The sequence below is a fragment of the Perognathus longimembris genome, chromosome 7, assembly GCF_023159225.1.
Source record: "Perognathus longimembris pacificus isolate PPM17 chromosome 7, ASM2315922v1, whole genome shotgun sequence".
Taxonomy (NCBI): domain Eukaryota; kingdom Metazoa; phylum Chordata; class Mammalia; order Rodentia; family Heteromyidae; genus Perognathus; species Perognathus longimembris.
The window spans coordinates 76,046,470-76,190,648 of NC_063167.1; the positions used below are offsets into that span (position 1 = coordinate 76,046,470).

Sequence of the window (144,179 nt, forward strand, 5' to 3'; positions counted from 1 at the left end):
CTGAAATGCTATCTTTTTTCTAGAAATGGATTTTATTGTTTCAAGAAATGAAATCAAAGGTTGAAAGGTGTAGTTGAAGGTAGAAATAATCCCACTTACAAAACTTACCAGGATTGTAGAAATTTAACTTTATATAATTACACCTATAGTCAATGTTGGATAATTGATTATTTTACTACTTAGTAATAGTTTACACGTAGAATGCAATAATTCTTGGCACAGTTTCCTGGTGTTTTGTTTGCCATCCCAAAGATTTTTCCCCCACCACCTATGCTTGCTTGTACTTTAAGGACCTTTTAGGTAAAACACATTTTTAGGCAACAGGTAACTAATACACTCAAACAGAACAAAGGTAGTGGTAGTATGATAACTGAGATGGAGAGAGCTGGTGCTTTCAAAATGGGAGAGGGAAGAACATGAAAGTGTGAGACCAAGGAAAGCGTATGTCACCAGTGTTAATGATTGGTAGGTAAGTTTTACAGTGATTTTTATTATGTACATTCAGCTAGGGAGCCAGTGTACTTGTTTAAGATGGTTGTTCACATATATAACACTACTTGAGCAACACTGAACTATTACATACCAGATAAAATGTCATGGCATACTTAAAGCATTTTCATTTGAGGTATACAATTACAGGCATTTAGTTTTCATGAGTTTTAAGATAAAATAAGGATTGCATTTCACTTATGTTAAAACACTTAACTACATTCTGTGCATTGATAGTCATATATAGGACAGCACATTTATGATGGTCCAAATGCAAATCACAACAAAATACAGGTTTTCTTAAAACATTGCAGTCTTTTAACTTCACCTTATTAAAATAAGTGACAGTTTACTTGAATTTAGTATAATTTAGAAAGCGACATTCAAACCACATGAAGCAGATAATACACCTTTGAAATGTTACTTTTGTTCCTTATTTACCTTTTTTTTCCTTTTTTCAGATTAATACAGGTTACCTGATTTTCTTTCTTTCTTGCTTTTTTTTTTTTTTTTTTTTTTTTTGCCAGTCCTGGGGTTTGAACTCAGGGCCTGAGCACTGTCCCTGGCTTCTTTTTGCTCAAGGCTAGCACTCTACCACTTGAGGCACATCGCCACTTCTGGCCTTTTCTATATATGTGGTGCTGAGGAATCGAACCCAGGGCTTCATGTATACGAGGCAAGCACTCGACCACTAGGCCATATTCCCAGCCCCAGGTTCCCTCATTGTTTAATAGATTTCTACTTTGTGTCTATAAAAATAAGTGTAAAGCCACTATTACCTTTATATAGTAGTAAGTTACTGAATTACAGATTTAAAATCAGTGGCACAAATCACATCCATAAAAGGTTATGTAACCGCAATTCCATGTTAGGTAAGTAAAAATTAGAGTACAGTAACAGCCATATGTAAGAGGTAGAATTCTCAGTCACAGTACTATAGAAAAAATGCAGTAGTTTATATCTGTACCCTACTTTTAACAGAGAGGACAGTGATTTTACTGCCTGTGCTGCCAGGTACTTTCCTAGTCATTTGAAACATTTTCTTAGGCAATTAAGGTAATTGACAATAGTTACCTCATTTTTAAAGTCTATAAACAGGGAAATATAAGCTATTTCCCTAGTGGCCTAATTTATATTAGTTATACTTGTGCCACTTGAGTATTAATTGGAAGAAGTCATTATACTTAGCTTATTGCTTATCAAGAATTCTAAAGTACAATGTGCAGATGGGTTCTACCTCCAGTTTGTAGGTTTTTTTTTTTTGCTTGGTTGTGGGGCTTGAACTCAGGGCCTGGGCAGCTGTCTCAAGTTTTTTTGCTCAAGGTTGGCGGTGCTCTACAGCACTTTGAGCCACAGCTCCATTTCTTAGATTTCTAATAATATAGTCCTGTAATAGTAAAAATCAGTGTAGCTTGAAAATTCCATTTCATTCATGATAAAGTTAGATTACCAGTATGTGGATAGAACTACAGATTGTGATAAAGTAGACTGGTGTGGGTTTTACTGTGCACATGGATTATTTATATATCTTTCCAATCCTTTCCTATGAGTAAATAAAGTCATCAGAGATTTTATGATTTGGGATAAAAACTGCAGTAAGTTTGTGTACCTAGTGCTAAACCTTAAAGGAGGGCGCTATGTCATGAGATGTACCTGAATATTTATGAAAGCAATCCAAAACTGAAAACAGTTACTGACACATAGAAAACAGCTCTGTGAAATGGGAATTAATCTCTATAAAGAGTTACTTTAGGATTGGGATGTCATAATGAGCCTCTCAGATTATACGTATTCGCAGTTCTTTATATAGGGTAAAGTTTTACTTTGGGTCAGATATTCTGAAGTTTACCTCAGTTCTTTGTTCCTGATAATTTTGATAACTCAAAAAAGGAGTTTATTTACTACATCCAAGTCCTTTCAGTAGTATATTCTTCTAATAATTATTATCAAAGTTAATGATATAACAACACTGTTAGTAGATAATATAAAAATAAATTTGTATAATTTTAATTATAAAATTTTGTATTATAGTTAATGTTGATACAGAATGAATCCTGTTTATAGAGACCAAGCAACTTTTATATATCTTTAGGAGACCTTTAGTTATATATATTCATTTCAAAGAGAGTACTTGTCCTAATTTTAATAAGAATGCCTTTTAGTTCTTGAAAGAGTTTTAAGAATTCCCAGAGATAAACCAAGAGTTTTAGTCTTAAAACATCTTTTGTGGATGTAGGCTAAGTATACAAAACTAACACTTTTTCTAATGTTTCATATTTTCACATTCAATTTTAAACATTTCAGAGCTATATTATTTATATTTTGAGATAAGGGTATAAGTAGGGAAAGCTGATGCACATAATCATATAGTTCTCGTATATTTTATAACTTAGTACAGTGAAGTTGTCTACAGTTAACTTTCACAAAGAAACTTCTGGGTAAAAGACATGTTTTAGGCCCAATGTTCAAGTTTGGAAAAATGCGATTATTAGTTAAAACCTGTATTTTATATTTAAAATGTCTTCATATACACTTAGGAACAAATGGGTTTATAAAAAGAAAAGTTAAGACTTTCATATTCAAAATTTACTTGTTTTACAGTTAATCCCTGAAAACATTTTGAAGACGACTATTAATGGACTAAAACAGCATACTGCATTCTTCCACTTGCTTTTTTCAGTGTTAAGTAATCTACTTTTAAGTTAAGTTCTACTTTTCCTCTTATCTTCAAATAAACTCTTCAGCATATAAACTTGAATGGCTGACACTGTCACCATGACCACTAAATTAACCACAGACCAGAAATTGACTCTATCAAAGTTGCTTTCTTGTATGTTTCGATCACGAGCTTCAAATGCTCTAAGCAGAGTTTGTATATGACCGCTTTTGCTTAATCTTGACTTGATGCTGTTGATGGATTCCTGGAGATAAATAAAACAATTTTACTATAAAAAGTACTCTGAAATTGTAAGCTTAAATATATGGTTCTTGACTGTTTTTAGCACAATAGAATTTTAAGGCATAAAAGCTGAGCAACTGCTAAGGGACACATAGAGATCCTTTAAGGTTAAATATTTCTGATTTTTAAAACGTGAAGACTCACAATAAATTTGCTTGTATTTCTTAGTAATAATGCTTACATGTGTTATATCTTATAATGCTTACATGTGTTATATCTTGTAATATTTACAACTTTGAGAATGATTAAGTGTTATTTTGGTGCTAGTCCTGGGGCTTGAATTCAGGACCTGAGTGCTCTGTCACTGAGCAGTATTTCTTAGTAGTAATGCTTACTACATGTGTTATATCTTGTATTTACAACTTTTGAGAATGATGAAATGTTATTTTGGTGCTAGTCCTGGGGCTCGAATTCAGGGCCTAGGTGCTGTCACTGAGCAGTTTGCTCAACCACTTGAACCACGTGGCTCCACCTCTGCCTTTTTTGTGGTGGCCCATGCTGGCTTCAAACACGTGCGTGAGCAGCCTCATTGTACTTAATAGATGTTTATTTTATGGATGAATGTTGATTTAGTTAATAGAGTATCTAATAAAACACTCAATTTTTTAATCTCACAAAGTCAGATTATTAGTAAGATTAAGAAAACATTTCATTTTCAGATATATGTATTTTTTCAGATATATGTTTCAGATATATGTATTTTTTTATTTATTGTTCTTTTTTGTGTCTTTCATTTTCAGGTATATGTATTATAAAATTTAAAGTTTAGTCTATAATCCAAAAATGTTGAATACCAGACTGGCAAAGCATGCCTAAAATTCACTTCTAGTAGCCTATCATACTAAAAAAATAAATAAGTAATCAAAGTCTTTAAGAACATAAGTTAACAAGTTAAAATTGAGTTCCTCCCCTCCTCTGCCCCCCCCCCCCCTCCCCAAATTGCTGTAGTCCTAGGGCTTGGAACTCAGGGTTTGGATGCTGTGTTGAGCTTTTTTGCTACAGTCTAGTACTCTACCACTTGGGTAGTTAATTGGGGATGAGCTTCACCGAATTTCCCACCCTGGTTGGTTTTGAACCTCAAGTCCTCAGATCTTAGCCTCCTGAGTAGCTAGAGTTGCAAGGAAGGCATGAGCCACCAACACACAGCTTTATTTTTCTTTCCCTGAATAGTTATTGTCAAAGTGATATACAGAGGGGTTACAGTTTTATATGTAAGGCAGTGGGTACATTTCGTTTACAATTTGTTGCCTCCTCCCTCATTTCCCTCCCTCCCCCCTTCCCCTCTCCCCATGAGTAGTTGTTCAGTTGGTTTACACCAAATGGTTTTGTAAGTATTGCTTTTGGAGTTGTCTTTTTATCCTTTGTCTCTCGATTTTGATATTCCCTTTCCCTTCCCTAGTTCTAATACCAGTATATACAGTACCCAGTTTTTCCTGTGTCTCTTTTTCTCTCCTTCCTCCCCCTCTTCCCTGCTCTTCCTTACTGCCCTGGCCTTGAACTCAAGGCCTAGGCAGTGTCTCTGAACTTTGTTGCCCATCTACTACCTTGAGCTACAGCTCCACATCTGGCTTTTTTGGTGGTTACTTGAAGAGGAGTCTCATGCACTTGCCCATGCTGGCCTTCAAACTGCCATCCTCAGATCTCAGCCTTCTGAGCAGTATTACAGGTGTGCGCCATACCGGTGCCCGGCTCTTTTTTCACTTGTTGGTGCAGGTACTGGGGCTTGAACTCAGCGTTTTGTGCTGTCTTGAGTTTTTGGTTTAAGGCTTGTGTTCTGCCCTTAAGTCATAGCTCCATTTTGGGCTTTTTGCTACTTCTTGAGACACTCCTTTACAGGCTGGCTTTGAACTGGGATCTTTAGATCTCAGCCTCTGGAATAGCTAGGATTATAGGCATGGGCTGTCAACACTTGACTTAAAATTAAGATCTGAAATTGTGCTGCACACTGGCGATGTGAGGATCAGGGTTCAAAGCCAGCCCTAACAAAAAATGTCCCTGAGACTCCTAATTAACCAACCACCAGAAAACCAGAAGTGGCACTGGCTCAAAGTAGGTAGAGCACTAACTAGTCTTGAGCAAAAGTCCTTTGGGACAGCATCCAGGTTCTGGGTTCAGGTCCCACAATCAACAACAAAATTGTATCAAAAACTTTTTGGAAGAAAAAGATACTAGAAGCATATCTGCCTAGATAATGTAGATGTTAATACCCATCACATGTTAAGGGTGGCTATGAAGATTTAATCATTCTTTATGAGAGGATCATACTAACCAGGATGTCTTCCAGTTTCATCTCTAACATATCTGTACCAGTAATATGTTTCTTCCAGTCTTCTTCTGGTGCCTGCTCTCCCATATTATCCAGGATTAATTCAAAGAAAATTACTTTCTCAGAAATGGTGCTGAATGTATTGTCAAAGCAGAACATGTAGTCACCAACTTCGGTCTCTATACTGTATTTTAAAAACAGGGCACATCTTAAGTTATCTATATTCCCATTTAAGAGCAAAAGGAAAACTACAAGGAACAACATGCACTGTATAATAAAGGCAGCTAGTGATTTCCTTAATATTGCAGGGTAATTTATAGCTTCTAGAAAAACAACCTGGAAACAAATACATTCAAGAACTTGCGCTATAGCCATGCTTGGGAGCTGCCTGGTGAAGAATATCAAGTGATTTAATATCTGAAAAGGATAGGATGAAAAGGCTTAGTACAAGATAGTAAGGTCTGTTTATACAATGTTGAAAATAATTTTATTGTACCATTCATATCCAAGCATAATTACTAAGCTATTCTTTCATTGAGAGTAACCTGTAATGAATTATTTTGTTTTCAGAAGCAGTAATGTGGGCTGGGAATATGGTCTACTGGCAGTGCTTGCCTTGCATACACAAAGCTCTGGGTTCGATTCCTCAGCACCACATATATAGAAAAAGCGACAACTGGTGCTATGGCTCAAGTAAGTGGTAGAGTGCTAACCTTGGGCAAAAACAAGCCAGGGATAGAGCTCAGGCCCTGAGTTCAAGCCACAGGACTGCCCCTGTTCCCCAAGAAAGTAATCTATTGAGTGGTTTCTTCTAGGCTTCCAACTATTTAAACCTTTGTAGTAGAGTTTACAAAGGTTAGAAATGAGTGCTACAGCTCAAAACTGTAACTTCAGCTGTATTTTTATTGGATTGCCTCACATCTAAATTTAATACCTTACATCCAAACAATTGGCCTGGCCAGAATTTAATTTACTGACAAGGTTTTCTACCTTTCTTTGTGTGTGTGTGAACTTAACATGTTAAATGTTCAACATACTAATATGCTACTGCTGGCCTCCAGACAAGAAAACACCATTTCCTTGAAGGAATGGGAAAAAAGTTTACTTTTTTTTTTGGCCATTCCTGGGGCTTGAACTCAGCCTGAGCACTGTCCCTGGCTTCGTTTTGCTTAAGGCTAGCACTCTGCCAACTTGAGCCACAGCGCCACTTCTGGCATTTTCTATATATGTGGTGCTGAGGAATCGAACCTAAGGCTTCATGTATATGAGGCAAGCACTCTTGCCACTAGGCCATATTCCCAGCCCTTTACTTTTTTTTTTAAGTGATCAAGGAAGTATCTGTTAATCAGTTACTTCAAGAGACTGCTAACAGTTTGAGAAATCAACTGAATTATTAAAATGACTGAAAATAATTGATTCAGATGAGATATTTATACAGTTTCTATAGTGTGTGTGTGTGTGTAGGTACTTTTGTGCTCAAGGCTGGTACACTACTACTTGAGACACACCTCTACTTCGACTTCTTGGTAGTCAATTGGAGTTAAGTGCCACACAGACTTTCTTGCCTAGACTGGCTTGGAACTATGATCCTCAAATCTTAGCCTCCTGAGTAACTAGGACTACAGGCATGAGCCATGAGCATCCAGCTATATGTAGTCTTTTTCATTCAGCCACAGGGAAACTGTAAATTACAAAGATCCTTTTACAAAGGAATAAAATTTTTTTGAAGTATTTTGTGTGTGTGTGTGTGTGTGTGCCAGTCCTGGGGTTTGAACTAAGGGCCTGGGCACTGTCCCTGAGCTGCTTTTGATCAAGGTTAGTGCTCTGCCACTTGAACCACAGCACCATTTCTGGCCTTTTTCTGAGTAATTTTTTTGAGGTAATAAGTGCCTCAAGGACTTTCCTGCCTGAGCTTGCTTTGAATTGCAATCTTCAGATCTCAGCATCCTGAATAGCTAGGATTATAGGCATGAGCCACCTGTCCCTAGCTTTTTTTTTTTTTTCACCTGTTATCATTGTCATCTTTTATTTTATTGTTTTATTTTTATTTTTTCCAGTCATGGGCCTTGGACTCAGGGCCTGACACTGTCCCTGGCTTCTGTTTGCTCAAGGCTAGCTCTCTGCCACTTGAGCCACAGCGCCACCTCTGGCTGTTTTCTGTATATGTGGTGCTGGGGAATTGAACCCAGGGCTTCATGTATACGAGGCAAGTACTCTTGCCACTAGGCCATATCCCCAGCCACCCTGTCCCTAGCTTTTAAGTATTTTCACTTAGTGCATCTATCTTAATCCTCACACAATGGAAGTAGACATAATTGTCCTTTCATGGTAAATGAGATCAGGTTCAAATAGATCCATGTTTTCTGACTTTCTAGATAAAACAGACCTTTCTATAATACTGCTCAGCCCTTGTTTGCATTTGTTGCAATCTCATGGTTTGGATATAAAATGTCCCCAAAGGCATGGAATCATGAGAGTTCCAACTTGATTTGTGGGTTAATCCACTGAAGAATTCATCACCTAGGGACCTAATGGGAGGAAGGTGTGTGTGCATGGAAAGTGGGGCTTTCATAAACGTCCTAGATGAGTATATCTTGTTCCCAGCCTCTTCCATGGTCTCCCTCTTTGTCTCCATATGCTCACCATGATGTTTCTGCCTTACTATGTACAGGTCTAGAAACGAGCCAACTGACCATGGACTAAACCTTCCAACCAGTGAGTCAAAATACACCTTTCCTCTTTTAAGGTGATTTCTCAGGTGTTCTGTCACAGCACACAAGAAACACACACCTCATTTATGACAAATGTTTACCTTTAAACCTGAACAGGCACTGGTGTATACAGTGGGGACCAAATTTAAGAGGGAAAATAACATTATGTGAATATTAAATGATATAAACTAGCTCTGGGATATTTCCTAAGGAAAACATTCCAGCAGTTACAGTAACTTAATGCTCTGCAATGCTCTATTAAAGTAACTATAGCCAGTAAATGTGAGTCTTGAAGGGCAGCCAGCATTCATTTAGACTGGGTATCCTCAAAGGGTCTTCTATTGGCAAAAAGTAGGCAAAACATTCAGATATTATTAATGGTTTGTGGTCCTTCAAAGCTCAAACCTACCTGAATTTTATTCCTTAAAATTCTGTTTCTATCTCTGAGCTCTTGGATATCTTCTAAGAGGCACAGATTCATAAGAAAAACAAGATGTGATAGAAGAACAATGGTACGATATAATAGTATTCTTGAAGGGCTTTTTAGACTGATCATGTCATAGAAGAGTCTACAACATGTTTCTTGACTGCCTTGACTCCTTTACCCAATTTTATGATTAATATTTCATTCTGGTTACTGGAGTATTCTATAAAACTAGCTTATATTAATTCTAAAGAGGTAATTTAACCCATTATTATGAAAATTGAAGAAAAAATTTCAGTAATATCTGAACAACTAGGAACTAGTTTTCTCCCATGAAGCAAAAGTTAAAGGTTAATTTATGCTAAAATACTTCTCAGAAAAATTAATGTGGGACTGGGAATGTGGCTTAATGGCAGACTGCTTGCCTAGTGTGCACGAGGCCCTGGGTTCCATCCCTCAGAACCACATAAACAAAATTAATGTAACTTTTCAGTCATTTTGCTTTTTGGAAAAAAGTTTCAAATTATTAAAAAATTTTAGTCTCATTGCTGTTGTTACGTATGTACATCTATGTTGACTGTTTCTAATACAAGAATTTCATTATAGTGGGCTGGGGATATGGTCTAGTGGCAAGAGTGCTTGCCTCGTATACATGAGGCCCTGGGTTCAATTCCCCAGCACCACATATACAGAAAATGGCCAGAAGCGGCGCTGTGGCTCAAGTGGCAGAGTGCTAGCCTTGAGCGAGAAGAAGCCAGGGACAGTGCTCAGGCCCTGAGTCCAAGGCCCAGGACTGGCAAAAAAAAAAAAAAAAAAAAAAAATTCATTACAAATGATACAAAATGTCATCCAATTAAAAATGCATAAACTAGCCGGGCACCTGTGGTGGTGGCTCACACCTGTAGTCCTAGCTATTCAGGAAGTTGAGAGCTGAGCATTGCAGTTCAAAGCCAGCCAGGACAAAAAAGTCCCCATTGAGACTCTTTATCTCCAATTAACCACTCAAGAACCGGAAGTGGGGCTGTGGCTCAAGTGGTAGAGCTCTCGCCTTGAGCACAAAGAGGAGACAGTGCCCAGGCCCTGAGTTCAAGCCCCACAAACAACAACAAAAAATGCATAAACTTTTTTTTTGTTTGTGTGCCAGTCCTGGACTTGAGCTTAGGACCTGGGTGCTGTCCTTGAGCTTCTTTTGCTCAAGGCTAGCACTCTACCACTTGAGCCACAGTGCCATGTCCAGGCTTTTCTGTTTATGTGGTACTGAGGAATTGAACCCAGGGCTTCATGCATGTTACCACTCTACCACTAAGCCACATTCTCAGCCCTGCATGAACTTTCAAAAATAGATTTTATTTAAGTCATGTGCTAGCATGAGTTAGAAAATTAAAAACATGCAGCTCAGGCTGGCCTTCTACTATTTATACTTTGTCTCAGCTTTGTCTCAAGCTGGGATTGGAAGTAAGTGCTCCCATTACCCTGCCTGTTTCAAAGGTTTCAAAGTTTCCTTTTAAAGGAAAAATCTATTTCAGTGTTCTCAGATTTTAGTTAAATTTACAAAATTAATTTTTACTGTAGATAGCAGTTTGTTTAAATCTAATTATTATTTATTTATTGGTCAGTTCTGGGGCTTGAACTCAGGGCCTGAACATTGTCCCTGGCTTAATTTTGCTCAAAGTTAGCATTTTACCACTTGAGCCACAGCACCACTTCTGGCCTTTTCTATATATGTGGTGCTGAGGAATCGAACCCAGGGCTTCATGTATGCAAGGCGAGCACTTTACCACTAGGCCATATCCCCAGCCCCTAAATCTAATTTTTATAAAGTAAGTTTTTTTTTTAAACTTGGTATAGTGGTTGAGTGAGTTAGAAGCTGGGCATGGTATTGGTATACTGTAATCCTAGTTATTTGAGAGACAGCAGGAGGAATAGAAAGGCAATCCAGTCAAAGGTAGCAGTGAGTCTATCTCAAAACTAAACCCCCAAAATAAAAAAGGGCCATGGCTCAAATGGCAGAAAGTTTACATGGCATGTGGAAGGCTCTGGGTTTGACCCCAGTAACATCCATCCATCCATCATACATATATACTCCAAAGTGACTCACACTGTCTGGGTTTAAATATTGGCTTTGCTTTTTACTAGTTGTGTATCATTTAGTGATTTCTGTTTCTATGCCTCAGTTGACTTCTTAGTAAAATGATAACAATTTTATGTACCTCATAGGAATGTGGTAAGGAACATTAATATATGAAAATTGCTTATCACACTGGTCTGCCACATCAAAAGAATTCAGTAAGTACTCAATTCTTTTCTTTTAACTAGAGTTAATTCTACAAAATAAAAAAGACTCCTTTCTTCCTCTAGCAGTTATTTCCCCCCATTACTGGCATTTGAACTCAGGGTCTCTTACACTTGCTCAGCTTGCATGTTGTACTGGTGCTATGCCACGTAAGCCACACCTCCAACCCACATTTTTGCTGGTTAGTTTTGGAGATGGGAGTCTTGCAATCTTTGCAGCATGGGCTGGCTTCAAACTGCAATCCTCTACATCTCAGTCTCTTCAGTAGCAAGATTACAGGCATGAGCCACAGGTGGCTTACTGCTTTTTAGGTTTTGTTTTGTCAGTTGTAGAGCTCCAAATCCAAGCCTGAGCACCACCACTGAGTTTATTTGCTCAAGGCTAGTGCTCTACCACTTAAGCTACAGCACTATTTCTGGTTTTCTAGTGAGTGGTTAATTGGAGATAACAGACTTTCCTGCCTGGGCTGACTTTGAACTGTGATCCTTAGATCGCAACTTCCTAAGTAGCCAGGATTACAGACATGAACTACCAGCTAGTGTCCAGCATGTTTGATTTTCTGACAGTTAATTTTGATAGGGTAGATATAAGTTGATAATTTTTTTTGTTCTAAATTTTAAGGATGAACTAAAATTTAGTTTTTGTTCATATGCCTATTAAAGACAACAAAAAGAGAAGTTAATTTTAAATGAATTTAAAATGACTTCTAAAATCAAATAGCTATTTTTCCATTCTACATAAGTAAATGCAATTTTTTAAAGTATTTTAAATTAGTATCCTAAAAATGATGGGTATAGATTAATTTCCTTCATTTATTCACACATGTAATTAGTGTTTACTGACTATAAATTACATACTAGGCACTTCGGCTAACAAAGACCAAGAGTTATAATAATAGCTAGTACTTACAACAGGCTATGTGCCAGAGATGTTCTAAGCATCATATGGTACAAAGTAACAGTTTTCCTTCATCCTGTCTCCACCCTGCATTGCATGTGTGTCCCTGCAGACTTACTTAACTTCTCTAGGCGTCTTTATCTGTAAAATGGGAATTGGGAATCAAAGAGTCTGTCTCAAGCTTATGATAAATATTAAGTATTCTGTATTTGCTCTTCCTCTATAAACTTATAATTTAGTTTGAACATATTAACAGTACTAATTAAAGAGAGTTCTATACAGAAAGCAATGGCGGGCTGGGGATATGGCCTAGTGGCAAGAGTGCTTGCCTCATACACACGAAGCCCTGGGTTCGATTCCCCAGCACCACATATATGGAAAACGGCCAGAAGTGGCGCTATGGCTCAAGTGGCAGAGTGCTAGCCTTGAGCAAAAAAGAAACCAGGGACAGTGCTCAGGCCCTGAGTCCAAGCTCCAGGACTGGCCAAAAAATAAAAATTAAAAAAAAAGAAAGCAATGGAATAGGACAGAGAGGACAATGAGGTACGAAAAAAAGAGAAGTGAGAAGGAAGAAATACAAACTCTGAACTCTTGAGTATTTTCTACATATATGGCTTCCTACGGCCATATATTTAATGATACTTAATGTAAGTATTTCATGTTTTATACTCAGTTGTAATAAAATGACAAGGGGCTGGGAATGTGGCTTAGTGGTAGAGTGCTTGCAGAAAAAGCAGGGAACAGTGCTGTGGCTCAAGTGATAGAGTATTAGCCTTGAGCATAAGAAGCTTAGGGACAGTGCCCAGGTCCTGGGTTCAAGCCCCAGAACTGGTAAAAAAAGAAATTGAGAAGCTCAGGGATAGTACCTAGCCCCTGAAATTGGTCCCCAGGACTGGCAAAAAAAAAAAAAAAAAAAGGTCTGAGGTAAAACAAGTAGTTTACATTCACACATCAAGATGTATTGAACTACTCATTTAAGAAAAAAATCATAGGGCTGGGGATATGGCCTAGTGGCTTGCCTCATATACATGAGGCCCTGGGTTCAATTCCCCAGCACCACATATACAGAAAATGGCCAGAAGTGGCGCTGTGGCTCAAGTGGCAGAGTGCTAGCCTTGAGCAAAAAGAAGCCAGGCAGGGACAGTGCTCAGGCCCTGAGTTCAAGCCCCAGGACTGGCCAAAAAAAAAAAAAAAAGAAAAAAAATCATAAAACTGGTGGCTCACCCCTGTAATCTTGGCTACTCAGGGGGCTGAGATCTGAGGACTTTGGGCAAATAAACCCAGAAGACTTATTTTCAATTAGCAAATAGCTAGAACTGGAGATGTGGTTTAAGTGGTAGAGTACCAGCTGGGAGAAGAAAAAGCCAAGGCAGAATGTGAGACGGGAGTTTAAGCGCAAAAAAAGAAAAAGAAAAAGAGAGGAAGGGAGAGAAAAGCAAGCAGAGAATAAGTAAAGGAAAAGCAAAGAAATAAAAGGGAAAAACTAAGGGCAGTATACGGATACTATCCGTAGCTACAGTTAAATCTTAAAACATATAACCTAGGACAATAGCTTTTCAGTTAAAATGGAAAACATGGGCTAATCAGATGAGCAGGTATGAAATGCCACAGCAGATTAAATGTAATACTCAAGGAATAATTATTTATTTAACTAAAGCAAAAAAAAAAGATGGTAGCTGGATGGTGGCACACTACTGAAGAAGCCAAAGGAAAAGGATGGAAAGACAGAGGAATAAATGAATGCATGGAATATGCTTTACATTAGGAGATGGTACACTATAAGAACTGTATAAAATCATTTCGAGTTATCTAATATTGATATTTAGTTTATATTTATCTGCCTTGCAGATAATCCATGGGTATTCAGCTAAAAGAAATAAAGGAGATTACTTACGTGTGAACTCCATCTGACTTCCTTTGTTCAAAAACTAAGGTTTTGCCTTCTGGAGAGGCAAGATGGAAATCAATATCTAATCCTGCTCCATCTAAAACCTATGGAAGAGCACACAGGAGGAAAATGCATTAAAAATTCTGAGAATAAATGATATTAAGTAGGTTATATGATGTAAAGATTCCCTCCCCTAAACTAGAAGGGCAAGAAAGCCATCAAAGGTACAGTGGGTTAGAAAAGAACTGAATGTTCACAGTGTTCACTTTGGGGTTGGCTTCCTTCCTTGAGTGTTTCTGCTGCCATCACCTAAATTTAGGCCATTTGGATATTACTAAAACTTCCTAAGACAGGCTGTCATTGAGAATTCATGCAGCTTGGATAAAAACACAGGCAATTCAAATGCTGGGTCTTATTTAAAACCTAGTCAATTTAAGACACCATTTTTCTTCCCTTTTTGGTGGTACTGTGGTTTGAACTCAGGGCTTTGCTATTGCTAGATAGGCACTCTACCACTTCAAGCACACTGCTAGCCATCGTTGCTTTAGCTATTTTCCAGAGAGATATTGACCTTATTGCCTGACCTTGGGACCAATAACCCTTCTACCAATGCCTCCTGAGTAGATGGGATTATAGAGATGAACCACAATGCCTGGCTTGTTTGTTAAGGTTGATTCTTGCTAACTTTTCTTCATCTGTCCTCCGCTATAGTCTTTTGGTCTCTGTTTCCCTAACAGCTGGAAATACTGGTGTGAGCCATTTATTGTGATCAGCCTCAATTTAAGATACTCTATATAATTTTGTTAAGTTTCTTAAATAATAACTTAAAAAACACAATTAGCTATTTCTTAACCTGGAATTGAAGGTCTCTATTATTTGATTCTAAACTGATTTCTTCAACACTTTTTTTTCTACTACTCTGTAGTAAATGCATACTCCAGTTCAATTTTTTACTAGCCAATGAATATCTTTTGTTCCTTCTCAATCCCAAAATGTCCTTGTGAAAATAATGATGGTGATAATAGCAGGTAACAATCACAAATTATGCCACACATTGTTTTAAGTTAATTTTTTATGGCTAAAAGGTGGGTCGTATTATTGTTTATGTTAAAAAACCACTGAGGCACAGAGAAGTAATTTTTCCAAGGTGACAGAGCAAATAAGTGGCACAATTAAAATCTCAAAGTTTCTCTAGAGTAATTTTTAATGAGTATATATTGCCTCTAGTGTACAGAATTGCAAAATAGCAAAGATTTCCATTCTAATACATACCAGGTACACAAAAACAAAACCCCAAAAGCCATATCTTCAATGTTCCCAAGTTTTATTTCTATTTATTTATTGATGTTTAAAGCCTCAAGATATCAAAGAACTGGAAATGTTCTAGAATTAATTACTCAAAAATACTTTTCAGGCCTGGGAATGTGGCTTACTGGTAATGCTCATTTAGCTAACTGCATGAAGCCCTGAGTTGATTCCTTAGTGCCACATAAACAGAAAAAGCCAGAAGTGGCGCTGTAGTCAAGTGGTAGAGCACTAGCCTTGAGCATAGAGAGGCTCAGGGACAGAGCCTAGGCCCTGAGCTTGAGCCCCAGGCCTGGCAAAAAAAAAAAAACCACAACAAAAAAAACAAAGAAACAGAAAACAAAAAACAAAACTTTCCAAGCCTACTGCTGATGGGTCAGGTCTGTAATCCTAGCAACTCAGGAGGCCGAGAACTGAGGATTCTAGTTTGAAACTAGTAGGCAGGGAAGTCTATGAGACTCTTTTCTCCAATTAACCACCAGAAAAGAGAAAGTGGAGCTGTGGCTCAAAGTGGTACAGCACTTGGCTTGAGCACTAAAGTTCAAGGACAGTACCGCTGAGTTCAAGCCCCGTGACGGGGGAAAAACCCAAACCTGAATGTATGTCCATTAAATCAGAAAAGAAGCAATATACACAATTAAGGGACACATTTACTAAAACAAGGTTTGAAAGTACTGGTAGTGGTTATCAGGCTTAATGAAACAAAAGTAACTTTTTTTTTTTTTTTTTTTTGGTTGGGCATGGGGCTTGAACTCTGAGCCTGGAACCTCTCCCTGAGCTCTTCAGCTCAAGGCTAGAGCGCTACCTCTTTGAGGCACAGCACACTTCTGTTTGTTAACACCACACTTCTGGTGGTTAATTGGAGATAGTCTCATGGACTTTCCTTCCCAGGCTGGATTTGAACTGCTTTCCTCAAATCTCTGCCTCTTGAGTAGTTAGATTTACAGGTGTGAGCCATGGGAGCCCAGCACAAAAGTCATTTTTAAGAACACTGAATTTTCTTTTTTGTTTTTTGTTTTTTTTTCCTGGGGCTTGGACTCAGGGCCTGAGCACTGTCTCGGGCTTCTTTTGTTAAAGGCTAGCACTCTACCTGTTGAACCACAGTACCACTTCTGGCCTTTTCTGTTTATGTGGTACTGAGGAATCGAACCCAGGGCTTTGTGCATGCTAAGCAAGCACTCTACCACTAAGCCACATTCCCAGCCCCTGGAACACTGAATTTTCTTTTATTTTCACAATGAATATAACCACCACCACAACCATTTATTCAGTGCTTTGCCAGGCACTGTGCTAAAGCTTTACAGATACTTCAGTTAAGTCAACAACCCTGAGGTAGATAATTTTCAAAATTCCTGTCCTCAGTCCCACATTTCATTGTAATGAAGGAAATTGAGGCTCATAGATTAAGCAAATCTCCCTAGGTCAAATCCAGGAGAACACCTAATTTTAAAAGACAAAATTACAGCCAGACACCAGTGGCTCACACACGTAATCCTAGCTACTCAGAAGGCCGGGATCTGAGGACTGTGATTCAAAGTCAGCCCGGGAAGGAAAGGCTATGAGACTCTTATCTCCAATAAACCACCAGAAAACCAGAAATGGTACTGTGGCTCAGGTGGTAGAATGCTGGCCTTCAGCTGAAGAGCTTAGGTACAGTGCCCAGGCCCAGAGTTCAAGCCCCAAGCCTGGCAAAAAAAAACAACAAAAAAATTAAAAATATAACATTAAAGTAACAGAATATAAAACTAAACCTCCATATGATTTCAGTGTAATATGATGGGTCAGGAATAAAACAAATTTTGATTGGTTAAAAGTAGATACACTCTGATGCTGAGTTAACACATGTATTAAAATTTAGGGACATCCAATTTGGTAAAATAATACATAGGGCATCTAAAAGTTATTGCAGTATAAATGCCCTGGTTTCCAGCTTCAGCTCCAAAAAAATAAATGAAACAAAACAAAACAATGGGGAGGGGTTAGCTCCCCAAACAAATCCTCTCAACTAGAAAGCCAGGGCAAAGAAATTCCCAATGTTATAAAAGTTGTTGAACCTCCCCTCCACCTCGACCACTGGACTGAAGCATTTCCCTACTATGAGAACACCAATGAGGGCTGGGAATATGGCCTAGTGGCAAGAGTGTTTGCCTCACATACATGAAGCCCTGGGTTTGATTCCCCAGCACCACATATATAGAAAACAGCCAGAAGTGGCGCTGTGGCTCAAGTGGAAGAGTATTAGCCTTGAGCAAAAAGAAGCCAGGGACAGTGCTCAGGCCCTGAGTTCAAGGCCCAGGACTGGCCAAAACAACAAAACAAAAAAAAAAAAGAGAACACTAATGAAGACTTGCAAGCACCTTCTCCCTGAGAATTCTGTCAGATCTGAGTAATACCACAGTAGTTTTAGGATAATACACCTCCTATAATTCAGAATAACACGTATCAAAAGTGCTCTCAGATTTACTATAAAGAGACTCCCAATACCAGTATGGCTAAAGGGTAATGCGTTGTGACTATTATTCCTTTAAATTCATTCAAATAAAATTTGTACTGAATAGAAAGAAATAAAAAGGCATAAAAATCAGAGTGGTAAACAGAATTTGTACAAGGCAATTGTTTACTCATCACTCCTTAACTTTTCCGTGTGAAATTAACTGTCCTATTTCAACAACTTTTTTTTTTTTTTTGGCCAGTCCTGGGACCTGGGCTCAGGGCCTGAGCACTGTCCCTGGCTTCTTTTTGCTCAAGGCTAACACTTTGCCACTTGAGCCACAGCGTCCCTTCTGGCCATTTTCTGTACATGTGGTGCTGGGGAATTGAACCCAGGGCCTCATGTATATGAGGCAAGCACTCTTGCCACTAGGCCATATCCCCAGCCCTCAACAAGTTTTATGGAAAGGGTCACATGGAAAAAGACTGAAGGAGGCGTATGGCTAACAGTCTGTGATAAAATGAAGACTTAATCCGACAACTTGTGAGGAACTGAGTCGTATCAACAACCATGAGTGAGCTTGGAAATGCACACTTTCCAGCAGAGCCTGAGATGACTGTAGTCTTGTTGAATGATTCAGAGTAGAAGACCTATTTAAGAAGTGGTTCTGATTTACACAAACTACAACAAGTAAATATTGTTTTAAGTCTAGTGACTTTGAGGTAATTATTTGCATCAAGAGATAGACCTACATAAAGAAAAGAGCACTAGGTAAAGAATACATGAACATAAAATAAATCTTAACTTTTCTTAGTTGATCAAGTAAGTTGCTCAAATAATAGGAATACTGTACTGAGTGGGTCTAACATAAAAATGCTGAATTTTTGTGTCTTTAATCTGAAATCTCCCATGTTAAATAAAACAATTTCTTTTTCTTCCTATTGTTAACTTCAGTTCACTTCTACAAATAAAAATTTCCCTTTGACCCTAAATTAACATTAAGACAACAAAACTAAACCAAACAACAATTTCTAAGAAGTTTCTTTCTTTTTTTTTTTTTTTTTGGCCAGTCCTGGGCCTTGGACTCAGGGCCTGAGCACTGTCCCTGGCTTCTTCCCGCTCAAGGCTAGCACTCTGCCACTTGAGCCACAGCGCCGCTTCTGGCCGTTTTCTGTATATGTGGTGCTGGGGAATCGAACCTAGGGCCTCATGTATCCGAGGCAGGCACTCTTGCCACTAGGCTATATCCCCAGCCTCTAAGAAGTTTCTTAATCATGGAGTTCAAAAATGTAATCGAAGGGCTGAAAAGGATTTACACTCTGCAAATCCCTCCAGCACTGAACATTACTTCCAGTCTGAAGATGATCTTCACCTGATAAATCCCTCCAACACTATTTCCGTCTTCCCTTAATCAGAACTGTTCAGGGGAGAATGTTTTAGAGAACAAACAAGCCACTTTATTTATTTACTGTCAATCCTGGGGTTTGAACTCAGGGCCTGGGCACTGTCCCTGAGCTCTTTTGCTCAAGGCTAGTGCTCTATCACTTTGAAGCCACAGCTCTATTTCTAGTTTTCTGGCAGTTAACTGGAGGTTAAGAGTCTAAAAGACTTTTCTGCCTAGCTGGCTTTGAATTGTCTTACACAGATCTCAGCCACCTGAGTAACTAGAATTAGAGGTGTGAGCCATAGGCACCCTGTGGCCTAGTCATTTTAAATATTGACTAAAGACACAAAGTATAAAGCTAAAGCAAGCTATATATCACATTAGAAGTATAAATGTAAAATAACATTCACTGAATATTTACTGTCGGGAATGATCTTCCAATGTTTTTTTTTTTTTAAGAACTCACTTCATGAGGTGATTACTATTCTCTGTTTTTCAAGAAGCCGAATAACTTCTTCAAGATCACACAAGCTGTAAGAGCCAGAATTTTAAATACAGACCTTGAACTTGAGACCAGTAGCTGGTAAATAACAGGAATAATATGTGAGTAAATACTGAGGAACTTTTGATGAATATAAATTGTTTTGTAACTATTTCCGTAGTCCTCTAGTTACCTTGACTCTAATTTTACTTTCCTTAAATTCTTTCACAATAAAGCAAGCAAAGACCTTGTACAAAATAAAAAGCTATTTAACATGGTACACAGGGCGCTGGTTCACCATTCATGAGTCAAACTGAGTCTCTGCAACTCCTACCCTAGATTTTGCATTCTTAAAATCTAATTAATAAAACAACTGAGCTGGGAATATGGCCTAGTGGCAAGAGTGCTTGCCTCCTATACATGAAGCCCTGGGTTCAATTCCCCAGCACCACATATACAGAAAATGGCCAGAAGTGGTGCTGTGGCTCAAGTGGCAGAGTGCTAGCCTTGAGCAAAAAGAAGCCAGGGAGAGTGCTCAGGCCTTGAGTCCAACCAAGCCCCTGGACTGGCAAAAAAACACACACAAAAAAAACCTCTCAGTATTTGTATTCTCTCTATATATATTTGGTTGTAAATACACTATGCCTTTTCAGAATTATGGTTATTATTGATTTTTCTCCTTTTTCTGGAATATGCCTCATTTCTTGCATTCCTATCTCAAGCATCTTTCTATATTTATCTTGGTTTTTTTTTGGATAGGTGTGTAATTCTCATGTTAGAGCGCCATCAACTTCAGGCCAGAGGCTGTATCCATATTTAACTTTATATTCCGTAGGATTCCTCTTCTAAGCAGTACTTAATCATACTTTATTGAAGCTGCCTACTTATGAACTAGTAACCCTTTAATTAAGATGCTTGAGAACTCTCTACTCCTTTCAAAATTCCTGCCACCAATTTTAACACAACTGGAAATCAAACAATGTTAAGTCGTAGCCTAAATTTTGCTAACTACATGACTTGAGATATTTTGCTCTGTGCCTGTCTCAATCATCTATAATAACTAAATTCTAAAATTCCTTCCAATAAAAGCTATATACAACATTTCAATTTGGTCCATAGTTAACAATATTTGGTACTTGAGTGCTTGCTTGCCTAGGATGCGTGAAGCCATAGGTTCAATTCCTAAATATCAAATACACAGAAAAAGCCAGCTCTGGCTGAGGTGGTAGAGTGCTAGTCCTTGAGCAAAAGAAGCTCAAGGACAGTGCCCAGTCCCTGAGTTCAATCACCAGGACTGATGGTTAAAAAAAAAAGTGAACAGTTGAAGGGTTGGGAATATGGCCTAGTAGTAGAGGGCTTGCCTCTTATACATGAAGCCCTGGGTTTGATTTCCCCAGCACCACATATATAGAAAAAGCCAGAAGTGGCACTGTGGGTCAAGAGGTAGAATGCTAGCTTTGAGCAAAAAGAAGCCAGGGACAGTGCTCAGACCCTGAGTCCAAGTCCCAGGAATGGAAAAGAAAAAGAAAACAACATGGGCGACATGTAGACAAAATTCAATGAAGATAAAAGTTGTAGTGTACTACTTGATCTTATTTGATTAAAAATAAAGGCTATATGATTGGGATGGAACCTTTCACCGTAACTTAAAATCGGTCTTAGTGATATAGGCTAGCAATTTCAAAAATCCTTAACTGAAGCAAAAACAGGGAGGACTTATATTTGACGATTGGGGGAGTGATTCAAACACAAGTGTCACTACTTTGTCCAGTGATGAAGGAGAACGTGTATCCGTTCAGAATCGTGCGATTGGCTAGAAGAGCGCTGGGCGAATGAAGAAACCAAGAGCACAGCCACCGACATCATCTGTTTTGGCTTCTTTCCGACCAGAGGAAAGGGAAGAGGACGGGTAGGCGTCAATTCTAGGGCCGGCCAAACTTGTCCGTCGCGGGCTCCGGGAGCCTCGCCCCGCCCTGCCTCGCCCCGCGCGCCTGCGCGGAGCAGGTCGGCGGCCGGGCGGCCTTCGCCCTCCCCTCCCCCTACCCACACCCCGAGGTCCCCGAGAAGTTTGTGAGGGCAACGCCGCGGCGCAGCGGGGCCGAAGGAAGGATGTCGGCCAGCCCTCGGCACTTACTTGGTACTCAATCTCCAGCGAGGCCTTCAGGGGCATGGGCTGGTAGAAACACTCCTTGTGCCCGGCCGGAAGGGTAAAGGTGAAGTCGCTATCCAAAGAGGGCGTGAAGCCGGCCGCCCCCCGTGGCAGCACTGTGGGCAGCGCGGCCAGGAGGAGCACGGGGAAGGGCAGCCGGGTCTGGTCGCCCATCCCTGCCGGGGAGATCTCGGGCTGAGCGCGCTGTGGAAGGTGTGGAGTGCGGGCGCCGCGTCTCCGCGCCTCGTGGCAAGGAAACCCAGAACCTGAAGGAAGTTCTGGTGGCGGCGGTGACAAACGAATCCTGCCAAGGGGGAAGCGTAGGGACTGAGGGCGGGGCCAGCGGCTCCTTTCCGCCCCCTTTCTCGGTCCAGTCCTCGGGGCCTCACACCCAGACGGTTGCTGGTTCCCATGGCTTCTCCCCTCCCCCTAGGACACTCCCCCCAATGGGCTTCGTCGCAGCAATTGTGGGAAATGTAGTCCCGGGCGAGGTCAGCGTGAGCGCCCGGCCACGCTTTCCACTACGATTCCCGTCATACCTCGCACACGCGTCATGCACGCGGCGCCAGCGCGGAGGCGGGGCTGCGACGGAGGAGGCGCGTCCTAACGGCTCCCGCGGCGGTTCGAACTCGGCGTTGCTCTGGTTCCCTGGTTCCTTTCCTCGTGTGTCTGAGCCTTCCACGTCGAGGCCTGAGAGAGGGTCCGAGGCTTCCGTGCGCAGACGAGGCGCGTTTTGCAGAGTCGTCTGGCGGGCTCTATCTGGGACTTGGGTGGTAAGAGGATAACCCAGGGACTAGCGGAGTCGGCCTACCTGAGGGGCGGGTACCCGAGGCGCAGTCTGCCCGGGCCTGCCTACAGTGGATGCTGCTGTGCTGGTAGTATGTCCTTGGAAAGGATGATGTCAAGTTTTGCTTGGCGCTTTCCACGTGGATGTAGGATAAACTGAGTCCAGCCGAACGTTCTTAAAACAGGAGAATGCTATTGGAAGCTATCACCTCTTTCCCGAATGGAAGCATTTTTCTTTTCCCAGCCCCAATCCATCCTGTTACACTTAGGGGCTGTAAAGGCTTGTCTTCTGTGGGGTGCTTGTATGCTTATGCACCTACATATGAAGTATTAATTCGGGAGAAAAGGTGACTTTTAGGTAGGATGATGTGCCTTTCCAGATTCGGATAGGCAATACAGACAGTTCCTCACTTCATCTTCTCTCCTCTCCCCTCTCAAGTAGCTCAGATGGCTCAAGTAGCAGGTGCTTTACTACTTAAGCTACCACCCTCTCCAGTCTTTCTTGTTTGTATAGGGTCTTAGATATTTTACTCAACCTCATATTGACTTCCATACGTTAGTAACTGGGATTATGCATTTGAGCTCTCATATCCAGCCTTTAGGGGTCTTGTTGAGTTTTTGTTGGGGCTGAAGACGAACCTTTTTCCACACTCAAATAGTAAAGGGGTGCAGTGCAACACCTGGCCTATGAGAATAGGCTTTTGTTTTTGTTTTTGACTATTGGGAATTGAAGTGAGAGGCAGTCGTTTTTTGTTGTTTTGTTGACTCTCAAGAAATTTTATATGAAAATACGCAGAAGTTGAACCTATAACTGTATGAAACAGCACGTCTTAATTTGTCAAAATTTTCTTTTGCTTTTTCTTCCTCATCCAATAAGGATTTAGTGATGTTGAATAGATAAAGCAGGATGGGAACCTGATCCATTCACTTTGATCTAGGAAAGCTTTCTCATTTAAACAGAAGCAAATTTGTGGAAACGGGAAAGAGGATATAAACATTTTTTTTCTACAAAAGTCACAAAGCATCTCATTTAATTTCCTGCCACATTTATTTGGGTAAGATATTAACCTTCCTTTTAACCCTGAATTTGAGAAATTTTGAGTGTGAAGTAAATATAGATACTATTTTAGTGGGATGAAGTCATTTAGCTGGAAATGTAGCTTAGTTTTGGCATTTATTTATCTAAAGTACTGAGCTTTTCAAATACACTGCAGTCTTGAATATAATTCCTCAGACTTCTGAGTTATGGGGCTTGTTATTTAGTTAGAGGGTTTTTTTTTTTTTTTCTTTGCCAGTCCTGGGCCTTGGACTCAGGGCCTGAGCACTGTCCCTGGCTTCTTTTTAACTCAAAGCTAGCACTCTGCCACTAGAGCCACAGCACCACTTCTGGCCGTTTTCTGTATATGTGGTGCTGGAGAATCAAACCCAGGGCTTCATGTATACGAAGCAAGCACTCTTGCCACTAGGCCATATCCCCAGCCCATTTAGTTAGAGTTTTAAGGGGGATGAAAAGTGCTACAATGGAAAAGGTAAATGGTAACTGAAAGAAGAATGAAATTGTAAGATTAGCAGAAGATCTGGAGAATGTGTAGAGATGCTAATATTTTAGTTTTTTTACTTTGATAATTGCGATAATAAAGTGCTGGTCTTTATCATGATTTTTTTGTGTGTGTGCAATGAAATTTAAGAGTTTTCACAACCCTAGAGAAATTCATGAGTGGAAGAAACTACCAAAGTTGTTTTGTTGTTGTTTTTTTTTTTGGCCAGTCCTGGGCCTTGGACTCAGGGCCTGAGCACTGTCCCTGGCTTCTTCCCGCTCAAGGCTAGCACTCTGCCACTTGAGCCACAGCACCGCTTCTGGCCGTTTTCTGTTTATGTGGTGCTGGGGAATCGAACCTAGGGCCTCGTGTATCCGAGGCAGGCACTCTTGCCACTAGGCTATATCCCCAGCCCCCCAAAATTGTTTTGATCCATTGTTAGGACATAAAGGTTTTTTTTAAAAAAGTTATACAATGGGAGGAGATAATTTATTTTTTCACAAATTGCCTTCTAAGAATATATGAAATATTGTAATAACATCAGATACCCACAACTTTAAACAGTTATGAAAATTCAAGCATCTCTTATTGCAGTAGATATACTAATAATAAATTAGAAAAGTACAGCTAATCTTGGTTTGATCATTTAGTTTGTCAGGGCTTGAGCAAATTAATTTGGATTATTCATTTTTAACTTGGAATAAAAATGCTTTGTTTATGTACTTGTTAGGAAGATTGCATGTGCTTAGAAAAGAGGAAACTATAATGACTTGACCCTAATATGTAAATTTGATCCATTGAAATTGCATTAAACTTTCCATTGTGACTTTACACTGCAGAGAAAATCACTGTTTTAAATTTCCATGAATGATTTCACAACATTTAAAAACTTTTTTTTTTTTTTTTTAATTTTCTGATTGGTCATGAGGCTTGAACTCTGGGCCTGGGCACTGTCCCTGAGCTCTTCTGCTCAGTTTTGTGGTAGTTAATTGGAGATAAAAGTCTCATGGACTTTTCTTCCCGGACTGGCTTTAAACCATGATCCTCAAATATCAGCCTCCTGAGTAGCTATGAGCCACCAGTGTGCGGCTTCATAACATTTGATATAAGGAATCTGTTTCATTCTACTACTGTGGAATATTTTGGCTGATTCTAGAATGAGTGCAGGTATAAGATATTCTCTCTCTCTCTCTCTCTCTCTCTTTTTTTTAAAGAAATGGAATCTAGTTCATCAGACTACTGTAATAAAGACAACGAAGAAGAAAGTTTGCTTGCAAATGTTGCTTCATTAAGACATGAACTAAAGATAACAGAATGGAGTTTGCAAAATTTGGGGGAAGAGTTATCCAGGCAAGTAAAATCACATTTTGAATTCAGAGTATTTAATTTATACAATGCTTAGGTTTCCTTCTTATATATTATATTTAAATATGCCTCTGGAATAAGATATAGTAATTTTCTCATCCATAACTTTATTAAGTGTGTATGTTATGTACAATCCTGTGTTAACATTAAGAGAGCACATGGAAGTAGCACTGTGGCTCAACTGATAGATCACTAGCTTTGAGCACAAAGACGCCCAGGGACAGAGGTCCTGAGTTCAAGCCTCACAACCAACAACAACAACAAAAAAGAATACAAAGATGAATTGTTGAGATGGTACTGTTTCTCAAGGACTTCTGCAAATTAATTACAGTGAAAAGTAAGGAATTACAAGTAATTTTCTTTTCTTTCTTTCTTTTTTTTTTTTTTTTTTTGCCAGTCCTGGCGCTTGAACTCAGGGCCTGAGCACTGTCCCTGACTTCTTTTTGCTCAAGGCTAACACTCTACTACTTGAGCCACAGCGCCCCTTCTGGCTTTTCCTATATATATGTGGTGCTGAGGAATTGAACCCACGTATGCAAGGCAAGCATTAGGCCATATTCCTAGCCCCTACAAGTAATTTTCTGATTGAGAATTTTTTTTTGTGTGTGTAGGGCCCTGAACTCAGGGCCTGGATACTTTCTCTGAGGTTCTTTTGCTTAAGGCTAGCCATGCTGCCATTAAGCTACAGCTCCAGTTCCAGCCTTCTTGGTAGTTTAGTGAAACTCAGAATCTTACATATGTTCATGCTAAGGAACCATTATCCTTCCTTCCATCTCAGCCACCAGTGTTGCTAGGATTATGGCATGAACCAACAGCCTAAGGACATTTTTTTTTTTGGCTAGGCCTGGGTGCTGTCCCTAAACTCCTTTTGCTCAAGACTAGCATTCTACCACTTGAATCATCATACAACTACCGGCTTTTTCTATGATTAATTGGAATTTCAGCCTCCTGAGTAGCTAGGACTACAGGCACGAGCCACCAGCACCCAGCTCATCTTTTTTTTTTTTTTTTTGCCAATCCTGGGGCTTGAACTCGGCTGGAGTACTGTCCCTGGCTTCCTTTTTTCCTCAAGGCTAGCACTTTACCACTTGAGCCACAGCACCACTTCCAGCCTTTTCTGTTTCTTTGGTGCTGAGGAATCGAACCTAGGGCTTCATGTATGCTAGGCAAGCACTCCACTAAGCCACATTCCCAGCCTTTTTTTTTTTTAAGTAAAAAATTGACAGTTGGAAACACTGCTGTATGATATGTATACACATAATGTATATATTATATAATATTTATATGTATATTTTATATATATAAAAATATACATTATATATTTGCAACCACACACCCACACCTCTATTAGTTAATCCATTTTGGGGAAGTAGGGTCGAACTCAGGGTCTTACCTTGCTAAGCAAGTGTTCTACTTGAGTCACTCCTAACCATTTTTTCTTTCCTTCCTCCCTCTCTTCCTTCCTTCCTTCTTTCCTTCCTTCCTTCCTTCCTTCCTTCCTTCCTTCCTTCCTTCCTTCCTTCCTTCCTTCCTTCCCTCCCTTCCTTCCTTCCCTTCCCTTCCTTCCTTCCTTTCCAGTTAGAAGACTGGAACTTGAACCTTTGCCTGGTACTCTCACACTCATTGGCTAGTGCTCTACAAACTGAGCCATGCCACTAACACCAAGAATTGGTTCTTTTCCTTCCCTCCCTCCCTCCCTTCCTTCCTTTATTTCCCTTTTTTCTTTAGTGTTTTTCAAATAAGGGTTTGGGTTTATTCCCAGACTAGCTTGGACTATGATCTTCCTATTTCCATTTCTCCGGTAGCTGGGAGGGCAGGTATATACCACTATACCCAGTTTTTATTAGCGAGATGCCATCTCTCTAACTGTTAGCTTGAGCTGACCTGGAATCAAAGTTATCCAAATCTCAAATTTCTGGCAGTTAATTATACCTGGCAGTCCTTTGTAAAGGATAATGATTCATGAAAGTAAATGTCCTAACCTGTAATGTAAGATAAAATTTGCTATACATTTTATTGCAACTCTCAGTTTAGAAGAAAAAATTAGTATCAGGTAATATGTACATATTAAGAAAACACTTTTAATGTTTTAGGAATCTAGGGCTTTATTAACATTTATTATTATAAGTTGTTTTTGTCTTTTTTTTTTTTTTTTTTTGATACTGAAGATCAAACCCAGGACGTTGCACTTGCTGGGCAAGCCCTTTGCCACTGAGCTACATCCTATCCCTAACTGGTTTTTGAGTCCTATGTGATTCCAATATACAGGCTTCGGAAATAGATAACTTGCTTAAAACTAGTGGTTTATTGAAGATTTAGTGGAAACATTGCCTTATGTTCCTGGCTATGTATCTAATTGTCAGAATGATTACCAGTTATTTTCTATTTTTTAGTTGATATATAGAAATTTGTAGTAAATACTACTATGTAAGAACTAAATTATATATTTTTCTTTTTTTCTCTAGTGCTAGTCCAAGTGAAAATTCTGATTTTACCTCTAATCCCTCAAGGTCTGAAAGGCTTATTTTGGAAGATCTTACTCAGTCTTGCCACCCAGGAATTTTGAATTATTCATCTTTTAAGAAACTTTGTAAAGCATCTGATAGTAGCACTGATTTTCAGAAAAAGTCACGAGATAAGGTTAGTTTTTGACTTGTCTACTTAAAAGTAGTTTTACTTATATTTAAAATAGTTTTTAAAATACTTAAAATATGTATTTAAAGTAGTTTTTCTTTGCCTTTTTCTTTAAATGCCTTTTATATATTTTTAATACTCTTTACCATAGTGTTCAAGAATTAAAACATAATTGTTCTTTTTTTTCCTAATAATAACATAAGTTATCCTGGTGTATTGCCGTGTTTTTAAGGATGTAATTATCTTTTCCCAAGCAAATTATTCCATTGATTTGAGCACTCTGCCTTGTACATAATAATTATATATCAAGTAACATATATTCACTGCTGGGTCAAGTGTGATGTGATAGCATAGCACTATTTCTTTACCCTTAAAGTGTCTGCAGTCATGACTAAAGCTCTAGCTTTTTCTAATTGGAGATAGAATTTAATTGAAACCCTATTCTTCAGATCTCAGTAGCTAGGATTTAGATGGGAGCAGAGACCTGGCACCCAGCTTCCCCCTTCCTTCCCCTCTCCTCCTGTGTGTGTGTATGTGGGCATTTGTGCCTGCGTGCATGTGTGCGTGAGTGCCAGTCCTGGGGCTTGAACTCAGGGCCTAGTACTGCCCCCGGAGTTTTTTTTTTGCTCAAGGCTAGTGTTCTATAACGTGAGCCACAGCTCCACTTCTGCTTTTTTTGGTGATGCATTGGAGAAAAGTCTCACAGACTTTCCTGCCCTGGCTAACTTCAAAATACTATCCTCAGATCTCCCAATTTCTGTTTATCCTTTTATTACTTAACCCTTTGCTTCCTTTTCCATGCTCAATTCATCTCAATTGATAAAAAGCTATGCTTCCCAACTGTGTGGGAAGCATAAATGGGAGGATGGTAGTCCAAGCAGGTTAGGGCAAAAAGAAAAAAGAAAAGAAATACTAGTCAGAATATAATGAAATCCAAAAGATCTGGACCTGTAGCTTAAGTAGTAAAGTGCCTACCTACCAAGCATAAAGCTGTCAGTTCAAACCCCAGTATTGCTGAATACATAGATAAAATTAACTTAAAGGGGGTCTGGGAATATGGCCTAGTGGTAGAATACTCATATACATGAAGCCCTGGGTTCGATTGCTTAGCACCACATAAACAAAAAGCCACAAGTGACATTGTGGCCCAAGTAATAGAGTGCTAGCCTTGAGCAAAAAGAAGCCAGGGACAGTGCTCAGGCCCTAAGTTTAAGCCCCAAGACTGGCAAAAAAAAAAATTTTTTTAACTTAACCTTGTTTTTGTTTTTTGTTTTGGTCTGGCTTTGAACCATGATCCTTAGGTCTCAGCCTCCAGAGTGGCTAGGATTACAGGCATGAGCCACCAGGGTATGGCTTAAGAAACAATGTTTTAAAAATCGTAATTAATGAAAATTAAGATAATTTATTGTAAAGTATATATATATGAGAAAAATAGAAATACATGTACAGATTAAATAAAATATATCTCACTTTTAGGTGGTATATGGGTTCTTTTCAATTATTACCTCTTATGGACAATGTAGCTGTGATCATGCTTACTTCTTCAGGTGCAAAAATACAAAAATTTCTACCTACTTTTTGCCCAGGAATGATATTGTTGGTTGGTTTTACTGGAGAGTACTGAGTATTTCAATAAAATATATACTACTGTTTTCCATGTTATCCCTAAGTGTACTTATAACAGCTGTAGAGTACTGATGGTCTTACATAGTTCCATGAATACTAATATTTTAACTCACTTTCTTGACTTGATATTATTTTAATATTTTATTATTTTAAAATGACATCAAATTATGTCATTTTTCACTAATTATATCAAATCTTCAAATAAATTGCTTTTTTATTTTTAGATATCTTTTTCATCATCTGTGGATCAGGAAATTAAAAGCCTTCGAGAGAAACTTAATAAACTCCGGCAACAGAATGCATGTTTGGTCACTCAGAATCATTCTTTAATGACTAAAATAGAATCTGTCCACTTTGAATTAACACAATCAAAAGCGAAAGTATGTACTTTGAAGTGATGGGTATACCAACAAAAAATAGTCATCATTAAGATTTATTCTGAAGAAATATTCTGCTACTTGTGTTACATATGAAATTTTTTTTTTTTTTTTTTTTTGCCAGTCCTGGGCCTTGGATTCAGGGCCTGACCACTGTCCTTGGCTTCTTTTTGCTCAAGGCTAGGACTCTGCCACTTGAGCCACAGCGCCACTTCTGGCCGTTTTCTATATATGTGGTGCTGGGGAATCGAACCCAGGGCTTCATGTATACGAGGCAAGCACTCTTGCCACTAGGCCATATTCCCAGCCCCTACCTATGGAAATTTTATGCTGACATAAAATTGTATATATATGCTAATATATTCTCATTATGTTATAAAATTCCATTTTTTTCTGAAAATTATTTAGGTAGACTATATTTTTGCATTTAGATAAATCAGCTTTTTTTGGTTGTTGTTGGCCCTAGGGCTAAATCAGCTTCTTTAAGTCTTAAAATTATCAATTTGTGTGTACTTATTTCCTAGCCAAAGGAAGTATAGCTTATTTATCTGCCTTTTTAAGAGAAAACATTCTGATACTTGAAAAGTTAAAAAGCAGAAAAACAGCTGGGCTCATGCCTTTAATTCTAGCAACTTAGGAGGCTTTGATTTGAGGGATTGCAGTTTGAAGCCAGCCCTGACAGGCAAGTCTGTAAGACTCTGTCTCCAATTAATCATAGACAAAGCTGGAAGTGGTACTATAGGCTCAAGTGGTAGAGTGGTAATCTCCAGCGAAAGTAACTTAGGGACATAGCCCAGGCCCAGAGTTCAAGGCCTTAGGACCACCAATAAATAATAAAAAGCAGAAAAAAAGGAGAAGATGACCCAAACTCACCATCTAAGAATTCCTTTACTGGGTTATTTCATAGCTGAATCTAGATTAGCTTATTTTGACTTTTTCTGTGTGTGTGTTTTTTTTTTTTCCCCAATCATGTTGCTTGAACTCAGGTTCTAGGCACTGTCCCTCTGCCTCTTGTGTTCAAAGTTGGCACTCTACTGCTTGAGCCACAGCACCACTTCCGGTTTTTTCTGAGTATTTTATTGGAGAGAAGAGTCTCACTGACTTTTCTGCCTGGGTTGGCTTTGGCGATTCTCAGATCTCAGCCTCCTGAGTTCCTAGGATTACAGGCATGAGCCACCAGTGCCCAGCTGACTTCTGTTTTTCACTGTGTATTTTTTACATACACAGTATGTATAGTGTCTGTACATACTCAGTGCTGTTACTTAATTTAGTATTGAAAAACCATTTCAGAGCAGTACATATATTCATAATCATCAGTTTTGCTTTATGTCTCTGTGTGTTTGTATGTAGGGATTCACATATGAAATACGGAATAGGAAGACTATTGTTCACTTTAGGAGGGATGGGAAAGGTGGAGTGGGATTTCATTATTTTACTGGCTATTTTGTAGATACTGTAAGTAGGAGTAATAGTGCGGGTATGGGAAAGCTTCGTTTTTCTTTTCTGTTTTTAAAATACTAAAGGACAAAAGTAAAAATTGGCCCCAAACTTCTTGGGTGTTTGGGTTATTCCTAGGATAGTTTTCCAAAGGCCAAATGACAAACTTACAGGAAAAGAATGATTTTCAGGCATTTCTAGCACTGTATATTTAGTACTGTATATTTTGTCATTTTGGAAGACAAATACTGTTCATTTCTCATGTGATTTCCTTGTTAATGTTTGTTTGCTGTTTAGATTGATATGTGGTGTATCTACCTTTGCAAGTTATTTTTTACTTTTTGCCATTCCTGGGGCTTGAACTCAAGGCCTGAGCTCTGTTCCTAAGCCTCTTTGTGCTCAAGGCTAGCATTCTACCACTTGAGCCACAGCACCACTTCTGGCTTTTTCTGTTTATGTGTTACTGAGGAATTGAACCCAGGGCTTCCTGCATGCTAGGCAAGTACTCTACCACTAAGCCACATTCCCACTTGAGCAATATCTCCAATACATTTTTACACTTTTTTTTTTTTTTTTGGCCAGTCCTGGGCCTTGGACTCAAGGCCTGAGCACTGTCCCTCGCTTCTTCCCGCTCAAGGCTAGCACTCTGCCACTTGAGCCACAGCGCCGCTTCTGGCCGTTTTCTATATATGTGGTGCTAGGGAATCGAACCTAGGGCCTCGTGTATCCGAGGCAGGCACTCTTGCCACTAGGCTATATCCCCAGCCCCCATTTTTACACTTTTGTTGTTGTTGTTTGGGTTTTTGTTTTTGGTCAGAGTTTTTGTTTTTCTGTGCCTATTCTAGGGCTTGGAGAGCCTAGGCTCTGTCCTTCAGCTTTTTGTTCAAGGCAAGCACTCTGCTACGTTGAACCACAGCTTCACTTCTGGCTTTTTGGTGGTTAATTGGAGATTAAAAAGAGTATCATGGACTTTCTTGCCCAGGTTGGCTTTGAACTGTGATTCTCAGATCCCAGCCTAGTTAGGATTATAGGTGTGAACCATCAGTGCCTGGCTTTGCGCTGGTTATTTTTGAAATAAGTTTGTGCTTCCTGCCTGGGTGTGTATCTGAAATTTGCCTGTTTTAGGCTTCTTGTCATAACAGTGGCGATCATGCCCACTTTCTTTCAAGATGTTGTCTAAAGTGGAAGTGAAACTATGATCCATTCTAACTCAGCCATTCTGCAATTGAGATAACAGGCATATAGCACATTGCCTAGCTACTGATTGAGCATTTTTCCTTCCAGATTTTCAGATTTTTTCATTTGGTATCCTGGCTTTCTTATTGGGTCCACTCTTCAAAAATTCTGTTCTTTTCTTCTTTCTGTAATTAGAGTTGTTTTTAGTCACTTCCTTGCCTTTTAGAAAATACGTTTTATTTAATTTTTTCCAACTCATGATTAAATTCTAGGGTAAAAATTGTTTTATGTTAGAATTTATAGAGCATTGCTTTCTTCTATTTCTACTGCTGCTTTGCAAAGTCTGATGCTATTGTGAATTTTTCCCTTATCATGTAACCTTATCTATTTGTTTTTTGCTTTGTAGCTTTTTAGGATTTTTTCGTTTTTTGATGTTTCAAAATTTCATATCAATATGCCTTTGTTATTTTTGTAGTATGGGTTTGAACTTCAAGAGTTAGGTAACTACTCTACCAAATGTTCATGTTAGGTCTTTGAAAAAGCCTTTATTATTTGAGTTATATGAAGGCCCTTTCAAGTTGGCAACTTCTGCTTCTGTTTTTTCTCAGTTTTTCTTACAGTATTCCATACAGGGATGAAATTTTCTTCCCTATATTTTGTTTCTGAGATTTTTCCTATTAGTTACTTACTAGGGCCTCGATTTGCCCTCTGTTTTTTCTTGATAATTGTAAGCCATGATAGAGATTTTTTAGTCTCCTGTTTTTCATTTAAGTAGATTTATTTAACGTTGTTTTTGATACTTTCATTGAATCTTTTATTTTGGTTGTTATTATTTTCTTAAATTTAATGACATCTTGATGTAGTATTTTTATGCTCTGAAGATACAGTGGTATAATGTTGTTGTTGTTTTGCCTGGGCCTTGGACTCAGGGCCTGAGCACTGTCCCTGGCTTCCTTTTGCTCAAGGCTAGCACTCTGCCACTTGAGCCACAGCGCCACTTCTGGCCATTTTCTATATATGTGGTGCTGGGGAATTGAACCCAGGGCCTCATGTATACGAGGCAAGCTCTCTTGCCACTAGGCCATATCCCCAGCCCCGTTGTTGTTGTTTTTATAATGAACTTGCTTTGCTTCCTGCCAAGTTTCTTTTTCTTTTGTTTAAACCTTGTTTTGGATGCTAGTATTTTAACTACTTAGATTTAAACGAAAGGCATTTTAAGGCATTTGGAAGCAGTGTAGTGGTGAAGTTTATTCAGCTGACTTCATTTATGAGTGATAATTGTGGAGGTGACTTCTGAGGAGACATCCACCTGCACTCAAAAATACTGCTGCATGATGGTCTTTTTCAAGAGTTAGTTTTTCCAGCAGTGAATCTTGGAGTGCTGCTTGTGGGATATCCCTAAAGATCATGAAGTAGAAACTTGGGGGTTAACAGTTTTATATTGACTCCATTGTTTATCACTGTACTTCATCCCTGCTCATCTCTCGCTCTAGTGTCCTAGGACCCTAGGCTCTCCTGTCCCATGACTTCAGTAAACTTTCTGCCTCTAATAGGAATTTATCTGCTTTAACATTTGCGAGTTTATTCCTGTCTTTACTGTACCTCATGCTTACATGTTCTAAACATAGTTTTCAGGGAAAATTTTTATTGATATTTTGATTAATTTTACAATAGTTCTCTTCCACACCATTTAAGTTGTAGATTTCTACCATGCTATAATAGTTGTGCTTCCTTTATCTTTCAGGATATAGGATTACTGTGCTTTTCTTAAATAATATTTTTCTCTATTAAGCATGCATTCTATTTTTTTTGTTTTATTTTTGCCAGTTCTGGGGCTTGGACTCAGGCCCTGAGCACTGTCCCTGGCTTTTTTTTGCTCAAGACTAGCACTCTACCACTTGAGCCACAGCACTACTTCCAGCTTTTTCTGTTTATGTGATGCTGAGGAATCAAACCCAGGGCTTCATGCATGCTAGGAAAGCACTCTACAGTTAAGTCACATTCCCAGCCCTTAAGCATGCATTCTAAAATTAGCTTTTAAATAATGAACATCTCAATAGGCATTTTCTTACATAATTTTTATCCTCTGATATTTTGTATTTATTACCAGATGTATGTGAAATTAATCTTAGATGGTGTCACTCGATATTCTGTTTTTCCCAAATGCCTAATTAGTAAGACTAACACCAATACTAGTTCTATTAACTTAAGAGTCATGGAAGGAGCTTACATGCTGAGATTGTCTTATAATTCCTAAGATATAGATAGCTTTACATTTGATCAGTGACTAGGAATTCCCTTTTGAACCTCCTTATCTGATAGGAAAAAGACTAAAGGCCAAATAGTATTTTCGGAAACCAAGTACTTTTAAAAAATTGCTTCCATGTTTTAGATTGCTATGCTCGAGTCTGCTCAACAACAGGCAGCCAATGTCCCAATCTTAGAAGAACAGATTATAAACTTGGAAGCTGAAGTTTCAGCTCAAGATAAAGTTTTAAGGTAAATACACTTTTTGAAGCTTTAAAAAATATTTAAAAATGCATCTCCTTATGTTTGTTGGTATGGATTGAATTCAGAGCCTTATACCTGCTAGGTCAAGTGCTCTTTCACTAAGCTCAGCCCTTTGGATATTCTGTCTTATTAATACTTATCCTTCACTCCTACTCTAGTAAGATTATTGGTAGTTAGTAGTATATTGCAACTTGTTGTAAGCCAATAATAACTTCTCTTTTCTTTTTCTTTTCTTTTTTCAGTCCTGGGGCTTGAGACTCTGGGCCTGAGCACTGTCTCTGGCTTCTTTTTGCTCAAGACTAGCACTCTACCTCTTGAGCCACAGCACCACTTCCAGCTTTTTCTGTTGATGTGGTACTGAGGAATCAAACCCAGGCCTTCGTGCATGGTAGGCAAGCACTCTACCACTAAGCCACATTCCCAGTCCAAATAACTTCTATTGATTGAAGTTTACATGTGACAAATAGGGACTAACAAAAACTAAATCTAAACTGATGTGCTTATTCACATGCTTTTATTATATATAAATTAGATTGTGGGTATAACTTAGTGATAGAGTACTTTGTTAACATGTGTGAGGCCTTGAGTTAAAAAAAAATACAGAGGGAAAGGCTAAGTGGTTGAATACTTGCTTACCAAGTACAGAGCCTTGACCAATACTGCCAAAATAAAGTCATTTCTCATACCATATAGTAAGGTGTTCACATACTACCATATACTCAATGTGTATAAGAAATAAAATACAAGGAATCAGTTATTGATTCTCTTTTGCCTTGAATAAAATGGGATCTGTGGTATATACTAGATAGTATATTAGACTGTTTTGATTCTCAAAGTACAATATTCTTTTTCTTTGGGGAGGATTATTGGAGTTTGAAGTCTTAAAGTAAGTATACTTCTGAAACTAGTAGTATTAGCATTGTTTGGGAACTTCCCATGTAGTTGAGATGAAAAGTTTGTGAACCACATGTACCACATGAGATGGTTATTCCTGTAATCCTAGCTAATCAGGAGGCTGAAATCAGAGGATCTAAGAGCTGAGGTTCAGAGTTAGCCTGGGCAGGAAAATCTCATCTCCAACGAGACTCTTATCTCCAATTAACTACCAAAAAACCAGAATTGGAGCTGTGGCTCAAGTGGTAAAGTGGTAGCTGGGAGCAAAAATCCTCTGAGATAGCACTGAAGCCTCAGTTCAAGCTCCAGGGTCCACATAAAAATAAATAAAATAAAATAAAATAACCAGTACAGGGGCTGGGAATGTGGCTTAGTGGTAGAATGCTTGTCTAGCATGCTTGAAGCCCTGGGTTCTGTTCCTCTGTACGACATAAACAGAAAAAGCCAGAAGTGGTGCTGTGGCTCAAGTGGTAGAATGCTAGCCTTGAGCAAAAGAAGTTCAGGGACAGTGCCCAGGCCCTGAGTTCAAGCCCCACTACTGGCACACACACATATAAAAACATTACAGTAGATGCCAGTGGTGCATACCTGCCATCTTAACTCAGGGCTAGCAGTCCCACTTGAACCACAGCTCTACTTCTGATTAATTTGGTAGTTTATTGGAGATAAGAGTCTCATGTACTTCCCTGCCTGGACTGTTTTTGTTTGAACTGCAGCTTCAGGTATCAGCTTTCTGAGTTTCTAGGATTACAGGTATGAGCCACAGACACCCAGCATAAAAATATTGTTTTGTTCCATATTAAAAACTCATAGTTGAGCCAGGTGCTGGTGGTTCACACCTAAAATCCTAGCTACTCCAGAAGCTGAGATCTGAGGATCATGGTTCAAAGCCAGCCTGAGCAGGAAAGTTCATGAGATTCGTATCTCCAATTAACCACCAAAAAACTGGAAATAGAGCTGTGGCTCAAAGTGGTAGAGTACTTGCCTTAAGCAAAAGAGCTCAGGGACAGCATCTAGACTCTGAGTTCAAGCCCCATGACCAATGATTAAAAGAAAGGATTCTTAGTTGAATCCAGCCACCCCTGTCTCATGCCTATAATCCTAACTTTTTGGGCTTCTGAGATTAATTGGATAGAGGTTCAAGGCCAGCCCGAATAGAACAGCCCACGAAACTCCCATTTTAATAGAAGAAATTTTGTATGGTGATGTGTGCTTATCAACTCCGCTACAGTGGGAAGAACAGCTAGCAGAAATTGAGACCCTGTCTCCAAAATAACCTGTGCAGAAAAGGGCCCCAGGCATGGCTTGATTGTAGAATACTGGCCTAGCAAGTAGGAGTTTAAACCTCATTTATTGCAAAAAACATCCTCATAGTTGACACATGATGAATATACCTTTTACTCTATGCCATTATGTGTGTATTTCTCTTAACTCACCAATTTAACAGTGATGGAATTCCTCATGTTGCATTACTCTGGTATACTTATAGTAATTTAAAATTCCTGTTTCTAGAGAAGCAGAAGAAAAATTAGAGCAGAGCCAGAAAATGGTGATTGAAAAGGAAAAGAGTTTGCAAGAGTGCAAAGAGGAATGTATAAAGTTGAAGGTGGACTTACTGGAACAAAGTAAACAAGGAAAAAGGTATGTAAGATTTTATTTGTTTTGTGGTGCTATGTTCCTGGGCCTTGAATGTGCTAATCAGGTGCAGCCATATCCCCAGCCCAAGGTGTGTGTTTAATCTAATCTATAATTTTAGTATAGAAAATGTTGCTTTTTAATTATTTCTTACAAAGCAAATATATATTACTTTTTTGGATTTACTACTCAATTACTTTTATTCAATATGTTTTTGTTGTTGTTTTTTTGCCAGTGCTTGGGCTTAAACTCAAGACCTGGGCACTGTCCCTGAGCCTCTTTTGCTCAAGGCTAGCACTCTACCACTTGAGCCACATCGCCACTTTTGGCTTTTTCTCTTTATGTGGTTCTGAGGAATTAAACCCATAGCCGCAAGCATGCTAGGCAAGCATTCTACCACTAAGCCACATTCCCAGCCTTTAATATGTCTTTTTAAATTTTAGAGCTGAACGACAAAGGAATGAAGCACTATATAATGCTGAAGAGTTGAGTAAATCTTTCCAACAATATAAAGAAAAAGTGGCTGAAAAATTGGAAAAGGTGAGAGGCAGTTGTACAAATTCAGTATTTTGTATTACTGTCCATTTTCCAAAAATCAAGGTGTATATATATATATATATATACACATATATGTATATATGTATGTGTTTATGATTGAAGAAGACTAATTTTTAGGATTTTATTCATTAAAATCATCAAAATAGAATCTTTAATTAATTAATTAAAAATTTTTTTTTGCCAGGCTTGGGGCTTGAACTCAGGGCCTGAGCACTGCCCCTGGTTCCTTTTTGCTCAAGGCTAGCACTCTACCTCTTTTTTTTTTTTTTTTTTTTTTGGCCAGTCCTGGGGCTTGGACTCAGGGCCTGAGCACTGTCCCTGGCTTCTTTTTGCTCAAGGCTAGCACTCTGCCACTTGAGCCACAGCGCCACTTCTGGCCATTTTCTGTATATGTGGTGCTGGGGAATCGAACCCAGGGCCTCATGTATATGAGGCAGGCACTCTTGCCACTAGGCCATATCCCCAGCCCCAGCACTCTACCTCTTGAGCCACAGTGCCACTTCTGGCTTTTTCTGTTTATGTGGTGCTGAGGAATCGAACCCAGGGCTTCATGCATGCTAGGCCGGCACTCTACTGCTAACCCACATTACCAGCCCTATTAAATTTATTTTCATCTTACTTTTTTTTCTTTGACAAGATCTTACTATGCTTTCTAGGTTGATCTCAACTCAAGGTTCTCCTGCCTCAGCCTCTCCAGTAGCTGGGATTACATGCATATACCACCATGTCCAGTAAAACAAATCTAAAATATTAAGGATAATAATTACCAGTCTATTATTATCAGTACAAGATTTCTTTCTTTCTTTCTTTCTTTCTTTCTTTCTTTCTTTCTTTCTTTCTTTCTTTCTTTCTTTCTTTCTTTCTTTCTTTCTTTTTTGCCAGCCTGAGGACTTGAATTCAGGGCCTGGACACTGTCACTGAGCATCTTTTGTTCAACCACTTTTATTTGTTTTGTTTTTGTTTCCAGTCCTGGGGCTGGACTCAGGGCCTGAGCACTGTCCCTGGCTTCTTTTTGCTCAAGGCTAGCACTGTACCTCTTGAGCCACAGTACCACTTCTGGCTTTTTTCTATATATGTGGTGCTGAGGAATCAAGCCCAGGGCTTCATGTGTTCAACCACTTTTGTTTCACCACTTGAGCAAAGACTCTACTTCTGGCTTTTTTGGTGACTAATTAGAGATAAGAGCCTCATGAACATTCCTGCCCAGGCTGACTTAGTTGTACTCAGGGCCTGAACACTGTCCCTGGCTTCTTTTTGCTCAAGGCTAGCACTCTACCACTTGAGCCACAGCGTCACTTTGGTTTTTTCTATATATGTGGTGCTGAGGAATTTCCCAGAGCTTCATGTGTGGGAGGCGAGTACTTTACCACCAGGACATATTCCCAGCCCCGAGGCTGACTTTGAACAACGATCCTCAGATCTCAGTCTCTTGAGTAGATACAATTACAAGCATGAGCTACCAGCACCTGGCTCAAGCAACACAAAATTGCTTTATCTAAAAAGGAAAAACAATATGGATCACCAAAGGAAGCAATATGAAAATAAATATTAAGTGGACAGAGCTAGAGAAGAAACAGGAGATTCATTCTAGCCACCCTACTGAAAGTGACAGTAGAGTACTTTCTGTAGCCTTCCACCAGTTTCCCTTGACCTGACATCCTAGCAGGGCTTACAAGAAGGTCCCTTGAACTCACCTTATATAGGAAGACAGTGACCTTATTGCATTCATTTGATTTCTTTAAATAATAATAGCATAATAGAACTTGTATGGGAAAAGGCCACAAGTTGAATATTCAGATAAGGTAAGAACAGAACTCTGTTGTAGATAGATGCCACAGAAGCCAGATGCCTGTAAAATAGCTACAGTACATATAAACAGTAAAAGGAGAAAAAAAAGTATTAGTGGCTTATGCCTTCAATCTTAGCTACTTGAGGCTTGTAATTGGGAGAATCCACAATTCTAAGATTATTCCCAGCAAAAGGTTGACAAGACTGACCACTTTTCAGCTAATACCTAGTCACAATGGTGCATAACCTCATCCTCACTTGGACATTAAAATTGGAGATTTGTAGTTCAGGTCAGAAAAGTCTATGAACTCCACCTCAATGGAAGAAGCTGGGTATAGTGGCCTGTGCATGTCATTCTACCTACAGCAGAAAGCCTCAAATAGGGTGACTGCAGTCTAGGCAAGAAGAGAAACCTCATCTCAAAAATAACCAGTGCTGGCTGGGAATATGGCCTAGTGGCAAGAGTGCTTGCCTCCTACACATAAAGCTCTCAGTTCGATTCCCCAGCGCCACATATATGGAAAACGGCCAGAAGGGGCGCTGTGGCTCAGGTGGCAGAGTGCTAGCCTTGAGCTGGAAGAAGCCAGGGAGGGTGCTCAGGCCCTGAGTCCAAGGCCCAGGACTGGCCAAAAAAAAAAAGAAGAAGAAGAATAACCAGTGCTGGGCTGGGAATATGGCCTAGTGGTAGAGTACTTGCCTTGCATACATGAAGCCCTGGGTTTGATTCCTCAGCACCACATATATAGAAGAAGCCAGACATGGTGTGGTGGCTCAAGTGGTAGTGTGCTAGCCTTGAGCAAAAAGAAGCTCAGGCCCCAAGTCCAAGCCCCAGGACTGGTAAAAATAAATAAATAAATAAAATAACCAGCGCTAATCCAAGCTACTCAGGAGGCTGAGATCTGAGGATCACAGTTCAAAGCCAGCCCAGGCAGGAAAGTCTGTGAGACGCTTATCTCCAGTTAACCACTAGAAAACCAGAAGTGGCACTGTGGCTCAAGTGGTAGAGCACTAGCTTTGAAGAGCTTAGGGACAGTGCCCAACCCAGAGTTCAAGCCCCATAACTGACGACCAAAAAAAAAAAAAAAAAAATAGCCAGTGCTTAAAAGGGCTGAATGTAGAACACTTGCCTTGTAAGCATAAGGCCCAGTATTCAAGCCCCAATATTGCCAAAAGGAGGAGGAAAATAAGTAGTTGGTCAAAGGGAAGAAAGAAAGAATGGCCAGAATTCAATAAAAATTTACAAATGCAACTCCCAACCACATTAGGTACTAAGATCAAGGAAGAAGTCATTTGACATTCTTTTGCACTACACCTGAATATATCATTTAGTAGTTTAAAAGATATATTTTAAGTGAAGCTATGACTCAATTGATAGAGCCTTGAGCAAAGAAGCTCAGGAACAGTGCCTAAGTCCTGAGTTCAAGCCTCAGGACAAGTACACACACACACACACACACACACACACACAATATGCAATATATACATGTATAAAATGTGAAATAGTGAAATCTTAAGCGTGAATTAGTTCACTAGTTCATTAGATCAATTAGTTCATTAGATCACTGTTTTGAAAGCCTTGCAGTAAGTTTCTATAGGATTGAAGCATCTTACAAGTGATTTTTAATGAAGTAATTTATTAAGTGGAGAAATATTTAATAGGAATAATGAGAAATACCTAGGGGTACATTAGTTATTCTCTCTCTTTTTTTTTTTGCCACTCCTGGGGTTTGCACTCAGGACCTGGGTACTATCCCTGAGCTGCTTTTTTGCTCAAAGCTAGCACTCAACCACTTGAGCCACGGTGGCCTTTCTGGCTTTTTCTGTTTATGTGGTACTGAAGAATTGAACCTAGGGCTTCGTGCGTGCTAGGCAAGCACTCTACCACTAAGCCGCATTCCCAGTCCTACATTAGTTTCTTTTGCATAGCTATGACTAAATGCTTGACAAAACAAATTAATGGAGGAAAGATTTATTGTGTCTCACAACTTCAGAGGTCTCTGTACATCATAGTGAAAGTATAGCATTCAGAGCAGAGGAGTTCATGTTTGATCACCAAGAAGGAGAAAAAAAAAGGAAGGAATTCAGGAAGGAGTAAGAACAAGGACACATTCTTGGTGACCTACTTTATTGGGTCACCTTCCAATAATGCTGTCATACTATGAATCCCTAGGGATTAATCCATTCATTAAATCAGAGATCTTACAGTCTAATTGTATAAATGTCATCACAGATATATCAGAATTATGTTTCACTAATCTACCAAGTATTTATCAATCCAATCAAGTTGAATAGTAAGATTGACCATTATGGAGAGTCAGAGTTAGGAAGATGAGGTTGTATTGGAGTCTAGTTGGGTCAGAAAGTTTTAACATGACATATTCTCAAAAATAAGCTTTTAGTAGCATAAGTCTGAGGTCCAGCTACTTGAGAGGTAAGTTGGAGCATTATAGTCCAAGGCTAGCCATGGCAAGAGTGTCAAACCTTGCCTGAGAAATTAAAATCAAAAGGACTTTTCTGAAATATTTGCTCTGAAATTAGTAAGTTGGATACAGAATGTTTGAGTTGCTTGCTTTGTTTGGCCAGAGCCCTTTTGCTCTCAGGTGACAGTGCAGTTGCTCATTTCTTTTAGACTTTTAAGGATTTCAGTACAGATATTGCCCAGTGATTTCATTCTTCTGTGAGGCTGAGAAGTCACACATAGGAAATACTTAGTCTATGCCTACTTTTTTCTTAAATATTTAAAACATCTAAGATTATGATGACTATGTTAGTATGTCCACTAAAAACAATTCATTGTTTTAGGTTCAGGCTGAAGAAGAAGTATTGGAGAAAAATCTTAATAACTGTGAAAAGGAAAATAAAAGGCTACAAGAAAAGTGTAGTGTATATAAAAATGAACTTGAAGTTCTGAAAGAGAAATTAAGGTACAGTATTATATTGTGGAAAATGAGATTTTTGTGTAGAAATGGAAACAAACATTTATATATTTGAAAACAAAGTTTTATACTTTGTAATTGTGGATTTACATAATGTAAAAAGATAAGCTTTATAAGTGAAACTTTTTTAGGCATATAGTTAAATTTTAAATGTAGTCAAAATTATAACTGTTAACATACTTGTAAATATAGGCTAATACTAGCCAACGTATTTATTTTACATATTTTTAGAGGAAATTAACCCAGGCATATTGTATGATTACATTAGCTGGTTAGTAAAGATGCTCAAAGAAAAAGAAATTTTCATATTGTGAAGAATTATGTAGTCTAACCTTATTAAGAGACAGACCCAAAGAGTATTATTTGTCCAAGATTCAAAAGGTAGGTAGTGAGTGAAGTCAAGTAGTAGTGTCCTTATCTAGTAAACTTGCATTCCCCAGGACTGCCAACAAATTAAAATATTGAAGCCAGGCACCAATGTCTGTAATCCTAGCTATAGCTAGTCTTGGCTAGAAAGTCCATGAGACTCTTATTTCCAGTGAACTTCCAAAAATCCAGAAGTGGCATTGTGGCTCAAGTGGTAAAGTGCTAACCCTGAGCTTTAAGAAAAGCTACGGGACAGAGCCTAGGCTTTGAGTTAAAACCCCAGTAGTGGCAGAAAAAAACAAAAAAGAGCAGAAAATGTGAAATGAAGTAAGCCAAGCAGTAAAGACATATACTACATGGATCTTATTGACATGGTATGTAAAAAGCTCATCTCTCTTGCCAGGTGTTGGCAGCTCAGGCCTGTAGTCCTAGCTACTCAGGAGGTTGAGATCTGAGAATCTGTTCAAAGCCAGTCCAGGCAGGAAAGACTGTGAGACTCCAGTTAATTACCAAAAAGCTTAAAGTGGGGCTGTCACTCAAGTGATAGCACCTGTTGCTCAGAAGGTGATAAAAGACCCATTACTATTAAGGCTCGTGCTCTACCACTTTGAGCTACAACACTACTTCAATTTTTCTGATAGTTAATTGGAGATAAGAGTCTCACAGATTTTCCTGCCTGGGCTGGCTTTGAACTGCCATCCTTAGGTCTCAGTCTCCTGAGTAGCTAGAATTACAGGCGTGAGCCACCAGCACCTGGCTTAAACGTACAGTGAAAATAAACACTATTACTGCAAATGGATAGATATTTTCAGGTTAATGATTTTTTATTTTAGGCAGTTAAAAGAAGAAAATAGCAGTGGAAAAGAAAAATTAAGGACTATGGCAATGAAAAATTCTGAAGTCATGTCACAGTTAACTGAATCTAGACAAAATATTCTGAAGCTAGAGAGTGACTTAGAAGACAAGGATGAATTATTGAGAGAAAAATTTTCCCTGATGAATGAAAATAGAGAATTAAAGGTCCGTATTGCAACCCAGAATGAACGACTGGATTTGTGTCAGCAAGAAATTGAAAGTTCAAGGGTAGAACTGAGAGGTTTGGAAAAAATGATATCCCAGTTGCCAGTAAGTATATTGGAAAAGAAATTTATTTTACTCTATTACACAACGGGAAAGAAAGATTTTACTCCAGTGGTTGATGAGATACCATTACTTTATGGTTACTTTATTAGCTTCTATTTTTCTGCTTATTTATACTTTTAGTCAGCAGTTTCTTTTCAATATAACCCATATTCACTCCTCACACACTAGCCTTTCTAGTCTTCCATCTTTTTTTGCTCTTTCAGATGTCACACATTTTTATTGAAGTTCATATACATACTATAAAGTAACATCTTTAAAATGTACTATTCTGAGCTGGGTGCCAGTGGTTCATGCCTGTAATCCTAGCTGCTCAGGAGGCTGAGATCTAAGGATCGCACCACCCCAGGCAGAAAGGCCCCATAAGACTCTTATCTCCAATTAGCCTCTCAAAAACTAAAGTGGTAGAGTACTAGCCTTGAACAACAGAGTTTAGGGATAGCACCCAGGCTGTAAGTTCAAGCCCCACAACCAACAAAAAATAAAATATAAAATGTACTATTCTATAGTTTTCTTTTAAAGTTATGAGTTTTTTTTAACATTTGTGGTTATTTTAATTTATGAGTAACACTGGAAAAATATTTGTATAACCAGGCATGGTGGATCACACCTGTAATCCTCAGGAGGCTGAGGTCTGAGGATTGCAGTTCACAGCCATCCTGGGCCAGAAAGTTGGTGAAACTCTTATTTCCAATTAACCCCCAGAAAACTGGAAGTGGCACAGTGGCTCAAAGAGATAGTGTACTAGCTTTGAGTAGAAAAAGCTCAGGAACAGTGCCAAAGCCCTGAGTTTAAGCCCCATGACTGACCAAAAATATAATAAAATATTCATATAGAAGTCTTTGTTTGGATATGTCTTTTTAAATTTATTTATTTGCCAGTTCTAGGACTTGAACTCAGGACCTGGGCACTGTCCATGAACCTCTTTTGCTCAAGGCTAGCACTGTACTACAAGCCACAGTGCCACTTCTGGCTTTCTCTGGTTATGTGGTACTGAGGGATTAAACCCAGCACTTCATACATGCTAGGCAAGCACTTTACCACTGAGCCACATTCCCAGCCCTGAGTGGTAGATTCTTAAGAGTCTTAAATTATTATAAACCATGAAATTATGAAGCTGATAAATTCAGAAACTATCTGATTTAATACCATTAACAGCTATTCTGAAATTTATCTCTCTCATCCATATTTTAAATACTGAAGCATATAACTGCATTTAGAAGTAAAATACATTAAAAATACTGTGTTTAACATTGTAATTTGTTTGTAATCTTATGAAGTACATCCTTATTGATATATTACTCAAGTTTAACTATAGGTTTTTATCTTAAAATTTCATTGCAGGGCTGGGAATATGGCCTAGTGGCAAGAGCGTTTGCATAATATACATGAAGCCCTGGGTTCGATTCCCCAGCACCACATATTTAGAAAATGGCCAAAAGTGGCGCTGTGGCTCAAGTGGCAGAGTGCTAGCCTTGAGCAAAATGAAGCCAGGGACAGTGCTCAGGCCTTGAGTTCAAGCTCCACAACTGGCCAAAATAAGAACAAAAAAAAATTTTTTTTTTTTTGGCCAGTCCTGGGCCTTGGACTCGGCCTGAGCACTGTCCCTGGCTTCTTCCTGCTCAAAGCTAGCACTCTGCCACCTGAGCCACAGCTCCCCTTCTGGCCGTTTTCCATATATGTGGTGCTGGGGAATCGAACCGAGAGCTTCATGTATAGGAGGCAAGCGCTCTTGCCACCAGGCCATATTCCCAGCCCACGAACAAATTTTTTTTTTTCATTGCAATTTAAGTTCTGCTTATTGATAGACTTGAGATTGTTTCCATTAAATTTATACAAATTTTTCAACTTAAGTTCTGAGTAAGAAAATAATAGCTTCATTACACATATAAGCTTTAAATGTGTTTGTTTTTAAAATTTTTATTATCAAACCGATGTGCACAGAGGTTACAGTTTCATATGTTAGGCATTGGATACATTTCTTGTACTGTTTGTTACCTCGTCCCTCATTCCTCCCTCCCCTCCCCTTTTTCCCCCCATGAATTGTTCAGTTCATTTACACCAAACAGTTTTGCAAGTATTGCTTTTGTAGTTGTCTTTTTTTACCCTGTGTCTCTCGATTTTGGTATTCCCTTTCAATTTCCTAGTTCTAATACCAGTATACACAGTTTCCAATATACTCAGATAAGATACAGAGATGGTGTAAATGTGTTGTTTTTTTAACTTGCAGTTAAAAAGAGAAATACTTGGCTTTAAGTCATCTCTTTCTAAGCACCAGATGAGTAGTTTGTCACACAAAGAAGACAATTGTGTTGGCTGCTGTGAGGCAAATAAACTGATGATTTCGGAATTGAGGTATGTATATTCAGATCTTTTTTAAATTTTTTAAATTTTTTTCCAGTCCTGGGCCTTGAACTCAGGGCCTGAGCACTGTCCCTGGCTTCTTCTTGCTCAAGGCTAGCACTCTGCCACTTGAGCCACAGCGCCACTTCTGGCCGTTTTCTATATATGTGGTGCTGAGGAATCGAACCCTGGGCTTAATGTATACGAGGCAAGCACTCTTGCCACTAGGCCATATTTCCAGTCCCAACTTTACTAATTTCTATCAAGTTGGGAAGTGTGAGAACCAATTTGTAATCCTTCTTTAGTTGATAAATTTCCATATCATGTGTAAAAGTTGACCAGTATGAAAATTTTAAAGCTCTTGCCAACTTTAAGCATTAAAACAAAAATAGTATGAGATTTTTTATTTTTTATTTTTGGCTGGTCCTGGAGCTTGAACTCAGGGCCTGGGCATTGTCACTAAGCTTCGTTTTGCTCAAGGCTGGCACTCTACCACTTGAGCCACAGTGTTACTTCTGGCTTTTTCTGTTTATGTGGTACTGAGGAATTAAACCCAGGGCTTCATGCATGCTAAGCGACACTCCCAGCCCCTGGGATGAGATCGTTTTATAGAATCTTCCTAATAATTTTTGGCTGTTTTCCTTTTGTATCAGGATTAAACTTGCAATAAAAGAGGCAGAAATTCAAAAGCTACATGCAAATCTGACTGTGAATCAGTTATCTCAGACTCTTATTGCTTGTAATGATAGTCAAGAAAGTGGCAAATTAAATATTTTAGAATCAGAACCTGTAAAACTACGTGGTAATCAAGTAGGTAAGTATTTTATAATGAATTATTTTCATAAATGATAAGCAGAATTCTTGGTAATAGCATTTTAAAGAAGCAGATCATCACCTGGTTAAGATACTTTATAATCATATTACTGATATTCTCAGATAAAACAAAGATTTGGTAGAATCTGTTTTGAAAATATATATTATTATGGAAGTGGCGCTGTGATTTAAGTGGTAGAGCACTAGCCTTGAGTGAAAGAGCTCAAGGACAGTGCCCAGACTCGAGTTCAAGCCCCATGACCAACCAAAAAAAAAAAAGAAAAGAAAATATATACTATTAAAATAAAATTTCATCTGTTAGAAAAATATATATACATTTCAAGTATATGTTTGTTAAGTTTTCTTTTTCCATCACCCTTGTTATCATAATCAAGATATTTAATAATTTAATCAAGAACCTTTGTAGTCCTCAGTTTACTTTAGGTTTACTTCTTAAAAAGGGTAGTTTGGTGTTTTTTTTTTTTGGGGGGGGGGGCCAGTCCTGGGCCTTGGACTCAGGGCCTGAGCACTGTCCCTGGCTTCCTTTTGCTCAAGGCTAGCATTCTGCCACTTGAGCCACAGCGCCACTTCTGGCCGTTTTCTGTATATGTGGTGCTGGGGAATCGAACCCAGGGCCTCATATATACGAGGGCAAGCTCTCTTGCCACTAGGCCATATCCCCAGCCCCTGGTATGTTTTTTTTTTCAAGTCTTGGGCTTGAACTCAGGGCCTGGGCACTGTCCCTGAGCGTATTTTGCTCAAGGCTTGCACTCTGCCACTTGAGCCACAGCCCCACTTTCTACTTTTTTCTATATATGTGGTGCTGAGGAATCAAGCCCAGGGCTTCATGTATATGAGGTGAGCACTTTACCACTAGGCCATATTCCCATCCCAGTTCATAATATCTTGTAGTATGTATTGTTGGTTCTTCCTTGACTTCCTTGACCCTGTGTTGTATTTGCAAGTATTAGGAGTTTTTTGGGCTTTTTTTTTTTTTTTTTTAGACTTCGTTGTGTCAGTGGTAGTAAGAGAATATGTTTTATGATTTTTTTTGCTACCTAGGGCTTCATGTGTGCTAAGGACCTACTCAACCACTGAGGTACACCTCTACCCCTGTGTGTATGTGTATGTATGTGTGTGTGTGTGAGTGTATTTGTGTGTATCTGTGTTGTGTGTACCAGTACTGGGGCTTGACCTCAGGGCTCTTGCGCAGCTTTTTCTTCATAGCTGGTATTCTTCTACCTGAGCCACTCCCCAGTCTTGCTATTTGGCTGGCTGCTTGGAGGTAGAATCTCTGGAATTTTTCTGCCCAGTCTGGCTTCAAACCTTCATCCTCAAATCTCAGCCTCCTGATTAGCTAGGATTGTAAGTATGAGCAACTATCACCTCACATCCCAGTTTTGTTTTAAAAAATGTTTTGCGGTGGGCTGGGGATATAGCCTAGTGGCAAGAGTGCCTGCCTCGGTATACCCGAGGCCCTAGGTTCGATTCCCCAGCACCACATATACAGAAAACGGCCAGAAGCGGCGCTGTGGCTCAAGTGGCAGAGTGCTAGCCTTGAGCGGGAAGAAGCCAGGGACAGTGCTTAGGCCCTGAGTCCAAGGCCCAGGACTGGCCGAAAAAAAAAAAAAAATGTTTTGCGGTATGCTTGCATAAGAATATAATGAAACCCTTTTTTTTTTTTTTTTTTTTGGTTAGCCATGGGGTTTGAACTCTGGGCCTAGCACTGTCTTTGAGCTCTTGAGTTCAAGACTAGTACTCAACCACTTAAACACCACTTCTGGTTTTCTGGTGGTTAGTTAGAGATAAGAGTCTCATGAATTTTGCTGCTGGCTTTGAACAAGGATCCTCAGATCTCAGCCTCCTGAGTAGCTAAGATTACTGGCTTGAGCCACCAGTGCCCTGCTTGAAACCCATTTTTTGTACAGTTAACATATGCTAATGGAAAGATATATATTTTGAGACTTGATTTATTGACTAGCATATATTCTGTCTTGGTGATATTCTAAATGGTGTAGTAGAACTAGATATGTATGTATATAATGGAGAAAGAAGAGGTCAAGAACTTCTGATAACTCTCCTTAAGGTTTTTATTTTTGTTTTGTTTAAGTTCAGGGCCTAGGCACTACTCCTGAGCTTGTTCCCTCAAGGCTGGCACTCTACCACTTGAGCTACAACTCCACTTTCAGACTTTTGAGTAGCTGATTGGAGATAAAAGTCTCAGGATTTACCTACCCAGACTGGCTTTGAGCCATGATCCTCAGATCTCAGCCTCCTGAGTAGCTAGGATTATAGGAATGAGCCATGGGTGCCTGGCTTAGCATTTTAACCTCCAAGATTTCAGAGGATGGGACCAGAAAGGGTATGCTATCTGTAGCCTTTGATACTATATGTACATAAACTACATAAAAATATTGTTAATTTATGCTCGACACCAGTGGCTCATTCTTTAATTCCAGCTACTCAGAGGCTGAGCGCCACTTCTGGCTTTTTCTGTTTATGTGTTACTGAGGTACTGAACCAGGGCTTTTTGCTTGCTAGGCAAGCACACTCCCACTAAGCTACATTCCCAGCCCCTGTGAAACTCTTATCTCCTATTAACCACCAGAAAACCAGAAGTGGCGCTGTGGTTCAAAGTGGTAGAGCACTAGCCTTGAGTAAAAGAGCTCAGGAAGGTCTGGGAATATGGCTTAGTGGTAGATTGCTTGCCTAGCATTCATAAAGCCCTGGGTTCATTCCTCAGTACTACATAAACAGAAAAAGCTGGAAATAGCACTGTGGCTCAAGTGGTAGAGTGCTAGCCTTGAGCTAAAAGAAGCCAGGGACAGTGTACAGGCCCTGAGTCCAAGCCGCACAAGTTGAACAAAACAAAAAGAGCTCAGGGATAGCTCCCAGACCCTGAATTCAGGCCTCATAACTGACTCCCCCCAAAAAACTTAATAAAAATAACTTAAATTTCTAGCACAAGGAATAATTTTTAGCTTTTTAGAAAAGTGAATGCTCTAAAGCCTTCTTTGTTAAGTATTTAATATATGTGTTTTCCAAATGTTTCATTTGGTATCGCTCTTATTCTTCAAAAAAAAAACACCCCTAAACTTAAGGCTGAGATCTGAGGATCGCGGTTCAAGGCCAGCCTGTGCAGGAGAGTCTGTGAGACTCTTATCTCAATTAACCACCAAAAAACTGGATGTGGGGGGCTGGGGATATAGCCTAGTGGCAAGAGTGCCTGCCTCGGATACACGAGGCCCTAGGTTCGATTCCCCAGCACCACATATACAGAAAACGGCCAGAAGCGGCGCTGTGGCTCAAGTGGCGGAGTGCTAGCCTTGAGCGGGAAGAAGCCAGGGACAGTGCTCAGGCCCTGAGTCCAAGGCCCAGGACTGGCCAAAAAAAAAAAAAACTGGATGTGACGCTATGGCTCAAGTGGTAGAGCATTAACCTTGAGCTGAAGAGCTCAGGAACAGTGCCCAGGCCCAGAGTTCAATCCCTACAACCGACAAAAACAAAAAACAAAAGCCCTGGGGCTGGGAATAAGGCCTAGTGGCAAGAATGCTTGCCTCATATACATGGAACCCTGGGTTCGATTCCTCAGCACCACATACATAGAAAATGGCCAGAAGAGGCACTGTGGCTCAAGTGATAGAGTGCTAGCCTTGAGCAAGAAGAAGCCAGGGACAGTGCTCAGGCCCTGAGTCCAAGTGCCAGGACTGGCAAAAAAACAACAACAACAATAAACCCCCAAAATCCTAACTTTGTGATTAAATTCTCCAACAATGGATTTTTAATTATTGAGGTTTTATTTAGAACAATTTTTGTTTTCTGTTTATTAGCAGAAAGTATAAAAGGCCGAAATCAACAAATAAACAAGCAATATGAAAGAGAGAGGCAACGACTTGCTACTGGAATAGAAGAACTACGCACTAAGCTGATGCAAATAGAAGCTGAGAATTCTGATTTGAAAGTTAACATGGCTCACCGAACTAGTCAGTTTCAGCTGATTCAAGAGGAGTTGCTAGAGAAAGCTTCCAATTCTACCAAACTCGAAAGTGAAGTAAGCTTGGAATTAACTGGGTATATGTATTAAATTTTGAGGTAGGAAGAAAGGTATTCTTGTGACATTTTGTAATAATTTTAGTCCTGACTTACAAGGTTTTTGGAAATTAGTACCACATTAAGTTATAAAATCTTTGAAAATCATACTGGGAAACTTTTTTTTTTCTTTATTGTCCCAGTACAGAGGAGTTACAGTTTCATATGTAAGGCAGTAAGTACATTTCTTATCCAACTTGTTACCTCTTCCCTCATTTTTCCATCGCTTCCCCCTCCCCAGGGAAACATGTTTTGATTTATGTTAAAATTAAGAAAATACTCTCTGAAAATGGGTCTCAAATTTAGTGGAACTAAACTACATTGCACCAGCTTAGATTCTTGTTGAACATATTGAGAATACAGAAAGTTGTTTTTCCAACATTGGTAATTCTACCACCAGAAATAATTACTGCTCTCATTTTTACTAATTTTATTTATTTAAGTCTGTCCTGAGGCTTGAACTCGGCCCTGGGCTCTGTCCTTGAGCCTTTGTGCTCCAGGCTAGTGGTCTACCACTTGATCCACAGCCCCACTTCCAGATTTTTCTGTTTATGTGGTACTAGGCAAGCGCTCTTGCCACTAGGCCATATTCCCAGCCCCTGTTTATGTGGTACTAGGGAATCAAACCCAGGGCTTCATGCATGCTAGTCAAGCAATCTACCACTAAGCCACACTTTCAGCCCTGTACTACTTTTAGTATGTAACTACTGCTCTTAAAAATGGATTAGACAGGGGCTGGGGATAGGGCCTAGTGGCAAGAGTGCTTGCCTTGTATACATGAGGCCCTGGGTTCGATTCCCCAGCACCACATATACAGAAAACGGCCAGAAGTGGCGCTGTGGCTCAAGTGGCAGAGTGCTAGCCTTGAGCAAGAAGAAGCCAGGGACAGTGCTCAGGCCCTGAGTCCAAGGCCCAGGACTGGCCAAAAAAAAAAAAAAAAAAAAAATGGGTTAGACAATCTAGGCACAGGTGACTAATGCCTATAATCCTAGTTACAGGAGGCTGAGCTGAGGATCAATGTTCAAATCTAGCCCAGGTTGAAAAGTCCCCTGAAAGGGGTTGGGAATATGGCCTAGTGGCAAGAGTGCTTACCTCATATACATGAAGCCCTGGGTTCCATTCCTCAGCACCACATATACAGAAAACGGCCAGAAGTGGCGCTGTGGCTCAAGTGGCAGAGTGCTAGCTTTGAGAAAAAAAAAAAAAAAGCCAGGGACAGTGCTTAGGCCCTGAGTCCAAGGCCCAGGACTGGGGGAAAAAAAAAAAAAACACATGAAAAGAAAAGTCCCCCCAGGGGCTGGGGATATGGCCTAGTGGTGAGAGAGCTTGCCTCGTATACATGAGGCCCTGGGTTTGATTCCCCAGCACCACATATGCAGAAAATGGCCAGAAGTGGCGCTGTGGCTCAAGTGGCAGAGTGCTAGCCTTGAGCCAAAAGAAGCCAGGGACAGTGCTCAGGCCCTGAGTCCAAGGCCCAGGACTGGCCAAAAAAAAAAAGAAAAGAAAAGTCCCCTGAAACTCTTACCTCCAATTAACCACCAGAAAAATGGAAATGGCGATGTAGCTCAAAGGGCTATAGAGTGCTAGCCTTGAGCAAAAGAGCTCAGGGACAATGTCCAGGTCCTGAACTCAAGGCCCATGGCCAACCAAAAAGAAAAAAAAAGTTTAGACAACATCTCCTTAATAAAAACAAGCCTCCTCACTCTTGAGCATTTAGACTATGTCATTGCCTATCTTCCTAGAACACAGCAAACTTGTACTTAGCTTAGTACTTCTACACTTTTTTTTGTTTTGGCCAGTCCTGGGGCTTGAATTCAAGCTTGAGCTTCTTTTGCCCAAGGCTAGCAGTCTACCGCTTGAGCCACAGCACCACTTCCGGCTTTTTCTGTTTATATGGTACTGAGGAATTGAACCCAGGGCTTCATGCATGCTAGGCAAGCACTCGAACACTAAGCCACCTTCCCAATCCCCTTCTACACATTTTTTCCCTATATTTGATTTTTCTTTTGCATGACCAATTTCTTCTCATTATTCATCCCACGTCATCTTCAAAGAGGCCATCCTTGCCCTCCACCTGAAGTCACGCCCCAGCTAGTCACTTTCTATTACATGGTCTAATTGCTTTTTTCCTAACTCCTAAAATACCTTTGTTTTGCTTATGCTATATTTTTTTTTCCATCACACTATAACCTTGTAAGACAAGACCTTAATCTCTCTTCTTCACTATTAGATCCTTAGTACATATAACCATGACTGGCATATAGGAGTTGCTCAATGAGTATCTGTTCAGTGAATACAATTTTACATATATCATAGGTCCTCTATGATCTCCTTGTATACTCAGTATTCAACATAGGGTTTTGTTTAAGAGTATGAGCTGGGGCTGGGAATACAGCCTAGTGGCAAGAGTGCTTGCCTTGTATATATGAAGCCCTAGATTAGATTTCCTCAGCACCACATATATAGAAAAGGCCAGAAGTGGTGCTGTGGCTCAAGAGGTAGAGTGCTCACCTTGAACAAAAAGAAGCCAGGGACAGTGCTCAGGCCCTGAGTTCAAGCCACAGGACTAGAATAAAATAAAATAAAAATCCTACAATCTGGGCTGAGAATGTGGCTTAGTAGTAGAGTGCTTGCTTAGCATGTACCACTGTCTAACACCTGTAATCCTAGCTACTCAGGAGGCTGAGAGCTGAGGATTGCAGTTCAAAGTCAGTGTGGGCATGTCAGTCTGAGACTCTTATCTCCAATTAACCACCAGAAACTGGAAGTGGTGCTGTGGCTCAAAGTGTAGAGCACTAGCCGTGAGCTGAAGTGCTTAGGGACAGTGCCCAGGCATAGAGTTCAAGCCCCATAACCGACCCCCCCCCACAAAAAAAATCTGCCTAATGTATTTAAATACACTGTTATGAAGCTTTGGAAAAAGGAACAGGTATTTGATTTTTACCTTTTAAAACTAATTTGATATTTATTTTAATATGTTTTCAGATGACAAAGAAATGTTCTCAGCTTTTAACCCTAGAGAAACAGCTAGAAGAAAAAATAGTTGCATATTCTTCTATTGCAGCAAAAAATGCAGAACTTGAACAGGAACTTATGGTAAATTTTACTTTTGTTTTTATTTTTTTGCGGACAGTGTTTCACTGTGTATCCCAGGCTAATCTTACATAGAACCTTCTTCCCATATATTAGGTACTTAATTTGTGGTAGTGTGTTAGTTATCATAGCATCATTGTAAAACATAACTAAAGAAGTATAGTATGAACTACAAATTCTATAAAGCTCTTTAACCAGTTGTTTCTATGTTTCTAAGATAATAGGCTAACAGGACAATGTGTTTTCCAAGTTTGGTCATTTTTGTACTAATAGAAACAAGGGAATGCCAGTTTTTTTGACATGTTCTTGAATTTTTTTTAATAGTGTAAACTCATTTTGCAATATTAACTACTGTGGTTTCTCAAGGATAAAGTATGGTAGAATTATTGCTTGACTTAATATATTTTCATATAAAACTGGCTTTCAATTTCTTTCTTTCTTTTTTTTTTTTTTTTTTGGCCAGTAGTGGTGCTTGAACTCAGGGCCTGGGCATTGCTCTTGAGCTTCTTTTTGCTCAAGGCTAGCACTCAACTACTTGCGCCACAGTGCCACTTCTGGCTTTTCTGTATATGTGGTACCTTGGAATTGAACCCAGGGCATCTTGCATGCTAGGCAAGCATTCTACCACTAGGCCAAGCTCCTAGCCCTTCAGTTATATTCTTTTACCATGTTTTATATTTCTAGGAAAAGAATGATAAGATTAGAAGTCTGGAAACTAATATTAATACAGAGCATGAAAAAATTTGTTTAGCCTTTGAAAAAGCAAAGAAAATTCATCTTGAACAGCATAAAGAAATGGAAAAACAGATTGAAAAAGTAAGTGATTTGTATTTAATAATGATGCAAAGAACTTCAAACATTACTAGCCCAGTTTTTTACTTTTGTATATGAGACACAGAAAAGTTAATGTCAAGAACTGCAGTTTGGGCTGGGAATGTAACTTAGTGGTAGAGTACTTCCCTAATATGCATGAAGCCCTGGGTTTGTTTCCTCGGTACCACATAAACAGAAAAAGCTGGAAGTGGTGCTGTGGCTTAACTGTTGGAGTGCTAGCCTGGAGCAAACAGAAGCTCACAAACAGTTCCAAGGCCCTATGTTCAAATCCCAGGACTGGAAAAAAAAAAAGAACTATAATTAGAATTACATTGTTAATTTGTCTTTTGCCAGTTCAGGGGCTTGGACTCGGCCTAGGCACTGTCCCTGAACTTCTTTTGCTCAAGGCTAGAGCTCTACCACTTGACCTGCAGCCCCACTTTGGCTTTTTCTATGGTACTGATGAGACTTGAACCCAGTGCTTCATGCATGTTAGGTAAGCACTCTACCACTAAGCATTCTCTTCCAGAGGCTGGGAATATGGCCTAGTGGTAGAATGCTTACCTTGTATACCTGAAGCCCTGGGTTCGATTCCTTAGCACCACATATATAGAAAAAGTCAGAAGTGGTGCTGTGGCTCAAACCTTGAGCAAAATAAAGAAGCCAGGGACAGTGCTCAGGTCCTGAGTTCAAGGCCCAGGACTGGCCCCCCCCCAAAAAAAAAGCATTCTCTTACAATAAGAACTCTCAGTCAACTAGGAATGGAAGAGAATTTCCCTAATCTGATTATTTATATTATATTATGATTTATAGAAACAGTCAAGAGATAACATACTTAGTGGTAAAAGACTGAATCGGGTTCCCCTATGATTGATTAGAAGGCAAAAATATCTGCTGTTATTATTTCTGTTCTACATCATAATAGAAAGCTAATGCAATGAGCAACAAAAATGAAATGAAAGGCATTTGGACTAAAATTAAGCAATCCCTAAAAAAAATTTTTTTTTTTTTGGCCAGTCCTGGGCCTTGGACTCAGGGCCTGAGCACCATCCCTGGCTTCTTTTTGCTCAAGGCTAGCACTCTGCCACCTGAGCCACAGTGGCCCTTCTGGCCGTTTTCCATATATGTGGTGCTGGGGAATCGAACCCAGAGCTTCATGTGTAGGAGGCAAGCACTCTTGCCACTAGGCCATATTCCCAGCCCCCTAAAAAAATTTTTAAAAAGCTATCTCTATCTTAACAGCTTAGGCAAAAGAGTAAACAAACTAGATTTTTTTTCCTTTTCTTTTCTATTCTTTCTTCTTCTTTTTTTTTTTTTTTTTGGCCAGTCCTGGGCCTTGGACTCAGGGCCTGAGCACTGCCCCTGGCTTCTTTTTGCTCAAGGCTAGCACTCTGCCACTTGAGCCACAGTGCCACTTCTGGCCGTTTTCTGTGTATGTGGTGCTGGGGAATCGAACCCAGGGCCTTATGTATACAAGGCAAGCACTCTTGCCACTAGGCCATATCCCCAGCCCCCAAACTAGATTTTTTTTAAGTAAATGAACTATATCTATTCATGTCATCATGAATATAAATATTTAAAATAGTATTGTCTTAAGAGATGTAAATGTTCAAGACAAAAATACATGTCTTATTGTCTGTGAATATATGTATCTAATAAAAAAAAACCACAGAAATATATGTAAGAACTGGACACCAGTGGCTCACGCTTATAATCCTAGCTACTCAAGAAGCTGAGGCTGAGGATCACGGTTCGAAGCCAACTTGGGCAGGAAAGTCTGTGAGATTCATCTCTAGTTAATCACCAAAACACTGGAAGTGGCACTGTGGCTTGAAGTGATAGAGTGCTAACCTTGAGTGAAAAAGCTCTGAGACAGTACCCAGGCCCTGAGTTCAAGCTCCATGACTTCCAAAAAGACAAAAAAAAAAAGGATGAAACATGCCAGAAGTTAGTTATACCAACTAATTTTAGCAAAGATAAAAGAGGAAAGGGAAAATAGATGTGTACTTGCTTTCTTTCTTCTCTTTTTTTCTTTCTCTCTTTCTCTCTTCCTCTTTGTCTCTTTCTCTTTCTCCCTCCCTCCTTTCCTCCTTCTTTCCCTCCTTCCCTCCCTCCCTCCTTCCCTTCCTTCCTTCTTTCATACTTACTGGCCTTATGTTTTTGATCTTTGGTCACTTAAGCTACACTTCCAGCCCTTTTTGTGTTTAGGCTACTCTTTTAGGCAGGATCTAATGGTTTTGCCAGGTGCTGGACTAGACCTTAATCTACCTACCTATAGCCTCCCTCATAGCTTGTTCCATCACACCTGACTTACTGGTGTGAGATGAGGTGAGGTCTTGCTGACCTGTCCAAGTTGGCTTCAAACCACAATCCTCCTCATTTCTTCTTCCCAAGTAGCTAGAATTACAGGCCTGAGTTACCATGCCTAGCCTGTAAGAATTGTAAAATGCAAAAATTTGTGTGGTTTCAATGTTAATTTCACTTGGGGGTATTCTTTTCATTATATTTTAGGTATTTCAAACAAAATTTAAATGTAATATAAAAATACTGGTTTTCTTATTTAGCTTGAAGCTCAATTAGAGAAAAAAGACCAACAATTCAAAGAACAAGAAAAGACTATGTCCATGTTGCAACAAGATATAATACGTAAACAACATCATCTTGAATCACTTGATAGACTCCTGACTGAAAGCAAAGGGGTAAAGTCATCTTTATAAAACTCTTATTTAATAGCTGATTAATGTATTAAGTTTATGTTTCTATAACTTACCTTGAATAGATGATTTGTGCTATTTCCTGTTACTAGTTCAAAAATGTTTACTCATGTCCTTATTTTTCCTTTCAATTTGTGTGATTTCAGGAAATGGAAAAGGAAAATATTAAGAAAGATGAAGCTTTGAAAGCATTACAGAGCCAAGTATCTGAAGAAACAATCAAGGCAAGCATCTTGGGGCTTGAACTCAGGGCCTGGGTGCTGACCCTGAGCTTTTTCGCTTAAGGCTAATGCTCTACCACTTTGAGCCACAACACTACTTCCTTTTTCTTGTACTAATCTACAGTTCAGTATAATTTATGTTTTCAAGTGCCCCAATCTAGACCAACTGCCTGCCTCCTTTTTTCCATGACATTGAATCTTTTGAAAAGTCTGGAAAGACAAGAACACAACATGGGTTATACTGACTGTGTTCCTCCAGGATGATGCTTCACATCAGGAGGTACATATTCTCAAACCCCCCATTGACAGTCTCATAATCTTCACATGTTTTAAGATTGTAGTGCTGTCAGATGGCACTAAGTTTTTTGTTTTTTCTTGGTTTTTTTTTTTTTTTTTTTTTTTTTTGGCCAGTCCTGGGCCTTGGACTCAGGGCCTGAGCACTGTCCCTGGCTTCTTCCCGCTCAAGGCTAGCACTCTGCCACTTGAGCCACAGCGCCGCTTCTGGCCATTTTCTGTATATGTGGTGCTGGGGAATCGAACCTAGGGCCTCATGTATCCGAGGCAGGCACTCTTGCCACTAGGCTATATCCCCAGCCCCTTTTCTTGGTTTTGTTTCTGGCAGTACTGAGATTTGAACTCGGCGCCTTGTACCTGCAATTATTCTAACACTTGAGGCATGTCTCTGCTTCTTTTTGTTTTAGTATATTTTTCATATATCTTCTCATGCTTTTGCCCTGGACCAGCCCCAGAGCACAATCGTTTTCTTTCTTCCTACCTCATAGCTGGGAATATAGGAATGTACCAACACATTGGACCCCAATGTTTATCCTTTCTTCCTTCTTCCCCTTCTCTTTCCTTTCCTCCCTTTCTTTCTTTTTTTGTTGCCGGTCCTGGGACTTGAACTCAGGGTCTGGGCTCTGTCCCTGTGCTCAAGGCTAGCACTTTACTACTTGAGCCACAGCACCACTTTTTCTGCTTATGTGGTAATGAGGAATTGAACCCAGTGCTTTGTGATGCTAGGCAAGCACTCTACTACTATGCCACATTCACAGCCTCCCTTCCTCCTTACTTCTCCTTCCTCCCTTCCTCCAGCCTTCCCTACCTCCAGTTTACTTCCTTCTCATCCTCCCTTTGTGCTTTTTTTTGTTTTGCAGTACTAGGGGATAAACTTGGGGCCTTATGCATACCAGGCAAGTGTTCTACCACTGAACCATGCCAGTCCTCAAATCTCTACATCAAGGCACATTTTTCCCTTGAATGAACAAACTGTAGAGTGATTTGTTGATGCCATGTGGTAGCCCTGTTTCTCAGTAATCTTATAATCAACATTAAGTAGTGAACCTTGTCCAAGTAAATTATTGCACTGATAATTATCAGGTTGTAAAATACAAGTACTAGTGCCATTTTTCTTGCTCAAGAAAGAAAACTTAGATATATTTTTATTTTTCATAAAACATATCAATTTAAAAATTATCAGACTGAGGATGTGACTCAAATGGTAATGCTTTTATCTAGGAAGCCCAATGCCCTGAGTTCAACTCCTAGTACCAATAAATAATAATAATTACAGGCTACAGATCATAGGAAAGACAATCATTGAAAATTACAGGCTTTTTTTTTTTTTTTTTTTGTCCATCATGGGGCTTGAACTCTGGGCCTGGGCCCTATCTCTGAGCTGTTCAGCTCAAGGTTAGTGCTGTGCAATTTGAGCCACTTCCAGTTTTCTGATGGTTAATTGGAAATAAGAGTCTCACTGACCTGCGCTGGCTTGGAAACATGATCCTCAGATCTCAGCCTCCTGAGTAGCTAGGATTACAGGCATGAGCCACCACACATGGCTTGAAAATTAGACTGTTTAGTCTACAGACTATTGTGGTAATATAGACAGTCAAGTGAGGCGTTCTTCAGTAACTGTGGCTTCAAGATTCCCTTTTCGAAATAGTTCTAAGAATGTTCTTCTCCACTTGTTCAACTCCTGTTTCCTTCAGGACTCCATAGAATGGTTCTATTTGGTTCTCCAATTTGTAATAATGAATTTGTTTTCTCAGTACATCTCTTCTGTAATAGCATTTTATATTCTCAGTAGGATTGAATACTTTCTGTTTGAAGCAGTAAGGTAATATTAGAAGCATCCTAAAAAATTATGAAGCATGTAATTAGAATTTGCTAATATCAGTTGATTTTACTTTTTTGGTTATTTTTGCTTTTTACCTGCTTAGGTCAGACAATTAGATTCAGCACTGGAAATTTGTAAGGAAGAACTTGCTTTGCATTTAAATCAGTTGGAAGGAAATAAAGAAAAGTTTGAAAAACAATTGAAGAAGAAATCTGAAGAGGTAAATTAACAGTTCCCTTATATAGAGAAAAATTTTCAAGTGATTTGTTTTTTAATAATATTTTCAATATACTATAAAAGTATATTTTATATATTAATATTAAATGCAAATTAATTTCATATTAAAGAAAAGGTCATTTTAATATCACATAAGATATGATACTTTACATTTCTTTCTTTTTCTTTTTTTTTTTGGCCAGTCCTGGGGCTTGGACTCAGGGCCTGAGCACTGTCCCTGGCTTCTTCTTGCTCAAGGCTAGCACTCTGCCACTTGAGCCACAGCGCCACTTCTGGCCATTTTCTGTATATGTGGTGCTGGGGAATCAAACCTAGGGCCTCATGTATACAAGGCAAGCACTCTTGCCACTAGGCCATATCCCCAGCCCCTTCTTTCTTTTTCTTTTTGCCAGTCCTGGGGCTTGAATTCAGGGCCTGGGCACTGTCCCTGAGCTTCTTTTACTCAAGGCTAGCACTCTACCACTTGAGCCACAGCACCACTTCTGGCTTTTTCTGTTTATGTGGTACTGACAAATTGAACCCAGGGCTTCAAGCATACTAGGCAAGCACTGTACCACTAAGCCATATTCCCAGTCACAACACTTTACATTTCTGACTTATTTATTTTTAGGGAATGAATTACCAATATCATAGAATAGTTCTAATATGAAAAGAGTAACATTTAGAACTTTCTTTTAAATTTAGAAGTATAAGAATGTTCAACCTTTTTCCATATTGCTTTTGTTTTTTTTCTATTAATTTTAAGAATTAAGAATCAGATTTAGCTAGTTGCAGGTGGCTCACACCTGTAATCCTGGCTCTTCCGGAGGCTGAGATCTGAGGATCAGCCGAATGTATCAATAATCAAAAGGTCAAGGGCTACTAAGAAATACTGTGTCCTACAATATATACAAAGCGGGGAGGAGGGTAGGCTTATAAGCAAATCATGTAATTATATAACAGGCTGAAAAGAGCAAAAAACATAGAAATGACTGTGCATGTTATTTCAGTTGGTTGAAAGCAAGGAAAGGGGAAAAAGGAGGGAGAAATCTTCAGATTTTATATGTTCATGTATTCTCTCTACCTCTAACCATGAAGGTTGTTGTATGTCTAACATACGTCCATTTATTTCTCTATTTCAGTACATATAAACCATGTGTACTTTGACTTTTTAAAATACAAGTATCTTTTTCTTTTGTTGGTTGTAGGGCTTGAATTCAGGCCTGGGCGCTCTCCCTGAGCTCTTTTGCTCAAGGCTATTGCTCTACCATTTTGAACCACAGCCCCACTTTCAGTTTTTTGGTAGCTAATTGGAGATAAGAGTCTCACAGACTTTCTTGCCCTGTCTGACTTTGAACCACAATCCTCAAATCTTAGCTTCCTAGCTTCCTGAGTACTTCAGATTATAGGCCTGAGCTAGCACCTGGTATACAAGTATCATTTTATTTAGCACACAAGTGTGTGTGTGTGTGTGTGTGTGTGTATTTGTGTGTCTGTGTGTATGTTGGTCTTAGGGCTTGAATTCAGGGCCCGGGTGATATTCCTGAGCTTTTTTGCTTGGAGTTAGTGCTGTACCACTTGAGCCACAACTCCACTTACAATTTTTGGTAATTAATTGGAGATAGTCTTGTGGACTTTTTTTGTCCAAGCTGGCTTTGAACCTTATTCTTAGACCTTGGCCTCCTGAGTAGTTAAGATTACAGACATGAGCCACTAGTGCCTGAAATAGTATAAAAGCTGGTTGCCGGTGGCTAACACCTGTAATCCTAGCTACTCAGGAGGCTGAGATCTGTGGATCGTGGTGGTTCAAAGCCAGCCCAGGCAGGAAAGTCTGTGAAACTCTTATTAACCAATTAACCACCAGAAAACTGGAAGTGGTGCTGTGGCTTAAGTGGTAGAGGGTTATCCTTGAGCAAAAGAAACTCAGGGACAGCACTTAAGCATATCAACTGCAGGTCCAGGGGAAAAAATGTATCACAGACTTTTTGGTTCAGTCTGGCTTTACACCACAATTCTCAGATCTCAACCTCCTGAGTAGCTAGGATAAGAATACTTCTCCTCATCTGAAAAATGAGCCTTACTTTTTCATAAATACAGTTGTCAAACAAGTTGAGATTAGGGCTGGGGATATGGCCTAGTGGCAAGAGTGCCTGCCTCGTATGCACGAAGCCCTAGGTTCGATTCCCCAGCACCACATATATACAAAATGGCCACACATGGCGCTGTGGCTCAAGTGGCAGAGTCCTAGCCTTGAGCAAAAAGAAGCCAGGGACAGTACTCAGGCCCTGAGTTCAAGCCCTAGGACTGGCAAAAAACAAATAAAAATAAAAAAGATAAACAAGTTGAGATTATCTCCATATAATTACCCAGAAGACAGCATTTACATTTTACTGTTTCTTATTTGAAATATGTCATTATAATGTTATGTTTATTTGTTAGGTATATTGTTTGCAGAAAGAACTAAAGATAAGGAATCACAGTCTTCAGGAGACTACTGAGCAAAATGTCATTCTACAACATACTCTTCAGCAACAGCAGCAAATGTTACAGCAGGAGACAATTAGAAATGGAGAGTTAGAAGACATTCAGACTAAACTTGAAAAGCAGGTAGGGATAATTGGCTAAAAGTTTTATTTGTGTGAAATAGAAAATTTTAATGTAATTAGATTTTGTAGTTGTATAAATAGCTGATTATAAATTTCAGGTTGTTCTAGAGTAATATTGTAAATATAGATAAAGTCATGAACCAGGCACTGGTGGCCCACTCCTGTAATCGTAGCTACTCAAGAGGCTGAGCTCTGAGGATCACAGTTCAGAACCAGCCTAGGTGGGAAAGTTTGTGAGACTCTTATCTCCAATTAACTCCCGAAAACTCGAAGTGGCACTCTGGCTCAAAAAGGTGCTAACCTTGAGCAAAAATTGCTCAGGGACAGTGCCCAGGCCCTGAGAATGGGAATGTTAAACTTTGAAGTTAGGGCCTGGGAATATGGCTTAGTGGCAAGAGTGCTTGCCTCGCATACATGAAGCCCTGGGTTTGATTCCCCAGCATCACATATATAGAAAATGGCCAGAAGTGGCGCTGTGGCTCATGTGGCAGAGTTCTAGCCTTGAGCAAAAAAGAAGCCAGGGACAGTGCTCAGACCCTTGAGTCCAAGGCCCAGGACTGGCCAAAAAAAAAAAAAAAAATTAGGAACAGTAAAAAGGACATCGTTTATATCATTTACTATTATTCATTATTACCATTTCTTGCTCTGGTTCTCACATGTGCAAGGGAAGTGCCTGACCACTGAGCTATATCCTCCATGTTCAATTCTTCTTACTTTAATGTTGCTTAGACTGGTCCCAAATGTCTGGACTCAACCTATTCCTCAATCTCCCTGGTATCTAGGACTATAAGTGGGCACCATTGTGTGAGGCTTGCTTTGATTTTTTTTTTTCTTCTTGGACTCAGGACCTGAACACTGACCCTGGCTTCTTTTTGCTCAAGGCTAGCACTCTACCCCTTGAGCCACAGCGCCACTTTCTATATATGTGGTGCTGGGGAATCGAACCCTGGGCTTCATATTTACGAGGCAAGCACTCTTGCCACTAGGCCATATTCCCAGCTTGCTTTGATTTTTTTTTTTTTTTTTTTTTTTTTTTTGGCCAGTCCTGGGCCTTGGACTCAGGGCCTGAGCACTGTCCCTGGCTTCTTTTTGCTCAAGGCTAGCACTCTACCCCTTGAGCCACAGCGCCACTTCTGGCTGTTTTCTATATATATGGTGCTGGGGAATCGAACGCAGGGCTTCATGTACACGAGACAAGCACTCTTGCCACTAGGCCATATTCCCAGCCCTTGCTTTGATTTTTATAAGACATCTTGAAACTGAGCAAGAGAATGTTCTGCATATTTAAAAAATTATTTTTCTTGTGATTGAATTTAAACTATTAACCAAAAATTGATTTAAAAGGTATCAAAACTAGAACAAGAGCTTCAAAAACAAAGAGAAGGTTCCTCTGAAAAGCTGAGAAAAATGGAAGAAAAATATGAAGCAGCTGCACATGAGGCAGATTTGAAAAGACAAAAAGTCATTGAGCTTACTGGTACTGCCAGGTAAAATGTGACGGCTAGTTTTGATTAGCTTCCTATTTTTATATCAGTAGTATCAAAATTAGACAATGTCTGGTGAAACATTTGCCTAAGGAATAAGTTTTTTCATAGTCTGTGATCCTATAGCATTTTCCTTTATATCTCTTTCATGCCTTTCATGGCTTTATTTTTTTGCCCATCCTGGGGCTTAAACTTGGGGCCTGGGTTCTGTCCCTGAGCTTCTTTTGCTCAAGGCTAGCACTCTACCTCTTGAGCCACAGCACCACTTCTGGCTTTTTCTATATATGTAGTGCTGAGGAATCGAAACCAGGGCTTCATGTATGCGAGGCAAGCACTCTGCCTCTAGGCCATATTCCCAGCCCCAGAAGTTCTGATTTTATCAGTATTTAATTGTTTAAGAAAGCAATTCAGGGCCTGAAATCAATATCTACTTTCTTTAGACTTCTACTTTGTCAAGAATTGACAGTATTAAAAATATACTCAGGGCTGGGAATATGACTTAGTGGAAGACTGCTTGCCTAGCATGCATGAAGCCCTGGGTTTGATTCCTCAGTACCACATAAACAGATAAAGGCAGAAGTGGCTCTGTGGCTCAAGTTGTATAGTGCTAGCCTTGAGCAAAAAAAGCTCAGGGACAATTCCCAAGCCCTAAGCACAGTTCTCACGCCCAGCAACAACAACAAAAAAGATGTCCACATACTAATTACTGTCTGTTTGAAGTCCATGAAGACTATTCACATTATAACTTTATGCTTGTTTATGCTAGACACCACAAGAAATGCTGGATTTTCTGGTCAAGCCTCATTTCTCCCACAAATTCCCAAAAAGTTCTCCACACATTCTCCTTTCTCCCAAGTTCTGAAGACTTTCACTGAACCTTCTATGATTCACAATTTATCTGAGACACACTCTTTACCTTTTCTTTTGCGGTAACGGAAATCTGACACTTACCTAAGGATATTACTTCTTTCACCCCAGTCTCTGAAGTAAAAATTTTTCTCCATAGCTCTAGTACCAGAACATCAAGACCTAGAATTAGCATACTATGCTCTGAGGACCTAATATCATCAGATCATCTCATCCCTCACTGTTGTTGGCACTTTTAGACCACTTACTGTTAATCTCTCCTGATTCTATAGCTACTCTCCCTGACATCTTGGGTTCTCATTTAAAAAGCAAAACAAAACAAAAAACTTAATGATCCTGATTTCTGCCGTACTTCAAAAGCACACTGGCATAGTTTGTCCCTGATTTTTACCATTTATATTATCTATAATTTCTCTAAAATCTGAATTATAACTATGCTTGTTTATGCTAGACACCACAAGAAATGCTGGATTTTCAGGTCAAGCCTCATTTCTCCCACAAATTCCCAAAAAGTTCTCCACACATTCTTCTTTCACCTTTACCTTTTCTTTTGCTGTAACAGAAATCTGCCACTTACCTAAGGATGTTACTTCTTTCATCGCAGTCTCTAAAGTAAAAACTTTTCTCAAATTCCCCAAAACCCAACGTTTTGACACAACCAATACCTCTAATCCATCTGTTTCATCCCTGTCTTACTCCTTGACGGCCTTTTTCCTTTCTTTTCCTTTTATTTTATTTTGTTGTACATATGTATGTATGTTTTGCCAGTCTTGGGTCTTGAACTCAGGGCCTGAGCACTGTCCCTGGCTTCTTTTGCTCAAGGCTAGCACTCTGCCACTTGAGCCACAGCGCCACCTCTGGCCGTGTTCTTTATATGTGGTGCTGGGGAATTGAACCCAGGGCTTCATGAAGCATGCTAGGCAAGCACTCTACCACTAAGCCACATTCATACCCTATGGTATTTATTTTTTAATGTTCTTAAATTTTTCTTTCTTCTCCCTCCTAACCCTTTCCATAAGTTGCATATTTTATTTTCTACATATTGTTTACTCCTCTTCTACTGCAAAAATTAAAACAGTAACTTTTTTTTTTTTTTTTGCCAGTTCTGGGGCTTGAACTCAGGGCCTAAGCACCATCCCTGAGTTTCTTTTACTCAAAGCTAGCTCTCTACCACTTGAGCCACAGTGACACCTGTGGCCATTTCTGAATATATGGTATTGAGGAATCAAACACAGGGCTTCATGCATGCAAGGCAAGCATTTTACCACTAAGCCATATTCCCAGCCAACAGTAATTTATTCTTTTCCAACCCATACTGTTTTGTGTGTGTGTATGTGTGTTTGGGTTTTTCGTTTTGTTTTGTTGTGCTTTTTTGCTACAAAACTCAGAGACGGAGCACTTTTTTGCTCAAGGCTGGCACTCTACCATTTTAGCCACAATTCTAGTTCAGCTTTTTCTATTTATGTGGTGCTGAGGAATCAAACCCAGGGCTTCATGCATGCAAGGCAAGCATTCTACCACTAAACCACATTCCCAGCCCCCTCATGCTGTTTTTGAATTCTAAACAAAAAGGACTTAAAAGACACTTGGTATATATTAGCTGTAGAGGACAATTTTACTGTGACATTTCAATGTATGTTTACAAGGTATCTTGATTAGAGTCATTATCTATAAATAATTTCCGCAGCTTTCATTGTTAGTTTCATACATAAAGTACATTAGCTATATTCAGCTCTTCTCTTTTTTTAATTCAATTTTATTGTAAGAGGGGTTACAGTTACATAAGTAAGGTAATGAGTATACTTCTTATTCAACTCTTTTTTTTTGGGGGGGGGGGCGAGTCCTGGTGCTTGGACTCAGGGCCTGAGCACTGCCCCTGGTTTCTTTTGTTTTGCTCAAGGCTAGCACTCTGCCACTTGAGCCACAGTGCCACTTCTGGCTATTTTCCATATACGTGGTGCTGAGGAATTGAACCCAGGGCTTCAGTATACGAGGCAAGCGATCTTGCCACTAGGCCATATTCCCAGCCCTCAACTCTTCTTAATTATAACTAATACTGATATTTAGTAGGAAGGCTAAGTCCTAAATACTGATAGAATGCTCATAAATCATTAAGCTTCATAAGTTACCTCCTTGTTTCAAAAAAATCTTACGTAAAGGATGTATTCTCTTTTTCTGTTACTTTTTTTCTTCTGAAACTATAGTTTATTAAATGTTTTCACCAGTGCTGGTAGCTCTTGCCTGTAATCCTAGCTACTCAGGAGGCTGAGATCTGAGGATCGTGGCTCAAAGCCATCCCAGGCAGGAAAGTCATGAGACTCTTGTCTTCAATTGACCACCAGAAAAATCAAAAGTGGCACTGTGTAGCCAAAGTGTAGGTCAAAGTGTAGCTCAAAGTGGCAAAGTGTAGCCAGCCTTCAGCATAAAAGCTCAGGGACAGCGCCTACATCCTGAGTTCAAGTCCCAAGACCAACCAGAAAAAAATATTTTTTTCTCCCAGAGTATTAAAGTTAAAATATAAAATACACCTGTATATGCCCCCTTGGATCTGATTTGAATTAAAGTATTTTTTAGATAGGAACCAGGTGTCTGTGGCTTACACATGTAATCCTAGCTACTCGAGAGGCAGAGATCTAAGGATCAAGATTTGAAGCCAGCCCAGGCAGAAAAGTCTATGAGACTCTTATCTCTAATTAGCCACCAAAAAGCCAGCATTGGAGCTATGGCTCATGTGGTAAAATGGTAGCCTCAACCGAAAAAGCTCAGGGACAGTGTCTAGCCATGAGTTCAAGCCTCAGGATAGCACAAATACAAATATTTACTTTAAGATTCTGATTACACATTTTGTTGATATTTACCCTCATATGTTACAGACTTTATCTAGTCAGAGATGTTTTACATTTTTCACATTATTTATTCTATTCTATTCTACTTATTGTTTTTTAATTAGACAAGTAAAACTTGAGATGGATCAGTACAAAGAAGAGCTATGTAAAATGGAAAAAGAAACAATGCATCTGAAACGAGATGGAGAAAACAAAGCAATGCATCTTTCTCAATTAGATATGATCTTAGATCAGACAAAGACAGAGCTAGAAAAGAAAACAAATGCTGGTAAGCACCTGTTAGCTGAGTTCAGTTGCTTGTGTATTTGTGTTTAAGAAGTAGAATTAAGGGGCTGGGGATATGGCCTAGTGGCAAGAGTGCCTGCCTCATATACATGAGGCCCTGGGTTTGATTCCCCAGCACCACATATACAGAAAATGGCCAGAAGGGGCACTGTGGCTCAAGTGGCAGAGTGCTAGCCTTGAGCAAAAAGAAGCCAGGGACAGTGCTCAGGCCCTGAGTCCAAGCCCCAGGACTGGCAAAAAAAAAAAAGAAGTAGAATTAAGTGACTGAAATTGAGGTGTTGGGGCTGGAAGGCACAAAGAATGTTAACTCTAATTGTAATTATTTACAAAGCTCTTTTTTGTTATGGAACTTTTTTTTTGGGGGGGGGGCAGTCTTGGGCCTTGGACTCAGGGCCTGAGCACTGTCCCTGGCTTCTTTTTGCTCAAAGCTAGCACCCTGCCACTAGAGCCACAGCGCCACTTCTGGCCGTGTTCTTTATATGTGGTGCTGAGGAATCGAACCCAGGGCTTCATGTATACGAGGCAAGCGCTCTTGCCACTAGGTCATATTCCCAGCCCCATGGAACATTTTATTTTACTCTTTTTTCTACATTTCTTATTTGCACCAATAAGCATCAAAGGGGGTTTTATTTTGAAAAGTCTTTTTTTTTTTTTTGCCAGTCCTGGGGCTTGAACTCAGGGCCTGAGCACTGTCCTTTGCTTCTTTTTGCTCAAGGCTAGCACTCTGCCAACTTGAGCCACAGCACCACTTCTGGCCTTTTCTATATATGTGGTGCTGAGGAATTGAACCTAGGGCTTCATGTATGCGAGGCAAGCACCCTTGCCAGTAGGCCATATTCCCAGCCCTGAAAAGTCTTAATAACTAATGGTTTATATGTAATTCTAAATTTATACTTTCCTCTTAATAGTGAAAGAGTTAGAAAAGTTACAACACCACACTGAAACTGAACTAACAGAAACCCTGCAGAAACGGGAAGCATTGGAGAATGAACTACACAATGCTCATGGAGAATTAAAAAGTACTCTAAGACAACTGCAGGAATTGAGAGATGTACTGCAGAAGGCCCAGTTATCATTGGAGGAAAAATATACTACTATAAAGGATCTAACAGCTGAACTTAGGTAAGCTAAATAATACAAAATGATTTCACAATTACAAGTATTATTTTATTTTCTATGAATCCTTGGATCATACAGTAAAGTTTGTTGATTTCTACCTGTCCACACTTCTTAGTTGCCTTTAGCTCACTGTGGCTCATTATAGTTTTCCCATCCCATGTTCCATCTAACTGAGTCAGTTATTACTATTGGTTAATAATTCTACCCTAAGTCTTTGGACCATTTTACCCTGATCTAAAAAAAAAACCACAACCAAAACATTGTTATTCTTTGTATTAAACCCATCTTTTAAGCCAGGACTATATAGGAGATTTCACATATAATCTCACCTGCTTCCCTTAAAACAAACCTACTGGATATGTTTCATTACCTTTTTATAGTTGAAAAGATTCAAGCTTAAGAAACCTACGTAAAGTGCCCAAAGTAATATTTTAAATGTAGAGTGCAGAGAACAGTTTAACAGTTAAACAAGTCAGTCCAGCTCTGAAATGTGAATTTTTAGGTTAGCAGTGATAACGAAATTCTATATCACTAGTGAGTGAAAATGGAGAACTAGACCAGAGCTAGAGTATTCCCATAGGTCCAGAAAAGAAAAACAGTTACAACTGAAGGGTAAAATGTAAAATAAAGAATATGATAAAGAACACAAAAATGTCCTAGAAAGTTAGATGCTATATCCCTGGATTCAGTATAGGAGGACCCCCTTCTCTATCCATGAACCCACACTTGGTTAATTTAAATACTATGTGTTAGGTATTTCCAAACCTATTTCTCCTTACACTCCAGATTCAATATATGTCTACAACAGTTTTCTCCACATGGATATTTTAGGAGGCATTTCAAACTAAGCTGAAACACAAACTCATTTCCTTATAACTTTGACCCTTCGCTATATTAGTATCAGATAATGTTTAAGGCAGAAATTATTTTTGTTGTTATCTCATTCCATCTCTTTTTTTTTTTTTTCTGGCCAGTCCTGGGCTTTGAACTCCGGGCCTAAGCACTGTCCCTGGCTTCTTTTTGCTCAAGGCTAGCACTCTGCCACTTGAGCCACAGCACCACTTCTGGCCGTTTTCTACATAGGTGATGCTGAGGAATCGAACCTAGGGCTTCATGTATAGGAGCCAAGCACTCTTGCCACAAGGCCATATTCCCAGCCCCTCCATCTCTTTTTTTTTTTGGCCAGTCCTGGGGCCTGGACTCAGGGCCTGAGACCTGTCCCTGGCTTCTTTTTGCTCAAGGCTAGCACTCCGCCACTTGAGCCACAGCACCACTTCTGGCCATTTTCTGTATATGTGGTGCTGGGGAATTGAACCCAGGGCCTCATGTATACCAGGCAACTACTCTTGCCACTAGGCCATATCCCCAGCCCCCCATCTCTTTTTTTTTTTAATGTAGTTTATTAGCAGGTGTGATCAAACTTATTTCCAAAACATATTCTACCATCTAACATCCACTAATAGCTGAGTACCAGTACCTCATGCCCATAATCCCATCTACTCTGTAAACTGAGATCTTAGGATCACAGTTTGAAGCAAGGCCTGGCTGAAAAGTCTATTAAGACTTTTTATGGGTCTTTGTTTGTTTGTTTTGCCAGTCCTTGGGCTTGAACTCAGGGCCTGGACACTGTCCCTGAGCTTCTTTTGCTCAAGGACTAGCATACTGCCAGTTAAGCCACAGTGCCTCTTTTGGCTTTTTCTGTATATATGGTGCTGAGGAATTGAACCCAGGGCTTCATGCATGCTAGGCAAACACTCTACCACGAGGCCACATTCCCAGCCCCCTTAGAAGTTGTTGTTTTTTTTTTTTTCTTGTTTTGTTTTTTGCCAGTCCTGGGGCTTGCACTCAGGGCCTGAGCACTGTCCCTGGCTTCTTTTTGCTCAAGGCTACCACACTGCCAGTTAAGCCACAGTGCCTCTTTTGGCTTTTTCTGTATATGTGGTGCTAAGGAATAGAACTCTGGACTTCACGTACACAAGGCAAGCATTCTACCAGTAGGCCACATGCCCAGCCCCCTTAAGAAGTTTTCTTTAGAATTGCTTTCCTATGGTTTTTAGAGAGTGGAGTGTTGCTTGATGGTAGAGCTACATTAGGTCCCAGGCTCAATTCCTCGCTGAACAACAAAAAGTAAATAAATGAAAATAAAAGAATATGAGCTCAAGGGTAGTGATAGGAGGGGTGGGGGGAATGAGAGAGAAAGAGGGAACATATGATATTAAACAAAAGGAAAGAAATGTACATATCACCTGATCTGGAAGAAATGGTTTTATTGTTAAAGTTCATAGAGTTCATCGGATTTGTAGATTAGAATGATGATTTTCGGGCTGGGAATATGGCCTAGTGGCAAGAGTGCTTGCCTCATAAAATGATAATTTTCATCATTGTGAAGATTATAATGTGTACTCTGGGGGCTGGAGATTCAGCTCAGCAGAAGAGCACTTGCCTGGCAAGTGCAAGATCCTGAGTTCAGTCCTCAGCTCTGGGGGAAAAAAAAAATGTGTACTGTGAAATATATGTAGTTACTTAAGCTTAATTTTAAAAAAGAATATTAGTAGCTATCCATGGTGGTATACACCTGTAATCTCAGTATTTAGAAGTTTAAGGGAAGACAACCTTGAGTTTCAGGGCAGTTTAGGCAACAGTAAGTCTTAGGCCAATGTAGGCACATAGCAAGACCCTGACTACAAACAAAACATTGAATCAAATCCTCATTAGAAATAGAGTGGTTGGGGCTGGGATTTACTCAGGTAGAGCACTGCTTAACAACTTTCAGCTTTGTATTCAGTCTTCACTATTACAGAAAGAGACAACCAATAAGCAATAATAACACACAATGTAATTTAAATATGGTAATTGAACTATAGATACCAGATAAATACCTCTTCTAGTATAATACAATCACAGCTATTATATTAAAAATGATTTTCAAGTAATCCCTTGATCTGTCTAAAAAAATACAGTTTAAAAAAAATTCTGGGCTGGGAATGTGGCTTAGTGATAGAGTGCTTGCTGGCATGCATGAAGCCCTAGGTTCAATTCCTCAGTACCATATAAATAGAAAAAGCTGGAAGTGGCACTGTGGCTCAAGTGGTAGAGTGTTGGCCTTGAGCAAAAAGAAGCCAGGGACAGTGCTCAGGCCCTGAGTCCAAGCCCCAGGACTGGGGGAAAAAAATTTTTTTTTGAACGTTGGTGGCTCATGCCTATAGTCCTAGCTACTCAGAAGGCTAAGATCTGGTTGGGTTTTTTTTTTTAACTGTATTTTTTTGTCTTCTCTTTTTTGGTACTGGGGATCGAACCCAGGACGTTGCACTTGCTAGGCAAGCACTTTGCCACTGAACTACATCCCAGCCCCAGAAGGCTAAGATCTGAGGATCACAGTTCAAAGCCAGCGCAGACAGGAAAGTCCATGAGACTCTTATCTCTAGTTAACCACCAGAAAACTGGAAGTGACACTGTGGATCAAAGTGGTAGAGTGCTAGCCTGGAGCAAAAAGCTCAGGGACAGCATCCAGGCCTTGAGTTCAAGCCCCACAACTGCCACACAAAAAAAGAAAAAATACATTGATTCAATCCTAGCACTATGGGAGTGATTTAATAACCTATCTAAATAATCAGTAGTACAGTTTAACTTTTTTTTAAAATGCGTTTTTGTCACTTGTACATATAGGGTGTAGAGGTTTTTTTTGTTTGTTTGTTTTTTTTGCCAGTCCTGGGCCTTGAACTCAGGGCCTGAGCACTGTCCCTGGCTTCTTTTTCCTCAAGGCTAGCACTCTGCCACTTGAGCCACAGCGCCACTTCTGGCCGTTTTCTGTATATGTGGTGCTGGGGAATCGAACCCAGGGCCTCATGTATACAAGGCAAGCACTTTTGCCACTAGGCCATATCCCCAGCCCCACAGTTTAACTTTTTTGTGTCAGTCACTTTCTTCATATATTGTGTCTTTGAGTCCTTTAAATTTGTGGTAACTATACATTTTATTACATTTAATTTATTGGAAAAGTAATGTCATTTTTATAAGTGTTCAAAACACTAGTATTGTTCCTATCTGCTTTGGTCTTTTTTTCTTTAATAATTTGCAGAGAATGCAAGATGGAGGTTGAAGACAAAAAGCAAGAACTCCTTGAAATGGATCAAGCCCTCAAGGAGAGAAATTGGGAGCTAAAGCAAAGAGCAGCTCAGGTTGATTTTCTTAATTACATTTTATTGACATTTTCTGTTAATATATAATTATACAAGGTTTCAGAAGTCACTAATGTTTTGTAAAATAGGTATTTTATAGTATATTTCTTTTTACTTGCACATGAATCGTTTTAAATTATAAATATACATCTAATTTTTTATGGTTTTGTCTAGTAGTTGGTTTTTTTGTTTGTTTGTACAGTACTGGGGTTTGAATTCAGGACCCTGAAGTTTGCTGAGAATTGTTCTACCACTTGAGCCATACTTCTAGTCCTGTTTGTTCTACTTGTTTTTGTTTGTTTGTGTCAGTCCTGGGGCTTGAGCTCAGGGCCTGGGCCCTGTCCCTGAGATTTTGTGCTCAAGGCTAGTGCTTTACCACTCAAGCTACTGCTCTACTTCTGGCTTTTTGGTAGTTGATTGGAGATCAGATTATCATGGACTTTTCTGACCTAACTGCCTTCTGTCATCATCAGATCTAGCTTCCTGAATAGCTAGAATGACAGGTGTGAGCCACTGGCATGGCTACTCCAGTTCTTTTTTAGATAGGATCTCATGCTTTTTGCCTACACCTCTTGAATACTAGTCTAATTTGTTGAGATAGAGTTATGAACTTCTTCCTATCCCTATCTACCAAAAACATGGGATTCTAGATATGAACTACTACACTCAAGATGAATTTTTATTTTTCATTTTGTTGTAGGTAGCCTAGGCTGGCCTCAAACTGAAGATCCTCCTGCCTCAGCCTCCCAAGTGTCTGCCATTACACTTAGTTCTCTGTATGTGTATATACGTGTGTGTGTATGTGTGTGTGTAGTGCTGGGGATTCAACCTAGAGCTCCAGACATGCTAGGCAAGCCCTCTATCACCAAGTACATCCCACCCCCAGCTCTAATGCTGGGTTTTGAGAATGAAGGTTTGTAGTAGAGCATTTTGGTCTCTTACTTTACCCTCTATCAGCAAGAAATTGGACTTAAGAGTTACTCTCAGCCTGAACATGATGATACATGCCTGTAATTGCAACTATACTTCCAAGTGGAAATAATGTTTTAGGTTATGAAATTTAGTAAGAACCTATCTCAATAAACAAGCTTGAAGCCAGGCACCTGTGGCTCATGCCTATAATCCTAGCTGCTAAGGAGGCTGAGATCCGAGGACTGTGGTTCTAAGCCATTCCTGGGCAGGAAAATCTGTGAGACTCTTATCTCCAATTATCCACCAAAAAGCCAGATATGGAGCTCAAGTGGTAGAATACACTAGACTTGGGTATAAAAGCTCAGTAACATTGCCCAGGACCTGAGTTCAAGCCCTAAGACGAGCAAGAAAAACAAAAACAAGCTTCATATAGTGGGATATGTTTACACTCACAGCTGTGTGGGTGGTGGAGATAAGAGGATTGTGTTTGAGGCAGGCTCTGGGCACAAATGGGAATCTATATCTGAAAAATAAACAAAAGCAAATTGATCTCGTGGCAAGGCTCAAGTGGTAGAACACTTGTCTAACTTACCTAGCAAGCACAAAGCACTGAGCTCAAATACCAGAATCCCCACCCCCACCCCGCAAAAAGTTGCTGCCACATAAATGTTGGATTAATGAAAATATTTATATGTGTTTTTACTCTTTTTTTTTTTTACTCTTTATAGAAAATTTCTCCACCAAAAAATAAGGTCTGAAACATCATCCATGAAGGAATTGTAGCTTGTTAAGTTTCTTCTGTATCAAACATATGGGCTTGAGTCGTTACTAGTAAATAATGATTATTTTTCTTCTTTGCTTTCCTTTTTTTTTTTTGGCCAGTCCTGGGCCTTGAACTCAGGGCCTGAGCACTGTCCCTGGCTTCTTTTTGCTCAAGGCTAGCATTCTGCCACTTGAGCCACAGCGCCACTTCTGGCTGTTTTCTATATATATGGTGCTGAGGAATTGAGCCCCAGGGCTTCATGTATAGGAGGCAAGCACTCTTTCCACTAGGCCATATTCCCACCCTCCTCTATTTTTTTTTTTAATGTGTTTTCCCTGTACTAGAGCTTGAACTCAGGGACTCATATTCTTGCCTAGCTTTTTTATTTTTTTTTTTTAACAAGTCCTGGGCCTTGAACTCAGGGCCTGAGTACTGTCCTTGGCTTGTTTTTGCCCAAGGCTAGCACTCTGCCAACTTGAGCCACGGTGTCACTTATGGTCTTTTCTGTATATGTGGTGCTGAGGAATCAAACCTAGGGCTTCATGTATAGGAGGCAAACACTCTTGCCACTAGGCCATATTCCCAGCCTCTTGCTTAGCTTTTTTACTCAAGGCTGGTGCTCTACCACTTGAGCCACAGTCTACTTCCAGCTTTTTTCTAGGTCAAAGTCACACAGAGTTTTCTACTTTTCTACTGGCTTCAAACTAGGAAACTTAGATCATAGCCTCTTGAGTAGCTAGAATTAAATGTGGGCCACCAGCATCTGATTATTTTTCTTATTGAAAAAATAATTTATTTGAGGTTAGTTAACCTTGTAGTTATATCACTAAAGAAAATTCTAAATCACATTCTAACCATGCAAATTTTTACATTAGAATAAAGTTGAACAACAATTTATTACTTTTATTTTCAGGTTACACATTTGGATATGACTATTCGTGAACACAGAGGAGAAATGGAACAAAAAATAATTAAATTAGAGGGTACTCTGGAAAAGTCAGAATTAGAACTTAAAGAGTGCAATAAACAGGTAATTATTTTTAAATTACATGTTAAGTTGTTTAAGCAAACCAAGACCAGTAGCTTACGCTGTTTTCGTAACTACTTGAGAGGTAGAGATCAGGAGCATACTTGTTCAAGTACTGATTGAGTAAAAATTTCAAGAGAACAGTAAAAAGCAGAGTGCAGTAGTGTGTGCTTTTCATCCTATCTACTCAGGAAGCATAAATAAAAAGGACTGGGCCCAGACTGGCAAAGGCAAAACATGAGACTTTGTTAAAAAATAATGAGCTGGGCTCATGTCTATAATCCTAGCTACTCAGGAGGCTGAGATCTGAGGATCATGCTTGGAAGCCAGCCCAGGCAGAAAAGTCCCCATGAGACTCTTATCTCCATTTAACTACTTAAAAAATTTAACGGAAGTGGCACAGTAGCTTAAAGTGGTAGAGTGTTAGCCTTAAGCAAAAGAGCTCAGAGACTGTGCCCAGGCCCTGAGTTCAAGCCCCACAAACTGACCAAAAAATAAATAAAGTAATGAAAGTTGGGGTTGGGAATTTAGCTCAGTGGAAAAGTACTTGCCTAGCAAGTACAAGATTTTGAGTTTAGTCCTCAGCACTACAAATAATAGTAGCAATAATAAAAGTAAAAAGGGCTGAGGGCATGGCTGAAGTGGTTACAACACCCGTCTTAACAAGTAGTACACCCCAAGTTCAAATTCCAGTACTGAAAAAAAAAATGCTGTTTAAAAAGTAAGTTCAGGCATTGATTCCTGGTTCTTCTCCCTCAAAATTTCTGCTTTGCCCTTGAGTTAAGATTTTTGTTTTTAATCTTGTATCTCATTTATGAAGTGTTTAAGCAATAAAATTTTAATGTCGGTTTAAAAAAAAAAAAAGTAAGTTCAGGGGCTGGGAGTATGGCCTAGTGGCAAGAGTACTTGCCTCATATACATGAAGCCCTGAGTTCGATTCCCCAGCACCACATATATAGAAAATGGCCAGAAGTGGCATTGTGGCTCAAGTGGCAGAGTGCTAGCTTTGAACAAAAAGAAGCCAGGGACAGTGCTCAGGCCCTGAGTCCAAGGCCCAGGACTGGCAAAAAAATAAAAAAGCAAGTTCATACCAGGGCCTGTAATCTTAGCTACTCAGGAGGCTGAGATCTGAGGATCATGGTTCAAAGCCTTTCTTACTATGTTTGCAAGGATGACCTTCAACTCCTCAAGTAATCTTCAAACCTTGTAAGTAACTGAGACTTAATCTGTATCCCTATGCCTGGCTATGTTATTTATTTGGTTGGTTGGGTGGGTGGGTGTTTTTGTGTGTGCTAGTAGTGGAGCTTAAACTGAGGGATTAGGCACTGTCTTTTAGGTTTTTTACCCAAGTCTGGCACTCTACCACTTGAGCCATAGTTCTATTTTTGGATTTTTGCTAGTTAATTGGATATGAATTTCATGTACTTTTCTGCCTGTTCTGGCTTTGAACCTGCTTATCAGATTTTTCTTTTGTTTTTTGCCAATCTTGGGGCTTGAACTCAGGGCCTGAGTACCGTCCCTGGCTTCTTTTTGCTCAAGGCTAGCACTTTACCACTTGGGCCACAGCGCTACTTCCAGCTTTTTCTATATATGTGGTGCTAAGGAATCGAACCTACTGCTTCATGTATATAAGGCAAGCACTTTACCACTAGGCCATATTCCCAGCCCCATGCTTATCAGATTTTTAACCTCATGAGAAGCTAGGGTCACAGGCATGAGCCACCAGCACCCAGCTATGTTTTTTGTTTTACAGAGTACATGTGAATAAAACAAACAAAATACCATTACAAGCTTGGTGGTGCTGGTGGCTCATGCCTGTAATCCTAGCTACTCAGAAGGCTTAGAGCTGGGGATTGAGGTTTATAGCCAGCTCTAGCAGGTAAGTCTATGAGAATCTTATCCACAGTTTACCACCAGAAAACCAAAGTGGCACTGTGGCTAAAGTAATAGTGTGCTAGCCTTGAGCAAAAGAGTTCAAGGACAGTGCCCAGGCCCTGAGTTCAAGCCCCATGATTAACAACAACAATAAAAACATTACTTAGGGGCCAGTACAAGAGTCAGGTGTTCTAATGTCAACCTGTGAGAGTAAGACTCAGACCCAAGGTTAAGGTCTGGTCCCAGAAGAAAAAGAAAATATGTAATTACAACTATCATAGTACTTAACATTTAGTTTTCTCCTCTTAATATTATTTTGATAAAGCTTTTCTTATTGCATTCATTTTCTTGTAATATGTACATGCCTGAATATGCATCTCATGCAATTGAATACTTATGATGAGTTGGTGGAAGGATTTACAAGTGATTTTCTATAGTGTTTGCCTCTGAGGAAAGAACAAATTAAGAAGGACAATTCATTTTCAGTAATTTTTACTTCATGCATATATTACCTATGAGATTATTCATAAGATCCTATAACATTTCTTTTTTTCTTTTTGCCAGTCCTGAGGCTTGAACTCAAGGCCTGGGTACTGTCCCTGACCTTCTTTTGCCCAAGGCTGGCACTCTACCACTTGAGCTACAGCACCACTTTTGGCTTTTTTTTTTTTTTTTTTTTTTTTCCGGCCAGTCCTGGGCCTTGGACTCAGGGCCTGAGCACTGTCCCTGGCTTCTTTTTGCTCAAGGCTAGCACTCTGCCACTTGAGCCACAGCGCCACTTCTGGCCATTTTCTGTATATGTGGTGCTGGGGAATTGAACCCAGGGCCTCACGTATACGAGGCAAGCACTCTTGCCATTAGGCCAAATCCCCAGCCCCACTTTGGCTCTTTTTGTTTGTGTGGTACTGAGGAATTGAACCCAGGGCTTCATGTATGCTAGGCAAGCACTCTACCACTAAACCATATTCCAAGCCCTAACATTTTCTTTTTCTGCTAGTCCTTGGCTTGAACTCAGGGCCTGAGCACTGTCCCTGGCTTCCTTTTGCTCAAGGCTAGCACTCTACTTGAGCCATAGTACCACATGTAGCTTTTTCTGTACTGAGGAATCAAACCTAGGGCTTCACGCATGCTAGGCAAGTACTTTGCCGCTAAGCCACATTCCCAGCCCTGTAACATTTCTTTTAGTGTGATTTTCTCATACTATTTGTCATTGCAGTCTTTATTTTTTTTTTCAATGTGGGGCTTGAACTCAGGGACTGAGTGTTATCCCTGAGCCTCGCTCAAAGCTAACTCATTACCACTTGAGCCACAGGAATGAGGATTTAGCTTAAGAAAAGCAAACCCACTTTAAGCTTAAGAAAACCCACTTCTGGGTTTTTGAGTGGTTAATTGGAGAGAAGAGTCTCAAGGGGACTTTTCTGCCCAGATTGCCTTCAAACCTCAGTCCTCAGATCTCAGCCTTCTGGGTAAATTAGGATTAAAGGTGTGAGACACCATTGCCCTGGGAGATCTTTATATTTTAAATAGACTGAAGTGTACATAAACATTTTATTAAACAGAAGAATTCTCAGTTATAGTTGCCTTAATAAAAATTAATGTTTGTACTTGACTTTTTAATATTTTACTCATTTTTACTTTTATTTTATTTTGAGGTAAGATCTTGGTATATAGCCCAAGTTGGTCCTGAACTCAGAATCCTTTTGTCTCTGCCTCCTGAGTGCTGAGATTAGATATGTGTTCCACTCGGCTCAAACTTCTCTTGGATATTTTTTTTTTTTTTTTTTTTTTTTTTTTTGGCCAGTCCTGGGCCTTGGACTCAGGGCCTGAGCACTGTCCCTGGCTTCTTCCCGCTCAAGGCTAGCACTCTGCCACTTGAGCCACAGCACCGCTTCTGGCCATTTTCTGTATATGTGGTGCTGGGGAATCGAACCTAGGGCCTCGTGTATATGAGGCAGGCACTCTTGCCACTAGGCTATATCCCCAGCCCCTCTTGGATATTTTGAATAGGAGCTTTTAAACTTAAAATAGCGATACTCATTATTGTACTAATAATATCCTTCTTAAAATTTTAGATCGAAAATTTAAATGAAAAATTGCAAAATGCCAAAGAACAGCTCCGAGAAAAAGAGTTTGTGATACTACAAAATGAACAAGAGATAAGTCAACTGAAGAAGGAAAGTGAAAGAACACAGCAAAGGATGAAAGAAATGGAAAATGTAAGCAAATTATTTTCCAACAAAAGAAAAAATGGTATTCTACAAGATTTAAGTGCATAGTGTCGGGCTGGGGATATGGCCTAGTGGCAAGAGAGCTTGCCTCATATACATGAGGCCCTGGGTTCAATTCCCCAGCACCACATATACAGAAAACGGCCAGAAGTGGCGCTGTGGTTCAAGTGGCAGAGTGCTAGCCTTGAGCAAAAGGAAGCCAGGGACAGTGCTCAGGCCATGAGTCCAAGGCCCAGGACTGGCCAAAAAAAAAAAAGTGCATAGTGTCTTAAATTGTTTAGCTTTAATATACAGCAGTTGTGCTATAACATTTCTAGGCTACTTATTTGTACTAGATGCTATTAGTTTCTTTGACTTTTAAAATATTTTATTATGGGGCTGGGAATGTGGCCTAGTGGTAAAGTGCTCGCCTCATATCCAGGAAGCCCTGAGTTCAATTCCTCAGCACCACATATATAGCAAAAAGCTGGAAGTGGCACTGTGGCTCAAGTGGCAGAGTGCTAGCCTTGAGCAAAAAGAAGCCAGGGATAGTACTCAGGCCCTGAGTTCAAGCCCCAGGACTGGCAAAAAATAAAACAGAAAAAAAAAAGTTTTGTTATGATGGTTTAGGACAATGTCTTATATATATTTGGATTCCTTACTTTTGGCATGTTCTATATCACATAGTAAATCATAGAATATGTTTATGTGGTTAATAAATACTAAGAATCTACTATGCTGGCTGGGAATGTGGCTTAGCGGTAGATTGCTTGCCTAGCATGCATGAAGCCCTGGTTTCGATTCCTCAGCACCACATAAACAGAAAAAGCCAGAAGAGGCACTGTGGCTCAAGTGGCAGAAGCCAGGAACAGTGCTCAGGCCCTGAGTTCAAGCCCCAGGACTGGCTAAATAGTTTTCAGGGGCTGGTAATATGACCTAGTGGTAGAGTACAATAAATTGTTTTCAAAAAACTCTTGGTATGGGGCTGGGAATATGGCCTAGTGGTAAAATGCTCGCCTTGTATACATGAAGCTCTGGGTTCGATTCCTCAGCACCACATATATAGAAAAAGCCAGTAGTGGCACTGTGGCTCAAGTGGTAGAGTGCTCTCCTTGAGCAAAAAGAAGCCAGAGACAGTGCTCAGGCTCTGACTTCAAGCCCCAGGACTGGCAAAAAACAAAACAAAAAACTCTTGGTATGTTGCTCAATAGCATAAATCCTGAATTCAAACAATAATGTAAAAAAAAAGTTGAAGATCTATTGTATATTTCTATATGGGCCAATGTTATTGGAGCTTGAACTCTTTTAGGGTGTTTTTCCTTCAATATCAGTTTCACTGTAAATTATACTCATTGTATGTTAAATTTTACAGAGATTTAGTTGGGAGGGGAAAATTTTACTTATTGAAAAAAATGAGAAAGGGGCATAGGTTATAAATGTGTATATCATCTTGAGGCCTACAAATATCTTGTGCTTTTTCAGGTTGTGAAAGAGCAAGAAGAATACATTGCCACACAATACAAGGAGGCCATAGATTTGGGGCAAGAATTGAGACTAACACAAGAGCAGGTGCAGAACTCTCATACAGAATTGATGGAGGCTCGCTGTCAACAAGTCCAAGCACAAAGAGAAATAGAAAGGCTTTCTACAGAACTGGAGGATATAAAGCAACTCTCTAAAGAGAAAGTAATACCTGTTCTAAATTATTTTGTATTTCTGACAGATGTTTAAATTTTTAATACTTTTTAGAACTGTATTCTTTACTTCTTATGCAAATGAACTGTGTATTGGACAACAACATGAATGTACTTAATGCCACCAATATATGTACTTAAAAATAGTTAAAACGGGCTGGGAATATGACCTAGTGGCAGGAGTGCTCGCCTCGTATACATGAAGCCCTGGGTTTGATTCCTCAGCACCACATATATAGAAAATGGCTAGAAGTGGCACTGTGGCTCAAGTGGCAGAGTGCTAGCCTTGTACAAAAAGAAGCCAGGGACAGTGTTCAGGCCCTGAGTTCATGGCCCAGGACTGGCCAAAAAAAATATAAATAAATAAATAATAAAAAGAAAAAAATTTACAAAGAATAGTTGAAACAGGCTAGGTGCTGGTGGCTCATGCTTATTATAATCCTAGCTACTGAGGATGCTAAGATCTGAGGATCACAGTTTGAAGCCAGCCTGAGCAGAAAAGTCAGTGAGACTTCTCCAACTAATCACCAAAAAAAGCTGGAAGTAGAGCTACAGCTCAAGTGATAGAGTGCTAGCCTTGAGCAAAAGAAGCTCAGGGACTGTACCCAGGCTCTGAGTTCAAGCCCCAGGACTAGCACACAATGTACAAAAACACTAAAATGGTAGGTGGTATATACCTGTAGCTCCACCATTTGGGACACAAGCAGGTAAATTATGAGTTCAAGTCCAGTCTGGACTCCACGTGGTGAGATACTGACTCAAAAAAATAAAACATCCTGAGAACCCATGGCTCATACCTGTTATCCTAGCTAGTCAGGCAGCTGAGACCTGGGGGAATTATAATTTGAAGCCAGCCCCAGCAGAAAAGTCCTCAAGACTGTAGCTCCAAAATAACTAGCAAAATGCTGGACTGAAAGTACAGTATGAGCAAGCCAAACATGTGAGGCCCTGAGTTAAACCCTGTTATTTGAGAAGTGCATTTCTCACAGTATTCTACAGATGTCTTGTCTGCTTCTAATTGGATAGCAGATATTTAAGACACACTCATTGAGTTATTTCTAAACATGCAACTTGTGTGGTGATGGTAGCTCACACCTATAATCCTAACTACTCACGAGGCTGAGATTTGAAGACCAAGGTTCAAAGCCAGCCCAGCAGGAAACTCTGTGAGACTCTTATCTCCAATTAACAATCTCACAAACTGGAAACAGTGCTATGGCTCAATGGTAAAGCACTAGCTTTGAGAAAAGGAGCTCAGAGACAGCACCAGGACTGGAATTCAAGCCCCATGACCAGCAAAAAAAACAAAACAAGCAACCATGCAACTTTGTTTTCACATTAAAACTTTCCATGTACATCCTTCTTTCTTTAGCATTTGACATACAGTAATTCCCATTATCCATGACAAGTATATTTCAAAGACTTCTAGTGGGTGCCCCAAACTACAAACAATTCTGAAACTGTGTATGTAGCACTTTACAGCTTCTCTTTGGGATATCTAAATAGCCAGCATCATCGCTCTGGCACTTTGTGGCCATCGTTAAATGAAACAGTGACTACTTTAAGATAAACATGACAGTAGTATAATAATCATCATGGTTAGGAATAAAACAGGCAGGTAGATATACTGAACAGTATAGATATACTGTATATTTAGTACAGATATACTGAACAAGGGTGATTCTTGTTCTGGCTGGCTAGAGCAGGACATCATGAGATTTCATCATGCTACTCAGAACAGTGTATAAGTTAATAAAATTTGAGCTTGTTGCATGGCTCAAGTAGTAGAGTTCAGCAAGTACAAAATCATTAGTTCAAGTCTTAGAACTGCCAAAAATAAATAACAAAACTTAAAAATTAGCAGGACCAAAAAAATTTAACAGATGTTGGTGGCTCATGTCTGTAATCCTAGCTACTTATGAGGATGAGATATGAAGATCACAGTTCAAAGCCAACCTGGGCAGGAAAGTACATTAGACTCATCTCCAATTCATACCAAAAAACCGAAGTGGAGCTGTGGCTCAAAGTGGTAGAGTCTAGCCATGAACAAAAAGAGCTCAGCAGGGGCTGGGGATATAGCCTAGTGGCAAGAGTGCCTGCCTCGGATACATGAGGCCCTAGGTTCGATTCCCCAGCACCACATATACAGAAAACGGCCAGAAGCGGCGCTGTGGCTCAAGTGGCAGAGTGCTAGCCTTGAGCGGGAAGAAGCCAGGGACAGTGCTCAGGCCCTGAGTCCAAGGCCCAGGACTGGCCAAAAAAAAAAAAAAAAAAAAGAGCTCAGCAACAGCACCCAGGCCCTGAGATCAAGCCCCAAGACCAAACAAAAAAACTTATAAACTGTTTATGTCTGTAATTTTCAATTACTACTTTAGGACTATTCTTGACTTCAAGTTACTGAAAATGCAGAAAACAAAATCATAGAAATCAAACTTCTTTCACGTAAGGAGAGACTACTTATATAATTAAATTATATAATTAAAATTTTAAGCACAGCTTGCATAAGCTAACAAATTATTTTTTGACAGTTTTGGAAATGCCATATATTATTCATAATAAAGGAAGCCATAAACACTAATTTGTATGTCACCATTAGGAAGTTTTTCCTGGCCAATGAAGACAGGCTTTAAGTCTCAACAACCAAGCTTTATGGGAAGCATGTTCAGGTTTATAGCTTAGATACTGGTCATGGTGGCCCATGTCTGCAACCCCAGCACGTGGGGGGCTGAGGCAGGAAGGCTGAGTATTCAAGGCCAGCCTGAGCTACAGTGAAACCCTGCTAAAAGAGAAAAGAAAGGGAAAAGGGCAAGGAAGAAGAGGGAGAGGGGAAAGGAAAAGGGAAGAAGAAAACAAAAAGGCATATAGCTCCCTAGCTGGATGTTCTTTCCTCTAAGTGGGAGCCGCTGCTGACCACATGGGCTCTTGAACCTGTGACCTGTCCAGCTCAGGCCTGGAGGTTCAAGGCCACTGCAGGTCTAACAAATATATTTGAATAAAAACTACAACTCATTCTTGATAAGCAAGCAGTGGATCTGATAAGCAAAAATACCTAAGAGCGGGGTATTAATTTGCCAAAGTGGAGATGATTGTCTTCCAGTTCTTTGTTTCACAGAAATCATTGGTTAGTGAACTTAGGGTAGCAAACACCATATTAATACTTTATTAGTTGTCTCTGAAATGTGTAAACTTGGGCTGGGGATATGGCCTAGTGGCAAGAGTGCTTGCCTTGTATATATGAGGCCCTGGGTTCGATTCCCCAGCACCACATATACAGAAAACGGCCAGAAGTGGCGCTGTGGCTCAAGTGGCAGAGTGCTAGCCTTGAGCAAAAAGAAGCCAGGGACAGTGCTCAGGCCCTGAGTTCAAGGCCCAGGACTGGCCAAAAAAAAAAAAAAGAAAAAAAAATGAAATGTGTAAACTTTTAAGTGGACCATTTACTATGTTAACTTATAATGTGTGTTTACATAAAAAGATTAGCTGACCTTTTGTAAATGTACCAGGTTAGTTTAGCTGTAGTTATTAATGAACAGTTTGTATAGACTTTGCTAAATATGTAATTTTTTAGGAAGCTCATGGAAATCATTTAGCAGAAGAATTGGGGGCGTCTCAAGTACGCGAAGCTCATTTAGAAGCAAGAATGCAAGCAGAAATCAAGAAGTTGTCAACAGAAGTAGAATCTCTCAAAGAAGCTTATCATATGGAGGTAAATAAAAATTTAATTTTTTTCCTGTGTTTTGTATCAGGACAAAGGTATGAGTCTAGTTCTTAAGTGTCCATTATAGAATAGCATATTGTGATATTCATGTTTGCTAGTTAAATATACTACTTTCTGTTAGTATCCAGTGGGCTTATATCCTACAGTTAAGAGCTATTAATATTAAGTTCTAAGCCAAGCATCCTGGGTTTAAATCCTGGCTCATAACCAATCATTTGTATATGACCTTGGACAAATTGCTTAACCTATCTAAGGTAGATATAATAGTAGTTGTCTTTCAGATTGTTGTGAGAAATAATTAATTCATGTAAAGTTCTTAGACCAGAGCCTGACTCATAATTGGCTGTAAAAAATAAACTGGAGCCAGGTGCTAGTGGCTATCTATAATTCTAGCTACTCAGGATCTGAGATCTGAGGATATCAGTTCAAAGCCAGCCTGTCAGAGAAGTTCATGAGACTTAAGTGGTGCTGTGGCTCAAAGTGGTAGAGCACTAGCCTTGAGCTGAAGAACTCAGGGACAGTACTCAGGCCCCAGAGATCAAACCCCACAACTAGGAGGGAAAAAAAAAAAAGGAAATCAGGGCTTTTATTACTTTTGCTTTTCTGTACTGAGGATTGAACTCAAGCCCTTGAACTTCTTAGTCAAGTATTCTACTGCTTGAGCCACACCCATAGCCAGTCAGCTTTCTTAGTTTTTTTTCATATAGGGTCTAATTTTTGTTCAGGTTGACCCCTAAGAGTGATCCTCCTACCTCCACTTCCCAAGTAGCTGGGATTACAATTACACACTACTGTGCCAAGTAGGAATCAATTTTTCTTTCCCATCTTGCTGTACTAGGGGCTTGAATGCTTATGTTTAGTGCTCTACAATTGAGCCATGCCTCCATTTCAGATTTTTGCTGGTTAGTTAGAGATAAGAGTCTCAGGATCGGGCTGGGGATATAGCCTAGTGGCAAGAGTGCCTGCCTCGGATACACGAGGCCCTAGGTTCGATTCCCCAGCACCACATATACAGAAAATGGCCAGAAGTGGCGCTGTGGCTCAAGTGGCAGAGTGCTAGCCTTGAGCGGGAAGAAGCCAGGGACAGTGCTCAGGCCCTGAGTCCAAGGCCCAGGACTGGCCAAAAAAAAAAAAAAGGAGTCTCAGGATTTTGCTGCCCACGTTGGCTTCAAACCATGATTCTCAAATTTCAGCCTCCCGAGTAGACAGGATGTGAACTACCACCAATTTCACAATGCAGATTTCAGAATTGTTACAAAAAAGAAAAAGTCACTTAGTAACTGTAGAACAACTGGTTTCTGATGAGAATTCCATTCATTGATAGGATGTTTTAACCTTTTTTGTAGAAAACTTAAATATAGGAGGCTGGGAATATGGCTAGCAGTAGAGTGCTTGCCTTGCATGCATGAAGTTCTGGGTTTGATTCCTAAGCACCACTTAAGCAGAAAAAGCCGGAAGTGGGCTATGGTTCAAGTGGTAGAGTGTTAGCCTTAAGCAAAAAAGAAGCCAAGGACAGTGCTCAGGCCTTGAGTTCAAGCCCCAAGATTAGAAAAAAACGAACAACAAAACTTAAACATATTAAAAAAACAAAGTAATAAATCTCCTTATATTTATTACTCAATTCTAGTAATCATCAACTTGTGGCCAGTTTTAGCTAATCCATAAATAATGTTCATCATTTCTTAACTATAAAGGCAATACTTTTGAGGTTGAAAGGAATGCTGTTAATAATTACACCAGGATACCAGGCAAAAAATTCAGACACTTCTATAGACATATTGGGAAGTGTGATCAACATATATTTAATGTCACTCACTTTCCTTTCTCCAGTTCCTACAATAACTACATATTATTTTCATACAAATTTTTAAATTAACCACAATAGCATCGAGAATGATTCCTTAATATTACCAAGTATCCAGTCATTGTTCATATATTTATAGTTGTCTCAAAATTGTATAGGGCTGGGAATATGGCCTAGTGGCAAGAGTGCTTGCTTGTATACGTGAAGCCCTGGGTTCGAATCCTCAGCACCACATATATAGAAAAGGCCAGAAATGGTGCTGTGGTTCAAGCGGCAGAATGCTAGCCTTGAGCAAAAAGAAGCCAGGGACATTGCTCAGGCCGTGAGTTCAAGCCCCAGGACTGGTAAAAAACAAAACAAAACTGTCTTTATAGTTTATTCATCCAAATTGGGATTAAAAGGGAGCTCATTAGATATGGCTGTTAAGTAAATGTAAGATTCTGTGTTTTATCTTTCCTCTTTAGTAGTTTATCTGTTGTAAAATCAAATACTTGTATATATAGTCAAAATTTGCTTTCTTCTAAGAATAAGTAATGGTAGCAAATATTAGAGCACATTTTTAAACCATCTTCACTCTATTTTCTTTTTTCCTGTTTACAATTTTATGACTGTAGATGCTTTCACATCAAGAGAACCATGCAAAATGGAAGATATCTGCTGACTCTCAAAAGACTTCTGTTCAGCAGCTAAATGAACAATTGGAGAAAGCAAAACTGGAATTAGAAGAAGCTCAGGATACTGTAAGCAATTTACATCAACAAGTTCAAGACAGGAATGAAGTAATTGAAGCTGCAAATGAAGCATTACTTATTAAGGTAGATAAACATAAAAATAATGAAAGCAATTAACTTAGTTTTTCCTGCTCTTGCAGTTTATAGAGCACTTTATGACCAATTATTGCATTGTTTAAATAAGAATTATTTATTTAAAAGATGAATTTAGCTGAGCACCAGTGCTCATGCCTATAATCCTAGCTACTCAGGAGGCTGAGATCTGAGAATCATGGTTCGAAGCTAGCCTGGACAGAAAAGTCCATGAGATTTTTTTTTTTTTTGCCAGTCCTGGGCCTTGAACTCAGGGCCTGAGCACTGTCCCTGGCTTGTTTTTGCTCAAGGCTAGCACTCTTCCAACTTGAGCCACAGCACCACTTTTGGCCATTTTCTATATATGTGGTGCTGAAGAATCAAACCCATGGCTTCATGTATACAAGGCAAACACTCTTGCCACTAGGCCATATTCCCAACCCTCCATGAGACTTTTATCTGTAGTTAATCACAGGAAAAGCAGGAAGTGACATGGTAGCTGAAAGTGGTAGAGCTTTGAGCGAAAAGTCAAGGACAGTGCCCAGGCCATGAGTTCAAACCTCAGGATCTACACAATTTTTTTTTAAAGAATGATAGCTGCTCAGGTAGCTCTCCAATTAACCACTCAAAAACCAAAGGAAGTGGGGCTGGGGATATGGCCTAGTAGCAAGAGTGCCTGCCTCATATACCTGAGGCCCTGGGTTCGATTCCCCAGCACCACATATACAGAAAACGGCCAGAAGTGGCGCTGTGGCTCAAGTGGCAGAGTGCTAGCCTTGAGCAAAAAGAAGCCAGGGACAGTGCTCAGGCCCTGAGTCCAAGGCCCAGGACTGGCAAAAAAAAAAAAAAAACCAAAGGAAGTGGTACAGTGGCTCAAGTAGAGTGCTAGACTTGAGCACAAAGAGGCTCAGGAACAACGCCCAGGCCCCAAGTTCAAGCCCTACAACCAACCCCCCCCCCAAAAAAAAGAATGTGAATGTAAGATTTACTACAAAAAAATTGCTACTTTAGCCACTTATAAGTAAAGCTTATTTAAATGAAGTATACTGTAAAGACCTAAAGAGCTGAAATATGTGTGTTAAACTTTCATTTGGTAATTTATACTTAAAATAGTTTTAGTTATTAGCATAGTAACTTTAAAAATAAACTATCCATTTAAAAGTGATTGGTTAGTCTGGCCCTGGTAGCTGTAATCCCACCTACCTGTAATCCTAGCCACTGAGGGGCCTGAGATCTGAGGATCGTGGTTCAAAGCCAGCCTTGGCAGGAAAGTCTGTGAGACTTATCTTCAATTAACCCCCAGAAAACCGGAAATGGCACTGTGACTCAAAGTGATTGAGTGTTATCTTGTGAAAAAGAGCTAAGAGACAGCACCCAGGCCCTGAGTTTAAGTCCCATGACCAATCAAAAAACAAAATATAAGAGCTACTCATGGTTAGTACAAGCCTATAATCCCACCATTAGGGAAGCCAGAAGGGAGGATGATGAGTTTGAAGCCAGCCTAGGATATATAGCAAGATTCTTGAGGGGCGGGGGGTTGGGGGGGAATTAATGTCATCTCTTTATTACTTCCTTTAGGCTTTATTAGTTTTTTGTTTGCTTTGCTGGTCCTGGGGCTTGAACTCAGGGCCTGGGTGCTGTCCCTGAGCCTCTTTATACTCAAGGCTAATGCTCTACCACTTGAGCCACAGCACCACTTCCAGCTTTTTTATTAGAGATAAGAGTCTGACAGAATAAAAATTTGAAAAAAAAATAAAGTTGTAGATGAAATAACAAAAAATAAAATAAAAGTATGAGAAAGAAGAAAAAAAAAAAAGAGTCTGACAGGCTTTTTTTACCCAGGCTAGCTTCAAACCACAATCCTCAGATCTCAGCCTTCTGAGTAGCTAGGATTACAGGTATGGAGTCACTGGTGCTGGCTGGGCTTTATGTTTTTTCATTGTGAGTTTCTTTCTTTTGATCCCAAAATTTGGTCAGAGGACCAAAACACAAGGCATAGGAAAATAATAAAAGGGCCTTTTTGAAATAAAGACACAGAATAACTAATACATATTTATTTCCTATTAGAAAGTTTGAAAGATTTCTTTTGTTTTTTGTAAGTGTGTACTCAGATTAATCTGAGTATCAAAGATAGTGAATGTTTCTCAAAAAAAAAAAAAAAAAAGATAGTGAATGTTTGTACTTCCACAGAGAAATTTTTAGGTTTGTTTTTGTTTGATTTTTTGTTTGTCTGGCGTGGTAGTAAGTCTTCAACTCACCCTAGCATTTTCACTTGGCTTTTTTTGCTCAAGGCTGTGTTCTGTTACTTGCACGCCTGCTTTTTACTTGTTAATTGTGTGTAAGAGTCTCACCAACTTTTTTGTCTAGCCTGGCTTCAAACCATATTCTCATGTCTCAGCTTCCTGAGTAGCTCAGTAGATGTGAACCACCAGCATCTGGCTGGGTGTGAGATCTTAACCTTAAATAGAAATTGGTGTTAGCATTAAAAATGTACAACAAACATCTAGTATTTATAGAATTCCTTAGAATATTTGAATTTGAAAGAAATTTCAAATGAGCATATATCTCAAAATGAAGCTGTCTTAAATATTGGGGGATTTAAAGAACACTTGGAAAACTCTAAAGAGTTATTGCAGAAATAAGACACCGACTGACTAGGACTCTTAAAATTTTATCAGTTGTTGGCTGGGAATATGGCCTAGTGGTAAAGTGCTTGCCTCGCATACATGAAGCCCTGGGTTCAATTCTTCAGCACCACATATATAGAAAAAGCTGGAAGTGGTGCTGTGGCTCAAATGGTAGAGTGCTAGCCTTGAACAAAAAGAAGCTAGGGACAGTGCTCAGGCCCTGAGTTCAGGCCCCAGGATTGGCAAAAAACAAAACAAAATTTTATCAGTTGTTTTTGGAAACCAACTAAATGGAATACCTACTATGTACTATGTGCTATTTTTTTTTTTTCAGGAATCAGAATTAACCAGATTACAAGCCAAAATTTCTGGGCATCAGAAGACAGAAGACATCAAGTTTTTATCATCCACATTTCCATTTCCACTAGAAAATACACCTGTTACTCAAGATTCACAATTAGCTAAACCTTCCCAGGTATCTTTCTCCAAGTGCAGAAAACTGCGTCGCTCTATCAGTGCCAGTGACCTTAGTTTCAAAAGTCATGGCAATGAAGATCTTTCTGAAGAATTACTACAAGACTTAAAGAAAATGCAATTACAACAGTCTTCAACATTAGAAGAAACTCATAAGGATCGAAATTATACTCAGTCAGATTCATTTAAGCCTCTCACATGTAACCTAGAAGATGATAATTCTGAGAGCAATGATTTTAGTACTCTTAGTGGAATGCTGAGATACATAAACAAAGAAGTGAGACTATTAAAAAAATCTTCTATGCAAACAAGTGCTGGTTTAACTCAGGTATGTGTTTTATGCATTATAGTATATAATAATTTGTCTTCAGTGAATATTTTTAATTACATGAAGAAAAACTCAAATATAGATTGAATATTCCTTATCTAGAACAGAAGAATTTCAGGTTTTTCCAGATTTCCTAATACTTACATAATAGAATGGGGATCCAGTAGCTCACACCTGTACTACCTACTCAGGAGGCTAAGATCTGAGGATTGTTATTCAAAGCCATTTGAGACACACAAATCAGCCTCTTATCTCTAGTTAATCAGCAAAGAGATAGAAGTGAGGTTGTGACTAAGTAGTAGAGCTCCAGCTATGGGACAATCCCTGAATTCAAGTCCCAGTAGCAGTGCACAGTGTATACACACACACACAGATATCATGGGCATGATGTCACAGTCTAAACTTGAGTTTATTTATGTTTTGTATATACTTCATACACATAACCTAAAGACAGTTTCATACAATATTTTTAGTATGCTATAGAATCCTATACTTACAATCTCATACTGATATTCAAAGCTTTTGAAATTTGGAACAGTTTAATTTTCAGATTAGAGGTAAGTTGATCTCTAGTAGAAATAAGTCAACCTGTATTTGAATGAAGCATACCATATTATGAAAATTCTGTATGTGCTTTCCTTAGATCAATATTAGAAATATAGTAAAAGTGTTAGAAAGAAATAAAGAAAAGGGCTAAGAGTGTGGCTTAGTGGTACATTGCTTTCCTAGCATTCATGAAGCCTTGGATTTGGTTCCTCAGTATCACGTAAAAAGCCAGAAGTAGGGTTGGGAATATTGCCTAGTGGTAGAGTGCTTGCTTTGTATACATGAAGCCCTGGGTTTGATTCCTCAGCACTACATATATATAAAGCCAGAAGTGGGCTGGGGATATGGCCTAGTGGCAAGAGTGCTTGCCTCGTATACATGAGGCCCTGGGTTCAATTCCCCAGCACCACATATACAGAAAATGGCCAGAAGTGGCGCTGTGGCTCAAGTGGCAGAGTGCTAGCCTTGAGCAAAAGAAGCCATGGACAATGTTCAGGCCCTGAGTCGAAGCCCCAGGACTGACCAAAAAAAAAAAAATGCTGGAAGTGGCCCAGTGGCTCAAGTGGTAGAGTGCTAGCCTTGAGCAAAAGAAGCTCAGGGACAGTGCCCAGGCTCTGAGTACAAGTTCCAGGACTGGGAATTTAAAAAAAAGAAAAGTTACTTTTTCTTAGTTATAAACAGTGGGAAACTGAAAAACTTTGAGAAACTAACTTTAGCAGAAAACAGAAAAGTGACTGGGAATATAGAAAAATAATCTTTTGGGGGTGTGGGAGGTCCACACTGGAGCTTGAACTCAGGGCCTGGGTGCTGTCCCTGAGATCTTCTGCTGAAGCCTAGCACTTTACCACTTTGAACCATAGCTCCACTTTCGGTTTTTTGAGTGGTTAATTGGAGGTAGGAGCCTCATGGAGCTAATAAATCACTGTTGACTCATGCCCATAATCTTAGCTACTGAGGAAATTGAGATCTGAAGATTCCCCATTCAGAGCCAGCCTGGTCAGGAAGGTCCAAGAACTCTTATCTCCAATAAACCACCAGATAATCAGAAGTGGCTCATGGCTCAAAATGGTAGACAAGACTTAAGTGAAAAACCTTAGGGACAAAGCCCAGTCCATGAGTTCAAGATCTATGACTGACTTAAAAAAGAAAACCTTGTGGGGGACATTTCTGCCTGGGTCGGCTTTGAACTGTAATCCTCAGATCTCAGCCTCCTGAGTAGCAAGGATTACAGGTGTGAGACACCTGTAGCCTAGAAAAAACCTTTTTAATGTTTGGAAAAGGATTCAGTATTTTCCATGTTAAGTATAATTAACTAAACCTAAATATACTTCTACATGGTGATGAGATAACAGAGCAAGAGACAAGGGGGGATGGGAGACAAATGATCTCTGGGATTTTTCTACCCAGGCTGGCTTTGAATCATAATCCCAAAATTTTAGCCTCCTAGGTAGCTAGAATTGGCATGAGCCACTGGTACCTAGTTCTTCCACATGTTTTTTGTAGTAGAATTTTAATCCAATTGAATTTATGAAGTGGAAACTAGAAGTACAAACAAGTCAGTACCAACACTTAGTCCTTAAAAGCTATGTCTAAAGCCTAGAACACAGAAAGCAAAGGGGCATGATCTCCCTGATATATGACTGTTAAGAAAGGGAGACGGAGAGACAGTAGAGACCAAGTCTGTGAAACCAAAAACTGCTTGTCAAATAGTATTCCCCACAGGATTGGGGCAGCGACCCAACAGTATGTAACTAAAACCAAACAATTACTCAGTATATAAAGGTCAAAAATTGGGGCTGGGGGGCTGGGGATATGGCCTAGTGGCAAGAGAGCTTGCCTGGTATACATGAGGCCCTGGGTTCGATTCCCCAGCATCACATATACAGAAAACGGCCAGAAGTGGCGCTGTGGCTCAGGTGGTAGAGTGCTAGCCTTGAGCAAAAAGAAGCCAGGGACAGTGCTCAGACCCTGAGTCCAAGGCCCAGGACTGGCAAAAAAAAAAAAAAAAAAAAAAAATGGGGGCTGGGAATATGGCCTAGTGGCAAGAGTGCTTGCCTCGTATACAAGAAGCCCTGGGTTCGATTCCCCAGCACCACATATATAAAAAATGGCCAGAAGTAGCGCTGTGGCTCAAGTGGCAGAGTGTTAGCCTTGAGCAAGAAGAAGTCAGAGACAGTACTCAGGCCCTGAGTCCAAGGCCCAGGACTGGCAAAAAAACAAAAACAAAATATAGGTCAAAAATTGACCTCTCAGGGGAATACAATAGCTCAAAAGCTATGTATGTACGTTCATATAAGATTACTGTCGACATATTGTCTAATATCAACATTACATTTAAAGCCCTAGGCGAACTTTCTTGGGCGTGGCCACGTGGCTACTGTATATGTTCTTGATACATTGTATATTGTATATATGTCTACCTGACCTAGAGAAGGGATAGAAAAACAGGGCGTAAGATATCACAAGAAATGTACACACTGCCCTACTATGTAACTGTACCCTTTTTGCACAACACCTTGTCAAAAAATTTGTGTTCAGTTAATAAATTTAATTTAAAAAAAGCTATGTCTAACTGGGTAGCTGCTGTGTCAAGAAATGTTGAGCTACATAAACATCCCTTCACTGGCCAGTAATGTGCCTCAGTGGTAGAGTGCTTGCCTAGCATGCATAAAGCCTGAAAGTAGTGCCACGGCTCAGTAGAGTGCTAGCCTTGAGCAAAAGAAGCTCAGGGACAGTGCCTAGGCCCTGAGTTCAAGCCCCAGGACTAGCAAAAAAAAAAAAAAAAGAAAGAAAAAAAAGAAAGAAAATCCCTTTACCTAACAAACTGTCTACAATTAGATAGCTAAATACTAGTTTTAAACATGTCAATAAGTGGGCTGGGAATATGGTGCCTAGTGGTAAAGTACTTGCCTCATATACATGAAGCCCTGGGTTCGATTCCTCAGCACCACATATATAGAAAAAAGCCGGAAGTGGATCTGTGGCTCAAGAGGTAGAGTACTAGCCTTGAGCAAAAAGAAGCCAGGGACAGTGCTCAGGCCCTGAGTCCAGTCCCCAGGACTGGCAACAAAAACAAAATACAAATAAAACAAAAAATAAACATGTCAATAAGGCTGAGCCAAATAATAGAGAAATCTTTAAAATATCACTTCAGGGCTAAGAATGTGGTTTAGTGGTAGAGTGCTTGCCTAGCATGCATGAAACCCTAGGTTCGATTCCTCAGTACCACATAAACAGAAAAAACCAGAAGTGGTGCCGTGGCTCAAGTGATAGAGCTCTAGCCTTGAGCAAAAGAAACTCAGGGACAGTGCCCAGGCCCTGAGTTCAAGCCTCACAACCAACAACAACAAAAAAGAAGGATCACTTGTGATGAAGTAACAAAGCCAAAGACTATCTAGGAGACTATGAAGATGATCTAGGAGATGACTTTTAGATGGGCTAGAGGATAGGTAAGTTGAGAACATACCACTTTTTGGTTCTATGTTGAAGGTAGAGCCAACGAATTTGATATAGGGCTCAGTGAAATAGAAGTCAAGAAAAATTCTATACAGATTTTACCCAGAGAAAATGACCAAGAAAACTAAGACATGAGCAGATATGGAGGCAAGGTGTGAATCAGGAGTTTGATTTCAAATAGATTAAGTTTGAGATTTTTGTGAGCTGTTAAGTGAACAATTGGGTTTGTAGGATAAGTTAAGCTTAAGTTATCATCAACATTTGGTGATATTTAAAGCATAATGATGGATTAAATCAAGAGAATAAATTGAGCGAGAAACAAAAGTCCTGGAGCATTTGAATATTCAGGTAGTTGAAGGTCCAATAAAGGTAACTGTAAAGGAAATCAGTTATAAGATAGGAAAAAAAATGGGAGAGGATGTCTTACAAGCTAGATAAAATCATGTTTCAAGAAAGAAATTAGACACTGGTGGCTTGTGCCTGTAATCCTAGCTACTCGGGAGGCTGAGATCTGAAGATGACAATTCAAAGCCAGCTCAGGCAGGAAAGTCCATGAAACTTGCCTCCAATTAACCACCAAAAAACCGGAAGTGGCACTGTGGCTCAAGTGGTAGAATGTTAGCCTTGCGCTGAAGAGCTCAGGGGCCCAGGCTCAGAGGCCCATGGCCAACATCAACAAAAAAAGGGTGGGGATGGGGAGGGGGCTTCTGTTTTGTTCTTTAGGTGAAGAGATGAAACACAATTGTATGTACTGAGAGGAATAAATAGTAGGCAAGAACTCATAATTCAGCAGAGTGTGGGGGTAAAATCCTTGTCCCTTCAGTGTGAGTTCCCCTAGGGAAGTAGGAGTTAGTAGGAGTTAAGAAGGGGAAGTTCATCTACCGTACTGAGAAGGGAAGTAGAATATGTGGGTTCTAAATGATGTGGAGCAGCTTCGTGGTCAGAGAGCTGTTATTTCAAGTGCAGGACAACTGGTTTACTTGTCCCAACCTACTGTATTCTGGAAGCAGGGTATCTCTTTTTTTTTGCCAGTCCTGGGGTTTGGACTTAGAGCCTGAGCACTGTCCTTGGCTTCTTTTGCTTGCTCAAGTCTAGCACTCTACCTCTTGAGTCACAGTGCCACTTCTGGCCTTTTCTGTTTATGTGGTGCTGAGGAATTGAACCCAGAGCTTTGTGCATGTTAGGCAAACATTTCTACCACTAAGCCACATTCCCAGCCCCAGGGCATCTCTTTTTCCCTTTATAATGACAGTTAAAATGTACCCTCACAAATTTCTACAGTGTTCTCTCTCTCTTGCCAGTCCTGGGGCTTGAAGTCAGAGCCTCTCTGTGCTTAAGGTTAGCACTCTACTACTTGAGCCACAGTGCCACTTCCAGCTTTATCTGTTTATGAGGAGTTGAACCCAGGGCTTCATGCATGCTGGGCAAGCACTGTACCACTAGCCACATTCCCAGCCTACAGTGTTCTCTTGAGGATAGTACTGCATCCCAATCTGGGTTCCCCCTGAATCTTGGGAGCAGGAAGCCTCTAGGAGGGGCCTTCATATCTTAGGCCTGCACCCCAGTGCCTCCTCCAGGCACCTGTGCTCAGCACTCTACTGGAGCACTAGATACTGTCTTTTGTTTGTTGAGACAAATCTCTCTTTGTAGCCTGGACTGGCTTCAAATTCACCATCCTCCTACCTCAGTTTTCCTAGTGCTGAGATTATAGACATGAGTCATTACATTGAGCTTGAGGTATTGCTATTATCCCCAGTTTTGTTTTGTTTTGTTTTTTGTTAAATTTTTGTCAAACTGAGGTACAGAGAGGTTACACTTTCATACATTAGGCATTGGATACATTTCTTGTACTGTTTGTTACCTCTTCCCTCATTCCCCCGTCCCATCTCCCCCTTTCCCTTTCCCCTCCATGAGTTGTTCAGTTCATTTATACCAAACAGTTTTGCAGGTATTTGTCTTTTTTTACCCTGTGTCTCTCGATTTTGGTATTCCCTTTCTATTTCCTAGTTCGAATACCAGTATACACGGTTTACAATGTACTCAGATAAGATACACAGATAGTGCAGGTACAACCATAGGAAGGGGATACAAGAGGATCATCAATAATAGAAGCTACGGTTTCACATCGCCTGTTGAAAGTAATCACAACAGTGATATGACAGTCGTTTCCATAACATGGAGTTCATTTCACTTAGCATCATCTTATGTGTTCATAAGGGCTATTGGGCTGTTGTGATCCTCTGCTGTGACTAGCCTAAACCTGTGCTAATTATTCCCTATGAGGGAGACCATAGAGTCCATGTTTCTTTGGTTCTGGCTCACTTCACTTAGTATAATTTTTTCCAAGTTCTTCCATTTCCTTACGAATGGGGCAATGTCATTCTTTCTGATAGAGGCATAAAATTCCATTGTGTATATGTACCACATTTTCCTGATCCATTCATCTACTGAGTGGCATCTGGGTTGGTTCCAAATTCTAGCTATGATTGTCCCCAGTTTATAGATGAGAAATCTGTGTTTTACTCTTTATTTGTTTTGATTTTTGTTGCCAGTCCTGGGGTGTGGACTCAGGGCCTGAGCACTGTCCCTGGCTTCTTTTTGCTCAAGGTTAGCACTCTGCCACTTGAGCCACAGCGCCACCTCTGGCCGTTTTCTATATATGTTGTGCTGGGGAATCGAACCCAGGGCTTCATGTATACAAGTGAAGCACTCTTGCCACTAGGCCATATTCCCAGCCCTGTTTTACTCTTAACCTCTGTGAGAATAGTTTAGTATTAACCTCCTTATTTCATGTGATCATTTGTCTTTGTATTGTGTGTTTTAGTCAAATTAAGTGTCTAAATATCTTATTTTTGTCCCCATTTTGGTTGCTATTTGGGTTTTGTTTTTTGAGTTTGGTTTGCTTACTCATGGCTGATGTTCTGCCTCTAGTCATGACTCTAATCTGGCTTTTTTGCTGTTTACTTGGAGATAGAGTGTCATACACATTTCTGCCCTGAGTAGCCTCAAACTTTGATTTTTCTGATCTCAGTCTCCTGAGTAGCTAGGATTACAGCTATGAGTAACCAGGGCTGAGTACTGTCCCTACTTTGAGCTTTAAGGTCAATTTAATTTAACTTTGTATTATTCATTCTTACCCTCCCTCCAAACCAAAACAGCTTACTTTTTTTGTATTACTGTTTTTTCTGATTCATATTTTTCCCTTTTTTATATGCCATATGACTATAGTGGACTATAATACTAAATTATTATTTGAATATTTCAAATACTGGGCTGGGAATGTGGCTTAGCAGTAGAGAGTTTACCTGGCATGCATGAAGCCCTGGGTTCAATTCCTCAGCAACACAGAAACACAAAAGGCCAAAAGTGGTGCTATGGCTCAAGTGGTAGAGTGCCTTGAGCAAAAGGAAGCCAGGGATAGTGCTCAGGCCCTGAGTTCAAGCCCCAGGAAGGAAGGAAGGAAGGAGGAGGAGGAGGAGGAGGAGGAGGAGGAGGAGGAGGAGGAGGAGGGAGGGAGGGAGGGAGGGAGGGAGGGAGGGAGGGAGGGAGGGAGGGAGGGAGGGAGGGAGGGAGGGAGGGAGGGAGGGAGGGAGGGAGGGAGAGAAAGAAAGGAAGGAAGGAAGGAAGGAAGAAAGAAAGGGAGGAAGGAAGGAAGGGAGGGAGAGGAAGGAAGGAAAGGAAGGAAGGAAGGAAGGAAGGAAGGAAGGAAGGAAGGAAGGAAGGAGATTTTGGTACACAGGATATTGTATATATGCCTAGGGAAGGGAAAGAAAAATGAAGGTGTAAGATATCACAAGAAATGTATTCACTGCCTTATTATGTAACTGTACCCGCTTTGCACAATACCTTGTCAATAAAATTTAATTTAAAAAAGGAAGGAAAGAAAGAGAATAATTCAAATATTAATCTATTGTTTTGTGTTATTCTAGGGAGAAAATTTGTAAGTACAAGAAGATATCAGCACAATGAGAAATGGGATTGTTGGTACTCTCCTGTGTTTACTTATTACTATGTGTAGCACTTATTGCATAGAAGCTGTTATTTTATTGCCTTTGAATAAATTTTATATTTTAATATTTTTCACTAATCTTAGTGGGAGTTTATCTTATTTGGTCTATAATTGCTGGCTTCTTTCTTTTTATGTATTGTTAAAATACATAATAAATGCATTAAATAGCAAAAGCAAAATAAGGAGCAAATTAAGTGATTTAGAGGCATGTTTCAGAAGAATACCTGCCTAGCAAGCCACAAGGTCCTGAGTTCAAACTTTAGTACCACCAAAAAAAAAAAAAAAAGTAAATATAAAGAAGCTAAGAATAGAAATCAGTAATAGAAAAAAACAGTATAGAAAATCAGCATAACTATGGTTCACTAAGAAAAAATAAAATTGATGTAACTAACAAGGCTGGTCAAGAAAGAAATACCACAATTACCATTATTAAAAATAAAGGGGGATGGGCTGGGGATATGGCCTAGTGGCAAGAGTGCCTGCCTCATATACATGAGGCCCTGGGTTCGATTCCCCAGCACCACATATACAGAAAATGGCCAGAAGTGGCGCTGTGGCTCAAGTGGCAGAGTGCTAGCCTTGAGCAAAAAAGAAGCCAGGGACAGTGCTCAGGCCCTGAGTTCACGGCCTAGGACTGGCAAAAATTTAAAAATATTAAATAAATAAATAAATAAAAATAAAGAAGAGGGGCTGGGAATATGGCCTAGTGGCAAGAATGCTTGCCTCATATACATGAGGCCCTGGGTTCGATTCCTCAGCTCCACATATTCAGATAATGGCCAGAAGTGGCGCTGTGGCTCAAGTGGCAGAGTGCTAGCCTTGAGCAAAAAAGAAGCCAGGGACAGTGCTCAGGCCCTGAGTTCACGGCCTAGGACTGGCAAAAATTTAAAAATATTAAAAAAATAAATAAATAAAAATAAAGAAGAGGGGCTGGGAATATGGCCTAGTGGCAAGAATGCTTGCCTCATATACATGAGGCCCTGGGTTCGATTCCTCAGCTCCACATATTCAGATAATGGCCAGAAGTGGCGCTGTGGCTCAAGTGGCAGAGTGCTAGCCTTGAGCAAAAAAGAAGCCAGGGACAGTGCTCAGGCCCTGAGTTCACGGCCTAGGACTGGCCAAAAATAAATAAATAAAAATAAATAAAGGAGGGGGGCTGGGAATATGGCCTAGTGGCAAGAGTGCTTGCCTTGTATACATGAAGCCCTGGGTTCGATTCCTCAGCACCACATGTATAGAAAACAGCCAGAATTGGCGCTGTGGCTCAAGAGTCAGAGTGCTAGACTTGAGCAAAAAGAAGCCAGGGGGAGTGCTCAGGCCCTGAGTTCAAGCCCCAGGACTGGCCAAAAAAAAGCCTTACGTATGAAACTGTAACCCCTCTGTACATTACTCTGACAATAAATAAATATTTTTTAAAAAATAAAGGAGCGGGGGTGGGCTGGGAATATGGCCTAGTGGCAAGAGTGCTTGCCTCTTATACATGAAGCCCTGGGTTCAATTCCCCAGCACCACATATATGGAAAATGACCAGAAGTGGTACTATGGCTCAAGTGGCAGAGTGCTAGCCTTAAGCAAAAGGAAGCCAGGGACAGTGTTCAGGCCCTGAGTCCAAGGCCCAGGACTGGCAAAAAATAAAAAATAAAGGAGGGGCTGGGAATATGGCCTAGTGGTAGAGTGCTTGCCTTATATACATGAGGCCCTGGGTTCTACTCTTTAGCACCACTTATATAGAAAAAGCCAGAAGTGGCACTGTGGCTGAAGTGGTAAAGTGCTAGCCTTGAGCAAAAAGAAGCCAGGGACAGTGCTCAGGCCCTGAGTCCAAGCCCCAGGACTGGCAAAAAAAAAAAAAGGAACTGGGACTAGGAATGTGGCTTTAGTGGTACAGTGCTTACCTAGCATTATGAAGCCCTGGGTTCAATTCCTCAGTACCACATAAACAAAAAAGGCTCAAAGCAGTGCTGTGGCTCAAGTGGTAGTGCTAGTCTTGAGCAAAAGAAGCTCAGGAGCAGTCCCAGGCCCTGAGTTCAAGCCCCAGGACTGGAAAATAAATAATTAAATGAAATAAAGGAGCTGGGAGCTGGTGACTCAACACCTATAATCCTAGCTATTGGGAAGGCTGAGATCTGAGGATCAGTGTTCAAAGCTAGTCCAGGCAGTAAAGTCTGTGAGACTCATCTCCAATTAACCACCAGAAAACCAGAAATGGTACTGTGGCTCAAAGTAGTAGAGTGCTAGACTTGATCTGAAGAACTCAGGAACAGTGCTATGGCTCAAGTGGTAGAGCCCTATCCTTGAGCACAAAGAGGCTCAGGGACAGCTCCCAGACCCTGAGTTCAAGCCCCAGAACAGGCAAAATAAACAACGACAACAACAAAAAGACTTGGCATTGCTGGGGGCTGGGAATGTGGCTTAGTGGTAGAGTGCTTGCCTAGCATGGGTGAAGCCCTGCGTTCTATTCCTCAGTACCACATAAACAGAAAAGCCAGAAGTGGCACTGTGGCTCAAGTGGTTGAGTGCTATCCCTGAACAAAAGGATCTCAGAACTCAGGCAAAAACAAATGCTGGAGGGGATTCGGGGAAAGAGGAACCCATCTCCACTGTTGGTGGGAGTGCAAATTAATATGACCACTTTGGAGAACAGTATGGAGGTTCCTCAAAAAGCTCAGCATAGGCATACCCTATGATCCAGCCATACCACTTTTAAGCATCTATCCTGAACAACAGGTCTCAGGATACCATAAAGACATTTGCACATCCATGTTTACCACTGCACAATTCACAATAGCCAAAATATGGAAACAACACAGATGCCCCACTACAGATGAATAGATCCAAAAAGTGTGGTACCTGTACACAATGGAATACTACATAGTAATTAGAAATGATAAAATAATGGTATTCACAGGGAAATGGTCAGAACTTGAACAAATAATGTTGAGCGAGACAAGTCTAGAACACAGACAACAAAGGCGCATGTTCTCCTTGATATATGACTGTTAGGGAGTGTGGGGGAAGAACAGTGGAGACCAGGTCTGCAAAACAACAAACTTCTTTTCAAATGGTATTTTCACATGTTTAAGTCAGCAATTTTACATTATGTATCTAAAACCAAACAACTACTAAACAAACAAAAAATGGTCTGGGATAGACCTATTAGAGGACCAAATAGCTCAACAGCTATGTACACATGATTATATAAGAGGAGGATAAGCAAAAAGAACTCCAAGAGAAGGACACAGGAGGACTTTATTGTTGTCGTTATGTTTAATGTTAGGTGAATTTCCTTTGGCATACCCCATGTGGTTACTGTATATGATTTTGCTACACTGGATATTGTATATATGCCTACCTGAACTAGGGAAGGGAAAGAAAAATGAAGGAGGGTGTAACAAATATGACAAGAAATGTATCACTACTGTATTATGTAACTGTACCCCCTCTGCACATCACCTTGTCAATAAAATTTAATAATTTTTTAAAAAGGATCTCAGAAACAGATGGGGAAATGTTCATCATCCTGGCCATAAAGAAAATGCAAATGAAAACAACCCTGAGATACCATCTTACCCTTACCTCGGACTGGCCAATATTCTAAATTCAGACAATAGCGTGCTGATGAGGTTGTAGAGAAAAACCCTATTGCACTGCTTGTAGGAATGTAAACTAGTATAACCACTCTGGAAAGCAGTCTGGAAGTTTCTCAAAAAACTAACCATAGACCTTCCCAACCACCTAGCTATATCACTCCTAGGCATCTACCCTGAGCATCATGAACCAGGATATGACAAGGACACCTGCACAACCATGTTCATTGCTGCACTGTTCACAATAGCCAAGATGTGAGACCCTATCACCCTCACACGTGTTCTGCCCCGTCCCACGGGTGAAATAGCTGGAGTGCGGCCTCACGTGCAAGCCTTGGGTGTGTGTAGTCGCGAGACGCCCCTCCTCCCCCCACACACTTAAGAATGAGGACACAGGACACATGGGTGTTCTCGGGGAAAGCTTCTTGGAATTCCGCCGATTTAACCAGGGGAGGGGTTTATATGACATTAATGGCGGCAGGAAGGGGAGGGATCTGGAGTGGCTAACTAGGTATGGCGATAGGCTGATTATGGGCTGTCCATCAGTGATGTCGCAGAACTTCCCCCAGAGGCGGAGATCACAGCCCATAGGACCACCCCCTGGGTTCTGAGATGGGAGGCAGGCTAGTTAGAGCGGGGGGGGGGGGGGGGGAGGTAGGAGTGACTAACAGCCACACAGCCCCAGGGCGGGAGAAGGGGCCGCTTCTCGGGACCGCCCCTTAAAGGTATAGCCAGAGCCCAACATCTCCCTCTTCTGTTTTTCAAAATAGCAGGAGGCGCTGTAAACATAAGGCATATGTAAACATAAAGCAAATATGGATGTAAGGCATATGTGGGGCCTCTCCCACAAGGGGGAGCAGGTGGAGGGGCCACCCGTTTGGCTCAGTCCAGGGAAAATTGGAGTTCTTAGTCCGTTTCTGCACCACTCAAGATAATGCAGACAGCATTCCCCTCTTCTGGCGGTGAGGTAGAAGCAGGTTCAAGCTTTGGCGACTCTGGTGGTCCACAGCAGCCAAGGCGCTGGCTGGTAACTTAACACATGTGGTTAGTAAAACATTTTATCATAAACATTGAAGGTGCTAAACCCTTACACCTATCTTATAAACATTTTATCATAAGCATTGAGGCAAGGTGTCAAAAAGCTCAACTCCTATTTCCCTCCAACTGGAACCCCTAAAAGGGAAACAACAATGTAATAATCCTTTCCAGTTCGTTTGCAAAGCTGCAGGCAATATTGCCACAGCAAAACATTGTACCAGATAGATGCCAAGGCAGAGTCCAGGAAGCAAGCAGGGCCTGCGCTGGTCCACCGCTGATGTACACAGGCAGGTTTCCCATATTTTCATGGAAGAGCAGGAAGAAATCCACCAAGGTTTCTGTTTTCCTAGAGAGAATAAGGAGAAGACATTTCTCCAGAGCGAATGCTCTGGGCTTAGTTTCCCAATTGGGGAGGGCGCATACAAAGCTCCTTCCCGCACTGATTTGGTGAGATTTAAAATTTTTTAGTGTAAATTTAAGATATTTAATGTAAGCATAGCTGTCCTTAACTGTTCATGGGGGCTGTTCCCCCCCCACTTTTTGTTTTAATTAATGACAGAGTAGTGTCAGGGTCTGGCTATACCTAAGAGACAGGCCCCTTCTCCCGCCCTGGGGCTGCTTGGCTGATTAGCCCCTCCTACTCCCTTCCGGGTTCTACTGGAAGAGATGCCAAACCAGCCCCGCCTCTCGTCTAAAATCACATGTGCCACCATGGCGCCGGCTGAGCTGGAGGCCGAGCCAAGAGACCAGGCCTCTGCGGGAAGTTCCGTGACATCACTGTGATGGACAGTTCATTAGCCAATCGTTAATACCCAGTTAGTCCCTCCTCTTCCTGCCGCCATTACTGTTATATAAACCCCTCCCTTGAATAAAACCCTTTGGAAGCTGGTAGACCATCGGACAGCTCCCCTGGAATCTCCGTGTCCAGTGTCTTCTCTTAAATGTAAGGGGGGAGGGGGCTGGGGATATGGCCTAGTGGCAAGAGCGCTTGCCTCGTATACATGAGGCCCTGGGTTCAATTCCCCAGCGCCACATATAAAGAAAATGTCCAGAAGTGGCGCTGTGGCTCAAGTGGCAGAGTGCTAGCCTTGAGCAAAAAGAAGCCAGGGAAAAAGAAGCCAGGGACAGTGCTCAGACCCTGAGTTCAAGGCCCAGGACTGGCCAAAAAAAAAAAAAAAAGACTTAAATGTAAAGGGGGCTGGGGACATGCGGGGGTTTCGGCAGCCCTATCTCTTCTCAGCTTAGCCCGACCGGGACATGCTCTGCCCTCCCGTCGGTGGGAGAAGTGTGCAGAGCCAAGTGTCCCCCACAATTAGAGGCTTGGTGTCTCCCCAAGGGGACATGGAAATTAAGCCCGACAGAGGGCACCAGGCTGGGAGTATGGGCGGAGGTCATCTCTTCCGGAGCTACTTCCTGCTGAAAGGGGGTGAAGTAGTCAGGGGCCCCTGATTTGTCATATGGCCTGGTACCGTCCAGTTTGGTTGGTAAGAGTCCTCATCATTACTACGAGAATGGTTATTAGGGCCAGAGGGTGTCATGGTCTCCTCTGGCCAGCTCCTGTAGCTTGGGCACATCAGGAAGTCCGTAGGGCTGGAGCCTCCAGGGTCCAGATCTGCGTTGGGCACAGCAGTGTAGAAAGATGATGGCCTTGAACTGCAAGTTCCCAGGTGGTGACCTCAGTGAGGGATGTTATCCTGTTAAAAGAGACTTTTGAAAAGGTCAGGAAAAAGGCTGACAAGTTCACAGGGCTAGTTAACATGAATGACATAGAGCATGCCCTGGGCATAAGCCAGAAAAGTTCCATTGGGAACATAAACTCAATTGTGGTCAATTACAAGGAAGTAGGGATAGCTGAAGGAAGTGTTTAGTGCTGGTGGGCCAATTTGGAGTAGCCAGTCAGAGGCTTAAATATATAAATAAATAAATAAATAAATAAATAAATAAATAAATAAATATATATATATATATATATATATATATATATATATATATACACACACACACACATATATACAACTAGCAGGAAAAGGAAGATGGATAGGTATGGGCATTAGGTGGGTACAACTGTTCCTCCTGATCTCCTGGCTCTGATTAGTTTTGAAAGGGCGAGACAAGGTGACTCTGTTTAGGATGTGATATCATTCTCCTCTTACTCCTCTCCATATTCCTGTTTCCTGGACTGGCTGAGTCCCAGGAGTCCAGGTGCTTGTTGCTGGGATATTAACGCGGTTTGAACTCAGGGCCTGGGCACTGTCCCTCAGTACTTCTGCTCGAGGCTAGTGCTCTACCACTTGAGCCACGGTGCCGCTTTCAGCATTTCTCTGGTTCTCTTGAGCCAAGCTTCCAGCCTGGCTCTTTGCTGGTTAATTGGGAGATGGAGTTTTAGAGAGATTTTCTGCCCGGGCTGGCTTCGAACTGCAATCCGAGGAGTTCTAGCCATAAAAGCCCTTTTTATATCCAATTAAAGCAACAAGGAGAACAATAGGAACAGAGCCCACCTGTAACTTGTTGAGAACTGACCAACAAACCCTTACCAGAGTTTACACTTAGAGAACAGCAGACTGAATGAGATGAATGAGATCCATGTGCCATCAAATCATATCATTTAACCTTACTGGAAAGTGGAAGAGAACACAAATAAATGACAATCGAAGGCAAAGGGTTAAAACAATGTAAAAGTCTCAGCTTCAGCAGTGGCTGTGTCTTCCATCCTGGATCAGCAGGCTTCATTAGCCATGTGTGGTGGGGGCAGGCAGAAGAGATGGGTTGGATCTGGGCGAAGCTGTAGTAGCATCTCTGAGAGTCCTCTGGACAGGCTGTCACACCTCCTGCAAGATTCTACACAGACTGTTTAAGGACATTTGAAATCCCCCAGTATTTCTTGGTTGGTTGCTCTGAGTACTCTGGCTGCTCAATTCCTTTATCTAGAAATGTATTTTAAGCCTTTAAAGGTAGAGGCTTTTACATCTTTGCCTCAGCCTTATTTGTATCCGAAAAAACTCTGGAACCCAGGGGGCATCTAGCCTCCTGGCTGACTGCATGACCTTTGAGCTCAAATGACAATTTTTCCTTAATGCAAGAATCACAATTACAAAATTAGAAATACTTATCCATTCAGCTTTCCAATAAATTAGTGAGAAATGTTAGCACATTTTGCCATTTCTTCCTATATACAGAGAATTAATGAGAGTTTACTTTTATCCCCATTAGTGTAATATATATATATATGTATGTATGTGTATATATATATATATATATATATATATATATATATACTTTACAATACTTGCCTGATTATATATAACTTAAGATAGTTAGGAGTCTTACTTATTACAACACAGTATACACATAGAATTCAGTACCTGAATCATTAAACTGATATCCAAAACAACTATATCATAAGTACTTTTAACAGTGTTCACCAGAATTACAAACACAAGAAATCCAGTCTCAGCATCTTTGCTTTTCCAATACATCCAAATTGCAAAAATAGCACAGGAATCAAATCACATCAGACAAATAAACCTTTTAACCATTTAAAAAAACTTTTCAATTCTTAGTATCTCTCAAGGGGCAGTTTTAGAAATTTCAGTCAAATCATTTATTTTTACCACCAGGTAAAACAAGAGACAAAAGATGGGGCTGGGGATATGGCCTAGTGGCAAGAGTGCTTGACCTATATACATGAGGCCCTGGGTTCAATTCCCCAGTACCACATACACAGAAAACGGCCAGAAGTGGCACTGTGGCTCAATTGGCAGAGTGCTAGCTTTGAGCAAAAAGAAGCCAGGGACAGTGCTCAGGCCCTGAGTCCAAGGCCCAGGACTGGCAAAAAAAAAAAAGAAACGAGACAAAAGAAAGGCCTCCATTGGCCTGTTTTACCTAACAGCCTATCTCCATCCTACTCCTCAGAGCTTGATGAACTGTCTTGGTGCCAGCTTGTCTTCTTCCATGAATGGACACCCCTTTATGGCTGTCCCACCATGTGGATTCCCTCCAGGGCCTGTGCCACTGTATGCGCTGGCTAAGCTGCACCTTTGCCGGATCACCCCTCATTTCTGAGGATAGGCACACAGGTCCATCCTAGATTTTTTTTTTCTTTTTGTCCTTTCCTATTGGCCTTTGCCTGAGAAACCCAAGCAGTTTGGGAACAGACTGTGGAGGCTTCCTGCCACAGTCCACGCAGCTAGCACACATGTTGGCCTGTATCCTATGAAGCAAAATGTTAATCTTGGGTCAGGAAATTCTGGGTTAATAGTTACATTTGTATAAAATGACTCTAATCCCTCAATCTTAAAGAGTTTATGAGAGCACAGGAGAGAAAAATGGAAAAGCAAAATCTTAGTCTATACCAAAGAATTGTCATGAACAGATGTACACTTGACTTTTAACATAAGGAATAACAGACTGGTTTTACATTATTGTAGTTATACCACATGCTGTATATTAGAACCTTTTGGAGTTTTTCTTAGACACATTTGCTTGCCCCCCAAACAATCCATTTGGGTTAAAAACCTGGGGTTTTTCCTTGCTGTAACCCCACCTGCAGGCTGCAAGGGAAAGTTTAACACAGAACTTAAGCAAGTTAACGTAGTGGTTAAAGAGGCAAAGAGCTTTTAAACCAAGATGCTAGATTTTACATATTTTACCCACAAACAGGTAAGACAGACGGACACATACATGCAAATGGCTGTGCACAAGCTTCGGGCGCACTTAGAAAAATCTCTGAAATGGCCATGTAAGTTTTCTGGAATTCCAGTGGCAAAATAATACCATTTTGCCCATATTTTAGAACCACGTGGTCAGTTAAAAACAAAACTTTTTCTAGGAAGCAAAAATTTTCACAGGTTCAGGCTCACAGCAAGACATCTCTCTTATCCTTTGTTCAACAAAAGCTCTGAATTTAAGTGAATCCCCAAACTTATGAAACATCAATAACAAAAATCTAAAGCCTTTTTTGTCTCTTTTAAAGCAGATTAGCCAACAACGTGTTAGGTAGGTCAGCAAATTTCCCAGGCCTCAGAGGCAGGAGGAGAGAGCAGGGGCAGGCTAGCCCAGAAAAACAGCATATGCCGCTGGGCCACAGCTGGCCCAAGCGCCGCCAGGAGGGCCCCTACCCCCCCAGGCTCGGACACACGAACCCTGCAGCATCTGCTCCCGCCGGCGCCACCACTGCCTTGCCAGGCCTGAGAAGCCAGAAGGGGGAGGGGCAAGTACAGGCAGCCAGGCCAAACGAGGCGCACGCGGCCGCCTCTCCACCGCGCCAGCCGTGGGACCAGCATCGCCTGCCCCTCTCACTGTGAAGCCACGCGTCTGGGACCCGCACAAGAGCTCACCCCCACCCCCGGGCAGCGGAAAATCTGTTCCTCTCCCTAGCAGCCAGTTTAAAAAGGCCAGCAGCATGTTCTGATATCTTTCGGCTTTTGGCCCGAGTGTCCCAAAAGTCTAATCCGGAATTTTGAAGCATGAATCTACTTTGGCTCTGCCCCACCGTTCCCACCAATGGGGGGGACTACACACCTGGAAAACCATCCACGATCCAAGGACTTACTGGTAGCTCAGAATCTACGTTTCCCGTGGGCTTTTCGCCCCACGTCACGGCGTCATATGTGTGAGACCCTATCACCCTTGTGCGTGTTCCACCCTGTCCCGCACGTGAAACAGTTGTGAGTGCGGCCTCACATGCAAGCCTTGGGTGTGTGTAGTCGCGAGACGCCCCTCCCCCCACACACTTAAGAATGAGGACACAGGACACACTCGAGGAAAGCTTCTTGGAATTCTGCCGATTTAATCAGGGGAGGGGTTTATATGACATTAATGGCGGCAGGAAGGGGAGGGATCTGGAGTGGCTAACTAGGCACAGCGATAGGCTGATTATGAGCTGTCCATCACGGTGATGTCACCGAACTTCCCCCAGAGGCGGAGATCACAGCCCACAGGACAGCCCTCTGGGTTCCAAGATGGGAGGCGGGTTAGTTAGAGCCGCCTTTCTGGTTCCTGACCTGGAGAAAAGGTAGGAGTGACTAACAGGCACGCAGCCCCAGGGCGGGAGAAGGGGCGGCCTCTCGCGACTGCCCCTTAAAGGTGTAATGGGAGCCCAACACCAAGATATGGAAACAGCCCAGGTGCCCCATGATAGATGAATGGATCCAAAAACTGTGGTACTTATATACAATGGGATTTTACACAGCCATTAGAAAGAATAAATTAATGGCATTTTCAGGGAAGTGGATGAACTAGGATCATGTTGAATGAGGTAAGCCAAGATCAGAGAGGCAAACAGCACATGTTTTCCTTGATACATGGGAGTTAGATTTAAAATGCATCCAGATATGAAAAATTATACAGGATTTAGACACTCATAGTGACACCAAAATGATAGGCTTAGGAGAAAATCACTGAGTTGTAATACCCAAGGACCTCCTCATATGTATATAAAATAATATATACTGAAATGAACTCCAGAGACAAGGCAACAAAAGACCTTTTCTTAATTTGTATTTTCATTTTTAGATGAGTCTGTTTTTACCTCATACAGTGTGCACATCTGTGGGAAGGTGGGAGAGGGCACAGAATCAGTGGAAAATAGGTGAAAATATGCCAGTGGAAGTGAACCAAGCAACTCATGGGCAGAGATAGGAGGGAGGAAATGAAAGAGAATGAGGGAATGAATGCTACTAAGCAAAATGAAAGAAATGTACCTAGTATCTGACAAATGAAAGGTAATCCTGCTGTATATCACCTCTAAAACAACAATAAAGTAATTTTTTAAAAAATCCCAGAGATAGTGCCCAGGCCCTGAGTTCCAGCCCCATGACTGGTAAAAATAAAAAATAAAGGAGGGCCGGGAACGTGACTTAGTGGTAGAGTGCTTGCCTTGCATGCATGAAGCCCTGATTCCATTCCTTATTACCACATCAACAGAAAAAAATGGAAGTGGTGCTGTGACTCAAGTGGTAGAGTGCTAGCTTTGAGCAAAAGAAGCTCAGGGACAGTGCCCAGGCCCTGGGTTCAAGTCCCAGGACTAGCAAAAAAATAAAAGGAGCTGTGGCTTGGTGGTTCATGCCTGTTCAGGAGGCTGAGATGTGAGGATCGTGGTTCAAAGCCCAGCCCAGGTAGGAAAGTTCTTGAGATTCTTATCTCCAATTAACCACCAGAAAACCAGAAGTAAAGCTGTGGCTCAAAGTGGTAGAGCACCAGCCTTGATCAAAACGAGTTAGGGGCTTAGAGATAGGGCCCAGTGCCTGAGTTCAAGCCCTATCACTGACCAAAAGCTAAAGAATAAAGAAGGAGGTGTTGGAGGTGTGGCTCAGTTGGTAGAGTGGCAGCCAATGAATGAAAACATCAGGTACTGATTTGAGTTCTAGTTAGACCATAAAAAGAAATAAGGCAAGAATATGACTATACTTGCAGTGCTTGCAGACATTAATTTTGGAAATATTAAATCTCTCTCTCTCTTTTTATTTTTCCCCCAGTCCTGGGTTTGAACTCAGTACCTGTGCACTGTCCCAGAGCTTCTTTTGCTCAAGGCTAGCACTACCACTTGAGCTACAATTCCTCTTCCGGCCTTTTCTGTTGATATGGTACTAAGGAATTGATCCCAGGGCTTGGTGCATGCTAGGCAAGCACTCTATCACTAAGCCACATCCCCAGCCCTATTAAGCATATCTTTATTTTTTTTTTATAAAGTAATGCTACAAAGAGCTTTATATATGCTTACCAACTGAATAACTCAAAGGAAATGAACTTTTTTTTTTTTTTTTTTTGGCCAGTCCTGGGCCTTGGACTCAGGGCCTGATCACCATCCCTGGCTTCTTCCCGCTCAAGGCTAGCATTCTGCCACCTGAGCCACAGAGCCCCTGCTGGCCGTTTTCCATATATGTGGTGCTGGGGAATCAAACCCAGAGCTTCATGTGTAGGAGGCAAGCGCTCTTGCCACTAGGCCATATTCCCAGCCCTTTTTTTTGTTTTTTATTTTATTCTTTTTTTGCCAGTCCTGAGCACTGTCCCTGGCTTCTTTTTTGCTCAAGCTCAAGGCTAGCACTCTGCCACTTGAGCCACAGCGCCACTTCTGGCCGTTTTCTATATATGTGGTACTGGGGAATTGAGCCTAGGGCCTTATGTATACAAGGCAAGCACTCTTGCCACTAGGCCATATTCCCAGCCCTTAAGCATATCTTTATGCCATAATTTCAAAACTAAAATGACAGAACAATTCCGTGGACAGTACACCTTATCAGAGCTAACACAAATGAGTGGAAAAATTGAATAGTCTGATCTGAGAGAAATTACATTTGCAGTTTAAAACATCCTTTCAAAGGATACTGCAGGCCAGATGTTTTACCTTACTGGTAAATGCTAGCAAATATTGGAGGAAGAAATAGTATCAATTTTGAAGAAATTTTTTTCAAAAAATAAGAAAAACCAATAGTTCGTTTTATCAAGCCAACATAACTATTATATGGTAATTTGACAAGAATATTGCCTGAAAAGACTACAAACTGGCAATACTGTTATGGAAAAGGATTTCTTGCCTTTTCCTAGTGACTTAGACAGCCTTGCTGTTTTGTTTTGTTTTATTTTTGTTGTCTGTCCTGAGGTTTGAATTCTGGGCCTCAACACCGTCTCTACACTTATTTTGCTTAAGCTTAGTAGTCTATCACTTGAGCCAGAGTTCTACTTCCAGCATTTTGGTGGTTAATAAGAGAAAACAATCTCATGGACTTGAACCTCACAGAGATAGGATTATAGGTGTGAGCCACCAGCAAGCACCTGGCTGTCCATGAACTTATTCTTTATGCTAGTCCTGAGGTTTGAACTCAGGGTCTGTAAGTAAGAGTCTCACAGACTTCCTGACATGGCTGGCTTTGAACTGTGATCCTCAGATTTCAGCCTCTTGAGTAGCTACCATTATAGGCATGAACCTGTAGCTAGGATTACAGGCCTTATGCTGAGGCCCAGCGCAAACTTATTTTAAATAATTAAATTATGTTACACACAAATACTATATTTTCCTCCAGCTTTGTTATCAAAGTATGTTGAAAATTTGTATTGAGTAGAAACAAGGCAAGAACTCTTGCCACTAGACCATATCCCCAGCCCTAGAAACATTTCTTTTTTTGGCCAGTCCTGGGCCTTGAACTCAGGGCCTGAGCACTGTCCCTGGTTTCCTTTTGCTCAAGGCTAGCACTTTGCCATATCCTCAGCCCCCTAGAAACATTTTTAAATGTCTAAGTTTTTAAAGAAATAATTTGGTTATAAAAATTTGTGTATTGGGCTGGGAATGTGCCCTAGTGGTAAAGTGCTTGCCTCGTATACATGAAGCCCTGGGTTCGATTCCCCAGCACCACATATACAGAACACGGCCAGAAGTGGCGCTGTGGCTCAAGTAAGTGGTAGAGTGCTAGCCTTGAGCAAAAAGAAGCCAGGGACAGTGCCCTGAGTCCAAGGCCCAGGACTGGCCAAAAAAAAAAAAAAAATGTGTATCATATAGTATTTATACAAATTCATGGGATTCACTGTGTTATTTTCATACATCATACAGGAAGTCCATCTATTCTGCCTCTTTCCCTCTAGGCCACCATTTCCCTAGCACTTTTCTCAGCCCCTACTAATTCATCTACTTTTAGGTATTTTCTACTTTCAGGGTTTTTAAAAAATTGTTTTTCTGAGTGCATTTTAGGATACACATGCAGGTAATACAAATAGCCACTAGAGGGCACCAGCCACTTACATAACAACAAGCTGCCTTATGTCTCCCTAAATCAACCAAGAGTTCTTTGGTAAATGCCTTATTAAATATATTCCATTTTATTTGTGATGTGTAGTGATATATAAACATAAAATCAAGCAGAACAGTAACTATATTTCATTGTTGTAAAAATGTCTTTTGTGGTCTTCATTACAAGGCAAAGAGACTAGGTCAGAGTTCAATTTCTTTTTTAGCTTTTCTTTGCTTGGCCCTCAGCTGTGAAGTTTATCACATTTTTTATTGATGATATGAATGACAGTAATTTTTTGCCAGTCCTGGGGCTTGAACTCAGGGTCTGAGCACTGTCCCTGGCTTCTTTTTGCTCAAGACTAGCAATCAATCTACCACTTGAGCCATAGTGCCATTTCTGGCTTTTTCTGTATATGTGGTGCTGAGGAATCGAACCCAGGACTTTATGCATGCTAGGCAAGCACTCTACCACGAGGCCACATTCCCAGCCCATGAATGACAGTAATTATAATAATTGACTTTAGAGTATTCATAGTTTTCTTTGCCTTCTTTCTGTACCTGTTTTTCTTTGGGGGGGGGGGCGGTGGGCGGGTCATGGAGCTTGAACTCTGGGACTGGGCATTGTTCCTGAGCTCTTTAACTCAAGGCTAGCACTCTACCACTTGAACCACAGTGCCACTTCCGGTTTTCTGGTGGTTAATTGGAGATAAGAGTCTCATGGACTTTCCTGCCTGGGCTGTCTTTGAATCATGATCCTCAGATCTCAACATTCTGAGTAGCTAGGACTACAGGCATGAGCCACCAGTGCCCAGCTATGTTCCTGTTTTTCTATCCTCTCTGGCACTCTTACATATTCCCAGGTATTTTTCTTCTTTGTATTCCTTTCTTTCAAATGTTTTACTCCTGAAAGCAATGTGATAATACATGAGGAGGCCATGCTACACAGAATGCCAATAGTAGGAAACACCAAACTTAGGGGTTAGTTGGAGGGAGACTTGCCTACTTGGTATGAATCTGCCGTGGCACTGGTCTTCCAGAGCAAGCTGGGGTGAATGCGGTCGTTATGGTTTGAAGTTTCTCCACAAGAAATCTAAAATGCCAAAGGTCTAGTCCCTAGTACAGTAGCATTCAGAGGTGGGACTTGAGGGAGTGCTTGAATGATGAGCACTCTGACTTCTTCACTGACGCAGTCTACTGATATAGTCATAACTGGATGCAAGTACTGGGAGGTGGTCCAGTTAGATGTTAGGATGTGGGGCCTCACAGGAGGAAGTAGGTCACTGGACCCATGCCTTTATCTTGTCCCCTGCCTTCCCCTCTTTCTCACTTTCTAGTTCCTGTCTGCCCATGTCTTACCTCAGGCCCAAAGCATGGTCAGCTGACCATGGACTGAGCTTCTGAAAGCATGAGCCAAAACAAATCCTTCTTTCTTTGTTTGTTTTTTTGCCAGTCCTGGGCCTTGGACTCAGGGCCTGAGCACTGTCCCTGGCTTCTTTTTGCTCAAGGCTAGCACTCTGCCACTTGAGCCACAGCGCCACTTCTGGCCGTTTTCTATATATGTGGTGCTGGGGAATCGAACCCAGGGCTTCATGTATATGAGGCAAGCACTTTTGCCACTAGGCCATATTCCCAGCCCCCAAATCCTTCTTTCTTTTAAGTTCTCTCTCAGTACTTGACATGGTCACTGAAAAACCAATTCATGCAATGGTGGGACAGGGTGAAACCTCTCAGAACCTTCCTAGAGAAGGAAAGTGAGAAGAAGGATGGATGATTTAAAGATCTGGGAATGTAGTTCACCATAATGCACAGCCTTTAGTATACAAGGCAAAATCTATTATGATTAGAGAAAGATGTGAGTTAGTGAACTAAAGCAAATATAAAAATTACCACATTGGGCTGGGAATGTGGCTTCATGGTAGAGTGCTTGCCTAGCATGCATGAAGCCCTGGGTTTGATTTCTCAGTAACACACACACACACACACACACACACACACACACACACACACACACACACAGACACACACAGACACACAGAAAAAGCCAGAAGTGGAGCTGTAGCTCAAGTGGTAGAGCACTAGCCTTGAGCACAGAGAGGCTCAGGGACAGAGCCCAGGCCCCGACTTCAAGCCTTAAGACCAACCAAAAAACAAAAATTACCACATTGATAAAACCCCCAAACATTTTTTTAAATTCTTTAAACAATGTAGAAATGTATAAGAGTGTATTAGGACTCTCTTCAAATGATTCTAAAGCATCTTTTGTCTTTGTAATCCCATTGCGGTTTTTCATCCCTATTTAAAAATTCTTCTGGGAAGCCTTCTATTTCACACTGTAACCGCTCTTGAAATTAGAAGCTCCTTGTGTTTATAGTCATTTGTTCTTCACAAAACATTATATGCAGGGCTGGGAATATGGCCTAATGGTGCTCGCCTCGTATACATGAAGCCCTGGGTTTGATTCCTCAGCACCACATATATAGAAAAAACCTGGAAGTGGAGCTGTGGCTGAAGAGGTAGAGTACTAGCCTTGAGCATAAAGAAGCCAGGGACAGTGCTCAGGCCCTGAGTCCATGCCCCAGGACTGGCAACAAAAACAAAACAAATAAAAAAATAAAAATAAAACAAAACATTATATGTGTTTACTTTGTACCAAGACAGTGTTTTATGTATACCTTGAAAATACAAGAAGAAAAGATAAAATCTCCTCACTTTTAGAAAAACTCAGCATAGGGAGAATGATGATCTTGTAAATAAAGTAATAATATTGTCCTAAATTACCTTTCATAAAGATGCTTTACTCCTCTTATATTCTGGTTTTTATTGGTTAAATTCAAGTAGACAATTACATTCATAAATCAAAGTACTCTACAAATAGGCCACTCTTGTTATTAAGGTGAAAGATCTTAGTGTGTACCAGTTATTCCTTTTCTAATTTTTTTGTTGTTGTTTTCTTTGGTGTTAACAACCAAATTTATTTTCTCACTGTTTTGGAGTTTTGGCTGGTCAATCCCAGGTGAAAATTTTTTTTTTTCTTTAATTGCTACTATAAAGGTGATGGACAGAGGGTATACAGTTTTGTTAGTCAGGTAATGAGTACATTTCTTTTAGGACAATGTCACCCTTCCTTCACTCTCTTTTCTGATTTTTAACCTTTGATCACTCCTCAAAAATCATTTCAGTGCCTCGTAGGTGTGAATCTGACATTTTTCTGACTCTTCAAGTTAAGTATGTCACATCCCCTTTCTATTTAGACCTCAGCACCTCATCTTCCCTTTTGGCTGGTGACTCACTTTATATGTCATTGAAAGAATAGAAATGACCACACACTAACTGCCTCATCTTGCCATCAAATCTAGCAACCTCCCTGAGTGAACGCATGTTCTTCTTCCTTTCTCAGTGTCCTCAGAGTCCTGGTGCCTCTGCTCCTGTCTATTAAGGCTTCATTCCTGCCATTATCTGCCCTTGGTACAGTCCTTAAATGAACTTTCCCTGGACGCATGCTACCCACATCTTCCCATCATCTGTTCCTAGTGAAGCTTACTTGTTTAAGTTATTCTGTTCGGATCGTGTGTTTGTTGCATTTGCTGAATGACTTTGATCAAATGCATCACCGGTGACATCATCTTACAAAATACAGTGTCTGTTCTTAGCACTCTCTAATTTGACCTCTCTAAAGAATTTGGCAGGTGATCATTTCTTGCTATTTAAAAGCCATTCTGTCCTTGACTTCTGTAACCATACACTCAATTTACTCTTCTCTCACTTTGATTTCTTCTTAGTCACCTCTTCTTTCACTTAATCTCTCAACATGAAAGTGTGTAGGATTCTGTTCTAGGAGTTCTTCTCTTCTGCATGTAAACTCATTCCATAAGTAACTGTGTTAAGTAATTAGTTCCACTTCTTTAAATACAATCCACATCAAATAAATGACAAATTGTATGTCCAAATATCACCTCTCCCCAAAAAGTGAGATATTATTTGGGGAGATATCTCACCTTAATATTTAACTGCCTTCTCACATCTCTATATGCATCGCAAACATAAAAATATCAAGATAGGTCTGGGAATATGGCCAAGTGGCAAGAGTGCTTGCCTCAGTGCTTTTCTTGGCAGTAGAGATCTCCCATGTACCAAGCCAGAGATCCTCCAACTACCATATTCTTACTACACAGGTTGCAACAGGTTGGCACATTCTTGTAACCTGCCTCTAATCTGGTGAAGTTTGAGGAGAGGTGTGTCTATTGCCAATTCCTGTTTACTATAAGTGTCATGACACAAATTTCTAGGACTCATAAAGCAAATTTGGGTAGATCACTAATTTAGAAGGGGAAGAAAATGCTTCTGGATCTTTAGTTTTGCTTGGTTTTGCATGAGTTAGACTTAGGACATGGACTTGGAAGAAACAATAGTTTGGATGAGAACTTGAATGGTACCTTTTGCCATCAAGATGTAAATTTGAATTTCTGACATTGCATTTTTCAGCCTGGAGATCATTGCAGAATCATAAAGGTCAGTGTCACACTTGAGGTTGGAAAGCAAAGAGCTCCCTCCACTAGCTAATAAGCCCTGAGGCTTTTTGTAGCAGAATGATAGGATGGTCTTGGCAGTGATACTTCCCATTGCAGGGAAAAGGGATACATAAATACAGTATTTAGTAATAAACACTAAAATAGGAACCATTGTCTAGTTAAGAGAATTGTAAAATACTGGAATCCAAAATCCTTGGATTTTGTAGAAGAGAATGGAATAAAAACCAAAACCCATCATTATTTACCTAGCCCCTGAATTCATAGATCCTAATTAAGATCATCCCCTGGGCACAGGAAGGTCAAAAATTAAGCAACTTCAGCTGAGAAGAGCTGTAACTCCCTTAGAGCAAAGACCATATACATGAACTCATTACCAAATACCAGTTTGCCAGGAGTCTTTACTACATGTGGTACTGCCCTAGTATAGCATGGCACCTTATCTTTTGTGTAGGGACCATGTCTTTTTTTTTTTTTAACCAACTTACTACTTGAAATTATAGCCTGTTTCCTGTGTCAAGGCTGTGATATATATTTTCCTAGTGGTATGATTTTTAAACAACCTTATATTGTTTTCCCACTATCTGGATGATGAATATTTAACTTTCTCAATATGCTTCTTGTTATATGTGAAATAAATTTCTTATGATATAAAAAAAGAGTGCTTGCCTCATATACATGAAGCCCTGGGTTTGATTCCTCAGCACCACATATATAGAAAAAGCAGAAGTGGCACTGTGGCTCAAGTGGTAGAGTGCTAGCCTTGAGCAAAAGGAAAACAGGGACAGTGCTCAGGCCCTGAGTTCAAGCCCCAAGACTGGCAAAAACAAACAAACAAACAAACAAAATCAAGATAGAATTACTGGTTATCTTCCAGAATTTCAGAATTTTCCAGTCTTGCTTCTCTTGGGTCTGTAAAGGATTCCCATTTATCCTATGCTTCCTCTCATCACCCCATATCTATCCATAAGCAGCTCTCCCTACAAAGTAGAATCTGAGTCAGATCTTGAATTCAAGATCCTCCTGCCTTAGCCTCTCAAGTGCTAGCATACAGGTGAGCCATTATTACAGGTTTATTCTTTATGGATGCTCCATTGTATGCCTGTGTGTGTGTGTGCATCACATTTGTAAAAATCTCTTTGTTGGACACTGAAGACATTCATATATTGGCTATTGTGCTTAGTACCATGGTAAGCACTGGTGGACAAGCATCACTTGAGTGTTTGGAAATGATTTAATTTCTTCTGGAAGTATACACAGAAGTGGGCTAGCTGGACCATATGGTAAATAATTTTTAGTGTTTTGAGAAACCTCTTTTCCTTTTCCAAATTTTTAGTGCTTTGTTACTTCTCTTCAGTTTTGCAGGTTGTTTTTTTTCCCCAAATGAGCCTGGTTAATATTTTCATTTTCTTTAGTTTTTGAGGGTGCTTCTTGTTCTGTAGTTTAAGTTTGTTGGGGACATGTATTCTGGAAATGTTTTCTTCTTTTTTTTTTCTGGTTCTGGGGCTTGAACTCAGAGCCTGGGCACTGTCCCTGAGTCTCTTGTGCTCAAGGCTAGCATTCTATCACTTGAGCCTCAGTGCCAGTTTCAGCTTTTTCTGTTTATGTGGTACTGTGCTAGGCAAGCACCCTACCACTAAGCCTCATTCACATCCCTGGACAGATCTTCTTCATCTTGCAAGTTATACTTACAGTATTGTTATTCAAACTCTAGGACACATTGCTGAATCACAAACTCAAATCTAGTAGACATGATCAGCATCTTTAAAACAAGAGAATAGGCCTGTAATCCTAGCTACTCAGGAGACTGAGATCTAAGGATTGAGGTTTGAAGCCAGCCCAGGCAGAAAAGTCCCCACAAAACACTTATATCCAGTTAATCACTCAAAAAACGGAAGTGGTGCTGTAGCTCAAAGTGATAGAGCACTAGCCTTGAGCAAAAGAGCTCAGGGACAGCACCCAGGCTCTGAGTTCAAGCCCTGCAACTGAAAAACAAACAAGAGAATAGAATAAAAATACCAGGGTGTATCACCCACATAAAAGGTTATTATCTTTCCAGAAAAATTTTGTTTCAATTGTGTGCCAACATGCATTATGATGTCAAATACATTTCTTACTGATGGTGAAGGTAAAAAGTGTTAAGAATGGCTAGTACTCTGTTCTTTACAATGTTCTTCCTTGAAAAAATTCTTCCTTCTGAGGTTGGGAATTTGGCTTAGTAGTAGTGTACTTGCCTAGCATGCATGAAGCCTCAGTACCATATAAACAGAAAAAAACCAGAAGTGGTGCTGTGGCCAAATGGTAGAGTGCTAGCCTTGAGCACAGAGAGGCTCAGGGACAGCGCCCAGGACCTGAGCTTAAGCCCCAGGACTGGCAAAAAAAAAATAAATAAATAATATATATATATATATATATATATATAATTCTTCCTTCTGTAGCTTTACTACACCACAAATAATGGATGGCAGTTATTAAGTTTCACTGTTGAGCCAGTTATGCAAATTCTCTGAGGGGTAAGTATCCCAGATCTATGTCAATTCATGATATTGAAAAGCATTTGGGACTGGGAATGTGGTTTAGTGGTAGAGCATTTGCCTGGCATACATGAAGCCCTGGGTTCAAGTCCTCAGTACCATACAAGCAGAAAAAGCTACAAGTGGTACTGTGACTTAAGTGGTAGAGTGCTAGCCTAGAGCAAAAGAAGCTTAGGGACAGTGCCTAGGTTCTGAGTTCAAGCCCCAGGACTGGCAAAAAAATCATTTCATCCTAGAAAAATACTGACCAATTTCCATAGTGTGCTTAGAATTTTTTTAAAATTTTCTCAAGACTCTGACTCAAACTTGTTATCTTGTGCTTTCATTCATGGGTACGTAGGTACTCTACCACCTGAGCCATTCCTCCAACCTCATTAGAACATTTTTCAACCCAAAATATAGTGTTATATTTGAGCCCTCCCAGATATTTCTTAGGCCCCAATTCCACATTCCTGGACAAGGAAATTGTGATTTATTATATTAATAATGATATTTTGTTATATATTATGGCTATATTAAATTCTACATTAACTTGCTTAATTCTGTCAGGTCTTCCTGAATATTAGGAAACTCAGAACCTAATTTGTAGTTGACCTTTAAAAAGTGAGTATGCTAGGGCTGGGAATATGGCCTAGTGGCAAGAGTGCTTGACTCGTATACATGAAGCCCTGGGTTCGATTCCCCAGCACCACATATATAGAAAATGGCCAGAGGTGGCGCTGTGGCTCAAGTGGCAGAGTGCTAGCCTTGAGCAAAAAGAAGCTAGGGACAGTGCTCAGGCCCTGAGTTCAAGGTCCAGGACTGGCAAAAAAAAAAAAAGTGAGTATGCTTTGTGGTGTGAAAATTATATGCTAATCTTATACATTCCTACTGCCAGCAACCCAGCTTTACCTCATTTTATCCTTACATAGTTCCCCTGTTAACATGATGGCCCCTTAGTGAACCACATTTCTCAATGTTGGCAAACTTACACAGTGCCTTTTCTTAAAATTTAGGCTAGGCCTTTACCTTACTTTTGCCAGTAGCATGCCCCAAGAGTGACACTGTTTTACATGGTATTTGGAAGGGAAAACTTCAGTCCAACTCCAGAATTTCTGGAAAAATTTTGGGTCTCAGGAAAGCCTGAGCCTTAAGGAGACTTGACAGATATTTTTGTGCTATTGGGATCCCTGAACAAACATATCAGAACTCTGCCTAACCTACTGCAGTGACCATGTAAAAAAGAGCAATAAATAAAGGCTATGGAAAAAGAAAAGGCCCAGAAACTACACAGAGAAGGAAGGAAAAAGAGACTGAAAAAGACTCAGTTGAGTCCAGCCAAGATGATAGAATTATGACCAAATTAGTAAGTTAATTAAATGAAGAAGAAATAATTGAATGGGCATATCTCAGAATACCTTAGCCAAGCTCTTCCTCTTGCTTTAAGATAGTGTTTCTCAAGGTCTGGCCTGAAAACCACCTATATCAGACTAGCCTGGTGTGTTCATTTGTAGGAGAATATTTAATCCAACCCCAGAATCTCCAGGAAACCAGCATCTTGAACCTCCCCTGTTGATCCTCAGTCTCCAGGAAGTTTAAGAACTTCCTTACTCACTTCCTTCTGACGGTTCTCTATCCTTTTTTTTTTGGCCAGTCCTGGGCCTTGGACTCAGGGCCTGGGCACTGTCCCTGGCTTCCTTTTGCTCAAGGCTGGCACTCTGTCACTTGAGCCACAGCGCCACTTCTGGCCATTTTCTGTATATGTGGTGCTGGGGAATTGAACCCAGGGCCTCATGTATACGAGGCAAGCTCTCTTGCCACTAGGCCATATCCCCAGCCCTGGTTCTCTATCCTTTTGTACACCACCTCTCCTTTTTAACAAACCACTGCTTTATTCCTGGGAGTCTGACCCTGCTGTTGCTCAAATACTGGACCAAAACTCTAGATCATAATTGTTTTCCCCTCACCCACCCAATTCTGTCCCACCTGGTTCATTTACTTGGGACTTACGCTATCTTTAGGGTCTCTATGGTGGTGAGGTGTCGGGGGTTTTTAGCCTCCCGGGCTCTCCTGTCCTGCAGGAGAGAAGGGAAAACACGCCCCACCTGGGCAGACCAGGAAGAGGAAAGGGCCCACGAACTGCCACCCCAGCCCCCTTTTGTCAGAGGACCCACAGACGATACAGGAGCCAGTCAGAGCTAAGACTCGTTTAATGGCTGCAATAAGCTGTTCTTTTACATGGGTCGGAGGGCGGCAGAAGGGGCAGGTGTACCCCACAGTGAGGTGCTTATGTCCCAGATAGAGAAACACTCATGCCTTGGAGGTTATTAGAACTCAAATCAATTTTGCAATAGTTTGAAAAATAAATAGTAAATGAATGTTAAAGGGGTTGGGGCATAGTAGGATTTGAACTGCTTTCTAGGCAGGCACTGTATCACTTAGCCATACCTCCAATCCTTTTTTTTTTTTTTTTTTTTTTTTTTTGCCAGTCCTGGGGCTTGAACTCAGGGCCTGGGCATTGTTCCTGAGCTTCTTTTTGCTCAAGGCCAGCAGTCTCACCACTTGAGTCACAGCACTACTTCCGGCCCTTTCTGTTTGTGGTACTGAGGAATCAAACCCAGGGCTTCTTCCTGCATGCTAGGCAAGCACTCTACCACTAAGCCACATTCTTACCCACTCTCCAACCCTTTTTGAGATAGGGTTTTGCTTTTTACCTGGGCCGTGTCATCCTCCTACCATCACAGTTGGTGTGACAGGTACATATCACCATACTCAGCTTTTTCTGTTACAAGGGGTCTCACCAACTTTGTTTTTGTTCAGGATGGCCTGTAACTGCAGCACTGCTAAGCACACAGCACTTCCTGCGTGGTGACAAGATGATAGGTAAGTGCCACTATGCCCAACTATTGGTTGAATGGATGGGATCTTATGAACTTTTTGCTCTAGTTGGCCTCAAACACTAATCCTCCCAATCTACAATCTCTTCATCCCAAGTAGCTAGGATGATAAGCATCAGCCGCTAGTGCCTGGCCAAGCATTAGAAGATTTTTTTTTTTTTAACCAGTCATTGAGTCCTGAACTCAGGGCCTGGGCACTGCCCCTGAGCTTCTTTTTTTTTTTTTTTCTTGCCAGTCCTGGGCTTTGGACTCAGGGCCTGAGCACTGTCCCTGGCTTCTTTTTGCTCAAGGCTAGCACTCTGCCACTTGAGCCACAGCGCCACTTCTGGCCATTTTCTATATACGTGGTGCTGGGGAATTGAACCCAGGGCTTCATGTATACAAGGTAAGCACTCTTGCCACTATGCCATATTCCCAGCCCACATAAGATTTTTATTAAGGTAGAAAAGACTGAGGAATATTCACAAGTTTGAGGAGAAAGAATCAGTATAGAAGGAAAAAGTTGGTAACAATGTGTGTATTGAGAAGGCAAGATAAATCATGAGTGAGGGATATTATCAAAATAAAAGTCCCAGAGAAAGCTGCAGGTGTCCTGGTTTTCTGCTGTTGCAGAACAAATTATCCCCAACTTCACAACTATTTGGGAGTCAGAAGTTAGGACAGGGACCATGTGACACTGTATGGGACCATTAGAAGATGGTTTGCTGGGAAAAGTCCAAGATCACTTTGTTCACACATCTGATGGCTGCAGGAGGATCAGGAAAGCTGTGCTCATCTGAGAATGCCAACTAGAATAACCTGCGTGGCCTTTTCGGGGTAGACTCAGGGCAAGTGGCATACTTTGTGGTGACTCAGGCTTCCAGAGGAAAGGTTCCAAAGGCCATCGGCAGAACTGACTTCTTAGAACTTAGCCTCTTAGGTCACCGAATGTCACGTCTGATTAGTTCTACTGATCAAAAAAAGGGAGCTTCGTGACTCCGTCCAGATTTGCAGAAGGGGGATTTCTATCTCATTTCCTGACAAGAGGAAAATCAAAGGATTACATTCATTGTTAATATGTCCCGATCTTATCTGTTGGGTGAGATCAGAGAACCTGTAGAAGTCTTGCCGTGGACATGAAAAGAAACCACCTCTGGGATTGAGTTTGGGATGAGAGAATTTTCATTTAACTTAATTTGTGTATCATCATTTCTGAATTATTTTACTTCTTGTTTTTGAATGTACACAACATCCTACTGTTATAGTAGAATCAGGGATATGAAATTATTGATGTAGTGTATACCACTGTCAGTAATGAGCAGAATTTACAAGGCAGCAACATTTTGTTGTAAATGGGCTTCACTGATGTCAAGCCTCATGGATAGTTCTGGATGATTGACCTGTTCATTTACATTTGATTAAATGTTTAATGTACTTGCTAACATCCCTTTAATAGTCCATGTTACTTCCCTACACCCAGTGTATAAACCTCATCAGTAATCAGTCATAAGTGTGGACTAATCTATTTGTTTAAAGAAAAATTGATAAAAATCAAGTATACAATGGTTTGAATATTATGTTTGCATTTCTAAAATATACTGAAATATATAGTGTTACATAAAGGTGTGCTCATCAATGAAAAATAAAAAAAGAAAATCACTTCTGCTGTGCTCAGTGTTGAAATACACTGAGTTCTGTCCTCAACTCTCTCTAGTTTGACTTCTAGATCTCATCTATCTGAATGCCTCAGAAAACTGGGTATACCTTTATGCCTTTCAAATTTGTATCTCGAGACCCAGCTGCTTGCCTGAATTCTATCTACACTTACATATCCAAATGCCTACTCATTATATCTACTTCAGTGTATAATAAACATCCGAAATGAACATAAGCGCAGAGTGCTGGTAGCTCACACCTATAAATCCTAACTACTCAGGAAACTGGAGTCTGATAATCCAAAGGCTGGGGCCAACTCAGGCAGAAAAGTCCAGGAGACTCTTTTTTTTATTTAATTAAATTGTATTGACAAGGTAATGTGCAGAGGGGGTACAGTTACATAATAAGGTAGTGAGTACATTTCTTGTCATATTTGTTACACCCTCCCTCATTTTTCTTTCCATTCCCTAGTTCAGGTAAGCATACATACAATATCCAGTGTACCAAAATCATATACAGTGACCACAGGGGGTACGCCAAAGGAAATTCACCTAGTACATTAAACATAACAACAACAATAAAATGCTCCTGTTTCCATCTCTTGGAGTTCATTTTGCTTGGCTTCATTTTATATAATCATAGGTACATAGCTGTTGAGCTATTGTGATCCTCTGATAGTTCTATCCTAGACCTTTTTATGCTTATTCAATAACTGTTTGGTTTTAGGTACATAATGTAAAGTCACTGACCAAAACATGTGGAAATACCATTTGAAAAGAAGTTTGTCATTTTACAGATATGACCTCTACTGCTCTCCCTCCCCCCCACCAACAACTACATATCAGGGAGACCATGCGCCTTTGTTCCCTGTGCTTGTCTGGCACAGGCTTGTCTCGCTCAACATTATTTGTTCAAGATCGGACCATTTTCCTGCGGCTGCCATTATTTTATCATTTCTGATCACTGTGTAGAATTCCATTGTGTACAGGTACCACATTTTCGGGATCCATTCATTTGTAGTGGGGCATCTGGGTTGTTTCCATATTTTGGCTCAGGAGACTCTTATCTCCAACCAAGCATCAAGAATCCAGAGAGGGGCTGGGGATATGGCCTAGTGGCAAGACTGTTTGCCTCATATACATGAAGCCCTGGGTTCAATTCCCCAGCACCACATATACAGAAAACGGCCAGAAGTGGCGCTGTAGCTCAAGTGGCAGAGTGCTAGCCTTGAGCAAAGCCAGGGACAGTGCTCAGGCCCTGAGTCTAAGGCCCAGGACTGGCAAAAAAAAAAAAAAAAAAAAAAAAAAAGAATCCAGAGAGGAGGCATGGCTTAAGTGGCAGAGCACCACCACTAGACATGAATGAAAAACCCAATCCTTAAGGCCTTGAGCTCAAGCATCAGCACTGGCTAAAAAACAAAATAACAAGAACAAAACCATGCCATTATATATCTTTCCACACAAAGTCTAATTACTCCCAACTTTCGCCATCCTAATAAATGATGCAAATCCACATTCCATTGTTCAGAACACCTGCTTAGATGCCCTCAGGGTTGGCTCTTCTCTTTCCCTCACATAGCACATTTGGTCCAACAATAAATACCTGCCTCAGGGGCTGGGAATATGGCCTAGTGGCAAGAATGCTTGTCTCATATACATGAAGCCCTGGGTTGAATTCCCCAGCACCACATATACAGAAAACAGCCAGAAGTGGCGCTGTGGCTTAAGTGGTAGAGTGCTAGCCTTGAGCAAAAAGAAGCCAGGGACAGTGCTCAGGCCCGGAGTCCAAGCCCCAGGACTGGCAAAAAAATAAATACAAATAAATAAATAAATACCTGCTTCAGATAAGTCCCCAAGGCTCCAACTTCCAAAATGTACCTTGAGTTTAGGCTCTTCCTCTGTCTTTGTTGTTTTCCTCTAAGTCAGTGCCATCACCTTCTCTCATAAGCCTTCCTGTTACACTCCCCACTCCCTTAGCAGCCAGAGCAAGCAAGCTTCCTAAAGTCTCAATCGGGAGAAACTGACTTGTGAGTTCACCTCCCACTTCCCCTATTCTCCAGCAAGAATAAAAGTCTCCTTTACTGGTCACAGAGTTGGTGCCCTAGGTGGGACCTGATCTGACCTGCACTGCTCCCCATTTCTTGTGAATAAGGTGTGAGCCCCAATGAGCTAGAGGTTATCACAATGGGGCTGTATGCAGTGAAGGAGCACTCAGAAGTTTGATTTTGATTATTATTATTTATTTTATTTTGGTTTCTGGTATCCATTGTAAGTAAGGCAGGTCTACCTGCTCCAAAGTCAGACTATCAGAATCATTCAACCCCTGGAGAGACTTGCTTCAGGGAAGTTGAGAGATCTCCATTGTGAGGTGCCCCCAGTATTTAGTCTCACTTCTAGAAGGTTAAAAGAAATCTGTGATATGACATTGTCCCTTCAGGGTTGTGGTTTTTGTTTTTGGTTTTTTTGGCCAGTTCTGGGGCTTGAACTCAGAGCCTGAGCACTGTTCCTGGCTTCTTTTTGCTCAAGACTAGCACTCTACTACTTGAGCCACATTCCCAGCCCCATCCTTCAGTGTTTTAGGCCTCATTTTTAGGATGCTGTAAGGACATTCTAGTCCATGGAGGCTCACTCTGGAAATCCCTGCTGCAAGCACGGAGATCCTGATAAAATGAAAGTGTAATTCAAAAAACGACAATTTGCCGGCTGAAAACCTCTAAAGAAAGCTGAACCTGGGGCTGGGAATGTGGCTTAGTGGTAGGGTGCTAGCCTAGCATGCATGAAGCCCTGGGTTTGATTCCTCAGCACCACATATACAGAAAAGGCTGGCCCTCTGGCTCAAGAGTAGAGTGCTAGCCTTGAGCCAAAAGAAGCTAGGGACTGCTCAGGCTCTGAGTACAAGCCTCAGGACTGGCAAAAAAAAAAGTGGGGGGCCTGAATCAGACACCCAAGAATTTGGACTTTCATCTGGCTTACTGAGGTAAAAAGAATGAGGATGTGGAGCAGCAGCAAAATCAAACTGCAATTCAAGAAAGAATTGTTAGACAGCTAATTGTTAAGACAGCTAAAATCCAAAAGACTCACACTACTGACCTAGGAAAGCACTCTGCCACCAAGCTACATCCCCAGCTAAAAAGCCTTACTGCTTCATTTTTATCATTACAACTTCAATAAATCAAATTAACTCGGAGAAAAAAGAAAAAGTGGCGGGGGGGGGGGGAAAGAAAGGAAGGGAGGGAGGGAGGAAGGAAGCAAGCAAACAAGCAAGCAAGCTGGACCCCAGTGGCTCATACCTGTAATCTTAGCTACTCAGGAGACTGAGATCTGAAGATCACAGTTCAAAGCCAGCCCAGTCAGAAAAATTGGTGAGACTCATCTCTGATTACTCACCAAAAAGTTGGAAGTAGAACTGTGGCTCGAGTAGAAGACCATTAGCCTTGAGTTAAAAAACAAACAAACACAAAAACCCTCAGGGACAAAAACAAAACTCAAACTCAGGGACAGTGCCCAGGCCCTCAGTTCAAGCCTCAGGTCTGGCATGTACATGTAGGTACACACTCACACACACACACACACACACACACACACACACACTTCTCTAAATACTTTCCATTGCAACAAGATTGTTCACATTTCTTAGTCTAGGAGACTTTCTACATCCTGTCCACCTGCTGTCTGGCCTCCTCTCCTCCACTCTTCCCCTTACTCAGTGAGCTCTGCCCCCTAGTCACACCAAGTCTGTTCATGTCTCAGGCCATCCACCTATGACTCATTCTGCTTCGACCTTCAGGTTTTCTCTTTTTTGTTTTTTATCATTTAAGTGGTGTAAGAGAAACCAAATGTCACTTTCTTTCCCAGGCTGACTTTGAACTGCAATCCTCAGATCTCAGCCTCCTGCATCTTGATCAGTGTGTCACCTCTTCTTTGTCTTCCACCCTCCCCTCTAGCCCTTCCCCACTCTCCTCAGGTTGCCTAGTTCCATTTTCATGTATGTCCCTTGAGGCTTACAGCTGTGTTCACCTACCATTCCTTTCTACATTCATCCACTCCCCTCCTGTAGCCCTCTCCCCTCCAGACAAGAAATGTTTTGGCTTCCTGATAGTCATTTCATTAAATTGTTAGGCTGGGAATGTGGCTTAGTGGTATCCTGAGACCTGTTGTTCAGGATAGATGCCTAGGAGTGGTATGGCTGCGTCATAGGGTGTCTATGGCTGAGTGTTTTGAGGAACCTCCATACTGTTCTCCAAAGTGGTTGTACTAATTTGCACTCCTGCCAACAGTGGAGAAGGGTTCCTCTTTCCCTGCATCCCCTCCAGCATTTGTTGTTGCCTGAGTTCAGGGTATAGGCCATTCTAACTGGGGTGAGGTGGTATCTCAGGGTTGTTTTTATTTGCATTTCCTTCACTGCCAGGGATGTTGAACATTTCCTCTTATGTTTCTTTGCCATTTTTATTTCTTCTCTTGTGAAGTCTCTCTTTAGCTCCTTCACCCATTTAATAATTGGTTTACTGGGTTTGGAGGGGGTTAGTTTCTTGAGTTCTCTGTAGATGACAGATATTAGGACTTTATCTGTTGCTGTGCTGGTGAAGATCCTATTCCATATGGTTGACTGTCTTTCTAGTTTAGTAGCTATGTCTTTAGCTGTGCAGAACCTTTTTCTTTTGTAGTAGTCCCATTTGTAGAGTCTCTTCTCTATCTGTTGTGCCCCTGGGACTATGTTCAGGAAGTTTCTACCTGTGCCTATAAGTTCTAGTGTCTCTCCCACTCTGTCCTTCAGTAGTTTCAAGGTTTCAGGTCTGATGTTGAGGTCCTTAATCCATTTTGAGTTGATCTGGGTGCATGGTGATAGGCTAGGGTCCACTTTGAATTTTCTACATGTGGCTGCTCAGTTTTCCCAGCACCAGCAGTTGAAGAGGCTATGTTTTTTCCATTGTATGTCTTTAGCTCCTTTGTTAATATCAGCTGATTGTAAGAATGTGGCTTTATTTCTGAGTCTTCTATCCTATTCCATTGGTCTTCAGGTCTGTTTTTATGCCAGTACCAGGCTGTTTTTGTTATGATGGCTCTATAACAGAGCTTGAAGTCTGGTATTGTGATTCCTCCTGCGCTGCTTCCTTTGCCTAGATTTGCTTTGGCTATTCTAGGTCTTTTGTTGTTCCATATGAATTTATGGGTTGTTTTCTCTATTTTAGTGAAGAATGTAGCTGGGATCTTGATGGGAATTGCATTGAATTTGTATAACATTTTGGGCAATATGACCATTTTCACTATATTGATTCTGCCTACTCATGAGCATGGAAGGTCTTTCCATCTCCTGGTGTCCTCTTTGATTTCCCTTTTTACATTTTTATAGTTCTCATTAAATAGGTCATTCACATCTTTATTTAGGCTAATCCCTAGGTAATTTATCCTTTTTTTAAGCTATTGTAAATGGTATTATTTCCATAATTTCCTTTTCTACTTGTACGTTGCTGGTATACAGAAAAGCTGCTCATTTTTGTGGGTTGATTTTGTATCCTGCTACTTTGCCAAAATGGTTTATTAGTTCTAGGAGTTTGGGGACTGAGTTTTTTGGGTCCTTCAGATATAAGATCATGTCATCTGCGAATAGAGAGAGTTTGATTTCTTCTTTACCAATGATGATCCCTTTGATGTCCTCCTCTTGCCTTATTGCTATGGCTAGGGATTCTAGCACGATGTTGAATAGAAGCAGGGAGAGTGGGCATCCTTGTCTTGTTCCTGAGTTTAGGAGAAATGGTTTTAGTTTCTCCCCATTTAATATGATAATAGCAGTTGGTCTGTTGTATATGGTTTTTGTTGTTTTAAAGAATGTTCCCTCTATTCCTGTTCTGTCCAGGGCTTTTAACATGTATGTGTGCTTTATTGTGGTTCTTGGTCTTAGCTCTGTTGATGTGGTGAATTATGTTTATTGATTTGCGGATGTTGAACCATCCTCGCATCTGTGGGATGAAGTCTACTTGATCGTGATGTATAATTTTCTTGATCAGTTTCTGGATCCTGTTAGCTAATATTTTGTTGAGGAGCTTTGCATCTGTGTTCATTAGTGATATTGGTCTGTAATTCTCTTTTTTTGTTGGGTCTTTGCCTGGTTTGGGGATGAATATGATATTAGCTTCATAGAATGAGTTTGGGATTTCTTCCTCCATTTCTATTTCAGAAAAGAGTTTGAGGAGGATTGGTATTAGCTCCTCACTGAAGGTTTTATAGAATTCATTGGTGAATCCATCCGGGCCTGGGCTTTTCTTTGTTGGAAGGCTCTTGATTACATCCTGTATCTCGCTGTAGGTTATTGATTTATTTAGTTGGTTTATTTCTTCTTGATTCAGTTTGGGCAGTTTATACTTCTCTAAGAATTGATTCATTTCTGTAAATTTTTCGTTCTTTAGTGAGTAAAGGTTCTGGAAATAGTTCCTTATAATTGTTTGAATATCCTGTGTATTTGTTGTAATTTTTCTGGTGGAGTCCCTGATCTTATGGATATGAGTCTCTTCTCTTCTTTTTTTTGTAAGTCTTGCAAGGGGTCTGTCAATTTTATTTATTTTCTCAAAGAACCAGCCTTTAGGTTTATTTATTTGTTGAATGGTCTTTCTATTCTCAATCAGATTTACTCTTCTTTAATCTTTGTGATCTCTCTCCTCCTAGTCGTTTTAGATTCAATTTGTTCTTTTTCATCCAGTCGTTTTAACTGCATCATGAGGTTATTTACCTGTTCTGATTCCATTCTTTTAATGCTGAGGGCCATGATCTTGCCCCTCAGCACTCTTTGCTGTATCTCATAGGTTTCTTTGTGATGTATTTTCATTGTCATTTTCGCTTATGAACTTGTTAATTTCATCCTTAATTTGCTCTGTGACCCAAATGTTAGATAACAGGAAGGAGTTTAGCCTCCAAGTATTTGTTTAGTTTCTGTGGTATCCTTTGCTATTGAGGGCTACCTGATTCCACTGTGATCAGATAGAATACATGGGATAATGTCAATACTCTTGTATTTGCTGAGGTTCTTTGTGTGGACTATGATATGATCTATTTTGGAGTATGTTCCATGGGCTGCTGAGAAGAATGTGTATTGAGTCTCTGTAGGGTGAAGTATTCTGTACAAATCTGTCAGATCCATGTGGGATATGGTGTTACTTAGGTCTTGGGCTCCCTTGCTTAATCCTCTGTGTGTTGGATCTGTCTCTTGGAGAGAGTGGAGTATTAAAATCTCCCACTATGATTGTATTTGGGTCTATATTGTTCTGTAGTTCTGAAAGAATTTGTTTGACATATTTAGGGCCTCTTTTGTTAGCTGAGTATAAATTTATCACAGTGATGTCTTGTATTAATATATAGTGTCCTTCTTTATCTTTTTGAACTGATTTTATTTATGTATTTATTTATTTTATTTTTTTATTTTTGCCAGTCCTGGGGCTTGGACTCAGGGCTTGAGCACTGTCCCTGGCTTCTTCTTGCTCAAGGCTAGCACTCTGCCACTTGAGCCACAGCGCCCCTTCTGGCCATTTTCTGTATATGTGGTGCTGGGGAATCAAACCCAGGGCCTCATGTATATAAGGCAAGCACTCTTGCCACTAGGCCATATCCCCAGCCCCTTGAGCTGATTTTAATGAGAAGTCTAGCTTGTCTGAAATCAGGATGGCTACCCCTGCTGTTTTGGTAAGTGCATTTGCTTCGAAGATCTTGCTCCATCCTTTCATTCGGAGCCTGTTTTTGTCCTTTGCTGTAAGATCAGTCTCTCTCTCTTTTTTTTTTTTTTTTTTTTGCCAGTCCTGGGCCGTGAACTCAGGGCCTGAGCACTGTCCCTGGCTTCTTTTTTGCTCAAGGCTAGCACTCTGCCACTTGAGCCACAGCACCACCTCTGGCCATTTTCTGTATATGTGGTGCTGAGGAATTGAACCCAGGGCCTCATGTATATGAGGCAAGCACTCTTGCCACTAGGCCATATTCCCAGCCCCAAGATCAGTCTCTTGAAGACAACAGATATCTATATTTTGTCTGCGAATCCACTCTGCCAATCTGTTCCTTTTTATTGGACAGTTCAATCCATTTATATTTAAAGAGATCATGGATAGGTGTGGGTTTTTTCCCTTCCATTTTCCTGTTAAGCTGTGTTTTGCTTCTTTCCTTTCCTTTCTTTCTTGTCTTTATTGATCTGCTTTTCCTATTGGACTTTGGCTATTGTAATTTCTTTCTGTTTCTGTTTGGAGGTCCTGTACATTTTCTTTTTTTTATTTTATTTGTTTTGTTTTTGTTGCCAGTGCTGGGGCATGGACTCAGGGCCTGAGCACTGTCCCTGGCTTCTTTTTGCTCAAGGCTAGCATTCTACCACTTGAGCCACAGCGCCACTTCTTGCCATTTTCTATATATGTGGTGCTGAGGAATCGAACCCAGGGCTTCATGTATACGAGGCGAGCACTTACCACTAGGCCATATCCCCAGCCCCCTGTACATTTTCTGTTGGGTGGTTTTCTCCTCTTAGAATTCTCTGTAAGGCTGGTCTTTTGTTTACATATTCCTTGAGTTTCTCTTTGCTATGAAAAGATTTGGTTTTTCCCTCGAAATAAATTCTAATTTTGCTGGGTATCTAAGTCTGGGTTGGCAGTTGTTGGCCTGTAGGACTTGGATGGTGTTCTTCCAGGCTCTTTGTGCATTGTATGTTTGTGTGGAGGAGTATGCCGTGATTCTGATCTTTTTTCCATTGTATAGTTCTTTCTTTGTTTTAGCTGCATTCAGAGTATGTTCCTTGTTGTTAAAATCTGAGGCCTTGACTATGATGTGTCTGGGGGTGTTTCTTCTAGGTTCTGGTCTGCTAGGTGTTCTATATGCTTCTGTTATTAGGATGAGGTCCCTTTTGAGATTGGGGAAATTCTCTGTAATAATTCTATTGAATATGTATTGTATACCTCTGCTCTGATACTCCTCTCCATCTATTTCGATTATACACAGATTATATCTCTTCTCCCTGTCCACTGTCTCCTGGATTAGTCTGCCCTGGAGTTTGACAGTTTCTTGGAGTGCAGTAATCTTCTGGTCCTTATCAGCTGAGTCATCATCCAAAAGAGAGATTCGAGATTCAAGATGATCAATTCTTTGTGATGTGGCTTCGAGTGTGGTTTGCATTGAGGCAAGTGATCTGTTTATGGTTGCCAGATCAGCTCTCATTGTGGTCATTTCTTCTTTTAATGAGTTGTATTTTGATTCCATTTTTTCATGATTTCGTTTCTCAGGATGTTAAGATCCTCTTTAAATGAGGAGTGGACTGTATCTATTTTTGCTTCCATTTCTTTCTTGACTTCCTGAAGATCCTTCAAGAATTCCATTCTAAATTCCTGGAATTGTTTTTTTAATTCATTCCTAAGGCTTTCGATCATATCTGCTATCTTATCCTTAGTTGTTTTTTTATTCTCCATCTCCTCTTTGGTCATACTGTTTTTTGGAGCTGGCGAATTGGCTTGACCTTTCATAAAATTTGTAATATTTCTTTGTGATTTACACATCTGGGATGAAGTTATGGATTCGTGATTCCCTCCTGCACTTCCTGTTGGCGGCCTGTAGGTGGCGGCCTTGGCCTGGCTTTGTGCTGGTTCTCACTGGTCCGCCAGTGGGGACTTGTTTGTATCCGGCCCGCTGCCTTTAACGCCTGGGTCTGAATAGGCTGTGGATTCAGAAGGGTGGGGCGCCTAGGGCCTGGTTTACCTGGCTAAGAGCCACTTGGAGGGGGCTTCCTCCCTCCTTGGCAGGGCAACCTTCTCTTGGGCAGAGCTGGCTGTGGAATTCAGCTCCATTTGCTGGTAGGAATTGGGTATCCTCTGTAATGGGGCCATTTATCTGTCTCGGGGAACTGTTTACTCTCCCACCTGATTGTTCCGTGCAGCCAGTAGCTGCTCGCCACTTTTGTTTTTATTTTAGAAATTCCAGCTGCTGGAGAGTCGGCAGCAACAGGGTCAGCAGGGCGGGGTGGGACAGGGCAGGGCACCTTTGGTTTTTACCTGAGTCTGTGAGCTCTGGCCTGGGAATGAGCCTCCCACCTGGGAGTGGGAGGGACGTTCTCCTGGGTGGTGCTGGCTCTCACCGGTCAGCTACTCTTGCCCTTTTCAAAGATGGCCCCTTCATCCTTCCTTTCCCCTGGCCTGCTTTATTTCCACTCTGCTCTATGCCAGAGTCAAAGATGGCCCTTTGCTCTGGCAGTGGGGGAAGGGCTAGTTTCCAGAAGCTGCTCTGTGGGCATAAGTGAGAATGTCTTTTGTGGGGTACTCACACTTTCTCTGTGATTTCGGCCTGTCCGTGTTCAGTCTGCGATCCGTGTCTGTCTGCCGCCATCTGGAGGATTTCTTCCTGGTCGCCATTGTGTGCTTTAGGTGCATGGAGTGCCGGGTGCTGTGTCGGCACCGGCACTGTCGTGGCGGTGGGATGCTGCCCAGTGCTCAAATCTCTGTTTTCAGGCCAGCAAGGTCAATTATTCCTTTCTGGCCAGAATCTCTGTACTGTTATAACTTACTTGGGCTGTCTTTCTAGGAGTAAAAGTTTCTCTGGAGTGGGAAAACTGCAATGTTGGAGGGAGCTTAGTTAGGGCTCTGCTGTTCCTCCACCATCTTCCCGAAGGTTCCAAGAAATGTTGTTTTAAGAAGTAATTAAAGTATTAGTATCAGTGCTTTGCAATTTTACCTTAATGATTTTAATTAGTACCAATATTCTTTTTTTTTTTTGAAACATTTTTGAAAATGCTCAGTATCTTCACATTTGGTCATTTATTTCTAATTTGAAAAATATACATGCATCTTACAGCAAACTATACTGCTATTTAATATACTTTCTAGGCATCTTCTGTTACTTGTAAAGATATGCTCATCAGTAACCTGAATATAGGTAATTTGAGAAGTTATATTGAAAAGGACACTTTTTCCACATTATTGAAAATATGACACCAGTGACTACTTACATAAAATCGGTAAACTCTTTCATTAAGGAGCTCCTCATTTTGTTTATTTTCTTCTGTTGATTCCTTGGGCTTGAGCTCAGGGTCTGTGTGTTGGGCCTGAGCTTCTTTGCTCAAGGCTAGCACTACACCCCTCCAAAATTCTTAATATGTATGAAACACTTCTGGAGTGACCCTGGTATAAGAATTTGCTTATTCATGCCCTTTGACCCTCCACAAATAATTGTTTAAAAATATTAATTTGGAGCTGGATGCTGGTGGTTCACACCTGTAATCCTAGATACTCACAAGCCTGAGATCAAAAGATTTCAGTTCTAAGCCAGCCCAAACAGGAAAGTCCGCGAGTTTTATCTCCAATTCACCACGAGAAAACTGGAAGTGGTGCTATGGCTCAAAGTGGTAGAGTACTAGCCTTGAGTGAAAAGGCTCAGGGACAGTGTTGAGGCCCTGAGTTCAAGCCCCATGGCCGAAAGAAAAAAACACAATTAAAAAAATTAAATATAGGGGCTGGGGATATGGCCTAGTGGCAAGAGTGCTTGCCTCGTATACATGAAGCCCTGGGTTTGATTCCCCAGCACCACATATACAGAAAATGTCCAGAAGTGGCGCTGTGGCTCAAGTGGCAGAGTGCTAGCCCTGAGCAAAATGAAGCTAGGGATGGTGCTCAGGTCCTGAGTCCAAGCTCCAGGACTGGCAAAAAAAAAAAAAAAATTAAATATATTAATTTGAGCAGGCACTGGTGGTTCATGGCTGTGATCCTAGCTACTTAAGAAGCTGAGATCTAGGGCTGGGGATGTGGCTTAGGGGTAGAGTGCTTGCCTAGCATGCATGAAGCCCTAGATTTGGTTCCTCAGTATCACAAAAACAGAAAAAACCAGAAGTGGAGCTGTGGCTCAAGTGGTAAAGTGCTAGCCTTGAGAAAAAAGAAGCCAGGCCCTGAGTTCAAACCCCAGGATTGGCAAGAAGAAGAAGAAGAAGAAGAAGAAGAAGAAGAAGAAGAAGAAGAAGAAGAAGAAGAAGAAGAAGAAGAAGAAGAAGGGGGCTGGGGATATGGCCTAGTGGCAAGAGTGCTTGTCTCATATACATGAATCCCTCGGTTCAATTCCCCAGCACCACATATACAGAAAACAGCCAGAGGTAGCGCTGTGGCTCAAGTGGCAGAGTGCTGGCCTTGACCAAAAAGAAGCCAGGAACAGTGTTCAGGCCCTGAGTCCAAGGCCCAGGACAGAAGAAGGAGGAGGAGGAGGAGGAGGAGGGGGAGGAGGGGGAGGAGGAGGAGGAGGGGGAGGAGGGGGAGGAGGGGGAGGAGGAGGAGGAGGAGGAGGAGGAGGAGGAGGAGGAGGAGGAGGAGGAGGAGGAGGAGGAGGAGATCTGAAGATCATAATTAAAATCCAGTCCTTGCAAGAATGTCTGTGAGACTCTTATCACCAATATTACCAAAAAAAAAAAGAAGGAAGGGACAGAGCCTAGGCCCTGTGTTCAAGCTCCTGGACTAGCACACACAAAAAAACTTAATTTGGATTAGTTTTTCTTAATTGCATAAATGTTTTTCAGCAGCAATAATTACTTAGTACAGAAATTAGATATTGCCTAAATATTTGTTAATTTCCCTTTAAGCAAGTGAGTCAGTGACTTGAAGCTGAAGTGAGGTTGGTTGGTACCATAGGGAACTTAATTTTCTCCATGGTAACAAAAACACTCCTATAACTTCTTCCCACACCTTCATTGTATTTAAAGCAAGATATTGTTATTGACTTCATATTTGATATTCTGATACATTTTTTGTTGCTTTTTTGGTTTTTTTGCCAGTCTTGAGGCTTGAGCTCTGGGCTGGGCACTGACCCTGAGTTTCTTTTGCTCAAGGCTAGCATTCTACCACTTGAACCACAAGAATGCTTCTGGATTTTTCTGTGATTTAATTGGAGATAAGAGTCTCACAGACTTTCCTGCCTTGTCTGACTTTGAACCACAATCTTCAGATCTCAGCCTCCTCCATAGTTTGGGTTACAGGCGTGAGCCACCAGTGCCCAGCTCCGATATGCTTTTTAGGGCATAAATTCCTCACCTCAGTTATTTTTATGTATAAATCATTCCCATAGCAACCAGAAAAATGAGTATTAGTACCTTAGGAAATGAAAAATGATCTTCCAATTCTATAGCATTTGTAGAAAAAGAAAATTCCCCTCAGGCCAGGGGAGAGGATTGTGATGGCTAATCCTAGATGCTCAGAAGGCTGAGATCTCAGCCTTCTGAGCATCATAGTTCAAAGCCAGCCCAGGCAGGAAAATCTGTGAGACTCTTATCTCCAGTTAACCACCAAAATGTAGGAAGCAGATCTGTGACTCAAACAAGCCTTGAGGGTTGGGAATATGGCCTAGTGGTGGAGTGCTCGCCGAGTATACATGAAGCCCTGGGTTTGGTTCCCCAGCACGACATATATACAAAAAAGCCAGAAGTGGCGCTGTGGCTCAAGTGGCAGAGTGCTAGCCTTGAGCAAAAAAGAAGCCAGGGACAGTGCTCAGGCGCTGAGTTTAAGGTCCAGGACTGGCCAAAACAAACAAACAAACAAAAAACAAGCCTTGAGCACAAAAGCTCAGAGACAGTGCCCAGGCTGTGAGTTCAAATGCCAAGACGGGGGCGGGGGGGGGGGAGAGGGGGGGAGGGCGGAGAGGGAGGGGAGGAAAGGATTCTCCCATATTTCTGATCTATTACGATTATCATAATTTGGTTTTGGTGAAGATGATAGGTTTAGTGATGAACAATGTGAGCTGACAATTTAGAACAATATAATTTTCTATCACTTTACCTGCAGTTTAGCCACAATTAAGCCACTCACTATGAGATGTTCCAAAATAAAATAGTATAATTGGTCAGTTAATCTCATTGTGGTCAATATTGGCCTTAACTATGACAACTATTTAGGTCAATTTACATAATCCAGTTTATAAGGCTAAATCTCATTTGTTATTGATCATTATAAAGACTGACAACTGTAACTCACTTTTCCCTTTATATTCTAATAAGATACTTTGAGACATACTTTGTTGCATTTGGTACAAGTTAATGTTGCTATCAAAACCCAGTGTGTGAGCCTGACTGGGAAAAGAGCGCCACTGTGATTACCAGAGCATGCCAGGTGGACTGCTTGGCACACTCAGCTTGTTCTTTCCCCAGTGTTCATTTTCACTGATGAAAACAAGCCAAGTGGCTGGGGAATTCAGCCTGAAAAGAGGCTTGTTTTCCCTCCCAAGAGACAAATTTGATTTTATTTCGTATCTCCTATTAGAAAATATGACTATATGACTGTGCTCCAAATCAGCATGTCAGGGGAATTTCTTTCAAATGGTTCTCACTTGCCTCCATCATTCTGCTTTCTTCATTTCATAGAGTATGTCTCTCACTTCTTCCCACAAGTCCCTCCTGGATCTTTTCTCGTTGCACCTACTTCAACTTCCTGCAACAGGACTCTCCTCATCCATTTCTTCCACTTAAAATCCAAACTTTATGGGCTGGGAATGTGGCCTAGTGGTAGAGTGCTTGCCTTGCATGCATGAAGCCCTGGATTCGACTCCTCAGCACCATATATACATAAAAGGCTGGAAGTGGTGCTCTGGTTCAAGTGGTAGAGTGCTAGCCTTGAGCAAAAAGAAGCCAGGGACAGTGCTCAGGCCATAAGTTCAAGTCCCAGGACTGGCAAAACAAAACAAAACAAAACAAAAATCCAAGCTTTACATGATAGGTTTAAGAAAATCAGGACAGGGCTGGGGATATGGCCTAGTGGCAAGAGTGCTCACCTCATATACATGAAACCCTAGGTTCAATTCCCCAGCACCACATATACAGAAAATGGCCAGAAGTGGCGCTGTGGCTCAAGTGGCAGAGTGCTAGCCTTGAGCAAAAAGAAGGGACAGTGCTCAGACCCTGAGACCAAGCCCCAGGACTGGCCAAAAAAAAAAAAAAAATCAGGACAGCTTTTTTACAATGCACTATGTTGTGTTTCTTTTTGTAGCACCAGTTCCAGTACTGAAAATATAAGTTATGTAAATACTTTCAAGAGAGCTAGGAGCTACTGGCTCATGCCTGTAATTTAAGCTGCTCAAGAAATGCTAGGATTGCAATTCAAAGCCAGCCGCTGGGGAAGGAAAGCCCATAAGACTTTTTAAAAACATATTGTTAGGGCTGGGACTATGGCCTACTGGCAAGAGTGCTTGCCTCGTATACAAGAGGCCCTGGGTTCGATTCCTCAGCACCACATATACAGAAAATGGCCAGAAGTGGCGCTGTGGCTCAAGTGGCAGAGTGCTAGCCTTGAGCAAAAAAGAAGCCAGGGACAGTGCTCAGGCCCTGAGTTCAAGGCCCAGGACTGGCCAAAAATAAAAAAATAAAACAAAAAAACATATTGTTAATAAAGGTGCTGTACAGAGGGGTTACAGTTACATAAGTCAAGTACAGAGTACATTTTGTTTTAGACAATGTCACCCCTTCCTTGCACTCTCCTATTTTTTCCCCTCCATGAGACTTTTCTTTTTCCTCAGTCCTGGGGGATGAACTCTGGGCCTGGGCTGTCTCTGAACTTCTTTTGCTCCAGGCAAGCACTCTGCAACTTGAGCCACAGTGCCACTTCTAGCTTTTTTGAATAGTTTATTGGAGATAAGAGTCTCATAGAGTTTCTTTCCCAGGCTGGCTTTGAACCGCAATCCTCAGATCTCAGCCTTCTGAGTAGCTAGGACTATAGGCATGAGCCGCTGGCACCCAGCTTCCTCCATGAAACTTTTAATCTCAATCACCAAAAAGTTGGAGGTAGAGCTGTGGCTCAAATGGTAGAGCACCAACATTGATTGAAAAAGCTAAGGGATGGTGCCCAGGCCCTGAGTTTAAGTCCCAGTATTTGTGTGTGCAGATGCACACACCTACCTTTTAAGGTTCTAGTTTATTTGTTTTGTTTTTGTTGCCAGTCCTGGGGCATGGACTCAGCCCAAGGTTCTAGTTTATTACAGCATGTTGCTTTGTATGAAAGCACTGTGAATAAACGTTAAAATATTGAAATTTCCTCAACAGATGAAGAGAATGTCCTCTTTATATATGTACATTTATGAAAGATAAAACTTGTAAAGCATCTGGCTTTTGGGGCAACCCACTGCTGTTTTTGACTGATCTTGTCAAAAGAGTTAGTTGGTCCATCACAGTATTTCAGGTGACATCAACTCTGAAGCGAAGTGTCCCACGAGGATAGTTCTTTTATGACACTTTCCATTGTCTGGTCTTAACCAGTTTTCTGTTACTAATAACACAATACCATATACAAGGTAAGTTATAGAGAGAGGGTTGTGAGGGCTCAGAGTTGTGGAGCTGCAAGGTGTTTCACTACTCCTTCTCCTCACTCATGAGGACTCTACTCCAACCATTTTAATTCTCATCCTCATGATAAGCACCCACTTCTGAACACCATCATTGAATCAAGTTTCCACTCTCTCAGTACCTTACCAGGGGGATTAAATTCAATAGGGATTAAGGTCTCTAAGCCTTGGGGGACCCTCAAACCATATCCCAACCCCAGCAAACCTGATTTGGAAGGTCCTTCATTGTGCCGGAGGGCCTGTGATGCCACAATCAGAGTACTTTTCCAGCTATACTGGGTCATCTTTGGCTTACTGTTTCGATGCCAAGGTTTTCAAGTTTGCATGTGACTCTCCCACTCTTATTACGGTGCCCAGCACATAGAAGAGCTGCTAAGTAAATAGGTAAACAGGTAAACAGTTCCTGCTTCGTCACAAGAGCATGCCATTACCTGCTGGAGAAAAGCGCTAGAGAATGGAAAAGGCCTTTCTAAATCCAGTGGCAGCCAGCTGGTTATCAAAATACGGGAGTCTAGCCAAAATCAATAAAGCAGCCTACCCAACCCACCACTGACTTAGAAAAAAATTCCAGAGTAGCTGCTCAACTAGTATAGACACTTGTAAGAAATAATACACAGCGATTGTTTTAATTCACTGACCTTTGAGGTGGCTGGTTAGGCAGTCTGTCTGTCTGTCTTGGGGCTTGAACTCAGGGCCTGGGTGCTGTCCCTGAACTTTTTTGCTCCAGGCTAGTTAGTGTTTTACCCCTTTGAGCCACAGTACCATGTCTGGTTTTTTTTTTTTTTTTTTTTTTTTTTTCCTGGTGTTTAACTGGAGATCTGAATCTCACAGACTTTCCTTCCTAGGCTGGTTTTGAACCATAATCCTCAGATCTCAGCCTCCTGAGTAGCTAGGACTACAAGTGTGAGTCACCAGTGCCTGGCTAGGCAGCATTTTCATGGCAATAAAAAACTGATACAGTATCTACAGGTCAGTGTTTACCGGAGGATCACCAACTTGGGAGTTTTGCTAACTAAAACCCAAATTTATAGCCCAAGGGTTCCTTTTACAAGCCCCATTTTGAACATGAAGTGTACACTTATAAATTAGAACATGTAATCTTTCTCATAGTTTCTAGTGTGTTAAAATTAGTATTAAGGAGGAGGTAACCAATTGTAGAAGAAATGTACCCACTGCCTTACGTATGAAACTGTAAACCTCTTTGTACATCACTTTGACAATAAATAGTTATTTGGAAAAAATAAAATCAGTATTAACATTTTTAAAAACAGATGAACTTTTTAAACAATTAAAGGAAGCTAGGTGTGGTGATGCATATGCCTGTAATGGCAGCACTTAGGAGGTAGAGGAAGGAGAAGCTGTTTGAGACTAGCCTGAGCTGCATGGCAAGACTTTTGTATTAAAAAAAAAAAAATGGTGGTGGTGGAGATTTAGCTCAGCCCAAGTGCAAGGCCCTGAGTTCAGTCCTCAG

At 40.7% G+C, this 144,179-nt stretch overlaps 2 protein-coding genes across 4 annotated transcripts; one reads left to right on the forward strand and one right to left on the reverse strand.

Moving 5' to 3' along the window:
- Positions 1-2,228: 2,228 nt before the first annotated feature.
- On the reverse strand, positions 2,229-22,116 carry Tmed5 (transmembrane p24 trafficking protein 5). 3 transcript variants are annotated; one of them, XR_007211679.1, is made up of 5 exons: positions 21,663-22,106; positions 13,934-14,031; positions 5,718-5,898; positions 3,134-3,410; positions 2,229-3,083 (listed from the first exon to the last, which is right to left on the reverse strand). XR_007211679.1 is itself a non-coding variant. In XM_048351985.1 (4 exons), exons 1-4 carry the CDS (start codon positions 21,849-21,851, stop codon positions 3,192-3,194), a joined length of 687 nt encoding a protein of 228 aa, XP_048207942.1. In that variant the 5' UTR covers positions 21,852-22,106; the 3' UTR covers positions 2,229-3,191. The 3 variants fall into 3 exon arrangements, 2 of the variants coding, with proteins under 2 accessions (XP_048207942.1, XP_048207943.1); XM_048351985.1 differs by having other exon boundaries at positions 2,229-3,410; XM_048351986.1 differs by lacking the exon at positions 2,229-3,083 and having other exon boundaries at positions 3,213-3,434; positions 5,714-5,898; positions 21,663-22,116.
- A 1,155-nt stretch (positions 22,117-23,271) lies between these two features.
- On the forward strand, positions 23,272-100,561 carry Ccdc18 (coiled-coil domain containing 18). Its single transcript, XM_048351981.1, has 29 exons — positions 23,272-23,518; positions 25,216-25,351; positions 27,832-28,006; positions 29,851-30,006; positions 35,009-35,115; positions 37,534-37,662; positions 38,100-38,196; positions 42,805-42,926; positions 44,138-44,429; positions 46,675-46,799; positions 47,441-47,601; positions 51,431-51,651; positions 54,675-54,785; positions 55,467-55,598; positions 58,160-58,294; positions 58,456-58,533; positions 60,750-60,866; positions 63,302-63,469; positions 64,813-64,955; positions 68,770-68,933; positions 69,859-70,072; positions 74,148-74,247; positions 76,836-76,952; positions 80,897-81,040; positions 82,514-82,717; positions 86,291-86,428; positions 88,859-89,059; positions 92,009-92,476; positions 100,408-100,561. The coding sequence occupies exons 2-29, from the start codon at positions 25,218-25,220 to the stop codon at positions 100,420-100,422; spliced, it is 4,368 nt and encodes a 1,455-aa protein (XP_048207938.1). The 5' UTR covers positions 23,272-23,518; positions 25,216-25,217; the 3' UTR covers positions 100,423-100,561.
- The last annotated feature ends 43,618 nt before the right edge of the window (positions 100,562-144,179 follow it).

Excerpts from the sequence above, each read along its gene's own strand:
- Ccdc18 (XM_048351981.1), top strand. The coding sequence starts at position 25,218 with ATGGAATCTAGTTCATCAGACTACTGTAATAAAGACAACGAAGAAGAA. Across the intron at positions 38,197-42,804 it reads TGGCTGAAAAATTGGAAAAG|GTTCAGGCTGAAGAAGAAGT; the intron begins GTGAGAGGCAGT and ends TCATTGTTTTAG. Across the intron at positions 42,927-44,137 it reads GTTCTGAAAGAGAAATTAAG|GCAGTTAAAAGAAGAAAATA; the intron begins GTACAGTATTAT and ends TTTTTATTTTAG.
- Tmed5 (XM_048351985.1), bottom strand. The coding sequence starts at position 21,851 with ATGGGCGACCAGACCCGGCTGCCCTTCCCCGTGCTCCTCCTGGCCGCG. Across the intron at positions 14,032-21,662 it reads CGCTGGAGATTGAGTACCAA|GTTTTAGATGGAGCAGGATT; the intron begins GTAAGTGCCGAG and ends GCTCTTCCATAG. Across the intron at positions 3,411-5,717 it reads TGAAACTGGAAGACATCCTG|GAATCCATCAACAGCATCAA; the intron begins GTTAGTATGATC and ends ATTTATCTCCAG.